The sequence below is a fragment of the Mirounga leonina genome, unplaced genomic scaffold, assembly GCF_011800145.1.
Source record: "Mirounga leonina isolate KUSES-001 unplaced genomic scaffold, KU_Mleo_1.0 Mir_180, whole genome shotgun sequence".
Lineage (NCBI taxonomy): Eukaryota > Metazoa > Chordata > Mammalia > Carnivora > Phocidae > Mirounga > Mirounga leonina.
The window spans coordinates 6,924,031-7,067,401 of record NW_023270469.1 but is presented as its reverse complement, the minus strand read 5'-3'; the positions used below and the strand labels follow the sequence as shown (position 1 = coordinate 7,067,401).

Genomic DNA, 143,371 nt, shown 5'->3' with positions numbered 1-143,371 from the left:
GAAGGAAGGTTGTGCCCTTCACTCCCAGTTTCCCTGGGAGAGTAAGAGCCAAATGGTAGGCCCCTGGCTCGAGGTTGCAAAATTACCTCCTAGTGTGAACATGTACATTTATTTTTCCTTTTGATAAAGGCAGTTAGCAAACACAAGTGGCCACTCCAATTACTGGGTGAATTTAGGGTGGACTAGTGGGACAGATGATTCCATAAATCCTCTTGAGGGTTAATTACTGTTTATCTTAAGGATGAATATAAAATGGGTCCTATCTGACCGGCAATGCAAGGGTGAGACTCCCTTCTGTCTTTGGAATCTCTTAGTGGATTGCCTGGGATGTTCATCACAGTATCATGCTTATTCAATAAGAAAAGTTGTTTTCTTAGGGGGAAGTGGGGAGTTATTGTTTAACAGGTACAGTTTCCGCTTTGTTTTTTTTTTTTTTTAAAGATTTATTTATTTATTTGAGAGAGCGAGAATGAGAGAGAGTACATGAGAGGGGGGAGGGTCAGAGGGAGAAGCAGGCTCCTTGCTGAGCAGGGAGCCCAATGCGAGACTCGATCCCGGGACTCCAGGATCATGACCTGAGCCGAAGGCAGTTGCTTAACCAACTGAGCCACCCAGGGGCCCCAGTTTCCGCTTTGTAAGAGGAAAAGAAATCTGGAGATGGATGGTAGTGATGGTTGCACGACGATGTGAATGTACATAACGCCACTGAGCTGTACATTTAAAGATGTTTAAAGTGGTAAATTTTATGTTATATATATTTATCTACCACAATTAAAAATGAGTAATTTTGTTAGTTTTTTTTTTTCCTACCTTTGTGGAGAGGTTTTCTAGATTGGCAGGAGACTTTGTTTTTAATCCTCTTTCCCCATCGGGTGTCACATGTCGTCAAAAGGAATTACGCTGTGCAAGTTCTAGGCCTCCCTCCTGTTTTTCCCTCCCACTAAAGAGAATCTTCCTACCGTTCTGTTCTATTTCCCTCCTCCTCCCTACTCTTACGGAGAATGGGTTTGTGTTTGGCTGCTAAGAGGCTCAAGTTTGCTTCCATTATAAAGGGATGGAGATGGCAGAAGATTTTAAGAACTGCTTGCTTAAGTGGCATTTTGAGAAAGATGTAAGGGCTCTGGAGAGAAGCGTTGTGTGGCAGCTGCAGGCGGAGGGTGAGGGCAATCCAGAGGGGAGGAGTGAGGTCGGGGGTGGGTGGTGGATGGGCCTCCTTTGATGTTCTTAAGGTTGCTATTTGATGACTGTTCCCTGTTGGGTTTGCAATGGTGATGCTCAGAGGCCCCGTGGGATCGAGGTTTATGAGTCTGAGGTGCGACAGAGGGGTTGAGTGTCGAGTTCAGGGGTCAGACTCTCTGGATTCAGTTTTGGCCTTGGAAAAATTCCTTAATGTCTCTGGGCTTCAGCTTCCTACTCTGTGAAGTGGAGCCAATAGAAACTTTCTCCTGGTATTAAAGGAGAAAATCCACTCAAGGTTCTTCACACAATGTCTGACACGTGGTAAACAATCAAAGTATCATCCTTACTTCAAAGTGGTTGTTGTGGCTGTTGAGCCGGGGATGGGGAGGCCCTTTCAAGATGTCTGATTTGCATTTTTGGCGGGGCAGGGGCGGGGGTATGTGCCAAGCTTCAAATGAGTTCCCAGCTTCCTCAAACCACCGTCATTATCAACATCGGCACCTTCGTTTTGCAGCATGGTGCTATTTAAAGGTGGCAGAGGGGATTTTTTCCTAATTCCCAGGGACCACAGGTGAACTGCCAGCTACCTTTGGCATTTTTGGAAGGTCTCAGTTCCTCTCCCTTCCCCACCCAGGAAGGACCACCCTCTGAGTCTCAGTTCCTGAGAGGTGCTGAAAGCTGGTCCCTGATCTGGGTCAGCTCTCAGGACTGCAGAAGGACCAAAAGGGTGCCATGGCAAACAGGTTAGCAGGACACTCCCCTCTCCTTTCTTGAGGCTTCACTCTGGGGAACGTGTGTGAGAGGGAACAGGCACACTGCTGCTTCCATCCCATGGAGCCGTAGTCTACACCTCACCTGCAAAATCATGTAGTAGAGGAGGAACAGGAGGTAGATGGCCTCTGCTGCTAGCACGAAGGGGTGCCAGCCGTCAGTGAAGGGGTACAGGCGCAGGCTCTGCAGGCTCATATGTGCAAAGAAGGTTCCTGGGAAGCAAAACATCTTCTGCTCACTCCTGGTCACCCACCCGCTCAGAGCCACCACTTCTGACTGGAAGTCATCAGTGGCATGATGAAAGCTCAGGCATTCTGAGGGCTGGCCAGGGTAGAAGAGAAGATAAAGGCCCTTTAGACCCACAGACCCAAGGGACTGGACACATAATGGATGTCAAAGATAATGGACATATTAGAGGGGATGCAGGAAGCTGCTCTGGAAGAGCCACTCCCTATCCTCTGCATCTGGTGTCAGCCATTTGTGCCCTCGGTCACCTCCAGCCAAAGCACACAACTCACTGAACATTCATTTACTCCAGGCTGGCTCACTTAAAGCTGGTTCACCTAAAGAGAGTTCACTGAAGATCAATTCATCTGTTGACCAGTATGCCTAAAATTCAGCCTTCTTTTGAATCATCTTTCGTCCATTTATGTGTCTTGTTTTTGGGGGGAGTATTGTAATGATATTTTAGTAATGATTTAAAAAAAGTTTGATAAGGCTATTGCCTCTGAATACAAAGCCAACCCCGAAAATGTCAGAATGGAGAGACACAAACAACCTGAGTCCTTGCCAATATCAGTGGACTGCTTGAACCAACCAGACCTGAAACCCAATCCTCATTTCTCATTTGTAGAAACACATAATCTAATTAAATGTGTTTGGAGACAGGCTGTTTAATTGGTCCCTAAGAACCACAAAGGTGGCAAAAAGAAGTAGGAGAACACAAGGATACAAATACCCCCCCCACACAAAAGGATTTAAAAGAAGCACTTGACAGTGGCCAGTGATCATGAAAGTTGAAGGCCTTTTACTTTTCTTTCTACTATTATGAAATTTAAAGAACAACAAGCATGTATTAGCTCTATTAAAAATGTAATTTGATACTAAAAATGGCTTAATTTTTAAAGGAGAGGTGGTTGAATTTTAGGAAAATTCGTTATTAGCTGATGAAGTTTTGGGTCAGTGTTTTCAATAGATTTTGATAGTGTTAAAAGAGGTGGAAGGTGGGAAATGGGGAAAAAGAAATGGAACAGAACACAAAATATCAGAGTATATTGCATGTAGTGAAGGAATATATTTTTGAAGCTTTTGTCTCAGTTATGTATCTTTGTGTGTGTGTGTGTGTGTGTTGGAAAATAATGTAAAATGTACTTTGTCCTGTAGGTTGAGGTACAAGTTGTAAAATGTTGTTTTAGCTGAAATTATCTGTAACCATGTCAGCCCCTCCCCAGCCTGCCTTCCCCAGAGCAGGAAGCTCAAGGTGATGAGCTGCCTTCAGACTCCAACTGGGTTCCCTCAGGGTATCTTGGGAGACAGGCCAGAGAGAAGTGGAGGCACCTAGGAATAAAGCTGGAGCAGCCCTGGAACCTGGCCTTTGGGTGCCCAGAGAGAACCAAGACCCACCCCCGAATCTCCCAAACAACCATTGGCCCCAGAACTCTGGCCCTGGGGCAGCGAGGCCCAGCCTGGTCAGGAGGCCTGGCCCAGAGGGAGGGGAGTCTGTCTTCCAGAACATTCTAGACGGGGTCACAGGCAAGGCTGCCCACCCCGGGCGCTAGTCTCCAGGGTCAGAGTGATGATGCAGAACAGGTTGACCTTGGTGTTGTAAACAGTGAACTCCACAAAAACGGCTCTGGTCAGTCTGTCCAGCCAGGTGTTGTCAAAGAGATACTGGAGAATTCTGTAGGAAGAGGGCTAATTAGGGACATCTCCAACTACAGTGGCTCCCTGCCCTCTATGCCCAGGGCCATAGGGCCTTGGGGCTGCTCCTGGGAGTGATCACAGTTTCCCACCAATGGTGCAGTGTCTTGGCACCCATGCTCTCCTGGATGTTAGAGAAGAGGTCATCAAAGTGTGGTCCCCATACTGCCAGCATCCACATCATCTGGAAACTCAGTAGAAATGCAGATTCTCAGTCCCCACCCCAGATCTCTCGAAACAAACTCCTCTGGGGGATCTGTGTTTGAGGGATCTGTGTTCTGATGAGCCTTCCAGGGGATTGTGCCGCTTTTTAAAGTTTAAGGACCACCATGTGAGAGGAACCGCATAGGAAATCACGGGCTTAAGCAGGCAGCAATAGCAGCAGTAGAGACCTCTCTTGGGTTGGCAGTTCACATGAAACCAGTTCCTGGAGGTCTGCCCACTGGTGTTGTGGAAAGAACATGTGCTGAGGGACCGGGGTTCAAATCCTGACTGCCTCGTAGGCAAGCTGATAACCTCTCCAGGACTCAGTCTCCTCATCTACAATAGTGTTAACACCAGTGCTTCGGGAACATTGTGAAGAGAAAATGCAATAGCATGTCGTGTGTGTGTGTGTGTGTGTGTGTAATAGTGACAGCTGTTTTACTGGCAGCAATAGTAATGGGCCTATTTTAAAATATGCCCTGTGCCCACTGGCTCTGTGTCCTGCCTGGTGTATAGAAGAGAGAATATCAGTTGTTGCAAGTGGCAGGAAAACCCCTCTTATGCTGAAATTGACTATTCCTGTCCTGTCCTTAATCCTAAGGGACCCCTGCCAGTTGTTCTCCTTGAGGGTTTGTTACCTGTGTTCCTAGAGAAGACTGAGGTGCACATGGGTTCACTAACTTGCCTGGGGCCACAGAGCTAACAGGAGCAGTGCCAGGGTTTCACACGTAGGGCTCTCTAACTCTAGAGTGTGCTGGGAGAGGCGGTCTGCATGGGCTCTGGATGTCCATGCACAATCATGTTGGGTATTGCAGGAATGCAAGCTCCTGGCTGGGCTTTGCCCAAGCCATTTCTTAAGGCTATGTTTGTAGTGAGCAACCTCAAGGGATAAGGTGACATCCTTCAAAGAGCACGCTTGCTTCTATCACTATAGGAACAGTGAATGCTCCATACTCAGTGCTCTTCCTTGGTACTGTAACTCACTGCACATAAAAACATGATTCTTCGCTAAGGATAAGAGCCTTAACCAATTCCCACCTGCCTGATGGTGGATGGCTTTGTGTGGTAGAGTTCCCCATCACTATACTGGCTCTTGCAGAGGCCACCAGACTCAGCCCATCAGGCTGAGAGTGCTGGAGAGGGACTCTGAGATTGCAGTTTCCAGGGGCCTGGAAATACAATCTGAATACTTCTGAGTCCCCCAATCCCTCCCTACAATGACATGAATGAGCTTTGCTGCCCCTGTTAATCAGATCTAGACTCTAGCAAATGGCTTTCCTTGGCCACACACGAGTCAAGTGAGTCTTACCTTGATGCACTTTTGCGATCAGTCCCCAAGGGGACCACATAACCTCCTCCCCGGTACACAGTGAGTTTGCCCCAGATGGGATACCCTCGGCGTTGGCTCTGGCTCTGGTACTGCCAAGCCTGGGAAAAGCCACTGCTGTTATTGGGTATAGAGGCATTCCAGCCTTCCCCATAGTCTGACAGGTCTTCAATATCCAGGGAATATGGTGCATGGCATTCATCAAGAGAAGCCTGCAACTGTGGGGCAAGAGGGCAAGAGCTTTCCAAGACCCTCACTTGGCGAATCTGGGCACTGCCAACCAGCTTAGAGTTCCCATCAGTGATAAAGCCTGGAGATGAAAAACAGGTGGGTCAGCCTAGCCATCAAAATCGTCTTAGTGCCTCCTGGCTTGGATGCTAATGTGAACTTCAATGTACCCATTGTAGAAACAGTCAAGAGTAAGTAGTTCATGGTCAACCAAAGGCTACATTCATCACCATCTTCTTACCTTAGGTGTTTTCTACTTCCTGCATAACTTCTCTTGAGGAATGGTACCCCCACCACCTAGTCATCAACTTGGAGACACTTTGTACCCTTTCTCTCAATGCCCACATCCTAATGGTCAGCAAGGCTCATCAACTCTACCTCTTCAGTGTTATCTGCACCCATGCCCATCTCTCCATCACTCCTGCTTCTCATCCCTGCATCAGCCCCATCATTTCTCCCCAGCATCCTAACTACTCTCTATTCCAACTTCCACAGGATTCTGCAATGATCCTTCTTAAATGCAAATTTGATTATGTTACTCCCTCAGAGAAACTGTCAATGCTTTCTCAATATGAACTTCTGAGACCCTTCATGATCTGGTCCCTATTTCTCTCTCCTGCTTTGCTTCTTACTCAACTTATACCTTACACTGCAGCAACACTCAATGCTTTGTAATTCCAGGAACAGCAGTGCTGTGGTGTTTCAGGCTTGCCTTTTCTCGCGTTGTCCCTTTTGCCCGGTATACTGTTTCTGCCTAGCCGATTCATGTTCGGTTATCTCTCAGAAAGTCCTCCACTGTGCATCAGAGGAGGGTTAAGGCCCTTCTCTTGTGCATACACAACCTTCTGAGGGTCTCTCCTTCAAAGCATATGGCTGATGGTGACAGTGACCCACTCCTGTTCCTAGAAAGGAGTCTGCACAGGGGAGCTGACACACGTCCTGGGGTGAAGGGAGAGTACCTGGGTAATGACTGTACAGGTTGCTCATGAGGCTGGGTTGGCCCACATGAAGAATTCCTTGAAGTTTAACACAGCTGAAAAGCCTTGGGTGAAGCTGTGCTCAAGGTGTCTGTTGAAGTGATAGGTGCTGGGGTCCCTCTGCCCATAGGCAACCAGCAGCAGCATCCACAGGAAGCCCAGGTATGCTGAAAATGGAGGCACAGCCTCTGGTCAGGCATAGTCCCCCACCTCCCACCAAGCCCAAGGCAGGAAGTGGAATGGCGTATAGCTCAGAATAGTCGAGGTCTTGTAGACCAGCTACTTGCCCCCCCTAGTGACAGTGGAACCAATCCTTAGACAGTGGGGAGGAGTAAAGTCCACAGATCATGAGCTTCCTGCCTGGGTTCAAATCCTGGCTCTGCCACTTCTTATCCATGTGCCCTTTACAAGTGACTTAACCCCTCTGCTTTACTCTCATCTGTGAAATGGGGATAATACTTTTATTTCACAGGGTTGTAATGAGGGAGTCAACAAATTAATATTTATTAGCACTTAAAAATAGTGCCTGCCCAGAATTTATGCTATATAAACGTTTCTTTAAAAGAATCTTCTAAAAATGGGGCTCTGCCATGTTGCAACGCTGAGGACAAGGCAATGAAAATGACAGTTGTGTTCCCTGCCCTCGTGGAGCTCACCTGTGGACAGGTGAGTGTGGTGTAAGGGACCCTTACATACAAAGATTTAGTTTAGGATGCCAGCCATTAGAATGTGGGGGATGCAGAGCCTTACCCAGAATCTCTGGGTCCAGGGCCTGGGAATATGCACCTCAGCAACCCCTCCCTGGGATGAATTGGGGCTCTGCCCACACCTCTGGGCTCTCTTCATTCTGTAACATGCTGCTACTCCTCTGCAAGCTCCCCTGCTCTCTGCATTTGTCTGGCTGTATGTGCTGCAGGGTCCATGTCCTCCCCGAGAGCAGCCCTCACCAGTGACCTGTGCGTGACAACCCAGGAGTGTGTACTACATGCCCCCACAGAGGTCCCCAGCAGGACTGAGCTCCAGTTCCCACACGGAACCCACTCATCACACCTTTCACCTCCCTTCTCTTCTCTACCAGTGTTTCCCAGGATCACCTCCCAAACCAACTACTTGTACCCCAATCTGCTTATGGGGGAACACAGACTAAGATACACAGTGATGTTTGAAAGCTCCTGGTCAGCAGGCTTGGGCAGTCTTTCTGAAGACAGTCTTTGGACTGAGAATTAAAGAATAAGGAATTAGCCAGAAGAAAAATGGGGAGGAGGGGAGGCACATTCCAAGCAGATTAGATTAGCCTGGGCAAAGGCCTGGGGTCCAGAGAGGGCAAGGAGTCCCAGGAGCAGCAGAACATGGTGTGACCAGAGCTCAGGGCACAGGGGGCTACAAGAGGTTGCTCAGGGTGGGCGGAGCCACAGTAGGAATTATGGATTTTATCAAGGGCCGTGTGGGGCCATCGAGGGATTTTAAGTGTAGGGGAGAAGCTGGGGTGAGTTGGTATTTAGGAAAACAGGCCCAAAGGCAGCGTGGGTCTGTCAAAGATTGCACCATTGTCTGTTCAGGTCTGTGCTGACAAGCAGTGAGTGAGGAGGCTGCTGTGGGTGACCTTGGTTGCCTACCCAAGATTTCTCTGATGAAGGCAAATGCCTTCTGTTTCTTGAGATGGGTGGTTTTCATCTTCTCGATGTCAGTGGCCAAAGGCGGCTGGTAAATGTCCTTTCTGCTGCATCTTTGTGCTCAAAACAAGGCAGAAGGGCCTGTGAAAGCAAGGACATGAGGACAGTCCCCCAAAGGGCAATGGACCCGGCCTCTACTTTTGCAGCCAGAAGCCTCCTCCCTCACCAGGAACAACAGGATCCACCACTCCTCTTCCTCAGGAGCCATTTCCCAATGCTGCCATCCACGCCTCTGCCCCTGCCATCCCTGTGCTCAGAATTCTGTCGTACTGAAAGCACAACGCCCTCCCTTCATATGCTCCTGGACCCTAAGACGGATCCCAGTGTTCCCATAACTGTAACAGATGGAAGAAGGGGGGTCACTAATATTTCAAATTTCTGTCATGTCTAAGTATATCTTTTTCAAGCCACTTTATTGAGCTATAATTTTCATAAATTTTCCCATTGGAAGTTTACAATTCAATGATTTTAATATATTTATAGAGTTGTGCAACCATCACCACAACCGTTTTAGAACATTTTCATCAGCCCAGAAAGTTCCCTCACATCCCCGTGAAGTTAGTCCCCACTCCCAGTCTGTCCCACCCTCAGCCTCATTAATCTGCTTTCTGTCTCTATAGATTTTTTTCTGGATGTTACATATAAATGGAATCCTACAGTGCATCATTTCTTGTGTCTGGTTTTTTTTCGCTTAGCATAATGGTTTGGAGTCCATCCATGTTGTTGTGTAATTAGTATTTAGTTTCTTTTTTGGTATGGATACACTCCTGTTTGTTTATGCATTCACATCTAGATTGTTACTAGTGTTGGCTATTAGGAATAATGCTGCTATGAACATTTACATATAGGTGTTTGTATAGACATATATGTTCATTTCTTTTGGATAGATTCCTAGGAGCGGCCATTTGGCTATTTCAAATGAACCTGCTCTGAACGTGTATATACAAGTTCTTGCATGGAAATAAGTCTTCAAGTCTCTGGGATAAATGCCCAAGAATGCAACTGCTGCAGCATATGGTGAATCCATTTTTAGTTTTGAAAGGAACTGCCAAACTTGTCCAGAGTGACTGCAACACTTTACATTCCCAGCAGCAGTGTGTGAATGCTCTAGTTTCTCGGCATCCTTGTCAGCATTTGGTATTATCACTACTTTTAACTTTAGCCATTCTGATAGGTGCGTATTGTCCAAACTGTCTTTTGAATCCATGCCTTTCTTACCACCCTCACTGCCAGGACATGTCACCTCTTGTCTGGACCATTCCAATAGTCTTTTCCCCACTTGTACTTTTGACCCAATACTTCTGGTTTCCTAAGAGCAGCCATAGTAATCTTTCTCAAATCACAAGATAGATCATGCCTCTCTCCTATGTAGCACTCCAGAACTCCAGCACTGACCTGGGTGCTACCAAAGCTCTGCTCCCCACCCACCTCTCGGCTCTCATTTTGAACCATTCTTCCCCTAATTCCCCATGCTTGGGCCACACTGTCAGTAATCACTGTAAAATGACAAGCTCTGTCCCACCTCAGGGCCTTTTCAAGGGCCCGGTGTGCATTCCCTCCCTTCGCCAGGCTCCAGGAGCCAATGTAGGTACTACCTCAGCAGACAGGCCTGCACTCTCCCCTTCTCTCCCCAAGTTCTCCTCACATCTCACGCTAGCATTGTTTACTTGTTTAATGTGTCTCCCCCTGTGGGCTGTGCTTTTCAAGGGCAACCGTTCCATCCACTGCTGCATTGCATTGCGGGGTGAGAGCACGGATTAGCTTCAAATGGTCAAGAGGGAACCTTTGAGGATGACGAGTTAAGAGGATGGTTGCACAACTCTAGAAATTTACTAAAATCAGTGAATTACACACTCACAATGAGTGGATTTTATGTAAATCATGTTCCTAAGTCATCAAACAGTCAACTGCCCGTTCGATGTACTCCCTGAGTGGCTGCCAAAAGAATGACTGAATGAATATTTGATTGTCCTGGAAGCTGGTGTCTCTGTGGACAAAAATTACTCTTTTGTCTTGGGAAGATTTTAATGGATCTGCAAAGCCAAAACAAAAACAAACCCAAATCCTATCCTAGAGTGGAAGAATACAGGCCCATGAGAAGGAAACCACACTATTTAATAATGTTAGTACAATAATATAGGTATGCCTTTTGTTTATTTGCTCCCGTTTTATTTTCCCCAAACATCAAAATCTCTGCAGAGACTATTAGAGTGTTGATTCTGTTCTGTTTACGTGTTTGTTTTTGTGATTATCTTATTGTAGGCATTCTCGGGAGTTTAGTTTGGGAAGTGAGAAATCAGGTTGGGGGGGCAGGGGGCTGCTAGTGGCCTCCTCCAGCAGGGGTCAGCATGGCTCTGTTCTAATAAAACTTCGTTTACGAAAACAAGCAGTGGGCTAGATTTGGCCTCATGGCTGTGGTTTGCAGACCCTTGTCCTGGAACCCACCTGCAAGCATGTTCTGTTTTGGTTTTCATTCTAAAGACCAGGGCCCCGAGCCTAGGAGGAGAAAGTTGCTTGCTTGGGATTTCACAGAGAATGATGGCCAGGCAGAGTGTGGCCCCCAAGCGGCCTCTTCTGGCCAAGCGGTCGTGCTTGGGTGCCAGAGGGAAAGGCTGGGGTAGAGAAGGAATAAGGTTTCTCGAGAGACAGTGAAGGAGTCATTTGGTTTTGGATGGTTTGGAGGTGCTTTCCCAATGAGGGGTGAAGGAATGATGGGGCAAGAAGGTCAGCAGCTGGGCTCTGTAGGGCTGTCTCAGCTTTACTGGTTTCCAGGCCCCTGCCTCCACCTATGCACGGTTACCTGGGCCAGACAGATGTCCTGGGAGGGAGGCCACAAGCTCCTCCTCATCCTCCACTCTCTTCAAGACCAGTGCAAAGAAGGCAGCAAAGCCCAGCACCTAGAAAACACCCACTGTGAACCCCAGGCCTGGGTTGGAAACTATCAACTCCTGGGATCTGAGAGGGGTCAGGATCAAGGCCACATCTGGGTCCTGGGCACAGAAGCCATGCTCCGAGGAAGTCAGGTGGGAACCAGGCCATCCTGTGCCAAGAGGGGACGTGGCTGTGCAGGCAGAGGGCCAGGGCACCTGGCCACCAAGGCAAGACTGCGAATCCTGAGCTCACCCTGCTTCTCACACCAGAGCTTTCCCACCTGCGCCCCCGGCCGGTAGAGCTCCCTCTTATCTCTTATACTACCTCAAGTGCTGAATTACATCTCCCTCCTTCCTCCGTCCCTCCCCCTTCTTCCTGTACTAGGTAATTCATTCCATCCATGCCTTCATCTCTGCACCTAAGCTTGTGCTTCATAGGATTCTGTGCTTTGGTTGGGAACAAAATGGCTCACAACTCCATTCTTACTATTCTCAGACTAGCCTGGAGGAGATGTCGGGAGTTGTTTAAACCTTCTGATAAAGGCTATTCAGGGCAGAACTGGGGACTATCAGGTAAAACGGGGGTTAGGGATTTGGAGAGTCTCAAAGGCATAAAGACTCACTGTAAATGTCCCTTCCTTTCTGCAGCACCCCCCCCCCCCAAGACACACAGTATATTCCTACCACCTGACTCCTTCCAGGGGGAGCCATGGCTCCAAACTCCAGGCTGGGGCTCAGTATTTCTCCAACTCTGACAGTAACTTTACGTTTCAGAAACAGGAATGCATCTTCCAAATGATGCGCAGATTTAATGACTTGGTGTTTTGTTTTGTTTTGTTTTCTGAAGGTAAAGTTCCTATAAATTGCTGGCCTATCTCACAATTAAAAGGATCTTTAGAATTGAGGAAATATGGTATTATTCATATTTATACATGTGACCTAGGGCAAGATGTTTGTGACCTTACCTTCCTAACCTCAGGTTGTCATTTATAGAACGGAGGCGAGGACCCTTCTGAGGGTCACTGCTGCTGACTTGCCACATCTTGGTAAGCCATTCGGCCTGGCCTAGAGTCTCTGTCCCAGAACTTGGATTATTACAGAAATTATGTTCATTGTAATTCCCCAGCTGGCACCGGCCCCACCTGGTTTGTAATCAATAGATAAAGGAATGGCTGAGCCTAAGGACAGGGCAGCTGGCAGGATGGAAAGTGTGGGCCGAGGGGTCCAGGGCAGCCTGACCTTCAGGGGCTGGGTGACAAACACGCTCTCCACGAAGGAGACAGCCACAGAGATGAGCCACTTGAGGGAGCTGGCCCGCCCATAGTGCAGGCCGTAGAGCATGGTGAAGAAGGCTGCCACGCCGCTGGTGGCCGCCACCAGGAGCCAGCCCACCAGGACGCACCACCAGGGCAGGCCACGAGGATGCTTGCTCGCTGTCGAGAAGCTGAAATGCAGGGTGGGTGTGATCAGAGTGGCACCTGCCAGGTCAAGTTCAAATCCCACTTCACCCTTACCAGCTGCGTGACTGTGGCCAAACTCCTTGACCTCTCAGACCCTGTATCTCGTACCCATCTCAAAGCGCTATTCTGTATTCTATCTGGCATCTCATACCCACCTCTTTATCTGGTACCCACCTCAAAGGGCACATTTAATGACTTGGTTGGTTGGTTGGTTGTTTTCTGAAGGGAAAGTTCCTGTAAATTGCTGGCCTATCTCACAAAATGATCTTTAGAATTGAGGAAATATGGTATTATTCATATTATACATGTGATCTGGGTGAACATCCTTCCAAGGTGGCCTGGGATACACTCTCTCTGCAGGCCCCCCACTGGGGGCAGGTGCCCACTAAGCACCCAGGGGAGGGGATTACCTGGTGTACCCTGGGGATGGGGTGCCCAGCTGTCCCTCCAGGCAGCCCTTCAGCATCTGCAGCTGGCTGAGGGCCCGGGCGTGGCTCTGGCTCTGGGGGAAGCCACGGGGCCCCACCAGCTGAAGGTCTTGCTCCATGTGTTCCAGCTGAAGGTAGAGACACTGCTTGTAGGCATTGTCCTTCTGAGGGTCACTTGGGCCCACCTCTGGCATAAGGCATTGCATTTGTTCTGGAGGACAAGGGACAGAGAGCATCAGCTGGTGTGGAATGACAGAGCAGACTGCCTGCCATAAAAACAGTGTTAGTAACAGCTTTCTTGCATCGAGCACTTACTATGTGCCTTGCCATGAGAGATCTAGGCTCAGAAAGATGGGGAAAGGTACCAGGCTCCAATGGCCAGTTAGAATTCATATGTTCCTCTTTAACCTTTTATCAAGGGCACTCTCAAAATTTCCTTACACATCGACAGAAGAGAACAGAATAAATACCTATCACCTGCTGCGGCAAGCGCCAACCTTTTGCCAATCTTGTTTAGTCTCTGTCCCCTCCCCCCACTTTCTTCTTTTTCTGGAATACCTTAAAGCAAATCCTAGACATGGTATCATCTCATCAGCAAATATTATTTTAAAGATTTTTATTATTTACGTGTTAGAAAGAGAGAGAACACAAGCAGGGGGAGCAGCAGCAGAGGGAGAAGCAGATTCCATGGTGAACAGGGAGCCCGATGTGGGGCTTGATCCCAGGGATCATGACCTGAGCCAAAGGCAGATGCTTAACCTTCTGAGCCACCCAGGTGTCCCAGCAAATATTTTAATATATACAAGATTTGCCTGGTGCCAAAGATAGTGTTAGCCTTAATCTTTTGTTTTCAACTTATTTTTATTATGAAAAATGTTAAACTTACAAAAGTAGAGTAATGAGATGAACCTGCACACACCCACTACTCAAAGTTATCAACTCGTGGCCAGTCGTGTTTCCCTGGCACCCAGCCTGCTCTCTCCACGTGGATGATTTTGCAGCAAATTCCAAGGCCCAGGTCATGTCACTAAATATTTCGATTTTTATATGTTTCTACAGAAGATAGGGACTCTTTTTAAAAATAAAACCATAATGTCATTATCAGCCTTTAAAATGAGTAATGATAATCCCTTAATAGCATGAAATACCCAGTGAGGGGTCAAGTTTTCCCCCGATTATCTCATAAGTGTTTTCCTACAGTTGGTTTGTTCAAATTTCGGCTTCCTAAAAAGTTTTAAAACAAAGGGGTTTTTTTGTTTTAAATTACTCACTGCAAGGAAAAAAACAAACCTGAACATTTCTACTATTCCCCATGTGTTCTAGGGGAAGCTTGGGCTTGGCCTCTCCAGGCAGAACCAGGCCTGGGTCTCTGGCCCTGAGCTGAGAGGCTGGCACCCCGGGACACCTCCCAGAGCAGTAAGGGCCCAGGTTGATTGGATCAGTGTTTGTCTTTGCAAGAGGAACAGGAAGCCAGATACGGGAGATGGCAGGAGAGAGCACTCCCCCACCCATGGCCCCTCCACAGTCACCAGTGAGAAGTGAATGAGTGGGAAGGTCACCAGCAATGTGGAGAAGGATGCCGCTGGGCTCGGGCTCGGGCTCGATGACGGTGAAGGTCTGGGACAACATCAACTCTGTCCCCCTCTGACTCAGGCCTCCTCCCTCACCCTCCTTGCTGAAGCCACAGCTGCAGGTTCTAACATCAACAGCCTTCATGTTGCAACCCCTCTGACAATGTTTCTGGAAGATTCCATCACTCCCAATCAATTGTAACACCATTTACTGAATACCTGCTTTGTATCAGGCTGAGTCTAAGGTTTCATGTGTCTTATGATCTCATTCAGTCCTCGGAATGAGTCAAGAGGCAAAGTGGATCAATACTCCCATTTTACAGGGGAGGAAGCTAAGTCATAGGTTGAGCAACTTGTCCAAAGTTGCACAGCTATTCTTGCAGCTGGGAGAGCCCTAGGGCCTGGCTGACTCGAGAGTTCATGTCCTAAGGCCTCTGCTTTGAACACCAAAGCCCCCAAACTCAAGGCCAGGTGTCCATTGCAGGCATCAGCAGAGCTCCTGCAGGACGGCCTTCATGGCCTTCATGGCCAGCCCAAGCCCAACTCTCTGGGACAAATCCTCCAGGGTGGCTGGAGCATGGGGGTCAAGGTGGGGCTGACCACAGGGTCAGCGTGAGCCTGGCCAATAAGGATGTGGGATCTTGTCTTGAGGGCACTGACTCTCAACATTCAGTGTGCTTGAAAGTCACGTTTAAAGTCAAGTTTAAAACTGCAGATTCCAGCCTCAGCCCCAAAAATGTAATTCAGTGTATCAGAGGTGCGGCCAAGAGTTTACAAATTCAAATTCCCCATTCTGTAGACCCCATGTCTGTATTCTAAACAAGGTTCAGACAGTGATCAGCCTGGTGTCTTAAAAATGGCAGCATTCTTAACCTACAGCAGCCAGTGTGACAGCCACTGGCCCCATTAATTGATTGAAATTAAGATGAGAAATGCAGTTTTTCAATCACACCAGCCACATTTCAAGTGCTCAGTAGCTACACAGGGCCAGTGGCTGTCATACTGGATGGCACAGATAGAGAACATTTCCAGCACTGTGGGCAGTTCTATTGGACAGCCTGGTCTGAACACTGGTGGCATTGATGTGGGTGGAAAATGGACAGGAAAGGGGCAGGAGTGGAGTCAGAGAGACTAGTCCAAGCCAGAATAATGTGTCATACATAGAACTCAACAAAAATGAAATAATGTTACTAAATTCTAGCTGAATACTATTTCAAAAAGCTCCGAGTTTGAGACCTGCTATCTCTCTGCCAAACAAAACAAGTGTTAAAAGAGTGTTAAAGACATACTAGTACCAAACTGAGATTTGCTCCTAGAAGGCCTGGAAGAAAATGGAGGAGTGACTTTTTCACTCTGCAACTCAGTGTTCTTTAATGTTTTTTACTGTCCTGTCCATCATCTTATGTCCTGCCCCTCATATTTGGAAGTGGATCTGGTTTGACTTTGCATCCCCCAATGCCTTGCAGAAAAGGAAACTGAGGCACAGAGAACTGAAGTAACCTGTCCAAGGTTACACAGCCCATTAATGACAGAGCCAGTACCCAGAGTTACCAGGCTGGCCAATGCTCTTCTTACCATATACGAAAGAACAGCATGCCTTTTTGCTTTGTGCTTTCCATAATGGTGATCTATGCTGACATCATTCCATGCATGTTTGTTGCGTGCTTTCTATGTGTTGCATGGGCACAGGCACTAGGGAAGCGGTGGAGACAGGACAGTCAGATGGCTCTGAACTCACAGAGCTCACGGTCCAGCAAGGTTGGCTGCAGACTTGAAACGACTCTTCACACAAGTCATGATTTGACGGCAGGCAGTGTAAAAGCAATGCAAGAGATGCTTGGGGGCTGAAGAGTATGTGGCTGGAGACCCTGTTGTGGCCTGGGGGGTGGGATTGCTCCCCTGAGGAAGGAGTGCTTAAAACAAGACTAAAGCCTGATTAAGAATTAGCTAAGAGAGGAGAGGAGAAAGAACATTCTAGATGAAAGGACAAGACATGGGAATGTCTTTAGTGGGAAGGCAGCTTGGTGTTGTGAAGAGAGCGGGTTGCCTGTGTGCAGAGAGAGGGAGGTGATGGCAAGTGGTTGCAGTGGAGGTCAGTGAGGGAGACCCTGTAGGACTTTTTCACTCCCTAGTGATACAGACCCGGCCCTAAGTCCTATCTCCACCTGGCCCAGACGTGTCCCCTTTCTCGGCTCAGAAACATCAGGACTTAACCTTTCACTCGTAGAGACCCAAGAGGGAGCATTAAAGGATCCTTTCTTTGTTTGACTTCCTCCCAGAACTCCAGCCCTACCATGTTCTGCAGACAGACGACCTCCTCCACCAAGGCCAGCAGTTGGTTGATGTCCATCAGGGTTGCTGAGTCCCAGCCAGAGGCAGGTGATGGCACCTTCAGAGCTTTAAACAGGGAGCTGACGAGTCTCCACATATCCTGCAAGTTAGCCCAGGTTAGGTAAGGGGGACGTGAGCTAAAGGTGAGGGGGGCAACATCGTGGTCAAGAGCATTCACCCTGGGGCTTGGCAGTCCGGGTTTGAATCCCAGCTTTGCCCACTTGAGATATGATGTTGGATCACCTCAAGCTTCCATTTTGTCACCTATAAATCCCTCTTCTAGGATTTGAACTGACACATTCCAGGCTGTATTTCTCAAAGTGTGTCATGTAGTAGGTGCTCAGTAAATGTTTATTGAGTGCATGAATGCAGAAGGAGTCCCTTCTCTGGTTTCCAGCTGTGATCTCTGATAAAGGTGTAATATTTCATACACACTAGGTACCCAGAAAGTGTGTGTGTGTGTGTGTGTATACGTAGGTGTCTGTGTGTATGTCTGTGTTCATGTGTGTATGTGTATGTATGGGTGTGCAAAGGTATATATATGTGTGTTTGTGTATGCCTTTGTATATGTATGTGCACATGCATGTACGTGCCTATAGGTGTGTGCATCTGCACAATGTGTATACATGTGTGCACAACTGAACATGCATGTACATGTTTGTGTGCACACATGTGTGTGTCATTGATGAATCTTGGTGACTGATGCTGTCAGACATCATGGGGTTGCCAGGCCTCAAGCCCAGGACTCCCCCCACCATTTCTGCCCAGACCAGAGCACCCCCACGCCGCCAAGGTTGAAGACATGCCTTGGTCACCACTTCAAGTGTCAGAAGGCCATTCTCCATGGGCTGTAGTGAGGAGGCCAGGCTAGGGGAGCCCCTGTCGCATTTCCCAGTGTTCTGCTCCTTAGTGACCTGAGGACGGGTTTTTCGAAAGATCTGAACGATTAGGAGATTGATGGGGAACATGAGGAGAGAGCTCTCCAGTCCAATCATCACTTGCTGCCAAGTGAATTCAATTTTACCTAGGACAGAGGAGGGAAAGGGTTAATGGGAGAGCCTCCTCCACCACTGCCAGAAGGTGGCTGTGCAATAAGGATTAACCTTGCCCAAAGAGAGGCCTGGCCCTTGAGTGGCTCCTGGGAGGTGACCTCTAAGCTCTCTAAGTTCTGTCTGGTAGGTACACCTTTGTTTACCTGAGGTCTTGGACCACACTGTATAGTCTATGTTAACAGTGATTTATGGTGTGGGCCTTGGCCACACAGTATCACCTCAGCCTCTGGAGGGGCTGGAGGCTAAGGTCAGCCATGGGGCTCAGCCATGTCTATGTGAGCAAGCCCCAGTAAAAACTCTGGACACCAGGGCTCAGGTGAGTGTCCCTGGTTGGCAATACTCCATGTGTGTTGTCACACATCATTGTTGGGAGGAGTGAGCATTGTCACAGCTTCCCTGGGAGAACACAACCGGAAGGTCTCCCCTGGTCTCCCCTGGACCCTGCCCCATGTGCCTCTTTCCTTTCCTGATTTTAATCTGTATCCTTTGTCTGTAATGAGCATAATGGTGTTTCTGACTTCTGTGGTAGTTCTAGAGAATTACTGAACCTGAGAGTGGTCTTGGGATCTGTGGAATTATGTGGCACCCACCGGCCACTAGCTCTGACTGTCATGACATTGGGAGTCACCCAAGTCCGTCTTTTGCTCAGCTGGGTCCTTGGGAACACCCCAGAACATGATGCTGGTCAGCGTGGTGCAGAGGAGCAGGGAGAAGCAGCAGGACATCCCCTGGACATGGGTGAAGTTGCTCCAAGCTGAGCAGCTGAAGATGGAATACCACATGTGTCCATCGTGGAGGCCCGTGGAGGTCTTCATGAAAAACAGGTGGCTGTGAGCAGGCAGGAAGAGAGGCGCAGGGATGGGAGAAGGCTGGTCTCTTTGGAGCAATCTTGGGCTGAAAGGGAGGAGTTTATTTCTAAGATTTATCCTCTATTTTCTCTCATGCGGAAGACGTACAGCATCTTAGCATCACTTAGAGTTAATGATGGGGGTTCTGAACAGAGTGGGTTGGAATCCTAGGTGGCCCTCCTACCAGCTGTGTGTCCTCAGGCAAGTTGCTTTACTCTCTGCACGTCAATTTACTCGTCTGTAAGATGGGGGTTATAACAGAACCTGCCTCATGGGATTGCTGAAAGGATTAAGTGATGATTTTTTTTTTTTAAAGATTTTATTTATTTATTTGAGAGAGAATGAGAGACAGAGAGCACGAGAGGGAAGAGGGTCAGAGGGAGAAGCAGACCCCCCGCCGAGCAGGGAGCCCGATGTGGGACTCGATCCCGGGACTCCAGGATCATGACCTGAGCCGAAGGCAGTCGCTTAACCAACTGAGCCACCCAGGCGCCCCTAAGTGATGATTTTTGTAAAGCATTTGGCAAAGTAGCTGGCATATATGTGAGTGTTCATCAGTATTAGCAATTATTGTTTTTATAATTTTAATATAATCATATAACTATAATATTAGTTTTATTATAATTAGTGCATTAGAGGATACTGGTTAAAAATCCCAGGCTCTAGCTTCAGACTCAGTTTGAGAGAATCAAAATTGCAAGACAGGGTTTCCGAAAATGGCACCATATTCTCCTTAGGCATCCGTGTTAGTCTAGAATTTAGTTAGTCTAGAATTTAGTCCAACCACAGGGCTTGCACAGGGGCCCAGATTCTCCTGCGAGTGTGTGGAACTGATTTTCCCAGCTGGCACCCGTTCTGGTGGTTAATGCCAGCAGCCCTCAGGCTTGCACGGTACTTTGACCGTCACTCTGTGCTGTGGGAGTAGCCTGGACTCAGAGTAAAGGTGCATAATGAGAGAGGTCAGTTGCCAACAATAGTGATTTTCCACGTGATCGTTGTACTCATCCTTCTACTGACAGTTCCACAAATATTTGGTGAGCCTGGTGCTGTGTGCCAGGTGTTGTGCTGGGCACCAAGATTCATGAGGGAATGACACGGCCCTGCCTTCAGACAGCTCTTTGTCTAGTTTCCAGGCATCACAACCTTGAAGCATTGGGAGGATCATATCTGCTTCTGTAATGGAGCACTTACTCTGAGCCCCTCCCTGTGCTATGTATGCTACCCACATCATTTCCCAGGACCTGCACAGGTCCCCTTTGGGGAGGCACACTGAATGACTCATTTTTCAGATGTGGAAGCTGAGGCCTGGAGTGGTGAGCTGACTTTTGCAAGGGCATGCAACGAGTCAGAAGCATGCATGTGGAACTGTGTGCTGTGTGCCCACATCAGTGTTCTGCCTATCCTTGGGTCCAAGTCTCTCTGACTCAGACTTTTTCCCTTTGCAGGCTGAGCTGTTCCCAGTGGCAGCTAGGAGGGAAAGTCACCTTTCAGTAAATGCACTGGAAACAGACTTTGTTTTGAACCTAACTCAGAAGCCATTTAAAGTAGAGATCACAAACTCAAAAGCTTAAAGGGACCTGGATAGATATAAATAAGTTAAATGAAGTGGGTTGGGTGTGAGGTATTAGGGGTAGATGAGTACTGTGGCAAAACGGAGAGCACATGGCCCTTGGAAGAAGAAAGCTGGTACTCTGCTCCAGCAGACTGGTGTCAGGCAGGAACACTGGCTCAGCATCTTCATACTTGCCAGGTTTTTGTGGAGTCTCTTGATTTTTTTTTTTTAAGATTTTATTTATTTATTTGTCAGAGAGAGAGAACACAAGCAGGGGGAGAGGCAGGCAGAGGGAGAAGCAGGCTCCCCGCCGAGCAAGGAGCCAGATGTGGGACTCGATCCCAGGACCCTGGGATCATGACCTGAGCCTAAGGCAGTCACTTAACCGACTGAGCCACCCAGACATCCCGAGTCTCTTGATTTTTTAATATTGGTTGGGAACAGACTCAATGTCCATTGATAGGAGAATGGTTGAATTAGTTGTGGGACATCCAGTCTGTGGAATATTACGCAGCCAATAAGGAAAACTTTGACCCAAGCATACTGTCCTGGAAGGATGTTCATGGTCTGTCATCGAAGAAATAAGGTAATATATTTAGAGTAATGCCATTTTAAAAGTTATAAAATAAATAACAGTCCGTGGTGTGTGTGTGCACATGAGTGCGTGTGTGTACATTCGTACCTGCTTTTATGTGTTTGACCAGATGTGGAAGGAAGGAAGGAAAGCCAAGGGACATACATGCTGAAACACCCATGTAGGGTAAAATTGCATGAAGAAGGAACCCCAGATGGCCAAACATGGAATCACCATTCAAACCAGTCTGTTTACTCATATAAAATATATTATTCTATGACATGTGTAAGGAAATATGCATAACTGTTCAACCATTTCACCACCTCTAAGATAATTCTGTTTCAGAGGGTCCATGTCCCTCCAGGGTCCCTCAATCCCAACAAGAAAAGCTGATTGGTTATTAATGTCACACACTTGAAGCTACCCAGGCCCAAAAGCCGAAACATGCTTTTATTCTGCTTTGACTGGATTGCGATGCAACTGCCCTAGAGATGAAAGAACAAGGTAAACAGCATTTGCTTACAAAAAAAAAAAAGTACCTGAATCTTTTCCTATCCTGCTCTGTGGCCACCGGAAATACTTTGTCAGGGACACAGTCTCCGACATCAGTGGACAGCCACGAGTTGCAGAGGAAATGCCATTTCCGGTCCCTAGCCAGGTCATGCACCAGCACCCGGCTCACGTACCTGGAGAAGGGACCCACACTTCTGAGGACAAGGTTGGGGGGGGTGAGGCTTCTTTGGATGCCACAAAGATTGACACCTTCGCAAACCTGAGTTTAAGAACAAGAACTCCTGAAAAGAGAGATATTGTGTTTTTCTTCATTGTTCTTGGTGCCTTGACCAAAATGCCCAATCAGGGGGTGAATTGGCCTCATGTGGGAGCTCAGCTAGTGTGGAGAGCCAGCTACTGGAGGCTGCCACATTTTCACAGATATGGTGCAAGAGGGTACATTCTGAAACTATTAACCCTGGTGCAGGGCAGCAAGCCTAAGGCCAGCATCCAGATGCAAGTGAGGAAAGCCAAGTTGTCTAGATTGTGTGCATTCAGGGAGGCGCAGACATAGGCACCAAAAGCTGGTCTTCCTGCTGGCATCCACCCAGAGAGTGAGTCATCTCTTTTAGACTCAGGACTTCATGGGTATCATCTAACCTGATTTAGGTCTTTGAGACCCGGGGAAGAAATGAAATCATCTCACCTCTGATGGGATGTCGGAGCAGCCATTTCTCCTGTTGCCTTATGACAACAAGAATAGCGATGATATCAAGAGCCCTTCTTTACTGAGCATTTACTGTGTAATGAAGACTATGCTCGGAAGCTCCAGACGTGCATTTTCTCATTTCCAGGAGGACAGCCCTGTTAGGCACACAAGAGCCCCCTCTGTTGAGTCACACACCCTCCTGGGGAGGCCAACATCCAATGACTGATGGATACAGTGCCTGGGTGTGATCAAGACCTGGGCATCCCAACCCAACTCGGGACACTCCAGAGCTCCCCATGGGCGTCAGCCAAGCTGCTATGCTGCGTCAAAGCTCTTCTCCCTCTGCTCACCCTGCTTCCTTCTCTCCCTTCCCAGGGGCTGGTCCCAGGCACCCTGCACCCTCAACTCTATCTCAGGGTCTGCTTCCCAGGAGCTTGCCAGCTGTGTGACCTTGGGCAAGTCACTTATCTTGCCTGAGCTTAGATTTTCCCACCTGTAAAACAAGAATGAGAGTACTTGTCCTTGAGGAGCGATGAGAAAAAAGGTGCAGAAACAGGAAGCCTTAGCTTAATGCTCAGCAGTGGCGGATGTTCTTACCTCTTCTAAATAATCAGCCCAGTGTCTCGTTTAATCTCCTCTTACTGGGCAAGGTTTGTCTTCAAAATGGGCATCTATCCCCATTTTACAGATGGGAAACTGGAGGCTAAATGAAGGTTGATGCTGCAAATGTGCCAAGGGTGGGGCTAGCACTGGACCTCAGGCTGCAACCTCCAGTCCTTCTCCTAGCTACTGATCCAATCTGTATGGCTCATAGGTGGGTGGGTCTCTCTGACCCTCAATGTTTCTATCTGTGAAATGGGTATCCATTCTATGTGTTTGCAGAGGCTTGTGAGGATCAGCCAGGCAGCAGATGCACAGTGTCTTAGTGAGTTCTCATGGTTTGCCCCCCACCGACTTACCAGGATGGCCGGTCCCCTGAGTTGTCATGCCACAGCCGCAGGCCCCTCAGTTCCCCCAGGGGGAACAGGGTGGAGAGTAAAAAGACATCCACTCCTCCCCGCTCAAAAACTGGAATGTCAGGGTCTGACAGGTGGTGGGGTTCACTCTCTCCATCCAGGCCATATAGAGTGACAGTCACCTGAAATCCAGAGACTAGGAGTGACCAACTCCACATGGTAACCAAGCCCTGGTGACCTTGTTTCATTAGAAGTATCCAAAACCCGGGCGCCTGGGTGGCTCAGATGGTTAAGCGTCTGCCTTCGGCTCAGGGCATGATCTCAGGGTCCTGGGATCGAGCCCCATATCAGGCTCCTGGCTCAGCGGGGAGTCTGCTTCTCCCTCTCCCCTGCTCATATTCTCTCTCTCTCTCTGTCACATGAATAAAAAAAAAATTAAAAAAAAAAAAAAGTATCCAAAACCCAACAAGAACCAACAGTGCAAGGCCCCTTCGTTCTCTACTCTCCTCCAGTCTTGGGCTTGCCTGAGTTATTTTTCAGGTGTATGAAGATTCAGGGTGACACTGCCTGCATTTATGTCTTCAGCATGAGTTACAAAACACTTCTTGGTAACCTTTTAAAACTTGCCATATATTTATTTGTGGGGGTTTTTTATGTTTTTTTTTATTAACATATAATGTATTGGGGCGCCTGGGTGGCTCAGTCTTTAAGCATCTGCCTTCAGCTCAGGTCATGATCCCGGGGTCCTGGGATCGAGCCCCGCATCGGGCTCCCTGCTCCGCGGGAAGCCTGCTTCTCCCTCTCCCACTCCCCCTGCTTGTGTTCCCTCTCTTGCTGTGTCTCTCTCTGTCAAATAAATAAATAATACTTAAAAAAATATATATATAATGTATTATTTGTTTCAGGGGTACAGGTTTGTGGCCATGTATTTATTTGTAAGGGCTCTAGAGTAGGAACTGGTTTCCTCCCCTAACGGTTATATTCTCAGGGTCTCCCAGAGTGCCTGGCACTGAGACATGAATGCATAAGTGCCCATTATCTCGAAAATGCATATTTCTAGGCTCCACTCCAGACCTACCAACTAAAAATGCTGGGAACAGGGCCCAGGGACCTGCTTTTCTGCAGTTATCCAGGTGTTGCTGATGAGCATGCCTGATTTCTTGAGCCAAACAGCTACAGTTCTGCCACCTGTGTTCGGCCCACCTCCCTCAGCCTCACTGCTGCAGCAATCCCCGCACCCACGTCCAGCTGCCAGCAGCTGCATTGCTTTCCTGGGGGTTCTTGGGCTGTGAGAGCAGAGACTGGAAGTGCCAGAGAATTAATGGTGCAGTGATCTGGCCTCCACCAATAACTCATGGGATTGGTGGGTATATAAGCCAGCTCCCTCAGCCATCAGTGGGGATGACTTTGAGGCCCACGTTGCTTACTATCTTCCCAAGTCCCATCATAGGATTAGCTTCAGCTGCCCAGACAGGTAACGAGTTGGCACCCTTTACTGGTTCCTTCCCTTCCCTGTCGGCTTCCCGGTCCTCTACTGGGGTGTCCTAGGATCCCCCCCGCCAAATCAACTACTTGCCCTTGAATTCTTGTTTCTAGTCTGTTTCTCCACTATAGACATTCTGGACCCAGTAATCCCTTGCTCTGGGGGCTTTCCTATGCATCATAGGATGTTTAGCAGCATCCCTGGCCTCTGCCAGATACCCAAACTAAGCCAATATCAGACTGAAATGTGACTGCAACTCTCCAGAAAAAGAACTGGCCTGTGGATTGTAAGTTTTCACTCCTTTCCTATTAAGATAGACTCTTGAATGTTTAAAGAAGTGAGATGAATGTTTCATTAGATGGATGAAATTAATTCCTATGTTTATTCCACAAGTAGTTACTGAGCACTTACTCTATGTTAGACAGCTGATTGAGGACCTAAGACACAGCAATAAATCAAAATAAAAAAAAATTTTTTAAAGATTTTATTTATTTATTTGACAGAGTGAGCAAGAGAGGGAACACAAGCAGAGGGAGTGGGAGAGGGAGAAGCAAGCTTCCCGCCAAGCAGGGAGCCTGATGCGGGGCTCAATCCCAGGACCCTGGGATCATGACCTGAGCCGAAGGCAGACACTTAACAACTGAGCCACCCAGGTACCCCTAAAATAAAACAATTTTTAAAATAAAAATAAGACAAATAAATAAAAATAAGATTTAAAAAATAAAAAGGCAAATGCTCCACTCTAATGAAGCTTAATGTCATTAAAAAAAAGAGCTTTCTCCAGGATAGTATACACAGCACGAGTGGTTCTCAAACTGTGTTCCACGGAGCCCTCAGTTTTAGTAAAGGAACCTTGAAGCCTGCTGCAGAGGACAGTATATTCTGATGAGTGATGTGGCACAAGCCAGACTTAATTAAGGGTGCTGAGACATTACAGAGAAAACCTGCTATATGCTCCGCAGCTAAATGCTCAAGAACCTCAGAGAATTTATAAGCAAGTGAAATAGTTTCTTCACTACTTCTAGTCAGCCTACTCAAGGACAGATGGCTCAGCCTGACCTCTTAGCTAGTTGCCAGCTAATCAGTTTACCCAAAAAATGTAACTCAAGACTCATTGTTTTCAAATGGCAGGCATATTTTCTTTCTTTCCTTTCTCTCTTCTCTCTTAAAAATTCTGTTTTCTCTTTATTCATTGATAACAGTTTACTGACTGTTCTTCATATGTGAGCAAATTTGCATGCAGGTTACCAACTAACTGAGTTATTCTTTGGTAGGGATAAGGGAGATGACCAGGGGCACAGTGGTAGACCCCAACTCTTCCTTAACTTATTCTCCTTTATCTTTTTAAATATTGGGACTTCGGTGGATGTTTGGTTTGGCAAAAGATTCTTTCCTTTAAAAAACCAAAAGAAGGGGCATGTGGGTGGCTCAGCGGTTAAGCGTCTGCCTTCAGCTCAGGTCATGATCCCAGGGTCCTGGGATCAAGCCCCGCATCGGGCTCCTTGCTCAGCAGGAAGCCTGCTTCTCCCTCTCCCCCTCCCCCCGCTTGTGTTCCCTCTCTCACTGTGTCCCTGTCAAATAAAATCTTTAAAAAAAAAAAAAAAAGAAAGAAAAAAAAAACACCTTACAACACTAAATCCACTGTGCTAAGGTGACTCAACAATGGGCCAGCAAGTGCTTTGCAGGGTGGGTCATACTGATCAACCCAGGGGGTTCTTGCATGGTAACGTACCTTGGAGGAAGTAGCTGCTCCTCTCCGGTGTCCAGTGTAGACTGTCACCAGGTAGTGGTACTGGGCAAAGGGATCATTGTCCTCCAGTACTGTGACTTTCACCTGGACAAAAGGATGGCATTAGAAGGGCCCTGTTCAGTGGGTTCATCCACTGCACAATAGCAAAGACTGAGCTGGTCACTCATGACAAAGGGAGAGAATAAAATTATGTATGTTATTTATTCATTCCATCAGATGAGAACAAGTAAAATAAACTTTTTTTAAAAAGTACAACATGGATCTAACATTAAATAAAACTCAAAGTAGCCAGACTGGAAATGAACTTGGCATTAAGCTGAGACTCAGTTCAATGTTTGATCTGGTAAATGATACAAATTCTGTTTATATAGAATTTCTTTTTTTTTTTAATAAAGATTTTATTTATTTATTTGACAGAGAGATAGAAGAGCACAAGCAGAGGGAGTGGCAGAGGGAGAGGGAGAAGCAGGCTCTGCACTGAGCAGGGAATCCGATGCGGGACTCGATCCCAGGACCCTGAGATCATGACCTGAGCCGAAGGCAGACGCTTAACCATCTGAGCCACCCAGGCGCCCTATATAGAATTTCTAACATTGGTGACCAGATTGGGACTCCAAGGGAATTTAAAGGGAATGAACATTAAGGTGGTTTAGCAGCAAAACAAAACAAAGCCAGACTCTCTAGTCTGCAATGGACTCTGTGATGAGCCGCCCAGATCTCTTGCCAGTGGAGGGCTTGTTCCCCCAGTTGCCAGGGATGCAAGAGCCACCTCTGTTGCGGTCATATGCTCTCCTGGAGAGGCTGACACGCAATGGCAGATTAATGAGGTGTCTGGGCATGATCAAGACCTGGGCATCTTGACCCAACTCGGGGCATCTCTGGAGCTCCCAGCTCAGTTTCTTTCTCTGCTCATCCTGCGTTCTTCCCTCCCTTTCCAGGGGCTGATCCCAAGCACTCTTTGTGAAACACTGAATGCTCAACTCCATGGCAGAGTCTGCTTTTTGGAAACCAGCCTACAGGTGAGGCACTTGAAGTATTAATGTTTAATCCCTTGGGTGAATTGAAGACAGCCGTATAAATGCTGCAACTACTATTAAGTTTCATGCCACCTTAACATCCTGGGAGGGCAGGGAATGGAGAATGTTTCAGTGCTTTGGGACATTGCATCCTTGCATTCGTTGATGAGCACAAGATACACTGTAACTCAAGACACAAAATTTTATTGAAGGCTCACTCACTAAATGTCAGACATGGTGCATACATTGGAAAAATAATCAGAACTTTGTTGTTGGCAATTTGTTGTTTGATCTCATTTCTATGTCTCATTCCTGTCTTATTATCAGGCAGGTCTGGGTTTGAATTCTGGCTTCAGGGAGGTGGCTTTGGACCAGTTAGTTGCCCTCTCTGGTCTTTGGTCTCTTCCTCTGTAAGATGATAGAGGACCTGTGCAGTAAAGGGGAGAGGAGGGTCTCAGAAGGCCTGGGCTGTCCAAACCCTACACATTTCAAAGAAAGGCCTGGCTCTTGGCTAGCTCCTAAAAGATAACCCCTATGTCCCTGGAATATCCTGCTGATAAGAGTTTCTTTGAATACCTTGGTCCACACCAGGTAGTCTCTGCTAACAATGTGAGTTATGTAAGGGCTTTGGGCCATTCTGTATCAGTCTGACCTTTGGGTGGTGGTGGTGATGGTTTGCTGGAGACTGAGTAACTACACTGAGTCATATGGGCACTCCATATGTATGTGACTGACCCTCAATTAAACCCTGGACACCAGGGCTCAGGTGAGCTTCCCCTGTTGGTGGTACTTCATATGTCCTGTCACACGCCATTGCTAGAAGAATGAAGTCTGTCCATACAACTCCACTGGGTGAGTACAGCTGGAAGCTCTTGCTGGATCTCTCCTGGACCCTTCCCTTTGCTGAGTTTAACCTGCATTCTTTAATAAACCATAATCATGAGTGTAACAGCCTTTCTGAATTCTGTGAGACCTTTCAGCGAATCATTGAACTTAAGGATGGTCTTGGGGACTCTCAACACAGTACCTTCTTCTTAGGGCTGTGGGGGAGCATTAGATGGGATAATCCCTGGCATACAGTAAACCCTCTGTGAATGGTCAATAACATGATCCTCCTGACAATTTGATAAGAAAGGCCATTTTACATATGAGGCTGAGGAGCTGGCTTACCTGGGACAATCTGGGTTAGCCGCTAGCCCTTTGGCTCCCAACCTGGGCTCCATCCCCTGGAGATCCTACAAGGGAACACCCTGCTCCTTCCTCCCATTCTTGAGGGCCATGCAACCTCACCTTGGCCTGATCCTGAGCGTCCTTCCTCCTTGCCCAGATCACCACCAGCACATAGGCCACACAGAGGCAGCCCACGGTGGTCACAACCACAGGGTTGTCCTCGAAGGTGGCAAAGAGCTCGGCAGTCTGGCAGATGTCGATGGTGTTGGGCATCACCAGGAACGTGCTTCCAAAGAAGGTGAGGTGGTTGCAGAGGCAGTGTGTCTGGGAGTGGGTGGTCCGTGGCCCCACCTGCAACCCCAAAGAGACCCTGGTGGGAATGCCAGCATATCTTTGGCTCGCTCCAGCCCAAGGAGGTGGACACTGCCATGAGGGGGCGCTGGGGAGACCAGCTTTAGGATTCCCTTGGAGCTTTTTTATTTAACTAAAAATTTTAAAATGCTGAGAATATTATCTATAACAATAATCTTTGTACCTGTCATTCTCACTGGACAACTGTACATCTTGTCAGTCTTCTTTACCGTTTTAAAGAACTATTATGGGTGAAGTTGACGTCCCCTCTGCCCCCCATCCTCCATAAGCAGCCATTATCACAACTTTGGTACATATCATCCCAGTACATTCTCCGCCTGATGCTTACTCATCAGACAGATACATGTTGAGTGCTACTTCTATGCCAGGAAACAGGCTAGATGCTGAGAGGACATCCGGGGTAATCAGATCATCTCAGTTTCCCAGGAACTTTCCTTCTTCTAAACATGAAAGTCCTGTGTCCTAGAAGGCCCCCAGTCCCAGCCACACTAGGATGATTGGTCATCTCACAAAATCCAAAAAATTGAGACTGGGGGAATCATGTAAAGAAATGGGAAGGACAAATGTTTAAATCCTAAGCTGGTGTCTCAGCACCAGGAAAGCATTCCCTAAATTTCACCCGTTAGATCTTAGATAGGGCTCATGCTTTGAGGAGTGCCACTCTAGCTGTCCTCAGGCTGCACCCGTCTGCACAAGATGGGAGTCAGGGGGCCCCGGGGATGTGCCCATCACAGCACATACCACCCAGCTGTGTCTAGGGTGAGGTTCTAGGTGACCCCAAGAATGAGGCGTTCTTTAAATTTTGCACTATAGATGCCTACGTGCCTTACCCTGGTCCTGGGCCCTGGGACTCCCACTTCTAGACTTTGGGGACCTGGACCTGGAATTTCTTGCCTCTAGGGCCTGTACAGACCTGTTCCTCAGGATCACTCTTCCTGGTGGGCTGGCCACTGCCCTAGGCACAAGGGTGGCAAGGTGTGGCTATGGGGGGCATGGTATGTAGATGGAGTTTGGGTTCCCAGTCCCCTGTGGTATAGTATAATGAGGTTGAGGCTGGGGAGACAGGAATGAGCCAGGGCAGGGAGCCGTATCTGTGCTCTTAATTCACACCCTGTACTTAGGGCCTTCCCTAAATCTGTCAACTTGCAAACACCCTCCCAGGGCCATATGGTGGGCAACGAATCTTGCATTCAACCCCAAACTCAGCACCATCTCTTCATTCCAGGGTCTACCCGGAGATGGTAAGGTGGGAGGGAGCAGAAAACACTGGCATGCACAAAGTTCTTCTCTGCTCAGCACCTGAGGAGGAAGAACCTGCTGGGGCCCAAACTGCCCCAGCAGGTAACTCTTGTCTCTTTTCCTTAACGAGCCACCCAGCAAAGGCTGACCCCTCCACATGGGCATGACCCCAGCTGTTTATTGACAGATTTTAGTTCCGTATTTGCTCCATTGTTCTTCTGTTTCCCAATCCTGGTCAGCATTTGGTCTGCAGCTGTGGGGCTTATGGGAACACCTGGCACACCCGGAGGGAGTGGAGCTGGTTTCAGAGAAGAAACCCAAGTGGATGCTGGGAGCCCAGGGACCAGACATTTTATGCCCGCATCTTTGCCTCCCTGGGCTTTCCCAACCCTTCCAACATGAGAGTCTCTTGAACACCGGGAATGAATCTGCTCATTACCCTCGTGACAGTAATTGTACCTTTAGTATCCTTTGAGAAAATATATAAGCAATAATTCTGCCTTTACCCCCTGAGAAGGTCTATAGACTATAGATTTGGAGCTTTCTTCAGCCATTTAGAGAATTTGGTTCTGGTTTTCCACCCAAACTTGATGATCCCATTTACTTATTTATGGTTCCTCAGTGATATCTATATCTGTATCTGTATCTTTGTCTGTATAATGAACATCAAGTACACAATATTGGATTCATATAACTTTTGGTCTATGACACGCTCCCACATTCACATGTGCATACATTAGTAGGTGTATATTTTCAATAACATAATAAGGACCTGAGAACCCCCTATCTACTCGAAAGCTAGAAACATTCCAATAACATACACCTAGCTAAGTGGTTCTCCCCCAGTCTGTCCTCATGCTCCCCCCAACCCAGCCGCCACCCAAGTCCCATGTTCATTGTTTCCTTGATTTCCATTTTTTTTTTAAAGATTTTATTTATTTGACAGAGAAAGACACAGTGAGAGAGGGGAACACAAGCAGGGGGAGTGGGAGAGGGAGAAGCAGGCTCCCAAGGAGCAGGGAGCCCAATGCGGGACTCGATCCCAGGACCCTGGAATCATGACCTGAGCCGAAGGCAGACGCTTCACGACTGAGCCACCTAGGCGCCCCTGATTTCCATTTTATATGTAGTATTGTCTTCTCTATGTTCAGATTATTCCATATAGCAATCACTTTATCCTGAGCACTCACTGTGTGCCAGGCACCACACTAACTACTTCCTCCCCCTAATCTTGTCTAGGTTCCACCCCAACTGTAAGTGGTAGCCACCCTTTATCCCCATTTTCAGATGGGAATGCTGAGAGAGGTACAGTGACTTGTCCAAGGTCATCTGGCTAGTATTGATGAAATGGGATTAGACCCAAGTCTGTCTGATGGCAGAGCCCATGCCCCCAGCTGCTGCACCATCCCCCTTTCTGATCCTCGGGTCTCTGAGGACAGCCTTGCAGGGCATCCCAGGCCAGCAGCTTGGGCATCAGACAGCTGCTGGGAGTGAAGGCTCTGGAAGGTCGAAACACACCCAGCATCTTGTTCATGAGGTACAAAGGCCTCTCTTGTGAGCCTGGGGGAACACACTGTCTCTTGGACATGTCAGTGCACCCATTTCTTCCTGGCACTTGGGGAACTCCCTCTGTGTGGGGGCCAGAAGCCAGGGCAGGAGTTTATAAGGGAGCTGAAGTTGTGGCAGAAACAAACCCCGAAGGAGCTTGGCTCTCAGTCCCCTTCTGTAGCTCTGCTGGGGCCTGGCTTCTTACATGACTTGTGACCACTGTCATTTGATCATGTGCCATTTGCTTCTTGGCTGTGCCCCTGCTAGACTGAAAGCTCACTGGTTTTTCTAACCATTAGATTGCCACTGCCTCGCACATGTGAATATTTGTTGAATAAATGGAAGAAGGTATTTATGCTCTAGTAGATGGAGACAGGTGTGTGATAAATTTCAGCTAGATGCAGAGGTTACTGTTCTTGGGGATGGTGTGAAGTGCTGTGGAAGTCCAGGAGAGGGAGACTCCCAATGTCTGGAGGCACCCGAGAAGGTGGCATTAGAGTGGGAGATCAAAGGGAGTTTTCTGGGCAGGGTAGGTTGTCCCCGGGAAAAGAACAGCATATGAAGCATGGAAGAGAGAAAAGGAACATCAGTGCCCCAGAGACGGCCTCCAATGGCCTCAAAGCCAATGTCTGGACATGTCATGGGTAGAGCTGAGCTGACCTGAGACAGGGATCTGATTGCAATTAATAGAGCCATGTGCCATGCAGAGGTGTGGGCTGGGGGCTGAACAAGCAGTGCCTGGAGCTCCAGAGCCTGGGTTTGAGTCCCACCTCTCCCACCTACTAGGCAAGGGATTTGGGGTAAATGTGTTGACTTTCCTGAGCCTTTGTTTTACCACCTGTAGAATGGGAATACCCATACTATCTTAGAGGTTATTGTGGAGATCTGATGAGTTAATGCAAGTAAAGCATGGAACACAGCACCTGGAGTGGAGTAAAGGGCTCAGCTCTAAGTTTGGTTCCCTGGCGAGGACACCCTGGCCCCCCCAGCAGCCCACAGTCAGCAGGGCTTCCCAGTTATTTGCCCATTCATTTAATGGTCATTTGTTCCAATGGTGAGCAAAGCACACCGTTCCTGATTTGTGGGGCTCTCGGTACATTGAGGGAACAGACATGGTCTCAGTGGCCTCCTGAGTAGATATGAAACGGCTTAGTGCTATGTTTAATGCTGTGGAGGACCAGATGTATGTACTAGGAGAGCCTACAGTGGGAAATCTGACTTAGCCAGGGTAACAGTTTTCTCAAGGAAGTGATATTTGCAGCAGGATCTGAAGGAGGAGTTAACTAGACTGGGAAGGAGGGGCATTCCAGGCACAGGGAATAGCATAGGCAAAGACGCTGTGGAGGGGTGCAAAACGGCCACCAGAGGCACTGAAAGGGGACCCTAAATAAGCTGGACACACTCAACAAAGCTGCTCTATCTTCTTTGTGTCCTCTCCTTACCTGGCACCCAGAGTTATCCCAAGTCCCCCAGACCTCATCCCAGAACACACAGTGGGACAGGAAGGTGGTAATGCCAACTGTGAAGTCCCTGCCAAGGGTCAGCTCCAGGTCAGACTCGGGGATCACGGTCAGATAGTAGACACCTTCTCCAAAATGCAGGTCCTCTGGGTTCAGGATCCACGTGGACAGCCCATCTGCAAGAAAGATGGATCCAGTTCAGCCTGAAGCCTCGTGGAGACTGGGGCTAACGGCATGGAAGAGAGGAACCAAGGTGACCCAAGGTGACCTGGCAGGGAAGCTGACCTTGATGGTCTCTCTGATGTCCTAGGAATCCCTCTCCCCGCCTGAGACTTGGGAGCAGAGGAGCAGAGGCACTCCCAGGTCAGTGTGCAGAGCACACCTGCCAAGTCAGATAGATGAGGGCTCAAATTCTGACTCTGCCCCTTCTTGGCTGTGTGACTTTGTATCAGTTACTTAACCTCTCTGTTCTTATCTGGCAAGAGGCAATGTCCATAGTGCCCATCCCAGGGCTTGTGATGAGGATTATGATTAGGTTAGTTCTATGAGTGCTTGTCAGTTTCTTCAGGGCATGTAGCAAGTGCTCACTTAATGTTGCCAAATAAATAATAATGATGATAATAGTAGTAGTAATAACAACAACAACAAAATCAGCACTGAATGTAGCAAATTGTTTTTCTTTTTCTCCTTGGCTTCTGATTCCCAAGTTTTAAGTTGGTCGCCCTCTCCCCATCCCCCAGGAAGCTCAAGAAGCTGGCCCAGTTGATGGACTACCTGCAGTAGCCCCTGGCGGAAGGTGAGCTTTGGCGTCATAGCTGGTCTTATTGGGGTGGTAGCCATAGCCCAGGCTGAGTATGAGTGGGATATCAGGTCTCCAGTGCAGCTGGATCCCCAAAGCTGCCCCATCTGAAGTCAGGTTCACCCACAAAGCTTCAGGACTGGTCAGGTTCAACACAGTTGGCTCACTGTGTCCTTCCAAAAGTTGGGGCAGCAGAATCTGTTATCAAAAACAATCAAATCAAGGGTGTGCAGGGCTAGGAATGCCAGTGAGCATCAGGGCTGCTGGACAGAGCAGGGCAGGGTGAGCACCTGCGGAACTGAGATCCACTCTGTGCTGTGCTCATTCTGTCAGTTTCCCAGGGATGGTGTACTAATGACCACAAACTTGGTGGCTTACAACACCAAAGGTTTGCTATCTTACAGTTCTGTACTGGAGGCCAGAAGTGCAAAATCAGTTTCACAGGGCTGAAGTTGGCAGGCTAATGCCATCTGGAGGTTCTAGGGAAGAACCCCTTCCTTGCTTTTTCCAGCCTCTGGAGGTGCCCGTGTGCCTTGGCTAATGGCCCCTCCTCACATCACCCCAACCTCTTGCTTTTGTCATCAAATCAGCCTTTTCTCAGCTGTAGTTAACTCTCCCTCTGTCAGCCTCTTGTTAAGCACCTGTGATGGCACTGGGCCCACCTAGGTCCTCCAGGATCATCTCTCTGTCTCAAGGTCCTTGGCTTAATCACACCTGCACAGTCCTTTTGGCCATGTCAGGTGGCAAATCCATGGGCTCAGGGATGAGAATATGGACATCCTTTGGGGTGCTATTATTCACCTATCACGCTCATCAAACTGTGTACCACGGCTTGGGCTTCATCTGCACAGAAAGAGGGGAGACTTCTAATTTGCACAGAGGTGCTGCATGAATAGGGATGGTCTCTGGTTACTTGGAACATGGCCTCAGGATGGTTTAGGACAGGGGAAATGTTGGCTTGGTGTGTGAGTCAGATAAAGAGGCTGGTTGAGGGTATGAACTTGGGATTGGTTAGTGTGCATATGAAAGGCATGCCCTGGCAAAGCCCTTTGCTACCTATAAGGATTGGCTGGCCCTGGCAGGGCGTTTCTTTCTCACCAGCAAGATTTTTAAGATATCAAAATATCAAAAGACACAGAAAATTATACGGCTGATTAATACAGGCCCGATGGCTAATACTTGCTACAGGGTTGACTGGAGTTTTGTGAGGTCTGGATTGCAATCTGACTTCTCTTCTGCCCAATCCTGCTGTCCTTCCTCCCTCTTCACAGCCAGCTTTTTTTACTGTCTCTAGCAAACATCTAGCACCCCAAGTTCTTTCTCAGCACCTGCTTCCAGAGAACCCAGCCTATGGCAGCTCTCTCCTGCCAGCTGAGGTGTGAGCTCACCAACAGGCACTTGTGTTTGATCCCAAAGCTGCTCTTGTCCATTGTACTTGTGCTTGTAAAGGTCAATTTTAATGATATATTCCACAGAGTGACATAGAGTGACAAAGTAGTAGTGTGAAAAGAATTATTTGCATAAAAACTTAAGTCGAATGCTTTGAGAAGACACGGGAAACATGAATTGCTAAACATTGTTGGTGGTCATTGATGAGAAAACTAGAAGATGAGAAAAAAATCACTAAAATCTCAAAAGAATCTGAACTCCTATTGCACCATGGTGTGCTTGTTTTTGCTTCATTTTAAAGAAAATCTGACATTTTAGAGGCTGCATTGTAAAGGTGGTTTATGTAATGAAGATGATTAAAAATCCAATCAACAGATTTAAAGAAACATTTCAATTGTATACCCAAAGATTGACAATGATACATTTATAGTTTTAAGTTAAAATACAGTGTGTAACATAGGGTAAAGACCATTCTTAATGATTCTCCTCTTTAATCAACTTCTGGTCCCAACCAAGTTGACGAAGAAAACTAACTTCTGAAGTGAAACTGACATCTGACAGCACCCTCAACTCTACCTCGATATTCTCCGACAGATTCTTCATGGGTATGAGATGTCCACTAGGGCTGCTCAGACAGAGGCCACCAACAGTTCCACTGACATCAAAGTGACTCCGGGCTGGGAAGGGGCTCTTTGGGAAACTTATCACCTGAAACCAAGAACAAGGAGTGCTGGCCAAGGTGCCCGAAAGCTGGAAGGTCACTGCGTCCCTATGAGAATGATAAAGTTTCCTAAGATGGGATGGACAGGTGGCCTTCCCCTGTGGGGTGAGTGGGGGGCCCCGCTGTTAGCTGAGTCTGGCCTTCCTGGTGTGTATCTGCCCTCCAGGGCTGAGGACCCACTCAGACCCGTAGAGTGTGCAGCTACTGGACCGTGAAACCCTCCAAGCCTTTCTTCTTGGCAAAGCCATCAAGTCCTCAAGGGAGAGATACCTGTCTGCCTTTGCTGGGGCTCAAAGAACAGAGAGTCAGATGTGCCCTCACTTGGGAGTGAAAAGAGCTCTGGGTTTGCCATTTCCTAGTTACGGAATGAAGTCTGAAGAGCTTTATTTCCAGTAACTAACTCAATCAAGACTGCTGGAGAAATTCCACAACGCAGTGCAAGAAGGATGGGTGTCGGAAGGACTGAGTCTGCATCTCAGCTCTGCCACTTTGCTCGTAGCATTGGGTGAGTCACTGAACCTCATCTGTGAAACGGGTGTAGTAATACTATGGAACAAACAGGTTGTTATCAACATAGCTGAGCAAACGCACGTGCAAGTGCCATATAAGCTGTAGAGGACTGCTCCCAAGGAGGTTATTACTGTCGTTACCCTGATGTCCACAGGCTCCAGGCTGTCCTCCACGGAGCCAAGGGAGGAGGCAGCAGGCAGGGTAAATGTTGCAGAGCTGGCAGCCGCAGCGTGTACAGAGGAGCCTCGCCAACTCCGGGGCTGTATTCTGGCCACAAGGTGAGAACAGAGGTGTCAGGAGAGAGAGAAGAAAGCTGGTGTCAGAGGAAGAGCTGCTGCACTGCAGGGAACCCTGGCATTGCCATCGCAGTGGGTGGCTCTATTGCAGTCCCCGTAGATGGCTCTGCATGTTTGCATCAGTAGGAGCAGCAGGAGAGGCAGCTGGCGCCCCCAGCACTGGGTTGGAGGCTCTATGAGGACAGGGCATCAGCCAGCTGTGTTCACTGCTGCACCCCCAGTGCCTAGAAGAGCACCTGCCACATAATGGTGGCCAACACATACTTTGTTGGATGAATAAATGAGCTTTAATGTGGACATTTCTCCAGGCTTATCCCCTCTCCCTACTTGATCTCTAATGTCATGGACTTCTAGGCCCATCTCTGGCCTTTGGTGTTGTCCAATCTGATTCGATTAAGGACCTAGTTTCAGACCCTAGCTCTGATCAGAATGCTGCTTTGGGAAACTGTGCCTGGCCCCCAAGAGGGTAACCCTGGCACAAGGAGTCAAAGAAGGGTGCTCACTGCAGGGGTCCTAGCAGTGCCTGCCCCTGCTTGTCAGGTGGAGGCATGCAGGGTGGAGGGCATCCTCAGGTAGTGGAGGGCGCAGTGAGAGACACGCACTCCATGAAGAATTCCCAAGGCCAGAGCATCTTGAATCCCCACAGCTCTGTGGAGCAGTGGGCTTGGCCAGGCGCACCTGGAATGTAGTTAAACGTGGGCAGGCCCCCTTCATTTAGCCTCCCTGCCTGCCTGGCTCCGACATGACCCATCTTTGAGGCCTCATGGGGGGCTCCAAGGTGGGACTTAGCACTCACCAGCTCCTTTCCTACGTTGTACAAACACCCAGACGGCTCAGTAAAAAGCCCTCCCACTTCCAGCTCCCCTCACATCTCCCAGTTCCAGGGCTGGTCTTCTGGGCTCTGCCTGTCACAGGGTCTTGGGATGTGGGTGTAGACCGAGCCAGGTCAGGGGATAAGCTTTCTTGGGGACCTCAGTGCAGCTGGTTACCTGTTTGTGTATATGGAGATGGAGGGGGTGGCCAGGGTAGCTGGGAGGCATCTGGCTCCTGAGTCTGCACTGAGCTGTCACACTGTGTGCCTCTCTGTGCTGCTCTGTTTGGCCCTGACAGGGCCACAACCCAGGTCTTATTTGTGGGCAAATAGAAAGCCACAGGCAGAGCCACTTTACAGGATCACCTGGGCTTGGACTGCTCCTCATCCCACCCAAACCCCCAGATGAGGATGCAACCTCACCGAGGCCAAGACTGGTGTGAGGATCTGAGGAGGGCTGGATGTTTGCATAGATTGTGTGTGTGTGTGTGTGTGTGTGTCTGTGATGGAGTGGATGTAAATGTATGTGGGTGACCTGTGAATATAAGGAACTGTGTGTGTGTATCTGAGTGTAAGTGTGTGATTGTGTGTCAGAATGTCAGTGTGGGTTTGAGGGTATGTGTGAGTATAACTGTCCGAACATAAATGAGTGTATGTGCTTTTGTTTGTAACTATAACCATACGTGAGAGTCTGTGTGAGTGTGTGTGACTGTGGCCATGTGTGAAGATATGAGTGTAAATGTGCATCTCTGTGAGTGTGGGCAAGACTGTGCTTTAAGAGATGTGTGAGAGTATAAGTGAATGCTTGTAAGTGTGTGTGAGTGGAAGTGAATGTGTTAGTGTCTGTGGGTGGGTGTGAGTGCATGGGTATGTGTTTGAGTGTGACTGTGTGTGTGTGTGTGTGTGTTCCCCACATGCTAAAGGACTATGGAGCAGCAAGAAATGGGTTTTCCGCTCCATCATGATGCCATCCTAGGAGGCCCTTTCCCTTGCGCCCTGTCAGGGTGCTGGGGCTGCACGAGACTGTGCCTCATCTGTTCTCACTCTAGGGACTGCCTCTCATCTAAAAACGCTCTCTGTGGGGTGGATATGTAATCTCTCCAGTTGGTGGCTTATCTGGGATGAGGAGGAATGCCTCGATTTACAGATAAGGGGTGAGACTGAGGGAAGTTATGTACCCTGCCCAAGTCTCAAGGTTTGAAAGCGACAGAGGCAGGATTGGAAGTCAGGCTCCTCACTCCCAAGCCTTTGCTCTGCCTCCCAGAAGCTCTGGTCTCTGTAACTATTCTTCCAGCTCCCCAGAGAGGACTTTAACCTCTGTGCCTCAGTTTCCTTCTCTGCAAGATGAGGAGAAAGATCCATCTAGAAAGGCTTGTGTGAGCTGGGCATGTGGTAGCTGCGTAGCATGTGGGCTGTGGTCTGCATCTGGGCTGAGACTGCCCTTGGCCTCTGCAGGATCTTCTGGTCCCTCCCTCAGGGAAGCTTCCAGCACACTGCTCACAGCCTGAAACAGGTCCTTGGTGGCCGCCTGGCGCCCCTGGTCTTCAGGATGGGCCTTGGAACTCACTGCCAACAGGGCTTCACTGGCATGCTGCAGAGCCCGGGTGGCCTCCCGCTGGGTTCACCTGAAGCTCTTGGGCTGGCAGCACATTGTAGGCGCTCAATAAGTGTTCGTTATTTGTCTGTAAGTAATTACTACGACAACCACCACTTCTTTGTACTAAGTACTTACCACATGTCCTGCACCATGCTAAGTACTTTCATGCAAACCCTTCACGGGACCAGAGAAGGATTTCTTTTCTTCTCCATGCCCAGCAGGTGTATGTGATGCTGTGTGTGTGTGTGTGTGTGTGCACGTGCGTGTACCTGCACCCACACATATTCATAGAGCAGGTACCAGGAGTGGAAGTAGTCATACACTCTGCAATAGTTGTTTATCATGTCAGGCTGTAACACATGAGATGGCCACTGTCTGGATTAAAACTGGTTGAATGTTGGTAATTTCAAATGGTTTGACCTAACCTTATGAGGAAAAATACTATTTATTATCCCCATTTTCCAGATGGGGAACCGGAGGCTTAGAGAAGTTCATTCACCAGCCTGTGACAGTACAGATGGCAAGTGACAGAGGTGGGATGACATCCAGGGTCTAACACCAAACCATTAACTATATGAGTGAGGCCAGGCCACTTTTCTCCTCTGGCCTCGGTTCTGTCATCTTTGACAGGAAGGCCTGGAGTGATACTCTTAAATTCCTTCCTGCCATAGAAGCCTTTGACTCCATGAGGCAGAGCAGGGAAAGCAGGTTTCCCTCATTTTAGGTCACTTACCAAGAAAGGACCAGAGAGGGAGCTGATGTCAACAGCTCAGCAGATACCGAGGCTTCCCAGCTCTGTGAATTCCACTCCCCACCCTGAACGGCTGTGTACAGACCTCGGGGCCCCACTGGATGGCATGAAAGGGCCCCCTCTTGAGCACCTTCTGTCTGACGTCCATGTTCAGCAGCCCCTTGCAGCCCTGCTCCTGGCACTCCTGGTCCAGCATGGATGACACGGCTCTGGACAGCTGGAAGAGCCACTCAGGGTCCCGCTCACCTTGCAGAGTGGCGGTGATATTCTCCAACACTGCAGCCTGGAATGCCACGTTGTCAACACGGGTGTCTCCAAGTCCCACCTAATAGGGAAACCAGAAGCACGCTCAGTGCACGGAAGACCTCATCTCACCAGTTCTTGTTCCCAAACCTGGAGCCTGAAGTCAGTCTCACAAGGCAAACCAGAGCAAGGATGGAAGGCTTTGCACCTGGTGTGGGGTCTCTCTTGAGGCTGAGGGCAGCCGGGCCCACTTGTAGCAGGCAGCCAAAGGCCACTGAAAGCAAGCCTTGGGCCAGTTGCTGCTCTATCCTCACCGCCCTCCGTATCGAGCCCCCTTCCTGCTCCACCTGGTCTCTCACCCTTCAAATTTACCCTGATTTTATCCAGCCTCAGCCTTGTAGCCCCGATGGCTGATTTTGGTCCTCCTTCCTCTAGACTCTGATGGCACTGGTCTATCTCATCCCTGGGACCTCCTGCTCCAAGACTCCAGGGCCCTACTCCTATTCTGTCCACTGAGATGAAGGATCTGCAAAGATAGAGACCATGTCTGTTTTGTTCACAGCTGTGTCCCCGGGGCCTGGCACATAACAGGTGCTCTGAAAATACTAGTTGAAGGAATGAATGAATCAGCGACTCATCTGGTCATGCCCTTGTCTCCCTTCAACCCAGTCACCCACTTGGTGAGGTTCAGTTGGGTCAGCAAGTTTTCTCAGTAAAGAAACAAAAGGCTGCCACCACCCACCTTCACCGCTGCATGGGCCTGCTGTTTGTCCCCTGAGAGATTGGAGACAGAAATGACCACTGTCAGCATGAAGTCATTGTTTACTTTTCCAAGTGGCAGATAAACTGACAGGAGGGCAGGCTCAGGGCCACAGTGTAGACAGGAATCTGGTAAATGGAAACTGAACAGTTAGGGGGGCATCTCCAGGGAGACTGGAAAGCCACCGAGGTAGAGCCTGATGACAAGGACACAAAAGCCGCAGCTCATGAAGGCATGGCAGGCACTCAGGGACTCCATGCTTTCAGAGAGAAGAAAGCCATCTATACTGATCCACTGGCCTCTCTAGGTAATCACATGCTGCTAGGACTTTGGAATAATTTTAATGGAATCCATAAAAAATTCAGAAAAAATTTTCTCTCTTTACAGGCTTAAAAAAAATTCAAGGTAGTAAACCAAATTACAAAAAGGAGAAGGAGGAAGAGGAAGGGGGGTGGAGGAGATCTTAAAAATTAGCTCAAAACATATCCAAGTTCATTCAAAAGTCACATCCTGTACAAAGGCCTTCCCAGGCTCATTGATCTGAAGAGCGTCCCCCTCCTGCAGGGATGTGGCTGGGTCAGTGTGCCTGGGGCTGGGGTTAAGGTGTAGGGGGTTCTTCATTCTGCAAACCTCTCTCACACATGGAACATACTTTTTGCATCTCTCACAGAGAGGTCCCTGTTCTGGGAGAAATGGAGCCTAGCAGCTGAGGGAGAGCAATAGCCCTGGGCCGGTACCTGACTCCAGACAGAAGCAGTACTCCAGGGGGCCCAGGGCAGAGGATGTGTTGCAGAAGATGGTGAAGCTCATCGGAATGGTACCCTCCTCCGGGGTGATGGTGCAGATGGGCACCTCAGGGGCAGGCAGAGAGCTGATCACATAGGTGTCCTCCCCATAGGCATGCCCGGTCACTGCTGGGGAGTGAAGACAGAGGGTGCTTGAGGGGCTCTGTGGGTCACACAAAGTACCATGCTTCGGGATTGCCCTGGGAGCTTGTTAAGCATGCAGATTCCCAGGCCCATGTTCTGACCCCGAGCCTCAGACCTCTCTGGAGGTTCTGGGGTGGGGCCCAGAAATCTGCATATCTAACAGCTCCCCCTGTTGCAGGGTATCCTGGGGCCTCACATTTTAAGAGTCAGTCCTTCATCTGTAAAACAGGGCTAATATTAGTAGCTTCCTTGAAGCTTTGGTGAGGAGGAAGTCTACTGGGAAACAAAATGACTTGCTCAAGATCACCAAGCTCAGAAGGTCCATGGCCAGAATCTAGAAACAGGCTGATCCTGCCCAAGGCCTTGCTCTTTCCAGGCCTCCACCTGCATCAGCATCCCACACAGCCTGGTATTTCAAAAAGAGTATGTACCTGGAAGAGCTGGGCATAAAGAGAATTTTAACCAATTAAAAATGATTAGTGTAGACCTAATCCAGAAAGTTTGGGGCAAGTCTGGGAGTGTTCATTTTAAACTAGTACCCCAGGTTGTCCCAGTGTGGGAGGCCTATGGGCCATTTTGAGAAAAACTGAATCAAATGAATCCATCCAGAAAAGAGTAATCATCCATTGTTTGTCTTTTTGAGAGTCTACATTTCCCACCGCACTGGGCTTGTTTAAAGTGAGAATCTTCCTGGCAGGACATGCAGGCTGCACCACCCCAGAATAATATGTCTCATCCACCCTGCATAATGCAATTCAGAGGAATTGAAGAAACTGAGGCACAGAGAGTTTAAGTGCTAGTGATGGGATTAACACCAGAGCCTGCGTCTGGCCCCTGACCCTGCACTGAAGTCCCACATTTCAAGGCTTCTGGGTTTGTCTTGGTTCACTTTCTGTGGCAGACGGGACCCGTGACAAGAGACTTAGGGGAGGCCTCCACACCTGTGGCTCTGATCCGGATGGCCTGGCCCCAGGTCTGCCGGAAGGAGCTGTTCAATCGCAGCATGGAGGTGTTGCTCTGAAGGAGGATTAAAGCACTCAGCCAAAATTCCTGGAATCTGCAGGCAGCCGGGAGAGGCTCAGCCTGAAAGAGAGCACCAACCAGAGCCCCTGAGGCTTCAGCCAGGCTGCTGGACCTCAGCAGGGCAGTGGCTTCTCACCCCTAGGAGGCCTTCCAGATCTGTCTCTGCTGCAAAGACACCACCTGCTTCCCCGAGTCAGCCCAAATACCCAATTTCCAGCTTGGTGTAGGTGTTTATCTGAGATCAGGTTCCCTTGAAGAAGAGCCTGAGACAAGGATTCATGTGCAGGTCATTTACTGAGGGAGGGCTCTTGGGAAACCCAGAGTGGAGAGGGAAGCAGAGTAGGGCAGAGAAGTGGTTTCAGGAGGTGTCCAGTCAGCCTCAGCCTGATCCCACAGGGAGTGTGAGCTGCACCACAGAAGTTCTCTTACTCAGAGGCAGGGGAGCTGGGCCATTAGACCCCCACCTCCATTGGTTACTGGCCGGCAGTCACTCCACAGCGGCTGGGATGGGTGCATCAGCCTGGGAAGAGGGACTGGGGTGGGGCACCCGCAGCATCTGCTGTGATGTTTCCCCATTGCTTCTGCTCCCTTGCATCCGTTCTCCCTTCTGACCAATGCCCTGGTTTTTCTCTGGGAACACCACCACCCCGCCCCCTCACCCTGTGGGCTCTGGCTCAGTCCTGGGCATGTGACCCAGGGTCTGGTCAGTCGAAGTGGGAGTGACTGCCAGTGTCCTCACCTTCTCCAGAGAGGTGTCCTCTAAATACCAGTTGAACATGGCCACTGAGGAGTCATCCCCCATGGTGACTCTGAGCATGACATCTTCACTGGCATTCGCTGGTCTGCAGTTCTCACAGCTGAGAGGGAGGCAGAAAGGAGTGTGGAAGCTCGCTCAGGACTCGTGGCCTGGTCTTTTGTCTGGTTCTTCTCAGGTCCTTTGCAAAGGTGGCAGAGGGCCTTTTTTCAAGTGAAAGATGGAATAAAAGCAACCCATGCCCCAACCAAAACCAGGACATAGTGTTGGTCATGGAGATGGAGTGATTTGTGCCTGACCGAATTCCCACTTCATTCCTGATGAAAGACAATGGTTTGGAAAGTGCATGAAGCCCAGGGTCCTCGGATCCTGTCCCTGCCTTGTAAGAATGGTCACCTTGCATGAGTCACTTAAACTCTCTGAGCCTCATTTTCCCCTGCAAAGTGGGGGGGATAAGAGCAGACAATATTTTCATGAGTCTTTCTGGCTCTAGCAATAATAAAGGAATGCTATGGTTTTATTGCCTGCATGCCACAGGTTATAAAGAATTTGCGTCATTATTCGCTTATCCAGTGCTTACCCCAACCCTAGGAGCAACATATTAGAATCCCCTATCACAGACAAGCAAACCAGGCTCAGGGAGCCAATGTGATTCGTACCAGGTGACACGACTCCTGAGTGGGAGAAGGGAACACGCACCAGCACATCTACATTCAGATCCTGGGTCTTCTCTATAGCATCCCACTCCCTCCCTAGAGCCAGTGAGAGATCACTCTGGTACCTGCCGTGTGTCTAGCCCATCCACAGGACCTTTCAGTTTTAAGTCCTTAGCAGCTCTCAATCTCCCTACTTCTGTCTTCATGTCTGTCCTAGCACAGGTGTACCAGACATTCTCCAACAACTCTTTGTGGCTCTGGGCACTAGGAGACTAAACTCCATAGACTGGGTCACCTGAGTTCCTGTGCCCTCTGGCTTCTGGTTGGGCCCAGCAATGGGAGGCATTGGCTGGGGAATCAGAGGGTGAGGGAGGGAGGTGGGTATTTATTCACCACTGTCCCTGCTCCTTAGCAGGTGGGCAGCAGTTGGCAGTGACTGTGTTCCTCTAACCAAGACCACAGCTCCCGGGGGTTCCAGCAACGCCATCCCCCACTCCTTCCTTCTGCAGTCCTAAGAAGAAGAGTGGCTTCCTCCTATTGTAGTCCTGCACTGTTATCCCTTTGTTTGCCCACATCTGTAAATAGGCCCTTTGTCCAACTCTCATCAATTCCCAGTTTGAGGGACACATCTACTTCTTGCTGGGACCCAGTTGATAGACCAGGCTACCTTGAACTTTCACCTTGACTCCTGCAAGAACTCAAGCAATCTCCTGGAGCCCTGTCTTGCCCTCCTCCAACCTGCTCTCCACCCTGCTACCACAGCATTTTGAAGTAAGACATAATCATGTCCCCAGCCTGCTTGCAACTCTTGGGTGACTTTCCAGAACTCTTCAAATCATGTCTGTGACATAACCCACAAAGTTCCACCAGAGCCAGGCCTCGCCTTTTCTCCCAGTTTCTTCTTGCCCCTCTCTCTCCTTCCATACTTGAGCCACACCAGTCTCCTTCACTTCCAGCTTATTCTATGCTCCCCCCCCCTTTGTCATCCAGTTTCCTCTCCAGCCCCCTTTTCCTGCCAAGCTGGTCCTTCTTCCTTCTTCACATCTCTCCTGAGGGAAGCCTTCCCTGGTCCCGAGTCTGGGAACTTGTCATCGAGGTGCACTATCTCCCTGCATTCGTTGGGGCAAATAATTGCTGACCACCAGGGAGCACTCCCCGTGAGAACTGTGACCGGGGCTCTTGGACCACCCCTGTAAGACCTGCCCCTACGTCAGTGCCAGCCGGAGCTGGCTCTTCAGTAAACGGTGGCTGAAGGGATGGCAACACCATAGGAGTTTGCTCTCTCGCCCCCACCTGACTCGAGGCCTGAGTTCCAGGGGGGCAGACACATAGAGGCACTTCTCCTCCCGGTTCTCCAGCTCCCTGCCTCTCCAGGTGGCCAGGTGCAGGGTGATGGCGGAGTTGGGCGGTGGCAGGCAGGACGGAGGAAGCACCAGCTCCCTTTGGTCTGTGCAGAGCAGCTGCCTCTCAACACAGTAGCTCCACTGGGCCCAGCAACATCCTGAGAGAGGGGGGCAAACGCTGTTATACATCCAGGGACCCTTCTGGTTTGGGATTTTTAGGAGAAAAAAGTCAAATATCGATAAGAAAAGCAGCTCCAAAGAGAGAGTTTGGTTTTTAAAAACACTCTCACTTGCAGGGTGCAGGAATGGTGCTGCGGAAGGATGCTTCTAGGGAAATGAGCGGCGCTTCACCCTGACTCCAAGCAGACCTGCAGGGTATGTCAGCTTCTTTTGTTTGCACCAGCCACTTGCACTGATGAATGAACGGGCAGGCATATAACAGGAGAGAGGCCAGGAGGATAGACCGCTCTGCTTGGGAGAGCATCCAGGGCAGTTTCTTATCCCTGCTGCAACTCTCACTCCACTTGGAAGCGATTGTCCTCAGCTGTATGTCCCTTTGGGTACACTGGGGCCCTGGGGGCTGTATCTCCATCTGAGAGGCTGCATGTCATCTCCAGCTTTATGATACCAGCTTGGTAAGTCCCTGTATCCTTTGCCCTTCATCTCTGTTGATCGATGTTTATCCATCAATCACCTTGCTTCCTCCGCCCCCCAGTATAGTAGTCATTCACAGGACATGATCTAGGGTTGGGCCATCAGCTCAACCACCCAAACTGTATACATGCATCCTTTCTGAATTCTGATAATGAGAATTAACATTCAAAAGGATGTCCTGAGCACTTACCAATGGATATTGAAAGGCTTCAAATTTTCCATGACTTTTGACCCAGCTATTCCATTTCTTGAAATTTATTTATTTTCTCAAAACTTATTTCTGAAAGTTACCACAGAGGCAAATAAAGATAGAACTACAAGGATGTTCATTACAACATTGTTTATAAGGGCAAATAATTCAAAACAACCTAAATGTCCAAAAATAGGACACCAGTAAATAAACGATCATACATCAACTAAACAGGCTATTATGTACTTATTATGAAATTAAGATGGAGAAGATATCATGGCATTAAAATATGCAGGATATATTGTTCAAAGAAAAAATAGGTAATAAAAATAATATGTACAGTAGGGATGGCATTCATTTCCAAAAGAATGTCTGCCTAGCTAGGATATATCCCTACAGAAAGGAGGACAACCGTTTCTAAATAATGGGTACTGGTGATACTCTCTTGGTTTGTCTGAAAATGCCTCCTCACTTCTAGACTCTCTTCCCAGTGACATATGAAGCACAGGGAAGTGAAAGGAGGGATCCACCCAGCAGGGAGGAGTTGTTTTTATTTTATCACTGAAGTTGTTTGTGGTGAAAATAAAGCAGATTGACTTTTAGGATCAATTACTGTTCTCAGATTCTTTACAGATAATGCATCTCCTTGTTGCCTGCCTTCAGGGCTACCTCTGCCTTGATTTGCCATTGCTTCCCCCCACCCTCCCATTTCCATGGAATTCTCAATCTCTGGCATATGCAAGGTGCACAAAATGGCAGGCATAAGTAATGGCTGTGTGAAGGTTAAAAAACAGCAAACCTGACCTCTATCCATTACTTTCTGGTGAGCTAGGATAGTTCCAGAGCTCTGCAGCCACCTACCACATGACCACTGGAAGCGTAAATCCGTGTCACTGTCTGGCCAGCCCAGAGTCACTGTCGTGAAAGGATCCACATACTGACCAGGTTCCACATACACCTGCACATTCCCTTTCTCTCTCTGCAGAAAAAGCAACTAGTTGGTGAGATGCCCCTCCACCTCCACTTGGTACCCCACCTCCCACCCACAGCAATCTGTGCCAAGGGTAGCCACAGCATAGGACGTAGAATGGAAACAGACCCTGTATGATCCACCTGGCTGCCCTCTGGGGATGAATCACAGGGTAAGTAACTTTAGTCTGAATGTGGGCTCAGTGCTAAGGGTCCACCATGCATCCAACTGTTAACAGAGCCTGTTCTGGGACAGGGCCCATGCTTGATGCCCAGAGATATGGGAATAGAGACCTAGGCCTTGCCCTTAAGTTTGGGAGGGAATACGGACAAGAAAACAGGCCATTAAAACACAGAGAGCTAACTGCTACAGAGATGGGGGCCAAGAGGATTATGAGAATGTGTAAAAGGGAAGCAGTAGATTGAGAACATCTGCTCCTATGAAGGTTTGATAGCATTCGATTCCTGGGTTGCTGTGGATTAAATGAGAGAAGCTACTGACATGCTTTCTATTGTGTCTGGTGCAGAGGAAGGCACAGAGCTGTGACCTCTGCAAAGCGGATAGCTGGTGTCAGGGCAAGCTTCCCCAGAGGACAGGATAACAGAGTTATTGTGAAGGAGTGAGCCTGTGGGTTCTAGGAGGAGAGATCGGCAGTTATAAGGTGTGCTCCTGGAGTAAGTTCTGGTAGGACCTAATAAACGGCTAGGCCTAGAGGGCTTAGCCTGGTGTAACAGGAGGCTACATGGCAGAACTCAACCCCTAGTGGTCTCCCATGGCCTGAGAATAAAACCCAAACCCCTGTCTTGGTACCCAAGACCTCATGCGATCTGGTCTCTGTCCATCTCTCTATAATCTCCTACATACTGCCCCCACCATAGTCCTAAGGCTAACTTTTAGCCCCAGGGCCTTCATATCTGTGAAGCTCTTATTCTGCTTTCCAGCATGACTGACTGTCTTATCTTCAGGTTCCCACTCGAATGTCACCTGAATGTCACCTTCCAAGAGGCCTCATCTGATCACATTTGCTAGGCCACCCTGTTTGGCTGCTGTCACTGTACCCTGTTGCTTCTAGTTAGACATTTATCACAAGTCCTAACGAGATGCTAATATGTTTGGTAGTTTCACCCACTAGGCTCCAGGAAGGCAGGGACCACAGCTGTTTATTCACCTTTGTATCCCTAGTCCCTAACACCAAGCCTTGGACATTGTAGATGCACAGTCTTTGTTACTGAACAAGTGCATGCATGGGTAATGTCAACAGCAAGAAGCTGAGGACTCAGTCTTGCTGTAAAAACAAAGGAACCTGGGCCTGTTTTCTAAGTTAAGCATTAACAGCTATGAATTTCTCTCTGAACACTGCTTTAGCTGCATCCCACAAATTTGGATAGGTTGTACTATCATCACTCAGAAATATTTTTAAATTTTCCTTGTGAGTTTTTTCTTTCAACTGTTGATTTTTTTTCAAGTGTGCTGTTTAATTTCCAAGATGTCTAAAAGGTATATATATATCCCAGATATCTTATTACTGATCTGTAATATAACACTGTTCTGGTTGGAGAACATGCTTGGTTTGATTTCATTCCTTCTGGATCTCTTTTCAAATGGAAGAAACCTCTGTGCTTCCTAGTATTCTGGCTATTAGCACCAATAAACCCAAATTCAAAACTAAAGCAGAGTGCTTAGACATCTTTTTCTTGTGAGGTTAAGTGTTTAAAAAACAAATACTCATGTTCTTTTCCTTGGCATTTGTTCCAGATGGTTCTTGTAGACTGGAAGGAGCTGTAAACACAATGGGAACAGGCGTCAGACTTTGGTAGTGTTTATAAGGTTGCCAAAGGGCAGAGTCACAGGTATGCTCAAGATGCCCTAGGGGATCCACCTGTCTTGGAAATGGGTTAGGGAAATTTAGCAAACGTTCAGACCATAGAAATTGGTAAAAACCCAAACCATCATGTCCACCATTGGACTAAAGACACCTCTTTTGTTGTTAAGAAAGAGGCAGGCAGTTGCCAATGCAGATAACACACAAGATTTGGAGACAGACATGTGGCTGTACGCTGTTAATGTTTAATTGCCAGTTGAGGGAGGGAGTGGAGAACTCTGATTTGTAGTGTTTGCTACTTTCTGTGGCGTCAGTATTCCCACTAAGGCAGATTTCAAGCTACCAAGCTGACCTCAGTGAATGTAGAGCAAGAGGTGGACAGAACGAGCTCTGACAAGCTGCTAGAAGCCAGCCTCAGCACACCATGGTGCATTTCTGGGTCCTTCTATTAGCCTCTTACTGGCTATGTGAACCTTGGAAGGTTAATTATTCTTTCTGAGTCTTAGGTTCCTCACCCATTATAGAAAGGCAATCCCCATTTCTCAAGGCTCCAGGAGGGCTGAATCCTGTGCTTCTGTACCATTGCTTTGTAATCTATATATATATCTGTAAAGAGTATTAGTATATAAAGTTAAAAAAATGGAAAATGTACATGCAGTGGATATGCTCTGAAAATACTGAACTGTGAATATGTTAATGTCTAATTAAAGTGTAGTGATTAAGATAGGAATGTGTTTTATCTGCACTGGCAGATCCATGTGAGTCTCTAGGCCCCAGTGACCTTGTTATTTTAAGATCAGGGTATCACCAATCTTTAAAAAATTCTCTCCCAATGAATTCTCATTCAGAGAACTGTAACTTTGAAGGTCTATAAAATTATACAAAGCAAAGCTAAGATGCCAGACATAGAGGCCCTTCTTAATCTTAAGAAGGAAGATGGTCCAGTAACCCTGAATGAAGAAATCAAGAGAAATAGTTGCTGCCTCTGATCCTGCCATGAATTAGCTGAGTGACTTCTGGAAAGTCATTTAAGCTCTCTGGGCCTCAAATTCCATATGTGGAAAAGGAGGGCTGTGGACAGCAGCGAGGACATCTGATGGTTTTTTTCCCCCCATCCCAGCATCCGGGTCCCCTTCTTTTGGTAAGAGCCCTTACAGTTAACATTTTCCCTGAGGAACCATCCCTCCCCCACTCTCAGTCCTTGGTTTGGGTGAAGCTGACCCTGCATCATGTTCCAGGTGGACATGTGATTCTGGTCTGCCTAAACTGAATACCACTTTCCGCTGGCCTCAGCACTGGGTCCTAGAGGGAACATGAACCAAGCTTGGACCAGTAGAGGCAACCTCAAGACTTCTGGAAATATCCACAAAGAGGCGCTCTTTCTCTAGGGTTAAAGATTGAGGCCTGGGGCCATCCTGCTACTGCTTGAGAAGAGGGAATCAGAATGAAGCCTAAGTAGAACCAAGAGATGGGGAGAGATAGACTTCTGATGACACTGAGTGATTGGATCCAGCTGCGCCTAAACCCTGGCCTTTTCCTTTTCTGAGTTGATAGAATTTCCCTTTGACTTGAGCCAGTTTCAACTGCTTTTCTGTCCCTTGCTACTCGAAGAGTCCTGGCAAACACATTTGCGATGAACTTTCAGCTCTGTGACTGCTACTGTTGGTTGCCTACCCCGCAGCCAGTACTCCACTCTCCTTCCTGGTTGCCAGAATCCACCTTCTCCCACCTGCTTCCTAGCATCCCTTACAGCTGGGGTACGTGACCCCAGCTGATGATATCTGAGGGGAAGATTGCTGGGGATGAGGGGAAAAACACCCCCCCTAGTAACAAGAGCTACAGAGAGGGAAGTGGGGTTGTGCAGCTGCTGGATAATGCTGGGCTGATATGTGATGTCTGGAACTGCAGCAGCTGTGTTGATGAGACGCAAGCCTAAGGACAAAGCAGAAGCTCTGAGGATGGCAGAACAGGACAACAGAGTGAGCCTGGGTCCTTGCTGCTGACACTGAGTCACTGAACCAACCCTGGAACTACCTCCTAACTTCTTAGTATGTGGGATAATAAAGCCTTGAACGTAAAGCCACCTTGGTTGGGCTTTGTGTTGCTTGGAGCTTAAAGCAACATAACGAATACAAACTCAGATGTTTTAGAATTCTGTAACAATGGTTGAATGTGTTACTGCATATATCACTGCCCCTTAACATCTGTAGAGCAAGGTAAGTATTCAGAGGTTTGTTTTGAAGAGTTCCTCACTGGATTCCAAGCAAGTACAATGCCCCAGACTCCTGGTCACGAGTTCTATACCCCCTTGCAGAAATTCCTCGCCTGTGACAGTGATGCTTCCGACTTCCAAACTTAAGTTTGAGAAGGCATTCCTCACCGTCACAGTGACCGGAAAGGTGCCTGCAATGCAGAGTAGAGAATTATGGGTGTTGCAATAAATTGTTTAACTTATGCTGAGACAGCTCTCCCAGCATGTGCTTCTCAGGTCCACTGACAGCAGCATTTGAACCTTTCATCCTCTGAGCATTTAATGAACCCCTTTTGTATACCAGGCATGGTGCAAGGCTCTAGGGACACAGAGATGAATGAAATGTGGTCTCTGTCTTCAAGGTCCTTATAGTCTAGTAGACATGCAGGAGACCAAGTGCCAAACCATGGCAGAAATTGGCATGGGGGCATTGTGGACACAGAGCAGGGGGTCACTTCATCAATCATGGTTCATGGCGGGGCTAAAGCTAAAGTTCCAAGGACGAGTAGTGCTCATTAGTCAGATTAGAGAGGAGATTCCAGCAGAAGGAAAGATATGACAGGACTTTTAAAAGATTGAGGGGTAGAAAAGGGAGAGAAGGATTTGTAAGACTTACTTGGGGTAATTGTGTATCCCTCTCCTCCTCCCTCATGGGGAAGGGTGGTGGGTGCTACCTTCTCAAGTCTACAGGGAAACTCATCAGACGGAACCCTTGGAAAGGTGGATATGTGCTCTTTGCAGTTGAGTACCCCCATGGAAGTGTTCCTTACTTATGCCCTTGAAGGATGGTCTATGACAGGGGGTGGAGTGAGAGGGAGAGAGGGAGGGAGGAAAGGTCTGTATTCCTGCCTTTGGAAACACCTGCAGTCGCTGGTAGCAGGCCAAGGAAAAGGTGAGAATTTTCTACAGACCAGGTGTTGTCTTGGGGAGAGGGCTTGCTGGAAAGGGTGGCAACAATGAGAACAAGGAGTGACCTTGTTGGTGATCCAGAAGAAGCAGCAGCTGGGCAGATGTGGCCAGCTGAGGGAGAGGCATCACACCCATCCTGGGAGCTGAGGGACACAGCAGGGACCTCAAAAGCCCATAGAAGCTCCCCCAAGAGGTAGCTGCAAACATCTGCTGGGCCCTGAAAGCAAGAACTGGGCCAGCGCCACGAAGTGAGGGCCTTCCTGTCCTACCTGGTTCTGTCTCCTTCCTCCTCACCTCCTTCATCCCTAGAGTCATCCAAATCTGTTTTTCTTGTGGGGAGACTACTTATCATCTAAGAGTGAGCTAAAACCTCACAGGGCCTGCAGAGATTTTATCTATCATTCCCTGCCAGGCAACTTTTATAGAAGACAAAAATTAATTTGTATTTGAATTATAGCCTATATATTGTGCTTATTTTCCATTGTCATTTCATTTCATTTCATTCTGGATTCTCTGTTTCAAGCTGGACTTCTGATACCTGGCGAAGTTCCAGTGTTTTTCTTCTCAAATCTGTCATTTAACCTGCTATTTCTTTTGCCAGCTCTGCGGGTGAGGGCATGGTAGACCCACACCTGTATAGTGTTCCCCTCTTTATTACATACCTCTGAGACCCAGGGCCAGGGACCCCAGGGTACAGGGTTCTGGTGGGCTGGAGACTCTGTGACCCTCATCACATTCCTGCCTGCTGACCTCACCGCACTGCCCTGAAGGACTCTCTGTTCTCTCCAGATTAAATGCAAATGTCGGCTGTGGTCACCTCCCCTGGTGGTGCCAGCCAGTCTGTTAGCCTATCTCTGTTCCAGCCCCCATCATGACTCTTCCTCTCTTCTCCCTCCCTCTCCCACCCTTGTTTTTACCTCTCTCTCTCCCCCAAGGGCATGGACTGGTTTCCTGAACCACACTCGCCTCTAGAAATGATGGAAAAATTGGAATACACCAGTTCTCCTTCAGTGGTTCTCAGTGGGGGAGATTTTGCTGTCCAGGGGACAGTTGGCAATGTCTGGAGGCATTTCTGGTTGTCATGACTTAGGGGCCTGGTGCTACTGGCATCTAGTGGATAGAAGCCAGGGATGCCGCTAAACATCCTACAATGTGCAGGACGGTCCCCACAACAAAGTATGATCCATTCCCAAATGTCAGAAGTGCCAGAATTGAGAACCCCTGTGACTCTGAGCTCTATGAGGGCAGATAATATGTCTCTTCCTTATTTTGTGACCTAGGCTGGATGCTGTGAACCAGGTTTGTGACCAGGACACACCAAAACTGGCTGGCGGGATGCTGGATACCCAAGTTGGGAAGGAAAGAGGAGGGAAGTTTGGGAAGTGGCCCACCAACCCCAAGTACCTTCAAGAGGAACTGCCACATGGTAAATCCCAAATGGCCGTTGGAGGCTTTCTTCTTGATGGGTGAAGGTTGCATTGAGTCCTGCCACTTCAAAGGTCAGGCCCTCTGGGATGCCATGAGCCACGGAGATGTTGACCAGTAGGTCTTCTCCAAGCTCCAAGTGGTCAGAACCCCAGGAGGCCTGTAGCCCTGACAGAGGCTCCATGAAGTGGACTGTGATGTTCCTAGAGGGTGCAGAGGTGGTGGTGTTGCTGGTGGCTCGGATCTCCAGGTGGTGCATCCCAGGGCCCATCCTCTGCTGAGCTGCTCTGTCCAGGGTCAGATTGTAGGGTAGCAGGCCCCTCGGTGTGGTGAACTCAGCCAGGGTTATGTTACCCAACAGTGCAGTGTAAGTCACCCCAGTTCCTATGTGGGGTAAGAAATATTTAAGAATGTTGGCAACAACCACGCTGTAGATTGTACCGAGTTAGTTAAGACTCAAGCTCTGAGGTCAGATTCTGGATATAGCTAGGGGCATGGTACAGCCATAAAGACATATGGAAGGATAAGTCCCAACCCCAAGTATTAACTGTGATTATCTCTGAGGGATGGATACATGAATGATTTTTCTTTTTGGGTTCTCTCTGCTCATCTGCACATTCTAATTTATACTATACATGTGTTACCCATAAACTTAAAGGTTTGTAATAAAGATTTGAGAACATTTTGTTGACAGGTTTGGCCTTGGAGGGAGGAAGGCTAACAAGGGAGCATCTCCCGAGGCATGGCTGATTTTTATGCGTGACAATTAGCCTCCAGTCTTGTTCTAGGCAGGAGCAGGTGAAGCTGTTTCCTTCCACCTCCATGGCAGACTGCCTGGAACCCTGCTCTACAGGAGTACTCAGCCTGTCCACATAGCGCTGGCTATCCTAAATGGATGCTGAATACTGTGGTTGACTCTTAAAATCTGATTTAAACCACCAAATTAGGATTCTTTCCAATAGAAACCAAGCGAGTATATTTCTTGTTTGAGTGATGATGTTGCAGCTGATGCTGCCGAGAGTAATGTTAGCCCTCTGACTTTTATGTTTACTGCTCCCTCTCCCCACACTTGGCAAAGAGTAGGCACTCAATTATATTTGTAGAATGAAAAAATAAATGAAGGATTATTTTAGGTTTCCCAGTGCACATAGCAGCCATCTTCAGCCAACAAGCACACCGGAACAGAGAGGAGCCCCGAGTACCATGTTTAAGGACCCACGGTGGCTCCGTTAAGTCACTGCTGAGTGAAGCTCCAGGAGCTGTGAGGTCGGACTGAGTCATGTCCTCCCCTCTGCAGCTCTGCAGCACACAGTTTACCTCAACAGGCTTCTGTCCAGATCTCAAATTGGACCTGTGCCTGCAGGAAAGATGCTGCCTTTGGTGAGGATGGGTCATAGTTGGTAGGGATTGAGAAAAGGGATGATATTCAGAGTATTCAAAAACTGAAACTGCGTGGGTCCCTCCTGACCAAATAGGATGGATGTTCTGATAAATCAGAATGGACACTGTGACCAAGCAGAATAGATGCTTCGACCGATCAGAAGGGATACCTTGCCTAATCAAAATGGACATGATGACCAATAAGAATGGCCTCTATGACCAATCAGAAAAGAAACTGGCCAATCAGAGCAGACACCAGCCACAGCAGCTCCTGTGGGTGTAGCAGTATATGTCACTGAATAGCAGTCCTGATTGGGGGCAGCATCATTGTGCCAAGCTGGTCAGTGCTGGCCACGCTGAGATGACCTCTGGCCCAGCTGGTAGCTCTCCCAGTCCTATTCAAGTTCCCCCAACAAGGAGTGACTTGGAAATTCAGTTCTTCTGATGAGACCGTGTACATGCAAAAAAGGACATTCGGAAGGCTGAGAGCTTCACTAGCTTACTGGGCTTGTGACTTTGAGCCAATTTCTGAACTTTCCCTGCATTTCTTCATATGTAAAACAGAGATAATAGTAGTACATACTGGGTGGGCTAGTACATGTAAAGCACTTAGACCAGTTCCGGGCACATACTAGGTGCTATTGAGCTAAAAAACTGACTCAATATATGAGTGCTGTTAGTATTCACTAAAGCCTGGGAGTTGGGTGGATAGATTTGGGGAAGAATCAAGGTTGCCTTGACCTTGACCATTTCTGTAGACTCACCTCCATCAAGTACCACCTGAATCCACAACGGGTCCCCAAAGACAGCGCGGCAGAGAGGGCTGGCTCCTGACTTGGACAGGCTGGAGCACCCGGTCACATGGAGCCTCTCCATCTTGTCTCGGATGGTCACGTGCTTCTGAGCCATCACGTGCCACTCAGTGGTTGTGCACTCGGCAAACACAGTGAATTCCCCAGGGGCTTGAACTGGTGGGTCACATTGCTGGATGAACTGCAGGCAATAGTCGGTGTTAGCAGTGTTGCAGACACACAAACACATGCATTCACACATGTGTGCACACATGCACTCACCCACCTCATGCTCCCCTGTTCTGCAAAGACAAACAGATGAAGAAAGAGACGCTACACAACCAAGCTGTTGGTGTTCATGAAGGTTACATTGAGATGTCTGGAACAGGTGGGAATGGAAGAAAGAGCAGTGACCAGCCAGGGAGTTGAATATTTGGTTACAAGTCCTTTTTCTGCTATTTATTCTTTCTGTCATTCACATAAATCCCCTCTCTGGGTCTTCTTGCTTTATCTGTAAAATACTATGCTCCAGCCTACCCTTCTGAGCCATATTTTCCCCATGTGTAAAATGGGATCCTATTCCAAATGTATCAGAATTATGGGTATGTTTTGCTTCTCATTTTCCCAAGGGAACTAGTTAAAAATCTCTAACATGGCCTGTAAAGACCCACATGACCTGCCTTCCTGACCTCACCCCCATCTCCTGCCACACCCCTCTAACTCTATGTCCACTCAGACCTCTTCTCAGTTCCTGGAATGTGCCACCTCCTGTCTGCTTCAAGGCCTGCAGGTGTGCTATTCTTTGCTGGGAAGGCTCTTACCCATCTCTGCTCACACTCATGCTGCTCCTTCCATTCTCAGCTTAAACATCACCACCTCAAGGAAGCCTTCCTTAGGTCCCTAAAAAGGAAATGCTGTAGCTTCTTCTGATTCTTCTCTGCTAGGTCGTCAACACAGTGTCTTGTCTAATTCTCAGTTATAAACCTGGCACCTAGCACAGCGCCCAGCACAGAGTGGATGCTGAGAAATATTTGACAAATGAACATATTTGTGAAAAAGCTTGGAAAACAGTAACCTGACTTTTGGTGCTGGCCACCACGGTGTAAGCCTACCACAGCCTATTTCTTCCATTGATTACCATGAAAAACCTGGGCAGATTACAAAAAAACTTCCTGAGGATCCTGAAAAGTAAACAACAGCAGACAGTTGGGGAAGAAAGTGAAAACTTTAAGAATTATCCATAAAGATGGCATTTTCCTGTTTTGTCTTTCTTTTAAACCTCCTTTATCTCTTGGCTTTGTCCCTAGGGTAGCCTGAGTCACAAAACTGCGCAATGAATGAAGAAAACAAAAACCCCAAGAGAAATCCCCTCTGTTTAGCCAGAGAACCAGGAAAAGGGACCCAGTGAGCTCAAGAACACAGGGAAAATATCTGTTTTTGTTTTGTGTTCTCTCTTTTTTTTCTCTCTTGGCCCTGACCCAGGCTGTCCTCCCTCAGAGCTGTATTGACTGCATAGGGTGATGCAAACACCAAATCCCCAAGAGAAAACCCATCTTTCTAGCCAGAGGAGCAATGAAGAAAGACCTGTGGGAGCTGGAGATTGTGGGGGAAACCCTGAAAAGGAGAGATGTGGAGAGGAGGATCCCCCACTTCTGTGAACAGCCCAGCACAAACCATGACCTCCCCCACAGATTATACTGTAAAACAGACCCAAAGGCATACAGCCAAGGCTTTGATGAAGTCAAACTACAATATAAATACCACCCTGAGTGGCACATGAGTGGGGCAGACCCAAACAACTTTGAAAACTGAATGGACATGGGAGCCATTGCTCACAGAAGGCAAGTCATAAAACGTGGTCTGAATCTAACGGGGGGGGGGGGGGGGGGGGGGGCGGGGTTGCCTGCTAAAAGAAAACAAACAAAAATCCATTTTCCAGAGGATTTTAACAGGATTCAGAGTCTCAGAACCTACTATCAAAATGTCCAGAATACAATCCAAAATTGCTTGATATACAAAGAATGAGGAAAATTTGATCCAATCTCAAGGGAAAACATAATAGATGTCAGCCTGTAGACGACTCAGGGGTTAGAATTATCAGACAGACTTGAAATCTGCCATTATAGCCATGCTCCATGACATAAAAGCAAACCCTCTTTAAATGAATGGAAAGCTAGACATTCTGAACAGAGAAACAGAAACTGTTTTTTTAAAAAATGGAAGTTTTAGAAATAAGAAACACAATATCTGAAATAAAAAATTCCCTGGATGCAATAGCAGAATAGTGACGACAGAGGAAAGTTGGTGAACTTGAACATAAAGCAAGAGAAAGCATCCAAGTTGAAGAACAGATATTAAATAAATGTAAATATTAATAAAATATTAAATTTTTAAAAATGAGCATCATCAATCTGTGTGACAACATCAAAAGATAAAATATTTGTGTCATTGCAGTACCAATAAGAAGAGAGAGATTGGTGTAGAAAAGTATACTCAAGAAATAATGGATGAAAACTTCCCCAGTTTGGCAAAACACATACATTTGAAGATTCAAGAAGCTCCATGAACCCCAAAAGGAAAAAAGTTAAAGAAAACCATGCCCACACATATAGTAATCAAACTGCTGAGAATCAAAGATAAATGAGATAAATAAAAAAATCAAACTGCTGAAAAAAATGGCACATTACACGTAGAGTTGTGAGTGACTGTAGATTTCCCCTCAGAAACCCATGGTGGTCAGAAGACAGTGGCAACATCTTTAAGTGTTGAAAGAAAAGAACTTTCAACACTTAATTCTATATCCAGCAGAAATGTCCTCCAGGAAGGGAAGCAAAATAAAGACATTCTCAGGAATAAAGAAATCCTCTAAGAGAATTTGTTGCCAGAAGATCTGCTATAAAAGAAATGGTTAAGGGAGTTTTTCCAGCTGATGGGAAATGGTATCAGAGGGGAACTTGGAATTTCAGGGATAAAGGGAGAGCACAAGTAATGGTTAATTATTTTGGTAAATGCATAGGCTACTTTTCTCCTCATAAGTTCTTTAAATGTGTATGACTGTTGAAAGGGGCTTTCAATGTATGTAACTGTCCTACGTAGGACAATTATAAAGGAGGTTGGGCAAAGGGACCTATATGCCAGTAAGGCTTCAACATTTTACTGAAGTCAGATATTAACTCCATGTAGACAACGAAAGGTTGGATATGTGTATAGTAATCCCTGAAGCAACTACTAAAAAAGTAATAAAGAGAACCAAAAAAGCTGATAGATATGTTAAAATGGGATACTAAAAATATTCAAATACTCCAAAAGAAGACAAGAAAGGAGAGGAACAGAGGGAAAATAAACAGAAGGGCAAAGAGAAAACAAATAACTAAATATAGTAGACCTAAATCTAACTATATCAATAATTACATTACTTGTAAATGGTCTAAACACAAAAATTATTGTGCCAGATGGAATTTTAAAAAACCAAGACTCAACCAAAGATTGTCTACAAGAAGCCTACTTTAAATATAATGATAAAGATATGTTAAAAGTACAAGTATAGAAGCTTCACCAGCAAACAGTAATGAAAAAAATGCTTGATAAGGCTTTATTAATATCAGACTATGTAGATTTCAGAACAAGAAAATAATACTCTTTAGAGAAATGTGAAGGATGGTTTTGAATAGCAAAATCTGGGCTATTTTTCAGGGACCTGCCTGGAAGAAGCAACTCATTCCATTCTCTGAACTCTGCTGCCAACTGAAATTGCCCAGGACTAAAAGGCAGAGAAATGGATTTTTCCTGATCTGTCTCCAGTGAGCCCACCCAAGGGAGAAGACAACAAAGTCGTTTTAGAAACTGCTGCCAACAAAGGGAAGATACGCTCAGAGTACAAAGCAACAGAGGCAACAACTAAACATTTTGTTATGATGCTGTGAGCCGGCAATTCCACTCCTGGGTGCAAACCCAACAGAAATGTGTACATGTGTGCACAAAAGACTTGTGCTCAAATGTTCACAGCTGCACAATTTGTAATTGCCCAAATGGGAAACCACCCAAAAGGCCTATCAACACTAGAATGGATAACTAAACTGAGGAATGTCCATACAATGGAATGGTATACAGGAATGAGAAAAAAGAAATCATAATTATACACAACAATATGGATAAATCTCAAAAAGGCACTATTGAACAGATGTCAAACACAAAAGAGAATACATTTTATGATTCCATTTACAGAAGTTGCAAACAGGTTGCACTGATTGATAGTGGTAGGAATCAGTACCCTTGGGGGCCTGAGGAGGATTCCTGGGAGACAGGTCATGTTTTATTTCTTGATCTGAGTGCTGGTTACATGGGTGTGTTCACTGTGTAAAAATTAACTGAGCTGTGTCTTTTTGTGCATTTTTTGCATGTATCTATGCTTCAATAAAAAATATAAAAATTAGTTTAAGATACTGCCTCTCACTGATTTGTACATGCTGCTAGGTAGTTAACATTAATGGGATGCAGCTTTTCTTTAAAAAGAAAGAAAATGGAGAAGGAAGCTCACATTTTTAATCTTTGCTCATAATGTATAATTGTTAAGAATACCAAGGTCTGTGTCATTTTGTTAATGTCACTCACAGGTTGCTACCCAGCTTGGTGGACAAGGCCCTCTGACCAGATCGGGCAGTGTGGTGGAATGGAGAGGGTAGGAAGCTGGAAGTGAGGTCTCCAGGACTCCCATCAGTCACCTGTATAACCTAATGTCTCAGTGCCCTTGTCCATACAATGAGGCAAGAGCCATTCCTGGCTGGGTCATTCTAAGGTTTACATGAGACCATGGCTGAGTAAGTACCTGGCATGTAATAGACTCAAATATTGTAGTTTTATTTTTATAATAGGATGACATTTATGCCACTTAGCCTCTTAAAAATAAAAGTAGTGCCTACTTCTATGTAATATGAATGTAATGGCAACAGTTACCCATTTTTGAGAATCAACTCTGTGCCAGTTCTTTTCTTCTTTGTAGTCCCATTTAGTCCTTAAATTACCAAGCCACTATTAGCAATACTTGCAGTAATATTAACAATCACAGGTCATGTACCTGAATGGCCTGAAGATTCTTATATATCCTCTGTAGTGGATGCATGTCACCGAGAGTCTATCCTTCAAGACCGAGGTCTGCATCCCCCCAACACTCTGGCGTGTTAGTGCCGGAGGGCTCACACCTGAATCCATCTCCAGGAATTCCCCTTAGCCAAAGGGAGCTGCCTCCCTCAAGATGCCATCTTGCCTCCAAGGGCTGCCCAGTGCCAGGGTACAAAGTTTCACTCTCTTGCCTCAGTCAAGACAGGTCCCAGCTCTAGAGTTCTCTGTGGAGATTGGAGGGGCCTGTGTTGCTAGTGCATCCCAGTCCAACTTTTGCCCCTGCTCCATCCTTGTACCCCCCAGGAAACCTGTTGCCCCACAAATCAGTTTCCTGGCATCCAAATTACATATTCTAAAAACAATTTCTCTAAACTGGCTGGCATCAAGGCTCTTCATCAGCAGACCTCTTTTGAGTTTTTCAGCATCATCTTTCATTTTTCCCCACACACCCCTGAACTACCCTTGTAATAAGATGCTCGAAGTTATGTGAGGAGGCCACGCCCCTTCACATCCATGACCTCCCTTTCTCTACCACCACTCCTCCTGCCGGATTCCCCCGAAAAACTTCAGTCCTTTGTGACCATCACCTCCCACATAATTCCTCTGAGCCTCCCAAAATTCTGTACATCTAGGTCACCCTAAATTTTGTGTTGTCTTGAGAATTACCGATTTCCTGGGAGGTACCCCCTTGCAGACTCAGTTGTGTGCAGGGGCAGCTCTGAATAGACTCAAGAATGACGGCAATCCCCGGATATGTCTGTAGGTGGCGCTGAGTTACCCAACGCGGGACAAGGACAAATTTCACCTTAGCAAATTGTTCCATAAGGCGCATGATCAATTTCAGAAACATAGACAGTTTCCCACAGCAAACAGTAAAGCAAAACAGCCTGACGTTCAAATGAACACAAGACATGGGGAATGCAAGGCGAGAAGGAGCTTCTCAAGGAGAAATCCTTTGACTTTTATTATGCTGTTTCTGTTTGAGATTGGATTCTCCCCAATCAGCTCATGCTATTTGTCTACAACAGAGCTGAAGTGTCTGATTTACATTTTAGCTTAACAAGGAGTTAAGCAAAAGCAGGGTTCTGTACAAACACATGAAAGAAAAGCACAGTGATGTTCACACAAGGTATGTGACTTCTGTATACTTAAAATTCATGCCATTTCTAAAATTCTGGCTGAGGCTGCTGGTGCTGATAAGAAAGCATCAGAAATGTATCTCCCAAAGTTAACAAAAATGATAGAAGAAGGTGGGCAGGTAGTTTCAAAGTCCAACAAGTTTTTAAAATAGATGAAATTGGATTGTTTGAGAGGAGTGATGGCAGAGGGTATCACCACTACTTCTTTTGGAAAGAAAGAAAATGCCAGTGGCTTTGGCTTCGAGCTAATGCCCAGAGGGATTGCAAATGTAAAACACTGATTATTGTTTCTCTTCAATTATCAAAAACTTTAATCACAGAGTCTGCAGACCGCAAGATAACAAACACCCTTCACCTCACCATCCAGAGTTGACAAATACTAGCATTTTGTCCCATTTTCTCCAGTTTTTAGCTACTGTTTGTTTATTACTGGAATGTCCTTGTTTAACTAAAGGTCTTAGCAGGGCTACCGACAGTCAATTTTGACTAATCCAAATGCAAGTTGTTTAAAATTTGGGGGCCGGAAGATTGTGTAGCTGAGCATTTGTTGTTTTACCAATGAAATGGTAGCAAGGAAGAAACCTGAAGAACAAGGCCATGGGTATTTATGTCACTTAAACATTTTCTTCCCCAAAGCATCTACACATGTAATGTCTTGTTTTACTCCATGAAACAACCAAGGCAGTCATAAATATAAATGCAAGAGGGAAGGAAATGGAAACCCAAGACCAGGGATTGTCTCACACATGTTAGCAGCAGCTGGGATTAGAACCTTAGCTTCTGGACATGCCATTTTATTTTGACGTAATGGCCGGATGCGTGAGACCTCAGAAGACCATTGGGTTTGAAACCAGCACTCACCGGAGCAGATTTGGGCCATGGACAGGACTGGCCCCCTCTTGGCCCCACCCCACCCAGGGCTTCCCTCAATGCCGAGCATGCACAGGGCTGGATTCAGAAGCTCTAGCTCCAAAAAGCTAGAGCTGCAGATGTTGTGGAGTGAGGAGAGGGACTATGGGCCTCCATGATTTCCCTGGGGATTCATGTTGAACTGAGGACCCCTATAAAAAGCCTCCAAACCCAATGAGGATCTGAAAACTCTGGAACATTCTCAGGTACCCAGCAGAGCAGAATGGAGCTTACCCCAGGCCCAGGTAGGACTTTGAAATGTTATGAACCAGGTTCAGCCTCTATCAGATTGGGAAGGCTCTGCTCCCCTAGAGGATTCAGAGTAGGGCCTTCAGGCCCTGATGCCCATGCTGTATAATCCACTGGGGCTTCAGAGCCTCAGCTTTGATGCCAGCCAGTCCCGGTTTGCATCACCATGCTGCCACTCTCTAGCTGCATGGCTTGGGCAATGCCACTATAACCCCTCTGAGCCTCAGTTGCTTTGTCTATAAAAACAAGATAATAATTACCTAGCTCAGCACTGTCCAATAGAAATACAGTGTGAGCCACATGTGTGTATGTTTTGATAGCCACATTGAAAAAGTAGGAATAGAGAAAATTACTATATATATATATATATACATATATATATACATATATATATATAATACTTTTCTTTAACCCAATATATCCAAAATACTTTCATTTCAACATGTAATCAATATAAAAAAATTAGTGAGATATTTTACATTTTTTTACGGGAGGTTGGGGGGGAGCTAAATCTTCAAAATCCCACGTGTATTTTACATTTACAGCATATCTTAAGACCTGCCACATTTCAAGTGTTCAGTAGCTCATGTGGTGGGTGGCTATTCTATTGGATAGGGTTGCAGTGAGGATTAAATGAGATTATATGTGAGATTATATGTGAAAGCTGCTTGGCTGGACTGTTTTTAATGTTGCTACTCTTATTTTTTATTATTCTTGCCAACAGAAAACATTCCCACACCCAGGTGAGCATCTTCTTCACCTCATTACCGACTCCTTGGGCAGTGACCCAGGAGAGATTCTACCCAGAGCCAAGCCATAAGGACCCAGCTCTTCATCACTTCACGTGGACTCCATCATGAGAAAACCTGTGAATGCCACTTCCTCCCATTCCTGGCCGGATATATGCCCCTTGGTGGCTCTGCCATTCCTTCCATCAACAGGTGGAGTCCATTTCTCCACCTGTTGAAGCTGGGCTTGGCCATAGAACTTGCTTTGGCCAATGAGACATTAGAAAATGTAACACAAGTAGAGATTTGAGAAATGCTTGCACATTAGGCTTTGTTCTCACTTGCTACTAGAAACCCTCAGACACCATGCCTGTGAGGCTAGGCTAGCTTCTTGGGTTATGAGCAACACACACTGCTAGCCAACATTCAGCTAGCCACCAGACATGGAAGTGAGGACTTCTGAGGCCATTCACCCCCAGCTAAGCTGGCCCAGATAAGCAAAGCCACTTAGCTGATCCAAAGAACCAAGAGAAATAATATTATTGTAAGCTACTAAGTTTTGGGATGTTTTGTTATGCAGCAGAAACTGACAGATACATCCTGACTTAAGTCTCAGAGATTCCTCTTACCTGGGGGGGTAGTAGGGATTGAAAGTGTGGCCATCTCCTGTACTAATTATACATGACAGATTTCCAGTGAAGGGAGAGAGGAGCCATGTGAGGGAGATGGTGACATTTTCAAAGATGAAACTTTCATTGGACACCATCAGCTGCAGGCCTGCAGATCAAAAAGGAAAATGCTGTGTGCCATCAGAAAGCAAAATTGCATGCTTCTGTTTAAAACCTACTCTCTTATATCCACCTGTCCTTCATCATCAGGTGAGGCTTTTAAAGTTTTTTAAATTTTATTTTTACTTTTTAAAGTTCTTTTGAATTTTATTTTTAATTCGTAGGTAATAGGTGACCAAGGTACAGAATTTGAAATGTATAAAGGGTACAGAGTGAAAAGAAAGCCTCCCTTCCCTCCTTCAGAGGCAATCATTGTTACCAGTATCCAGGGTAACTTCCAGGGATGTCTACACACTCCCAAGCACATACATACTTTCCTGTTTGTACAAACGGTGCAGGATGTATATTCACTATTTGACACCTTCCACTTTTTTCAATTACTGTATCATGGAGATTGTTCTGTATGAATTCAGTTAGAGCTGCCTTGTTCTTTGTAATAGCTGCACAATGTACTCTAATTTATTTAACCAGGATTCTATTGATTGTCTAAATGTATTTTATCATGTTTAAAAAGACAAAAGGCACACCTTTAGGAAAATCTACTTGGCTAAGGTGGCCAATGATTCATTGTAAGCCATTTAGTGCACATTAAATTCTATAAAACCTGAGGTTTCAAAGTTAGCATGGAGGATGGGGAGGGGAGTAGAATTTGCTGGGGCTTCATGCAGCTAATTGTGCAGCATAATCTTTCAGTTTCCAAGCACAAACAAGGAAGGAAAAGATAGGAGATGAATACAAATGAAAAGGACTTTCCTGAGCTGCTCCGAACATTGTCGCCGTCCTGATTCGCAGCTACCTGAGGAAACACGGACCATGGCTAGGCCCCTCCGGGCACTGTGGCGGGGGGCACAGGGATGTTGGATAAAGTCTCTCCTTTTACAAATCAGAAACACTGTGATCAGAACACACAGGTTCACAGGGGGGCAGGATATTTGAAATCAAAGTTGGAGCAGAAAATTTTGTCTGGGGTCTCCAGACCCAGTACACCCGCTGCCCTAAGCAATGCATTGGTCCAATGACAGCCACACTGTGACTGGTAGATCTCCAAAGGGCACCATTTGTCCTTTAGCAAAACCACCAAATGGAAAGCACTGCCAAAACACATGGCCTCTTCTTCCCAGAAAACAGAATGAAGACATCCCGCTCACTCTAACTCCGCCGAAGGGTGTCTAGTAAACTAATGGTGCTGGGGAAACCTGTCCTCTCCTCATCTCTGTGTGGTCCTCCCTCCTACATGGACCCTGCTCTCTTGGATGGCCCCTGGGGACCCCAACGTTCCCTGACTCACTTCTTCCCTTTAGAGCTCCCTGCACCATCTCTCATGCTCTCAATAGAAGGTGCCGTTGTGACTAATTCCCTGGACAATGGCATAGGGGAAAGTGGCGTTCGTGTATGCTACTAATGGGAATGTAAATCAATGCAGCCATTTTGGAGTGTAAAAAAGCATATACCCTATGACCCAGCATTCCCTCTACTAGGGATCTCTCCTCTAAAAATAATCAGGCGCATGTCAAGATATATGCACAAGAATGAGCACTGCAGAGTGATACTTAACAACAAAAAGTCAGAAGAAACCTAAATATCCATCAGCAGGGGACTGGTCCAATAAATTTTGACATAATCTTATGATGGGATACTATGCAGCCATTAAAAGAATAAGGTAGTGACTGGGAGAGATGTCTAGGATATATTATTAAGTAAAAAAAAGTTGAGCTGTAAACTAACATATTTAACATGATTATATTTTACGTATATACATTCATACACAGTCATGTCTATGAAAACAGTTTGAAAAGCAGAGAATTTATTCTAAACATTTAACAGTGGTTTCCTGAAGGAGAGTAGGACTGTAGAATTGAAGGGAGGAATTCTTCCTTCTTGACTTATAAAACTTTTATAAAGTGTAATAATATGGGTTATTTTTATGGCTTTCAAAATTTGTAGTTTTTAAAAGTCCCTGTGTGTTCTAAAATGCAGCCTATGGGCAGGATGGTGGTTGAGTGGGTATGGGGTATGGTAGCAAGACATCTTTTGACTTCTTTCAGTCAAGCAATGTTGGTCTTGTCTGATGTGTTTATTGGGTCACGCCATGAAATTTAATTTGAAGGGTCCGGGGGGTTAAAAAATAAATATATTTTTAACTTCTGGCTTGACAGCTCATTTCTGCAATAGGAGCCTCAAACCCTTTACCCCATGAAGCTAGGCAAGGTGGGGAGGTCAGGTTGCAGGGAATCATCTGTGAGCGAGGAAGTCTCTTAGCGCACAGATCTCTCTGCTCCAAGTGGGGCTGGACCTGATGTGGAAATGAGGGAATTCCCATGTCCAGGCAAGCTGGGGACTCACCTTCCTGGCACTGGTAATGCACCCACAGGTAGCTGCCCTGGGTGGGGCACAGGTCTCCAAAGTAGGTCCCATCTGCTGCCACCTGGCATACTTGCAGCCCCTGGCACTGGCCTGGGAAGTGCCCGAATCCTAGCAGGAGCAGGAACGGTGTGAAGGACGAAAAGGGACAGGTTCAGACTGAGATGAATGACCTCTCATTCATTCATTCATTCATTCACCCACCCTCCACCCAGTGAATATCTGCTGGTATCCACTGAAGACCAGACACTGACCTAGGTACTAGGGGGAGAGAGAAGTAGGATTCTTTCCCTCAAGCAGCTCAGGGTCCAGCACAAGGGTTCTCAAATCTTAGAATACACCAGAATCTCCTGGAGGGCTCTGGAAGACACAGATTTCCAGACCCCACCCCCAGTGCTTCTGAGTCAGTTGACATGGGGGGTAGGCAGTGTAAGAATTTACTTTTCTAACAAGCTCCCAGATGATGCTGATGCTGCTGGCCCAGACACCCCACTTTTGGAAGCACTGGTCCAGTAGCATCCAGTCAGATGGCCTAAAGTGGGAACTTACATTTAGAGAACTGTCAAGGAGGCGAAAGATCGGGAATCCTGTCCAGGTGCCCACAGGAAGGAGAAGCATGGAGAGCCCAGGCCAGAAACTCATGTCATCCCAACACCTCTCCCTCCTGCCCAAGCAGATGAGTTACATGCCTACAGAGAAGCCTAGGAGATGGACAGGCAAGTGCTGCCTGGTTGTAGGACTGAGCTCCCATTTCCATGCTGGATGTCAGCTGGGACCCATCCTTAGCTCCTAGAGGCCATTCTCTAGTCCTTGTGCATGGCCTTCTGTTATCTCAGAGCCAGCAATGGGGTATTGGATCTGTCTGACACTTGACTCTGATTTCTCCATCAGCTCCATCTCTGGCTTCTAGCCAAAGAAATTTCTTTGTTTTTAAGGGATCATGTGGTTAAATTGTGCCCACTTGGATAATCCAGATTAGGAGCCACAATTGCATCTGCAAAGTCCCTTTGCCATGTAAATTAACATATTCACAGGCATGGTATCTCATCATACCCAGAGTTCCAGGGATTAGGGTGGCAAATCTTGGGGCCATACCTCTGCCTATCCCAGACAGGAAGACATAAGAGGGCAGAGTTCTTTTCATCCTATCTTTTCATCCTCTCTCTGACTGCAGCTTCCTCTGGACAGGCCCTCCCTCATGGTCCTCGCTTCCAAGGGCAGCCTCCACCATGATTCCAGTACCCACTGGATGGCCCTGACTTCTGATTTTGGTAAGACCATCCCCTCCAGTTGTCCCTCCGGCCCTTAGGGGTGGCAGTGGCTTTCCATTGCTGCTAATCTCAGGTTTGTATCATTATCCCCTGTTTGACTTCTCAGCATTTCCATGCTGGGTAATCAGTTCCCTGCGTTTAATTTCCTCTGCTGAAAGACCTGGCTTGGTTTCTGTTTTCCTAATGGGACCTAGCTTGATACACTCCTCAATCAGAGTTCTGTACCCCAGCACTAGACTACAATCTCCAAGAGAGAGGGAGTGTTTTGTTTTGTTTTTTTCGCTGCTGTATCTCCACTCCAGTACACAGAACAATACCCAGCACATAGCAGGTGAAAAATAACTTTTGCATGAGTAAATACATAGCACCGTTGCTCCTGTCTGTTGTGGCATTGAGCACAGTGCTAGGTGATTGCTTGTATCCATATCTGTCTCCCCATTAGACTGCCAGCTCTTTGAAAAACAGACTGTTTGATTCATCCCTTTATCGACAGACCCCAGGTTAGAGCCTGGCACAATGTTGGGCTCAATGAATGTTTATTGACCAACTGACAATGAATGAGTGAGTGTGACACTTACATACAAACAGATTACCGTGGGATCCTGCCCAACTCTGTTCCTCTGACCCTTCCCAGAAGGATGCAGGGCTCCTCTCCAAGGTGCTCTCTGGGGTTTGGCTGCAAAGTTTGGAAACTTGCACCTGGGCCCTTGCGGAAATAGCCCATTCAGTCCCCTGAAGGGGGACTCAGGCCGCCATGAAGGAGGCACATCCTTCAGCCCACCCAGCCCAGGCCTTTCCCCCTCGGAGGGACCACAGCCTCAGGGATGCCAGAGCAACAAGGAGAGTGGGTGGGAGCCAAGTGGCTGATTTCAGTATTTCCTTCCCCCGAACCTGCTCTAAAGGGACCAGGGACAATGTGGGCCAGACGTGGAGGGGAGAAGAACAAATCACTTTCCCAGGGAGACGCGGCACACTTCCCTAAACTGGGGATGAGGCTGCTTGGGAGGTTCTGGGAGTACAAGGCATTCCTCCCTGAATCCTCACGGGGCCTTTGGGTGGAGGCAGAACCCCTCAGTGAGTTGCTGAGAGGCACATGTAGGGAGATTCAGCCTGAGGCCCCAGAGCTTCCAGCTTGGGCATAGACTGCTGTGTCCTCCTTTGGCCTAGAAGTAACAGACCACCTCTCTTCCTGGCACCTTATAGGCCCGACACTACTAACCACAGCAGAGAGGAGGGGGCCCCCTGTGTCCTGGACAGTAGACCCCCAGGAGGGTGCAGGGAGCCCCCATCATCCCTGAAACAACCCCTGTCACCAGGCAAATGCAGCTCAGAGGCAGATTTAATCTGATTTAGAAAAACAAAGCCATGGAGAAACTCTCCCACATGAACAAGAGATGCCACCAGGAATGCGTGTTTCAGCATTATTCATAACAGCGAGGATTAAGACACAACCCATTCAACTCTCAACAGAGAAAGAGACACATCACAGTATAGTTATACAAGAGATTAAACGAATAAACTGGTACCTGTATCAAAGTGGATAATAGGAAATTTAAAGCCATACTCACTGCTCTAATGAGGGGACATTAAGCAAATATGGCATAATGTTAGGATTTAACAACGATGGGTAGTGAGTCTAGGGGAGTTCAATGAAGTATTTTTATATAATATATATAATATATGTTTGGAGTATTTAGAAATTTAAAAAAAGAAAGCAGTATTTCTTACACCCAAGTGGAGTGGGGAGCAAAGTGCCCCTCTGGCCCATCCACATGGGTTTGCTGTTGGGTGAGGGGGTGAGCCATGGCCTCCTTGCTTCCCTATATGGTGCTGTGGGCAGAGACTGGCCCGTTTTCCTAATGTGGGAGGCCCAGATATGAAGGTTTTTCAAACCTTCCATACCCCTTGGCTGGGTTCGGGACCCCAGGAACTGCCCTTTCCCCACAGCCAGAGCTGTCCTTGAGTCTTACCTGCCACTTTGTCCTTGACGCTGGCCCAGCTGCATTCCTCCTCCGAGGGGCCTGCAGCACCCTGGGTGCAATAATGGGGAGTCTGGCGCCCATAGAAGGCGTCCTGGACCTGGATGACCTCCCCTGAGCCGCAGTGCATGGTGGCATTGAGGCCGTCACAGGCCACACTCTGGCCAGCACCTGTGACAAAGGGAAGGGGACACCTTAGGGAGGGATCATGGTCACGGCTAGGCAAGTGCCTGGTTGATGGGAAGTGGAAGGGTATCAGGGGTTGGGACTGAGATGAAGGGACACAGCAGGAGCCAGCTCCACAGGGCTGAGAAATAGAACGTGGAGGGCATGAACACGGCTCTGGAATGAGACTGCCTGGGCACAGATGCCACCAGCCACGCACTACCTGTGTGACCCTCAGCAAATTCCTTAGCTTCTCTGGGCTCCCTCAGCACGGGGGAGTGACAGCACCACGCCACATAGGGTCTTTAGGAGGATTAAATGAGTTTATACATGCAGAGTAAGGGCTATAGAACTGGCAACTGTATTCTCCTATTTTTTAAAGATTTTATTTATTTATTTATTTATTTATTTGACACAGGGATGGGGGAGAGCAAGCACAATCAGGGGAAGGGGCAGAGGGAGAAGCAGGCTCCCCGCTGAGCAAGGAGCCCAGTGTGGGACTCAATCCCAGGACCCTGGGATCACAACCTGAGCCGAAGGCAGCCGCTTAACTGCCTGAGCCACCCAGGTGCCCTATATTCTCCTATTTTGAGTACCTTCTTTGAGCTTTATCTGAAAGCAATCCCTGGCATATGATAGATGCTAAACCAGCTTTTGTTGAATGAATCAGTCTTCATACCAATCCTAGAAGCTGGGCTACTGACCTCCCCACTAGGAACATCAGGCTCAGGGAGGGTCACTGTGCTGAGACCCTCCTCCAGACCAGCTACTGGCATGTGGTCCACGTTTGGTAAACATGTGTTAGAAAAGAACACTCTGGCTCAGCTGGGCACAGCCAGAAAGTAGGAAACTGGATCCAAACTCAGTCCTGTCTGCCCGGTGGGAACGCCACAGGGTAGAGGATGAGACCAAAATCTGTGTTCATTTCCTATGGCTGCTGTACAAATTATCACCAAACTAATGGCTGAAGCCAGTACAAATCTGTCATCCTCTAGTTATGAAGGTGAGAAGTCCAAAATGCATCTTACTGGGCTAGTATCAAGGTGTGGGCAGGCCTGGTTCCTTCTGGAGCCTCTAGGGGATGGTCTGCTCCCCAGCCTTTTCCATCTTCCAGAGGTACCCAGTTTGTTGAATTGTGACCCCTTCTTCCATCTCCAAAGCCAGCAGCACTGCATCTGCTAGTCCCTCTGACCATAGGCAAACCCAGGTTCAGGTCTCATCTCTGTCACTTCCCAGCTCTGTGGCCTTGGGCAAGGAGCTTACCCTTTCTGAGCCTCACTATTCTTAGCTTTATAATGGACCTACAATAGAACAACAGAGGTACTTCTGAGTACCTCTGATGAATACACACAGAGTGCACAGCTCTGTGTCTGGAGGTCCTGCTTGATACATGTTAGCTGTTCATGGTGTGACCTCAGACCATGACACCAAGACTCTGGGGGCTGGCAGATTCTGAGATAGGCTTCAGATTGGGTTGCAGAAGGGGGTGAGGCTTTGGGAGGGCTGTGATAAGCAGAGAGGGAAGTGGTATGACCCACGGGTCCCCAAAGGTACAAGTTTTCAGAATTAGCCAGGCTAATTCTGACACCTATTTAAACCCAGACAAGGGCGGGAATTGGGGCAGGGGGGCTCTGTAAATGCCCAAACCCAGAATGGGCCCTGGGAGCTAGGATTCTTCACTGAGGCACTTGGAGGAGGGGGCTGATCCCAGGAAGCCTGGAAGTTTTGTCAAGCCTGACTTGAAAGTGAGGGGACCATGGGGCAGCTTGGCTCCTAGACCATGACAGGCAGGACCCAGCATGGGGCCATGGGCCACTCATGTCAAGGTTCTTACACAGAGTCCCAGGGAAGGGTCCCCAGGGTGCAAAGGGGGTCAACCATGGACAGCAGCTAAAAAGAACACAAGATCAGAGTGGGGGGGAATTCAGGAGTCAGGAATGGTAGGTGGTGGGGACTCAGACCCAGGCTGGCCAGGGCAGCAGGAATCAAGGGTGAGTGAGAACAGCCTCCTGGGACCACATCTCCTTCACTGGAAGATTGGAAAAAGAGAGTAAATAGGTCTGGGCATTTGCCCCTAGATGCAGATATCTGAGAGGAAAAGAGGGACAGGAATGAGACTAGTAGGCAGGAAGGCAGGTAAGTGGACGGGGAGAGGTGGGGTATAAGCTGGGGAGACAATATGAGACAGGCACAGAGTGCCACACAGACAGAGATGGGTGGGCATTTAGGGAGACACAGAGACAGAGACAGAGAGAGAGACACACAGAAACAGAGACACAGAGAGACACACACAGAGACAGAGAGAAACACAGAGGCAGAGACACAGAGACAGAGACAGCGATAGAGACAAACAGAAAAAGACACAGAGACACACAGAGACACAGAGGCAGAGAGAGACAGAGACACACAGAGGGACACAGAGACAGACACAGAGACAGAAAAAGAGACAGAGACACCCAGAGGGACACAGAGAGACAGAAGGAGGGAGACTCCACAACAGAGGCCAGCTCACCAAACTCGCAGATGAAGGCAAACGGCTGCGTGCAGTTGTCTGAGGCCGCCCACCCAAAGGAAGCATCTCTCCCGATGTAACAACAGGTGTTTGGCGCAAGAGAGGCCTGTCCTCTGCGCCAGTGGCTATAGCTCACATTTGAGGTGTCCAGCCAGCTCCCTGGCCCTGGGATGGGAACACAACCACCAGGACTTGGAAACATTCTTTTGACCCCTTTTTATGGATGGGGCTGGCCTCAGCTCAGCTCCTGGCGTGCAGGAGGTGCTCAGTCAAGGCTGACAGGCTGAATCCCTCTCTTTCCCATGCCAATGAAGGGACCTTGCTAGCTGTTATTTCTCAATGCCCAAACAGAAGAACTCAACCTAAAAACCGGGGCACCATGTCAGGGAGCCCAAATAAAGTGGTTTGATTCAGTACATGATGCTTCCAGCTCTGTCTTACCATAATCTAAAATAGAGCACAGAAGTCTGCTTGGGATGTTCAAAGGTGTTCCATAGAGAGGCAGGGGCCCTTGTCAAATATATTTGGGCCGTGCTGAATTAAAATGGAAGCAGTTTTCCTTACTTCAGGACTCTTCAGCCCCTGGAACACACTAATTTGCTCTTGAAGAAGTGCCCTGTGCATGTGTGTGGAGTACAAAGGCATTTCAAGGACACTAGAAATCTAGAAAACACTAAATATAAAATTCTTACTCTGAAGACTCAAAGGTGTATTATTTTTTTAAATAAATCCATAAAAATGGTTAAAAAATTTAGAGTGAAAAGCATATAAAATGAAGACATCTCCCCTCTCCCAACCTACAGGTTACTCCCATTACTGGTGTGTTTCTTATGAATTGATCCAGACTGATTTGTATCCATATAGCAGCATCTATGAGTGCCTGAAATCAATTTACACAAATGTCATCATATTGCATGTGGCACTCTGTCCCTTGCTTCTTAAATAACATTAAATATTGGAGGTGGTTTCATGTCAGCCTACACATATCTACCTCATGTTCTGTAACAGCCACGTGGTATCCCTTGGTGATTTTTGAATAGACACAACTCCTTTAACTGCACATAAATGTACATTCAATATACAGAAATCCACAACTGCTATATGGACAAATCAAGAAACAATTCAATAGATACTGCCTGAAGATGCATTTTAGAATTCAAATCCCGAGGCTATGCATTTCCTAAAACAAGCTTCTCCAACTGCTCCCTTAATTAAGCCTTTCCATCCACTCTGGTATATAAGTGCTTAGCCCAGACTGAGTTCCTCATTTCTAAAACTCAGTAGCTTCGACAGGACAATGTGACATGGTGGGAACTGGCAGAGTCCTCACTGCCCTTCACCAGTAGCATCATCTTGAGCAAACCATTTTCTCCCTCTGGACTTCATGTTCCTCACCCATAAAAGAAGAGTAGTAATGTGTACCTCGTGGGGCAGGTGCAAGGATTAAATATGAATGTTCATTTGTCCATTCTCTGTTATGTACAGGCACTGAGAAAACAAAATGGCCAGAATGTGTTTCCTTCCCTTGAGGAACTCATTGTCTAGGAAGGAAGACAGACACCTAAAAACTTGAGGTCATGCTGAAAGTACCCTTACAGGGGTATGGACAAGCCCTTACAGGTGCAGAGAGAAGGACTCACCTGACTGTACTGGGGTTGGAGGAAGGAGTCCTCACAGAGTAAAAGGTAAGGAAGAGTTTCTAGGAGGACCACTAAAATGAGACTATCTAATGTGAGGGGAGTGGTGCCGAGCTCTTAACCTGCTTTAATCCCATAAGAAATGGGGAAAGCCATGTGGAAGTGTTTAAAAAAAAAAAAAAGATTTCTTTATTTGAGGGGGGGGGGGGAGGAGGAGCAGAGGGAGAGAGAGAGAGAGAGAAACTTAAACAGACTCTGTGCTGAGTGCAGAGCCTGACATGGGACTCAATCTCATGACCCTGAGATCATAACCCTGAGATCACGACCTGAGCCAAAACCAAGAGTCAGACTCTTAACTGACTGTGCCACCCAGGGGTCCCTGGAAGTGCTTTGAAAATAGCTTAGTAATTATTTCCTGGGACTCTGTTTTCTCATCTGTAAAATAGAAGCAACAATATTATCTCACTGGTTATCGTAGGGATTCAAGGCGATAATGGACAAGAAGTACTAAGGATAATGCCGGGGACTATCCCAGCAAGAACTGAAGAAGTCATAGTTAGTCTTAGTATTAGGCACATTCAAACAAATGAACGTTTCCAGAGTGTCAGCAATGTGCCAGATTCTGTGCTGGGTACTGTACATGAGTTACTTCATTTGATCCACAAAACAACCAAAGAGGAGGGTATCCTCACCATGAGAATTAGGATATATTAATTTGTTCCATGAGGCTCTGGGTAAGAAGCAATGGTGACAATCACAGCCACAAGCTTCCCATGAAATACAGCTTTCACAGCACCTACCTTCTGTGGTTCCGTTCTGCGCCAAGTTCCCTGTGAGTCCAGTCCACCATTCCCTGTCCTGTGAGATGTGCTTCTGCAGAAACTGTTGGGTGTCTTCATCGTGAATAAAGACCAAATGCCCCCCTTGCTCCTCACACCAGCTCTGGGCCCCATAAAAGGTGTGACTGAGAGGCACAAATTCAAAGCAAGAGTCTCTGAAGGCCACTTGGCTTTTTGAGCAAAAGTTGCCTTCCTCTGGGTTGGAGATTGTGGCCCTAAACCTCAGAGCAAGCCCCAAGAGCACCAAGCCCACTGTGCTCATCCTTGAACCTGCTGGAGCATCTGGATGGAGCTGGCACTCACGTCCTTCTTATGCTGTTACCTCACAATCATCTGCCATCCATCTTTCCTTCTCTCTTTGCATCAAATAATAGTTACTACCTCTTGTTTAAGAAACAAAAGGCTCAGGATGAATGTGTCTGCGTTTTTGCTTTGCCCAGCTCTTTGTTCAATTCCTGTTCCAAGTCCAGTTAATTTGCAAAACGGTCTTTGAGAGAAACATATAGCTGCTATCTCACCTGTCTGCTTGTCATTAGATCAACTGTTAGCTTCTGATAAAAATTCCCTGCTATGGGTTTTATGTTCTTTTCACAAGAAGCCATCAGCATGTGGGAAGAATGTGATAAAAGAAAAATGGCAGGAAAGTGAGAGTGATGGGATGGTAAAAAAAAACAAGTCGTGCTCATCTCCAATGCTATTGTCTAGAGTGGCTGTGCCCAAATGATAATCACATTCTCCCCAGCATGGCTTAAATCCTAATGGATATGTCTCCCTCTCTGACTCATCACATTACTACTCGTGCCTGTTGGAGAAAACAGATTTTCTACAAAATTGTTTTGATATCATCATGAAAGCAAGCTAATATCTGGCTTTAAATTATTCCCTTGCTCTGACATAATTCAACTTATTTTTCCTCCCCAGTCCCTGGCAACCTCTACTTTCTGTCTCTGGATTTACGGATTCTGAATATTTCATGTAAATGGAATTATACAATATGTGACCTTTTGTGTCTCGCTTCTTTTACTCAGCATAATTTTTTTCCAGGGTCATCTACACTGGAGGGTGTATTAGTACTTCATTCCTTTCTATAGCTAAATAATGTCTTGTGTATGGATATACTACATTTTGCTTATCCATTTATCCATTGAGGGACATTTGGGTTATTTTATTCTTGCAGGAAAGGGATGATCTCTTAATCTCTACCCATCCCATGACTGGCAGGCGGTAGGACTCATGAACATTTGCCAGCCTGGCTCCATCTCCCAGGTCCTTGTGTTTTGGGAGAGGTCGAGGGGATGTGACTGCTGGTTGACCCATGAATGGGACCCAGGCAATTAGAAGTTCCTCATGCCCTCCCTGTCCTTAGAATGTGCATTCTGTTTGCCTTCCCCACTTCCAGAAGCTGTCCCAAGGACACAGCCTTGAGATAGTGATATGGTATTGAAACCATCTGGACGGTATACATGACTGAACCCAGTTAAAGCCTCTATATAAACTTTTAAGACTTGGCCGGTGAGCATGGAGGTTTACTTGTCTTGCAGCACCTAGGACAAGCCTTTTATGTTAAGTTCCCCTGCTCATTAAACCTGTCACCTACCAGTCTGGAGTGATCTGCTTCTTTCTTTGATCTCTCCCTGCCCCACATGTACAGAGGCCAGTTTTCAAACCAACACCGGGACTGACCCTTGGCCCCCATCCCTTTCCCAGAAGCCCTTCCAAACCCTCTGGAGTAGCCCTGCCAGTAGCCCAGGGCAGGACTCAATGTTGTTGCTGAGTCACAGGCTGGAACACAGAGAACACTGGTCTCTTATCTCTGAGGGCCAAGCTTCTAATGACTTCTATTAGAAAAATATGTGGAAGGCCTCATACAGCGATAATGTATCTCCTGGGTAAAGGCTTAATTTTTGTCCCTCACAGAACATGCTTGGAGACATTTGATAACAAATGCAAATCTGCAGGCTAAATCCCACTTTTGCATTCTTTACATTCTGATAAATTGCAGACTCCTGGGCATGGAATTCGTCTTGGTGATGTCAGCTCCCAATGTGCCTTAGCATCTGTGTACATGAAGAAAGGAAGGAGGGCATTGCTGGACCCATGTAAGCCTATTTCCAGTGATCTGATCCAGCTGCCTGGGCCTCCAAACCTTGACTTTTGGATCCAGCAAATGAAAACAGAAAGAGAATGAATTTGGTTTAAATGGGGTCTTAAGTCCATGAAAATAACCATAAAGATGTTCACGCCCTATGATCCAGCCATCCTGGTCCTGGGAATGGACCCATTTTAGTTTGGGTTCCCCCAGAAGTTAACTGAGATGAGAATTTAAGAGCAAGCAATTTATTTGGGAGGGCATGCAGGAAACAGTGGCGGGGGAGGGGGAATTACATTGCTTTATATGAATTGGTGTTTTTATTGGTTATAAACTGAGTTGGATCTTTGCCCTCCATTCAGCGGAAAGACAACATAACAAAAGAATCCTCATGGTCCCCTCACCCCCATACAGTTTCATTTCTTTGTGGTTCCTTCAAATGCTTCTTGCCTTGGAGATGGGTGCTTGGCCAGGCACAACTGAAGTGTGCACATAATTCATCCCCAGGACCCTTCCCACTTAGCTTTAGATGGTAGGCCTTTTCCATGTTGCTAAAGGGCTTTGGAATTGGCATGGTGGGGGCTGTGCTTCCTTTCCCTGAACAGACATTTACTACACCATTCCCACAGTGCTGGATACTCTGTGTGGTTTTCCTCATCTATTTGTTACGTGTTCAGTTTTGCAATACTAGTCAACACTGCAATGAACATCTTGCACTTGCGGTTTAGCCTGAGCTGAGTTCTCTCCTGAGGGTTGTAGCAGGCATTATCAAGGACCCATCTTAATCCCTCACACTTACCACGTAAGGCTTCTAAATGCAAGTCCCTGTAGATCTTGGCCTCCCTTTGCACACAGGGAGAGGTTGGAGGTGCCTGGAAGTTTGTGCCTCTTGGGGAGAAAATCTCACCCTTGATTGTTCAGGGTTGGTGGATCAGTCCCCTAGATCCCTCAAGATAACTCTAAAGCATGCTCACACCCCATCTCACAGCCCAACAGCCAGACTGAGCTTCAGTTGCCCACGATGGTAACAGCCTTGATGATGCACCACTAACATCTTCCCTCCCTCTTTCACTTCCCCACACCCTTGCTGGCATTTCCTGGCTTCAGCTCCCAAATAAGCCACTTGCACTTGAATCCTTGCCTAGCCCACAGGACACAAACATCTTCATGATTCTTGCTATGGACTCAGTGCTTATTTAAACCAGATCAATTATCTTTGGGTTTTTCATGTTGCTGATCCCACTTGAAGGCTCAGACTGCCAGATCAAATCCCAGGAAACATGCTCACACAGCTCAGCTGTGTCTTGCACACTTTCCTGGGTTTCAGTTCTATACTTGGGGACCATCTCTGAGCAACTAATAATGACCTCAGGCATTGGGATGGTGGGTGGTATTCTCTTGGTTTTTTAGATGTGTATGTAGGTGAGTCCTCCATGTTTGTTCACCTATGCTAAGTTGTTTGCTTCTTTTTTTTTTTTTTTAAAGATTTTATTTATTTATTCATGAGAGACAGAGAGAGAGAGGCAGAGGGAGAAGCAGGCTCCCAAGGAGCAGGAAGCCCGATGCGGGACTCGATCCCAGGACCCTGAGATCATGACCTGAGCCGAAGGCAGACGCTCAACCATCCGAGCCACCCAGGCGCCCTAAGTTGTTTGCTTCTATAAGGTGGCTAGTAACCTGGATCTTGAAGGACTAGCCAGGAAAAAAGAGGTGGGGTTGGAGGTAGGGGTGGGAGGAGAGCTAGTAGAAAGGGTGTCTCAGGGAGAGGCCCTGTAATACCAAATCCTTATTTCTTGGCAGTATCCCAGAACAAGCATAAACTAAAGCCCCCTGCATTATCCCCCACAGGGTGTTCTGCCACCACAGTTTTGCGTATGCGGTTTCTTTCCAAGAGTGCCTCTTCTTGGGGCACCTGGCTAGCTCAGTCAGTTGAACCTCTGACTCTTGGTTTTGGCACATGTTGTGATCTTGGGTCCTGAGATCGAGCCCCGCATTGGGCTCTGTGCTCGGCGGAGAGACTGCTTGAGGATTTCTCTCCTTCTCCCTCTGCCTCTGTTCCTGCACACTCGCACTCTCTCTCTAAAATAAATAAATCTTTAAGAAAAAAAAGAACACCTCTTATACACTTGTCTGTACACCTGCATCCTTTTCTCAAGAATAGCTCAACTATAAACCTCTTCTCTGAAGCCTTCTCATGGTCTACAGGAGTTAACTGCCATGTCTTCCATGTTCTCATAGCATTTTAATCTACTTCTATGTTAGCACTGTTTAAAAGTATTTGGCCCTAAAAAAACATAGCAAGAGACAATGAGAGAGAAAATATGAGAACTTGGCTGTAAAAATAAGCCCATGGATATAGCCTTTTAAATTTTACTTCTAAGTTGGTTTGCTTAATGACTATTGTGGGTTCAATTGTGTCTTCCAAAAAGACACGTTGGGAGTCCTAACCATTGGTATCTGCGAATGTGCCTTCTTTAGAAGTAGGGACTTTGCAGATGTAATCAAGATGAGATCATGCTGGCGTAAGGTGGGTCCAAATCCAGTGACAGGGGTCCTTATAAGAAGGAGGGGAATCTGAACACAGAGACAAACAGACACAAAGGGAGAAGGCCATGTGACAACAGAGGCAGAGACTGGAGCCAGGGACCATCAAGGATTGCTGGCAACCACACCAGAAGTTAGAAGGAGCAAGAAGGGATTTTTCCCTAGCAACTTCAGAAGGATCATGGCTCCGCTGACACTTCGATTTTGGATTTCTGACCTCCAGAACCATAACAGAATACATTTCTGTTTAAGCCACCATGTTTGTGGTATTTTTGTAATGGCAGCCCTAGCAAACCAGTGTGTTGATGATATAGCACAATGCGGCCATGTGTCATTCATTCATGCAATAAATATTTGTTGAACAACTACAATGTGCCAGGCACTGTGCTAAACTCTGGATTTTAAATGGGAGAGTGACATGATCAGGTTCACATTTCAGCCAGGTCACCTGTTGGCAGCCGGGAGGGTAGATTGGAGTGGGTGGGACTGGAGGCAGGGAGGCCAGGAAGAAGCTGCTCCCAAGAGGTGAGCAATAGGGCGCCTGGGTGGCTCAGTTGGTTAAGCGACTGCCTTCGGCTCAGGTCAGGACCCTGGAGTCCTGGGATCGAGTCCCGCATCGGGCTCCCGGCTCGGCGGGGAGCCTGCTTCTCCCTCTGACCCTATCCCCTCTCATGCTATTTCTCTCTCTCTCTCTCTCTCAAATAAATAAATAAATAAAATCTTTAAAAAAAAAAAAGAGGTGAGCAATAGTGAAGACGGTGGCTAGGGGGCTGGAGGAAAAAGGAATAATCGGAAAGATTAGTTAGGAGGCAGAAACATCAGGACTACAGTTGTTATTTAAGTTGAATTTTTGTGAAGCTTCACTGACTGGGCCGTGAGCACAACACGGTGGAAATTAAAGTGTTTTGGCTCAGGCATTAGAGGGCATTTCCTTTTTTACCAGTAATGCCCTCTGCGTTTCAGTCTTGTCCCTTCTACCTCCCAGGCATGGCATGTTATTATAATAATTATCATTTGCTTTCCTTTCGTTCCTGTTAGGCTGTGAGTTCATTGAGTCTGGGAGTTACGCATTTCCAATCTTTCTATCTCTAAAACCTAAGATGACACTAGTCTCTGCATCTAGTAGGACTGTATGGAACTGATGAACCCTCCTAAGTGTTAATGGGGTAGGTTGTAGTCTTTCGTTTTAGTGGTGAAGCGTGCACTCCAGGAGTCCTAGGGTGGCCCTCCCACCACTCCCTACGTCCTGCTTCCTGTACAGGCCTGTAGAGAGTGTGTCGTTCTGGAGCTCACCACTGACGCTTCTCCCTTGGGGAGGCAGCTGCCACCTCTCCTGGGACTTTGCCTGTCACCTTGAACCCTGCTATCCAAGATTTCCACAATATCTGCTCAGTTTATCATCCTGGCTAATTAAGGGCACCATTTAGAAGCTAACTTAATTGGAAAACTGCAAAGTAACTTAGATATGATAACCTTATCTCCACAAAGGGAAATATTAACTCATTTTTGGCAATGACTTTGTAATAGGAAATACAGAATTGCAAAATAAGGCTTTTTTTTTTTTTAATAGCACAAGAACTTTTCTTTTCGAATTCAGTTTTTACTTCTACAGCTTGTGACTGCTTTCTGGATGCAACACATCCCGTGGAAAAAGTGGCCTTTGGACAGGCAGCCTCCTCTTCCTTGCTCCTTCCCCAAATTATAAGGTAAGAGGATCCCACATTCAAATCTCCACCTCTGCCGCGCGTGTTGTTTGATCTGTGGCCCAAGGGCACAACCTCAGGGAACTTCAGTTGCTTCCTTGATAAAAAAAAAATAAGGGGGTGGATAATAACAGTACCTGCCAGGTCTGTGCCAGAATTAGAAGATACAGTGTGTGCAAAATACAAAGGAGGGGGCACATATCCATGAACGTCTCTCCTCCCCACCAAAGCGAGGAGTCAAAGGCTTCTTGCTTGCCCAGTGAGCATCTCGGACCCTTCGAAGGGCAGACCGTGTGTGATTTTGTACAAAGTCCTGCACCCTCTGGGAGTGAATCCCCTTCTACAGTCTCTGCATAGATGCTGGAGGCAGCATGGCCAACTTGTGCAAACGTGTGTGTGACTTGGGAGGAAGCCTGGGAGATACCTGACCCGACTTGGGGAAGAGCCCTGCCAGGTGGCACCTCCATGGAACTCCCACCCTCCGCTGGCACTCTGCTTCTTCCTGTTTCCCTCTGGGCAACCCCAGCCTCCAGGCCCCAAGTCTGTGAACATTCCTTTCTTCCCTCTCTCTGTCACCTGTGTGCCATCTTCCTTTGGCCCCTGCTCACCTCTCCCGCCTCTTTCCTGCCCCAGCCCCACCCCTCTAACAATCCAGAGCCGTGTGGGGTGGCCACGTGGTGTGATGCCTCCGGGTCTGCACCTTTTCCAGGATCACTCTTCCCGGCTTCTCTGCTTGGCCAACTCCCAGCTGTCCTTAAGCTTCGACGCTCAGTACTGCCATTTTCAGAAAGCATGGACATCCCCTCTCTTCACCATGCCCCTTGGCCCTGGAGGATTTCCCCCACTTGCTCTCTGGTGCCACAGCAGGCTGTCACCTCTGATGTGCAACTGCTCCCATGGAGGGGTGGCACTCCATATTTGAGGGACAGATGAATGAATGAGTGAGTGAATGAACGCATGGGCTAATTCACATTTTTCCCATTGGCAACCATGGACTTCTCTGACACTTATACCGTCTAAACTGGCCTGTCATGCAGCCATAGCTGCCTCTGTCCACCTTGCTCGTATATAAATGCCATCTTAGCACCTCTCCTGCTAGGTCAGCACTGTCAATAGAACTTTCCCTGACGATGGAGATGTTCTGTCTGCACATACCAGTATGGCAGCCATTAGGCACACACGTCTGTGGAGCCTTTGAAATGTGGTTAGTATGAATGAGGAATTTAACTTCATTGTGATTAATTTGTCTTTAAATATATTTGGCCAGCCACGTGCTACTAGTGGGCTACTGTACTGGCAGCACAGCTAATCTCCCACATTAATGCCTTCATTGGACATGACCTCTTGACTTAGGACACCATTGTCTATAGTATGAAGCCCAAATTCTCACATCCCTGCACTGTCCAATCCCTAAACCACTTTCCACCCCCATATCAGTGGTCGTGGAGACGAACAGTGATTGCAAGTATGGCCTCTGGAGTCAAGCTGCTTGGGTTCGAAGCCCAGCTCCAGGGTGCTGGCAAGTTACTTAACTCCTCTCTGTGTCACTTTCATTATCTGTAAAATGGGGTTGAATACCTACTTAGGGTTTTTGTGAGGAGGACATGCATTCCTATGTGTGGAAGGCTTAGAAGGATGCCTGGCCCATAGGAAGCTCTCAATAAATAGCACCTATAAATATCATTATTTCTCTCTGTCCCTGGCAGAGCCAGCCTATCCTCACTCTCCCCACTTGAACTGTCCAGCTCCATGCCATCATTCACACTGGTCCTCCTCTTTGCCTATCCAAACACTTCCCACTCTCAAGGGCTCAGCTGTGCACCTCCTCCTCCAGGAAGCCTTCTGTCCCAACCTTCCCTAACCTAAGCAAACTTTCCTCCCTTGGAACTCCCATAATACTTCCTATCTGTGCCTCTTCTAGAGCAACTGTAATAGGCAACTAGTTATTACTTACCATGTACATGTCCTCACAGCCAGACCAGAGCAAACTTAAAATCCTAGACTAGGTCATGGGTGTCTGTTTTCCTTTCAAGGACAGGCCAGAGATGTATGCATTGTAACTGGTCAAAAAATTAATATTTCTTTCTTTTTTTTTTTAAAGATTTATTTATTTATTCGAGAGAGCGAGAATGAGAGAGAGTACATGAGAGGGGGGAGGGTTAGAGGGAGAAGCAGGCTCCTTGCCGAGCAGGGAGCCTGATGTGGGACTCGATCCCGGGACTCCAGGATCATGACCTGAGCCGAAGGCAGTCGCTTAACCGACTGAGCCACCCAGGCACCCAAAAAATTAATATTTCTGATTATCATGTTGGCTGACCTTTCCAATTTTTCTCTCTTGCCCAAGAAAAGAAAGGAAAGGAACACGCTCTAAGCTCCCGCTTTATTCTAAGCCCCACGACGGACATGATCAGAGTTTTTACAGTTTAATTTAAGCTTTACAGCCACCTGGTGGGACAGGTATTATAATTCCTCTTTTCAAGATCAGGCAGCGGAGGGTCTGAGATTTAAGCAAGCAGCATAGGCGTTCAGCTAGTAAGCAGAAGAGCTGCGGCTCCGATGCACATGGGCCCACTGGTGTTGCCAGGGCCAAAGATGGCCCAACAAGAGGCCACACCACCCAGACACCATGTTTACACCTTTGCTTAGTCCTTCCCCACTGCATGTGGACTGGTTCTGGGATTTGTGCTAACCAGTAGAAGGCCGTGGAGTGAAACTATGCGAGTCCTGGGTTCATCCTTACAGGAGGCTGGCAGCTTCTGCTTCCTCTCTCTTGACAGACTTTTGGGAGGCTTTTGCTGCCCTCGAAGGAGCCCAGCTATCCTGCTGGAGAGATCCCATGGAGAGGGTCAAGGACAGGCCCTGAGACCACGTGGAGAGAGAGAGAAGCCCAGACCCAGCCCCCCTAGCATGCCAGTCAACTGCCAGCTGACTTGCAATCACATAAGGAACCCCACGTGATGAAAGCAGAAACACTCCCAGCAGAGCCCAGTCAGCCCACAGAACTGAGCCCAGAGAGATAAGAACAATGACGGTTGCTTTAAGCCGTAAGTCTCGGGGTGGTTTGTTTCACGGCAGTGAATGACCACACCTCTCGTTTAAGATGAGCTACTTCCCTCCATGTTCCCGTTGCTTTGCTCTCTTATGCACTGGCCGGTTTTCAGTCCACTTGAAGGCAGCAGATGCATTTTAAAAATTGTCTTTGCAACACCCACCTTTGCTTTCCTATCTGTCTCTGTTCCTCAACCAGAGACTTCAACATGTGGTAAGCGTTACTGTGTAGTGGGGAGGAATATGCACTGACGAGCTGTTGACCTGAATCAAGTTCCTTCCCATCTCTGAGGCTGTAAAATAAGGTTGCTCATGACTCCCTTGCAGAGCTGTGTAGGAATTAAATAACATGGTGCTCATCAGACACCTAGCATGGTACTTGGCACGTGTCAAGCATCCAGTGAATGGCGTTTGTGAGAGGCTGGAGAACAGGCCAGGAGACAGCTCCTACTGGCGACAAGGCTCTTGACCCACTCTTCCCTTATAACAAAGACCTAGAAAGCAGGGGTCAGGCTTTCATGGGGCCAGGGCAATGCCAGAGCTTCTTGAGAAAGAGCAGCTGCAGCTTGTTATCTCTTTACGAAGAGGGAAGATGAACATTCAACATGAAGGCTGTCCCGTGAACCACTGCAGGACCCCTAAGCCCTTTGGGAAATGTGTGTCCTTTGGGATATGAAGACACTGCCTCCCAACAAAAAGAACATTATGGGAGTGAAGAAGGCAGAACTGAGTCTCATTAACCACCTCTATAACTCCAAAGCTTGGCAACTAGTCAGTGTACGTTCAAAGAAGGCACAGAATTATTTTCCTGCTTCATTCACTGCTATATTTCCAGCACATAGTAGGTGTTTAGTAAATATATGTTGAATGAATAAATGAATGTGGGGGGGTGAATGAATGTTGCACTGCCTGTAGCCAACACTGCAGGTTGCCTGTCCCAAGCCATTCCCTCCTTGTTCCTTGCTAATGGATTCCTGGTGTGAGTCTGGTGGCAACATGCTGCCCAGGAAGACTCCTGATGGGTTTAAAAAAAATCAGGGCACAGCTACTCCTCCTTGCCAGGAATTGGTCTGGGGGGGGTCATGGGACACCATTTAGCCAATGAAACTAAGAGAAAAATCTGCTCAGGGGATTCTGGGAAAGGTTTTCCTTGGCATAAAGAGAGGGAGCTATAAGAAGGAAATGCCTCCTTTTCCCCCCACTATGTGTTTCTGCTTTAGCACGTTATTATGGAAGGACATGATTCCTGGGTTGAAAGCAATCACTCATAAGCAAAACTGAGCAAGCCCAAGGATGAGAAGCCATCCCCCTGAGGATGGCATTGTGGTGCCTGGTGAGATGGTCCGGATGAGCTTCTGGGCCACCCAGGATCCCCAGATGCCTTGCTGCCTGAGACAAAGTCACATCCTCAGGGTTTCTGCAGATATTCTGTTACTTCCAGCCAAAGCATCTTCCCTTAACTCTTTGAACCTTCACGATATCATTATGAGCTGAATTGTGTCTTTCCTCTTCCCCATCCCAAGATTCACATTCTGGAGCACCTCGGAATGTAACTGCGTTTGAGACAGAGCCTTTAAAGAGGTGATTAAATTAAAATGAGTCCATTAGGGTGGGCCCTAATCCACCCTGACTGGTGTCCTTATAAGAAGAGGAAATTTGGACACACAGCCAGGGATACATATGCCCAGAGGAATGACCATGTAAGGACACGGTGAGAAAGATGGCCATCTACACCAGGGAGAGAGGCCTCAGAAGAAGCCAGCCCTGCTAACACTTTGATTTTGGGCTTCCAGCCTCCAGAAGTGTAAGAAAGCAAACTTGTGCTATTTAAGCCACCCAGTGGTACTTTGTTATGGTAGCCCTAGAAAACTAATACAGATGGCCATTGTTATGATCAATTTATTATCCCCATTATCAAAAAATCCTGACCTCAACATATAATTGTCCCTGGGGTACAGTTGGGGCCTGAATAAAGAAAGCTGGCCTTGGTTTCTCAGTATTATATAACAGGGCAATGATGTCAACCCAAGACTGGCCCTCGTGCGTCCTCCACCCATCGACACATCTACCCATTACTTCATTCCACAAAAATCTAGCAAACATCCATCATGCATAGGCACTGAGTAGAATTGTCACAGAGTGTATACTTTGGAGTCAGGCTGCCCAGCTTGGCTTCCTAATTGTCTCCTAGACGCTGTGTGACCTAAGGCAAGTTGGTTTTCTTTCCTGACTTTTTACATCTCTAGAATAATGCTAAGAATACCCATCTCATAGGATTATATAAAGTCAGAGCAAGCTAGTGCACGTAGAATACTTTGCAAAGCACTGGACTCAGAGAAGGTGCTTGATATGGATGGGGGTCATTGCTTTGCTGAATATACAAAATGCACAAGAAAGACACGGTCATGTTTTCCCTTCTGTAATTTCAGTATTGTCCTCCCTACAAACCCTGTGGCCCAGGTATTGCCACCCTGTTTCGCAGAGTAAAGTGAGGTTCAGAGGGGTTGTCACAACAGTCACACTTTTTAAATCACAGCCCTGAAATCCCAGTAGATCTTCTGACTTTAGCTCTTTTTTCTTTTTTTTCCTGCACCAGAGCTGCTGCCTCTCATGGTGCAAATTTTTTCCTGAGCCCATGGTTTATGCCAGACATTCTCATTTAACCCCCATGAAGACACAGCTTTCACAACCTAGGAATAATAACCCTGACATGGATCCACATGTTTAGACCAGACAGAAGAATAAACTGGCAAGTTACGGGACTGAATGGAAAATGTGGGTTAAAGGGAATGCCTTCTGAGCAAATGGGGAAGAAAGGGTAATAATAATTGGTAGTGTTTGGGCCCAGGTGCTTTTGCTAGACTCTTGATTTACAATACTTTGGGATTTTGATATCATTATACCCCCATTTTACAGTTAAGGAAATGGAAGCTCAGAGAGGATAAGGCAGACACATAGAAAAGGGAAGAATCTGAATCTAGTATCAACCCAAACACGCAGCATCTTCGCCTGGACCAGGGCTCCTCAACAGCTGCCGAGAATCAGAATCATCCAAGACATGTTTAAGACCACCCAGGGCTGGACTCCCCCTTGAGAGATCCTGCATCAGTGGGTGTGTAGTGAGGCTCAGCGCTGGACCCTGAGCGCATGCAGCCAGGTGATTGGAGTGTGCAGCCGGGGGTGGGCGCGCAGCCAGACCAGGCAGCTGTCCGGACCGGGCTCCCAGATCCAGGAACGCGGTCGCAGCCCAGACCTGACACGAACTGTACTCAGCAGCCACGTAAAGACCAGCACCACACCCTGTCTTCCTCTACCCAGAAAGGAAACAGCTGCTGCTTTCTTTAAGCAAGAGGAGTACAGAAGAGTCCATTAACTCATCAACATTCAAAGCCACTTGAATATGGATTTTAGGCAATGGCATCACACCAAGAGGCACAAATACAGGGGACTCTGAAATCACAGATGGGCATCCTTTCTAGCTCCTGTTAGACCAGGAAGTCGAACTGACATTTGTTTTTTTGTTTTGTTTTGTTTTATTACAATTCCTCACTGTCCTCAAGTAGAGTTTTTGGTTCCCTATATTTATGGTTTAAATGGGTAAACATTTTGTGTTTACTTCTCCAAAAAAGAAATATCATAAATTAAGTTGCTCTTTGAATACGATTTTTTAAGGAGGGGGAGGCTCAGGGACCTTTATTCAAAACAAAACAAAAACGCTCTCTCTGCTGAAGAAGTTCCCACCATGTGCAGAAGGAATTCTAGCGATTGATGCACTCTCAGCTCCCCTAATCCCAGGTCCTGATAGTTTCTGTTCTTGTTCTTTTTTTTTTTTTTTAAAGATTTTATTTATTTATTTGAGACAGAGAGAATGAGATAGAGCATGAGAGGGAGGAGGGTCAGAGGGAGAAGCAGACTCCCTGCCAAGCAGGGAGCCCGATGCGGGACTCGATCCCGGGACTCCAGGATCATGACCTGAGCCGAAGGCAGTCGCTTAACCGACTGAGCCACCCAGGCACCCCACTGTTCTTGTTCTGATCATAAATCCTCTCCACCTCCTGGGCTGGATTATTTCAGGCTGCATACCTACACAGAATGCACCCACTGAATTATCCCACCAATTTAAACCCAGCAGAAGACTAGCTTTTCTTGCTTAAGCCAGAGTGGAACTGGAAAGGGAGTTGGGGATACAATAAGAGGGTTAAAGTTTAGACAGGACTCAGGCTGGGGAATTGACCTTTGACCACAGATAAAGAACGCCGGCGCAGCCCCCCCCCCCCCCCCCCCCCCCCCGTGTGCTGTGCGCGAAGAGATACCAGGCTCTCAGGGCATCGGGAGGGAAGGAGATATAAGAGAAGGAAGCTGCAGCAGAGCAGAAAGGAAAGAAAAGGAGGAGCCGAAAAGCAAGCAGTTGCCTTGAACACAGCAGAGTGTCTGCTCACTGTCAGTATCACTCCCGCTCAGCGCCCCATGCCATGGATATAATATTTGGCAGAAATGAGAAGGAGCAGCTGGAACCTGTGAGGGCCAAAGTGACAGGTGAGCGTTTCGTAAAGATGGCGGGCTCTTCTTATGTGTTTAGACATACACTTTTTTTCTGTTTATGAAAGAAATATTTACTGTAAATTATTTTTGGAAAATCTGGAAAACAGTATATAGTGGGGAATGATCCACAATCCAGACGTATTCTCTGTAAAAATCTAGGTGTGCTTTTTATGCACCGAAACTGTTTCCAGGGAGAGGGAGAGTCGTTCTCACTACTTCAGGGGAAGAGCCTGGGGAGGCTATGACTGGCATGGATACAATGGAATTATTCGGCAAAGTGTGGCCCATTCCAAGTGGGTGGTACCTTTGTGCAAATATGTGCAACCTAAGTTAATTTCAAAATGGCATGAGATGTGCACGTGGGCTCCCACTTTCGCGTGTGCAAGCTGGAGGGCGTGCAGAGCATGTCTTGATTTCCTCGCAGGAGCCCACAGCTTGATCTGGGCCCTCGAGTACCTGCAGAGCCGTAAGTCCAACAGACCCAGAGTGGGACCCTCCATGGGAGAATTCCTTTATCAGGCTTTGTATCTCATTTCCGTCATCTGTTATTTCTCTGGCTCTCTCCTTCTATGCTGTCCCTGAGAAGGGCGAGTGAGCTGGCTCAGGCACATAGGCAGTTTCATCTTCAGATACTCGGATCTGGAGGTTTTTCCTGAGTGAGCATTTCTCTGTGAGGAAATTCAGATTGGAGCTTTTCAACCAAGGAATTGCCTTGGAAGGCTTTTCAAAGAATAGCTTTTATGTTTGTTTTTCTCTGATTGCGAAGGTAACGTAGGATCTATATGTGTGTGTGTTTTATGTATATGTACATATATAAAAACTTGGAAGTGCTAATGGGAACACAGGGAAATAAAATCAGCTGTATTTTCATCTCAAGCACTCCTAATATTGGAGTATTTTGAGTTTTTAAAAGATAAAGATTGTATAGACTACAAATATTTTTTTCAAAAACAAATGTATATTTACTATTAATTTTTTATTTTAAAAAAGAGAGCCTCCAATAGCTATCCTTTTATGTTCAGGGATGCCATGAACATGTTGCCCATAAGCGTTATGTTTAATGACTGCATGGAAATCCTTGGAAATTTTAGAAAGCTGGAATCCTAGAACCTGCAGATCTGAGTGGACCCCTGGATCCAGATCAGCGGTTCTCCCCACCTCCACCCTACACCTGCAGCTTCCCCATCACCTGGGCGCTTGTTAGAATCACGAATTCCTGGGCCCACTCCAGACCCATGGAATCAGATATGCTGGGGGCAGAGCCCAGCAATCTGTGTTTCTGCAAGCCCTCTGGCTGCTTCCAAGTGTGAGAACCACTGCTGTAAATCACGCCTCCGTCCTTGAGGGAAGCTGAGGGCTGGAGAGGGGCTGCAACTTGCCCAAGGCCAGGGCAGCCAGTGAAGGACAGGCTCCCAACCCTCAGTCCAGGCCTCCAGTCCTGGGTCAAGTCTAATCATTGGCCAACTGCTAACTAAAGATTGTGCCTGTGTGGCCATGTCTGCCCACAGAGGCCATGTCCAGGCTTCATGTTGGGCTGTGCACTGTTAGCTCTGAGACCTCCTTGGCCAGTTACTTAAGCATTTCCTGCCTCAGTTCCCTCTTATGTCAAACAGTCCGTGTGTACCTACCACATAGGGTTGCTGCCATGATTATATGATTTAATGCCACCTGCCTCCCAGTGCCTGGCACATGGTGCTCAATATGTGTTCTTCTATCTAGGGCTTTGACTGTGCTTAGATTCATCTCTCTCTGCTCTGCCTCGTCTGCTCCTTCTCCTGCAACTGGGTCTCTGTGAATAGCCCCACTATTCACTTAGTTGCCCAAGGCAGGAGACTTGGTGGCACTTGGGGTGCTCCCTCCCCTCTCCCCCCTATTCACTCAGACTCCCAGTCCTGTCCATTCCACATCCTCCAACTCTCTGTTCTGTTGTTTCTCTCCACCCTCTCTCTGGTCTTCCCACCTCTTCTTGGCTCCTCCTCCCACCACGCTCTACACCACAGAGACAACTTTTGAAACCCCAAATCTGAGCATATTACATTCATGTGAGCTGTCCAGAAGAGGTAGATCCTTAGAAAGTAGATGAGTGGTTTTCAGGAGGACAGGACTTTGTTTTGGGGTGATAGAATGTTCTGGAACTAGATGGTGATGATTGCATAACATTGTGAATATATTAAAAACCCTTGAATTGTATACCTTAAAATGGTGGATTTTTGTTGTTGTTGTTATGTGAATTTTATCTCAAGAAAAAAATTGCACACGCACAAAAATCAGATCCTCTCATTCCCTGTTTTAACTGGCCAAGTTGTACCATTCTTCTGAGTGTCTAATCAAAGCCCTTGGTGTGGCCTCATTGACCTTTGTCACATGGTCTCTGCTTAGCTCTCCAGCCTCAATGCTTAGGCTTCCTCACTCGAAAATTGCAGACCAGTCTTGCTAAACAACTGGCACATCTCCTGGTCTTTGACCTGGTCTTTGATCTCTTGGTTCAGGTTCCCCCAGAGATAAGAATTCAGATGTAAGTAGTTTAATTTGGGATGTGATCCCAAGAAACACTGGGAGGGAAACCAATAAAAGGGCATTGTCAAGCCACTGACCACTGTGAGCCATCAGAGCTGAGCCCTCTGGGCATAGTTTAACATGCCTCATATTGTCCCAGCTGAGGGCAAAGAAGTGGTGACAAGTGATGCCCAACTCCCCATCCATCTTTAGGTGACAGCCACTTCCAGGGGCATTAACTCCAGGGTGTTCCAGCTTGCCCAGTGTGTGGGCAGATCATCTCCTGCAGTGAAAACAAAGCCCTCAGGCAGAGAGCTGCAGGTAGTGGCAGAAAGCAACCTTCAGGGAGAGGCCAGTGCCGAGAGGACAAGGGTGGGGCACCAACAGCGTCTGTTCCAGGACCCTACCTCTAGAGCTGTGCTGTTCAACAGAGATATAATGCATGCCACGTGCATAGTTTTAAATGTCCTAATAGCCACACTCAAAAAGGTTAAAAAAAAAAAGTGAATTTTAACTGTTTATTTTTTAAGGCAACATATCCAAAATATTATAAGTTCAACATGTAATCAATGTTTTTTAAGTTGCTATTGAGATATTTTACATTTTTTTTCATACTTAGCCTTTGAAATTCAGTGTGTATTTTACACTTTACAGCACATCTCTGTTCAGACTGGCCAGGTTTCAAGTCCTCCGTGGCCACATGAGACCGGTGGCTACCATATTGGGCAGCACAGTTCTAGAATGTTCTTTCCCCACCTTTGGAAAGCCACTACCTACTCCCCTTCAAGACTCAGCCAGTGGCTCCTCCAGGAAGCAGGCCCAACCCTCCTGCTCTCACCCCACCTGGAGGTGAGGTTCTATTCCACACGGCCCCCTTGCTGAGCCTGTCACATTGCCTTCCTTTATTGTGGTGTGGTTTGGGTGTCTGTTCATCCGTCTGCTCCGTGGGTAGCGAGCAACTTGAGGACAGGGATGACGTCAGTTCATCTCGGTATCCTCACTGCTGGCACAATCCAGGCATATCCTACCCTTTCTGGAAGCGACTGCTGAAGGAATGAGTGGGTGGAGTGAGTCGTGTTGGGTCTGTGACCTCAATTCCTTTCCATGGCCACATCTCGTAGCTTTTTGGTTGGGATGTGCAAACTGGAAACAAAACATTCTTTTTTTTTTTTTTTTAATCTTTTTTTTTAATTCTTATGTTAATCCCCATACATTACATCATTAGTTTTAGATGAAGTGTTCCATGATTCATTGTTTGTGCATAACACCCAGTGCTCCATGCAGAATGTGCCCTCCTCAATACCCACCACCAGGCTAACCCATCCTCCCACCCCGCTCCCCTCTAGAACTCTCAGTTTGTGTTTCAGAGTCCATTGTCTCTCATGGTTCGTCTACCCCTCCAATTTCCCCCGCTTCATTCTTCCCCTCCCGCTACCTTTTTCTTTTTTTTTTTCCTTGACATATATTGCATTATTTGTGGAAACAAAACATTCTTTCTCTTAATAGGCAGGATTCCCACGTGGCTGCAGGGCACCCTGCTGAGCAACGGGCCTGGAATGCACACAGTGGGGGAGACTAGGTACAACCATTGGTTTGATGGCCTGGCCTTGCTCCACAGCTTCACAGTTAGAGACAGTAAGAGTACTGTGTTGGTTTGCCGTTGCTGCTGTAAAGACAACCACAAATTTAGTAGCTTAAAACAGCACTAATTTATTCTTACAGTTATGAAAGTCAAGTAAAAACTGGGCTAAAATCAAGGTGTTGGAGGCTCCAGGGAGATAGCCCATTTCCTTGCCTTTTCCGGCTTCTAGAGGCTGCCTGCATTCCTTGGCTTGTGGCCCCAGCTGCACCTGCAAAAGCAGCAGAGCATCTTGCACACCTGCTCTCTCTCCCTCACTCTCCCCACTTGCCTCACTTCCATAATCAGTTCCTTCTCTGACCTTCCTGTCTGCCTCTTACAAGGACCTTTGTGATGGTATTGGGCCCACCCAGATAATCCAGGATCATCTCCCTTCTCAAAACCTTTAATATAATCATGTCAGCATTGCCCTATAAGGTAACAACTTCATAGGTTTCAGGGATTAGAACATGGACATCTTGGAGAGGCCATCATTCCGCCAACCACAAGCACAAACCTCCCTGGAAAGGTGGCCAAGGTTCTCTTTCAGAGAGCCTAACCTGCAAAATGATACGCATTCTCATTAGGATGGGTGAGAGCAGGAGGAGATTACTGGCTTTGGAGTCAGACATGCCTCAAATCAGAATAGGAAGAGAACAGAGCTGAAAGGAACAGAGCTGAGTAGATTGCTCACCAGGCAAGGGAGACCAGTCACTCAAGCCACAAGTTCAGTGGCTCTCCCAGAGGGGAGATTGAAATGGCTGAATAAGGCAGAATTCTGGGTTCAGGTGACTGGCTCACGAGGTAGATGGTAAACTCTTTGCTGTTGGCCATGAAGCTGCTGTATGTCACAACAGCACGCTCTGAGTTCCTAAAGAGGTCTGGGATGGGTCACATGAGGCTTTAGCAGGCTCAGAGTCACATGCTGGGGGAGTTCGTGCCCTAATGCTTCAGCTTGGTGACATTTTTCTTTAAACCCTGCATTCTAGCATGACAAACAGATCACTTCACCTCCCTTGGCCTCTGTGTCCACTGCAGTAAAAAGAGCTTGATGATCCCCTCTGGAGAGCTGTCATGATCATTAGAAGGGCCAGGTATCTAGCAAGGGCCTGACACCAGGTAGGCACAGAATAGATTGAAAACCACCATCACTGTCACTGGGTTTGAATCCTGTCTTCATCCTAGCTAACATGCAACCAAGCTGTGTGACCTTGGCCAAGTTACTGACCCTTTCTCTGTCTCCCCATCTGTAAAATGGAGATATCAGGAATGTGGAATTTAAGGAATTTAAAGGCATTAATATGTGTAAGGAGCTTTGTATAATACCTGGCACAGAACATGTGCTCAAAAAGCATTAGTGTTATTTTTGCTTAATTACTATTTCGTCTAAGCCAGTGAGCAATTATTTTTGGGGGGCAGACTCTATGCCAGTGGCTTGCTCTAAGATTTCATGAATAGAGACCCCATGTGTGAAAACCATGAGCTCTGAGTTTGCAAAAACTTAACAGATTTTATTGAGACTCAGCTACAGAGTGAGTTCCATATTTGCTGACAGCTCTAAGCCTTAACAGTCCCCTCCTCTCCTGACAGAAGTTACCAATGATTCCTAGGGAAATCAACGCTGTTCTGGATGACATGCATGAAAGGTAAAAGTACACTGGCTTCCTTTCCAGAAGGCCCTGCTTTGCCATGCTGTCAGGTCCCTTGTGGTCCATTTCAGGTGCTCACATTAGCACTGCGTGGGAGGTGTGCTTTGTCCTCTCTTTGCAGACGCGGAAATGGGAACTTTAGAGAGGTTGAGTGACTTAACCGAGCAAGGTCACTGATGTAGGGCTAGGATCTGACTTGTTTTGTCTAGGGTTCAAGTTTGCAACCATCCCTGCTCTCCCCCTCCCACCCCCACACATCCCCCTGAGAAACGGCAGGTAGCTTAAGTGAGCCCTCACAGCTTACTGAATGGTGGTTTCCACATCCTTCCATAGAGACTCTGGGGACAAGAGAACCAGTAGGGGATGACCAATCCATGGCTGTCTTTCAGAAGCATGGCTGCCATCCACCAAAATCCTTGAGTGGGTTAAACAGGCACATGACCAAAGTTAATCCATGCTGCTTAAACTTTCTAAAGGTTTCTAGTAGATTTTCAAATTAAAAATCCATTGTCAAAGGTAAGTACCTGTTTTATTATCTTTTATGGGATGGTCAGTTAGGTGTGACCACAAAAGGAGACAGAGAGAGGCTTGGGAACAAAGCCTATTATACTCACAGGTCCTAGGAGGCACGGCATGTCACAGTGGTCCACAGTGGATAGCAACAAGGTGGTCCAGAGGCAGAAGACAGGAGCAGGGGAAGCACATAGGCAATGGCCTGTCCTGGGGTTTCTGAGGGAAAGACAAGACGGAACAGAGTAAACAGCTTAGGATCAGCTGGTGTGAATAGTGCTGGCAGGCTTTGGACTTCGGGGGTGGTCTCTGGTGCTTGGCACCTGGCCCTGGGGTGATGAAGGCAGAGGAATATTGCTTCCTGGAGTGCGTGGGCCAGAGAGAGGAGATCTGGCTCTGGAATGGTTAGTTTTCATCTCACAGATATGCTGGGCCTTTTGCTACCTCTAAGAATTGGCTAGTCCAGGGAAGGACAGTCTCCTCCAACCAGAAAGGTTTATTAAGATACCAAAACATAATATACAGAAAAATTTAAAAAAAATATGCAATAGCATGAAAGACTCGATTCTATGCATAATCTGGAACTGGCTGGAAAATGGGAAGTACAGAGAGTCCACTCAATTACTCGTCCTTCCCCGTCCTGCTCTTGAACCTGGCCTGTGTTGAAGGTACATGCCCTACTCTGCTTTGCAATGATCAGCTTGCCATTCTCCAGCCTAGGGTGGGAGGCCCCAGAACACAGGGTTTCTGTTCAAATTGTTGTGTCTTCATTACCTGGCACTGGGCCTGGCCCAGAGGGGTGCTAGGAAACTCTTTATGGAGCCCAAATGGCATGAACGAGGTAAAGGTTGTTTTGGGAGAAGGAAGCAATATGTTCCCAGTCGATCTCTTCAACACTCACTACAGGGAGTGCTTGCTGGCCACTGGCCCAAGTGCTTTGTGCCCACCCACAACTCAGCCCTCACTACAGCTTCTGAGGAAGGTACCTCTTGATTTTACAGATGAGCCTGACACCCAGAGAGGCTAAGTAACTTGCCCAAAGGCACACAGCTAGGAAGTGGTGGATGTCAGATATAAACCCAATGCTCTCTAAATCTAGAATCTCATGACCGAAGATTTATGCTGTTCTGCTCTGCTTCCCCCTCTTGCTGGCTACCCTCCCTCCTCATCTCTCCAGCCCAATCCTCTCAAGGCTGTCAGATTGCCAACATTAGTGCGGCACAGCCTGGCCTCATCTCTCCTCTCCTCTACAACTTTCAATGGCTCCCCACTCAACTCCCCAAGAGTAGAAACACAAACCAAAAATGTTAAGTACTACTATACATGATTCAAGAGGACATGCACAGGGTGAGCAGGGTTCTCTGATTTACAGATAACACAAAGCCAGTATTTCTCAAAAGGTGGTTTGTGTACCTCTTACATCGGAATCCCCTAGGATTAAAACTCCAAATTCTGAGACCCCACCCAGGGCTGAGTGAATCATAATCCTGAAGGGCACAGTCAGAGTATCGGTGTTTCTTTCTTTTTTTTTTTTTTTTTTAAGATTTTATTTATTTATTTGAGAGAGAGAATGAGACACAGAGAGAGAGCATGGGGTGGAGGAGGATCAGAGGGAGAAGCAGACTCCCTGCTGAGCAGGGAGTCCGATGCGGGACTCGATCCCGGGACTCCCAGGATCATGACCTGAGCCGAAGGCAGTTGCTTAACCAACTGAGCCACCCAGGCGCCCCAGAGTATCGGTGTTTCTAACACATCTCCTAGATGGCCCTGAGCACACTGAGGTTTCAGAAAACCTCTGCAGTGAGCTGGTGCAGCCACTCTGGAAAGCAGTATGGAGGTTCCTCAAAAAGTTGAAAATAGAGCTACCATACGATCCAGCAATTGCACTACTGGGTATTTACCCCAAAGATACAAATGTAGTGATCCGAAGGGACATGTGCGCCCCAATGTTTATAGCAGCAATGTCCACAATAGCCAAACTATGGAAAGAGCCTAGATGTCCATCGACAGATGAATGGATAAAGAAGATGTGGTGTGTATGTGTATATATATATATATATATATATATATATATATATATAGACACACGCACACACACACACACACACAATGGAATATTATGCAGCCATCAAAAATGAAATCTTGCCATTTGCAATGACGTGGATGGAACTAGAGGGTATTATGCTAAGCAAAATAAGTCAATCAGAGAAAGACAATTATCATATGATCTCACTGATATGAGGAATTTGAGAAACAAGACAGAGGATCATAGGGGAAGGGAGGGAAAAATGAAACAAGACGAAGCCAGAGAGGGAGACAAACTATAAGAGACTCTTAATCTCAGGAAAAAAACTGAGGGTTGCTAGAGTCGGGGGTGGTTGGGAGGAATGAAGTGGCTGGGTGATGGACGTTGGGGAGGATATGTGCTATGGTGAGCGCTGTGAATTGTGTAAGACTGATGAATCACAGACCTGTACCCCTGAAACAAATAATACATTATGTGTTAATAAAAAAAAAAAAAAGAAAACCTCTGCAGTGAACCTCCAGTCTAGCTGCCCTATCCTACCCAAGACCAAGTTTATCAGTGCACCGTGGAGGTGGGGCTGAGGCTTCTGCCACTGTTTCAAAGCACCAGGTGATGAGTGTACAGCCAGCATGGAAAACCCAAATCAGTAAGAAAAGACTGGAATAAGAAAGCAGAAAGATAGAAAAATGGTTTGTGGCCTTCAGCAGAAACCAGTGAAAGTTAATGTTTTAAAAAAGATTTAACTAAAGGAGCAGAGTGGAGGAGAAGCCAGACAGACAAAGGGTATATAGGAGTGCTCTTTTTTGTAAGTCTAAAATAATTTCAGTTTTTGTTTTTGTTTTTTTTTTAAAGTAGGCTTCACGCCCAGCACAGGGCTTGAACTCATCACCCTGAGATCAAGACCTGAGCTGAGATCAAGACCTGAGCTGAGATCAAGTTTCGGACACTCAACCAAATGAGCCACCCAGGCACCCTTAAAATTATTTCAAAATTAAAAATTTTTATAAAGCAGGCATAGAGATGAATGAATTCAAGTCTCCCTCAGCAGTACATTTTGATAATTTTTTATTTAGAGGCAAGGTCGTTGTCCCACGAGGATTTGAACATGTGAATTCCAAGAGCCAGCATCACCAAGGTTTAGAGACAAAAAGCTCTCCAGAATTTAGCCTTTTCCGAAGCTTTTTCAATTATTATAGCTCTAAACTAGCCTTTTGGAAGTTTTCTTAAATTGGAGGTAGATATATATATATATATAAAATCTCCCATTCCCCCCAGAATATCAAACTTGACCCAATTCTAGAAGATTCCAGGCAGGAGCACATCTGTTTACTTGTGTCCCTTTAGAAGGAATGTGGCTAATTGGGGCTCACCAGGGAGCAAGGTTCTGAGGAATGTGTGGTGGCCTTCTTTAATCTCAGCCTCAGAGTTGAGTGTTAGCTTTGAGTAATTCCAGAGACATGTTTTCCCGTGGCCCTGAGCCCTCCATGTGTGCTCTGAGGCTGGTTGTTTATAGGAAATGGGCCACCTGCTGACAGCCAGCCTGGGATGGGTGTTTACATTTCAAGTGAACTTAATTCAGCATTTTAGGGAAAACACCTTAGCCAGTGCTTGTAGGTGGTGACCCTCAGAGAGTGACCAGCGAAGGACAGGCTGATTCAGGGGGAGACCAGGGTGCCGTGAAATAGGGTCTATGTAGCATGTGACCAAAGACCAGTGTGTGTGGCCTCACCAACCCCCAGCTGAGTCTTCCTGCCTCCAGGATTTTGTTGGACAATTCCAAATTTCCACAGCCATTACTTAGCAAGTGCATGCTGTGTACCAATGGGCCTAACTCCTTGTATCATCCCATCTCATTTAAAACTGCCAATCCTATCTGGGGAGGGCTGCATGATCCCTAATTTCCAGTTGAGAAAACTGAGGTTCAGTGAGATAAAGAGACTCACCCAAGGTCACATGGCTGGGATTAGGACTAACCCTGGAACCAAAGCCTGCCCACTCTACCCACTGCATCTCAGTAGCATATGTAGCTTTTATTGAGCACCTACTATGTGCTGAATGCTTTACAAGCCTTAAGCATCACAGCAACTCCATAAGAAACATATCATGATCCTCACATCAGAGCAGAGAGGACCAAGTGTTGACTCTGACATGAGGTCAAGTGCATGGTCAGTAGATGACAGAGTAGGATTCATAGCCACTTGGAGACCTGAATCCCCTCAGGGGTAGAGATGTGACTACGCTGCTCGCCCCCACTTCCTGGCCCACCAAGGTGATTAATAGATACTGGTTGAACACACGAACCAAGGGCTGGGTTAACTCAAAGTCATTCCTCCTTATTTCTTCCTGCAGGCCCAGAACAGAGCCCCCGCTCCTGAAATATCTCAGTGATACTTATTTTCACAGCAGCCACCTGTGAAAAGACGTTTGAGAATAGGATAGATGGTGATCTTCCCCTGAGCACACACAGTTTACCTCCCAAAGCCTGGAGAAAGAACTAGAAGGTCTTTCGTGGTCTCTTCCAATTTTATGAAGACTAGCATCACCATTATTGCTATTATTTCCATCTAGGTACACAGGCTGGAGTCCTTACCACTGAAACAAACACTCACATCCTTTGGAGATGGACATGAAAACACAATCCCGAGAGCAAAACTAATAGAGACTATTAGGGTCCAAATAGTGGCTCACGGGGCAGGGAGGGGAGAAGCTTGTGACTGGACAAGTTATGAGGGGCCTCCAGGGGGTTCTCATGTTCTGCTAACTAGGATGTAGTTCATATGGGTCAGTTCAGTTTGTGAAGCTTCAGCAAGCCATGCAGTTATGGTAGCCCATTTCCAGAGGTGCGTTTTTAATAACAAGGAACAGACGGAATGGTCAAACTCACAGTGGTGGCCGTGTCAGCTTTGAATCCAGCTTACCCCTCCCTAGCTGTGTGGCTTAAAGCAAGGTACTTAACCTCTCTGTGCCTCAATTTTACTCACTGGAACTGGGCCTGCAGGGTCATGAGTGCCTAAGCCCCTTGTACTTCATTTGGTAAGAAATTTGAAAGCTTCAAGTGCTTAAATTTTCTTATTTTGTTGTTGATTAGCAAATGACATTAGGTTGATTTCCCCCCCCCCCCAAAGAACACATTTCTGGTTGGTGTATTCTATACACTTCCAATGTTTTAGAATCAAACCAGAAAAAATACACATAAAGTGTCCACACAGTACTTAGCACACATGTGCACAATAAATGTTAGCTCTTAGCCCTGTTTCGTTTCTTAGATATAAAAAGTCACCAGACAAGAATTTCTTGGGAAGGTGTTCTCTCCTAAGCCCATCATCATGACAGTGGATACATGATGGATATTTCTCTAATCAACTTGTTTTATGGGAATGAAATGTCAGTATGACCTGGGCTTTTTGCATATTATATTTGAACCAACATTGGAAGCATATATAATATTACAGCAAAGAATGTATTCTATAGCAGGGAAAAGTCAACACGTCACTTGCTAATTAACAGCAAAATTAAATAAAAATTTAAAAACCTAGAGGTTTCAAATTGTCCACCAAATGGTTTGAAAGCCTCATATATGCCAGTAGAGCCCCCACCCCTTAACCTCATCCCATTCCTGCTGCTCCCAAGCCCCTGCCCCATGATGAAAACCATGTTACTCAGTCCTGCAGGAGGTGGGCTGCCTTTCCCACCTCCAGGCCTTTGCTTTCAGACTTTCAAGGAAGAGTGAATGGAAATGCGCTACTCTCTCTCCTACTTGCCTCCTCCCCAGTCTATGGAGGGCAAATAATTTTATTCATCTTCCAAGGGCCATTTCAAGTCCCACCTCCTCCAGGAAGCCTTTCCTGATCCATCCACTCCCAGCTGAGCCTCCTCAGCTCTCTCCTCTCTTCTCCCCCACCCCTGCTCCCCTTTCTCTTCCAGAAGGAACCTGTGACTATATTATATGACTCTGCAAAGTAAAAGGGTCTTTGCAGATGTGATTAAGTTAAGGACCTTGAGGTGGAGAGATTATCCAGGTGGGCTCAGTGTAATTACAAGCATCATCACAAGGGAAAGAGGGAGGTGAGAGTCAGAAAAGATGTGACCATAGAATCAGAGGTCAGAGTCATGTGACCATAAGCCAAGCAATGCAGGCAACTTCTAGAAGCTAGAAAAGCCAGAAATAGATTTCCCTGCTGACACCTTGCTTTTTAGGCCTGTAAGACCCATTCAGGCTACATCTTCCAAAATGGTAAGATAACAAATTTGTGTCATTTTAAGCCACTAAGTTTGTGGTAATTTGTTACAACAGCCATAGGAACCTAATACGGGTCTAGAAACATACATACATTTTCAGGTTGGTCTTGATGAACTGGTCAAGAGTCCCTGCTTGTATGCAGTGAGTTAGATTTTCTCCAGTGTCTATGTGAATGAGACCTCCACACAGGTACTAGCACTTTACCGTATATGGAATCAGGTGCTAGGTCATCCTCTGGCTGTAGTAGGTATCAAATATTACTCCAGGGGCTGAAATGGTCAATGGAAGGTTTCTAGGGCTAAACCAGGTCCTGGGGAAACCCAGCCCAAGTACGAGGCCTTCTGGACCAGTCCTCCAAATCCGGACCTTTTCTAGAGGGATACTAGCATAGTGGAAGAGATGGTCAATGGGCCAGATCAGCACCTCCTGGCAAGGTGACTGAACATGTCTGAGCCTCAGTCCCCTGCTATGTAAATGGAGCTCATACGGATACTTACCTTGCCATATTGTTGTCTCAAGCGAGGAAATGTGTGTGAGAGCTCACTGCAAATGCTCCTTGTAGCCAGCACGCACTAAAGGGCACCATCCTACTGAACTCACCTTTCCTTCTGTAATACCCCTACATTGACTGAAACTGACCTTAAAATTGACTGTAAAAGTGTCAGCCTGGACGATTCTGCATCTTCTCTTTTAGGTGAAGTCTATTACAGGAGCAAATACCTGAGAAGTGATACCTACAACGTCAACGTCGAGGCCAACAGGATTATGGTGTCAGGGTTTGGAACGATGGCCTATCTGGACCCCTGCAAAAACATATTTTCCAGGTAACTGTCCGTTTTGAATCTGGTCATGCTTCTTGATACCCTCGGTGGTCAAAACCTAGCTAGCCTTAGGGGGCCATTATGGATGGATACATAAGATTTCTGTAGAAATTCTTAAAATACTTCAGCACAACCTACCAGCTCTTGGTGTCTCTGGTGTGGGAGACCTTTGGATTTTTGATAGTCCAGGAGGGTTCAGTTGGTGGCCATCTTGTCCCAGATGACTCACTTCTTAGCTAATTTTGACCACTGAGGATATCAAAAAGGTACCAGCTACCAGCATCCGCTCCTCTGACAATCCTCTGTAGAGTACATGAAAACCTTCACCTGGCCAGGCTTTGCCCGTCTATGGCACACAGTTCTTGATCACTGATAGCAAGAGGCAAAGGGCATCTGACAGATTATTAGGTATTTTTCCATATGGCTGGTAGGAGAGCAATTTGGAATTATATCTCAAAAATTATAAATGCATGTTCTCTTCAGTCTAGAGATAGGCTTGCTCACGTCTGGAATGGCAAACGTACAATGTTATCCATGGCTGCATCATTTGTTATAATGAGGAACTGAACATAACCCAAGTGCTCATCAACAGAAGGGTAGTTAAATAAATAAGAGTGAAGCTGTACAAGAAAATACCAGGCAGGAGCAAAAAAAAAGATGGGGGGTGATGAGGATGCTCCCTATGTGCTGAATGGAAAGATTTCCCAGATACCTCGTTGAGTGGTGGGCACAGGGCGGAATAAGGTGTAGAAAGAGCATATGATATGCTATGTTTTGTGTAAAAAAGCAAGAAGAAATCTGGATTTATTTTTGCTTGTATGTGTGTAGAGAAAGTGGGAGGATCTGTGAGGTGGGAAACTGGCAAATGAGAGAAAGAGATAGGGAAAGGTTTTTAGTTGAATACGTTTCAAATCATCTGGGCTATGATGACTATGAATGTAGTGCAGGCTTGATGATTAAACTGTTGGCCAGGGAATCAGACCCACTGTCAGGGTCTCCTTCCTGATACTCTTCGGATATAGACGAGTTAGGAAATGTGCTAGCAGTAGACTGGTCCAGAGATGGAAGATTGCTGCTGCTTTTCTGGAACTGACGTCATCTTTCCAGTTCCAGGATCCAGTGCTGGGGCTGGCACACAGCAAGCACTGAACTGGCATTTGCAGGCGGGGGAGGAGCCAGGCAGGGGGAGGGAAGGAACGCAAAACCACCGCTTGTCGGGCGGCTTTGCTGCTTCACCACTCACCAGCAGGGGGAGCACTAACCAATACGTGGATCCAGGATCTTCTGATCAAACTAATGATGAGTTTTGCTCTCATAATTTGTTTACTTTCCTTTAAAGAAAAAAAAAAACAACTAATTTCCTGGACAAATTCAGAGTATCCATTGTGGACTCTCATTGCTTCCAAAAGCAAGGATTAGCTGTTTTGCTAGCCTTAGGGGGCCATTATGGATGGATACATAAGATTTCTGTAGAAATTCTTAAAATACTTCAGAACAACCTACCAGCTCTTGGTGTCTCTGGTGTGGGAGACCTTTGGATTTTTGAGAGCCCAGGAGGGTTCAGTTGGTGGCCATCTTGTCCCAGATGACTCACTTCTTAGCTAATTCAACACAGTGGTATCTTTGGGCAACTTGATCTCCAAGTCCTCCAGATTCCTCAAGTGATCCTTTGGGACTTGGAACTTTTTCCCCCTGAATTGTAGAGCATTTTAAGTGGTAGGAAAACTAAAGCCATCTTGAACAGAACTTTCCAGCTGGGTAGACACAGCCATTGATTTGCTCTTGATCTGCTTTCCTCCACAGAGCATTCACCTACTTGTCCCATACCATCCCTGATTTCACAGACAACTGCCTGATTAACATCATGAAGTGTGGAGAAAACTTCTATGCGACCACAGAGACCAATTACATCAGGAAAATCAACCCACAGAATCTGGAAACCCTGGAGAAGGTACCAGTGAATCTACTACAACCAGCATCAGTTCCTGCTCATGAGAGAGAGACCCCCTGTGTTGGGCCATGTGGCCTGCAGGAACTCATGGGGGCAGCCCCTCCTCTAATGCCATTGGATCCTGAGCTTCCCCAGCATAGCACTTAGCACTAGATTCTAAGCTCTCTTGGGGTGAGGTCTATGTCGTTTCATCTCTGTGTCTGTGTTTATTCTTAGGGCTCCCGAAGCAAAGTACCACAAACTAGGTGGGTTAGAACAACAGAGATTTATTCTCTCACATTCTGGAGGCTGGAAATCTGAAATCGGGGTGTCCTCGGAGCCATGCTCTCTCTGAAGCCTCCAGGGGAAGATGCTGGCTTCCCTCTTCCAGCCTTTGGTGGCTGCCAGGAATCCTCGGTGTTCCTTGGCTTATAGATGCATCACTCCAATCTCTTCTAGAGATACAAATCATTGGATTAGGGCGCACCTCCTTCCAGAATTACCTCATTTTAACTTGATTACATCTATAAAGGCCCTGTTTCCAAATATACATACCAAGGTTTGGGGCTTCAACATATCATTTTGGAAGACACAATTCAACCCATACCACTGTCCACCATCTTGGCACCGAGTGGGAGCTTAATGGGAGTTTGAATGAATGACTACTGGATTCCCCGGACTGGAGCAGCCCTACCTGGTATTGACCTGAAGAGGGAGACCTCAGGCAGAGAGCAAGAGGACAAAAATAAATACCCAAGCAGATACCTTTCCTGGGCAGAATGAAATCAACATTTTCATGAAAATCAATAGACCCACTCATTTTTTCTCCAGCTGGCTATTCAAAGCCTCAATGTCTTCTCAATACATTTTAACAATCTGTTAAAGGGAATACTTTTCTCAGCTGTGAAATTATGTCCAGCAGCTTTTAAGCTGGGTGGCATACATCCAACTGATGTATGCTTTCCACAAAGCCTCAGAGAGGAAATACTAAGAGAGAATGAAGCCTTGCCTGACTTTTGGCCGGAGGTCATGCTCTTCTGGGGGAAGAGAGGAGGACAGTTGTTTCCTCAGCCACGCATTATTCTGTGGCTGTGCCCTGCTGGGGATGGGGGGTCATTACTAGGCTTGTTAGTCAAGTTTCGCTGTGACCAAGTGTTTTTGTAACTCTCTGTTCCCAGAATAATCCTATGAGAGAGGCCTGGAGATTTATGCCTCTGTGGCAGGCAAAAGGGGAGAATTTAAATGATGTAAGCAGAAAGACAAAGCAGTGGTTAAGATTAGCGCTAAGGCTGCCTCTCTGTGCAGGTCATTGCTCTGTGTCGAGGAATCCCGCTGCCATGCTGAGGACACCCTCAGGGCCAGGGGGCAGGGTTGCAACAACCGTCACGGAAAAGACACACGGCTCACCGACTCCCCTGCAGCCTCTGTGCTGTAGGAGGCCACCCATGAAGTGCTATCAGGTCACATGGGTAAACATCCTCTTTAAAGGTGAAGTCTGCCTTATTTTCACATCAGGAGATAGGCAAAAGTAGCCCTCATCTCTCTCAACCTAGAAGTAGGTGCTTTTCATCAAGTTTCACCCTCCCCCCATTTGCAAAAGCAGGTGGCTATCATTTTGCAGGTTGATTATCGCAAATACGTGGCTGTAAATCTGGCAACAGCACATCCTCATTATGATGCAGCCGGAAATGTTCTTAATATGGGCACATCCATCATGGACAAGGGGAAGACGAAATATGTGATCTTTAAGATCCTTGCCACTGTACCAGGTGGGTCATTCTGGGGATATCGTGAAGGACAGATGCCAAGGGTGGCTACCTCCAAAGAGTTCTGATTTTTACTGATGACATAAGACTCAATCTGACACTTTCCCTCACGGGTGATTCAGATGACCATGAACACGCTTTTCTCCTTCAGGGTAAAAGAGATGTTGCCAGACTTCCTTTTGAAAGAATAAATTCCTTTACTATTCTAACCTGCTTTTCTTTAGGCTCCAGTTCATCGATTCATTAATTTATCCATTATTCATCCACCATTTACCTATCCATCCATCTGTCTGTCCATCCATCATCCATCCCAACTATCCATCATCCATCCGTCTACCTATCCATCCATCATCCATCCAACCACCTGTCTGTCCATCCATCCATCCGCCCATCAAACATCGTCCCTTCCATCCATTTTTTTTTTTCAGTTTTCTAACATAACTTTGTATGCCAAAGCTGTACTGCCCACTTTCAACCCAGCCCCTGAAGCCAGGTTCCTAGTATTGTTATGGGAGCTCAGCCCTGCCTCAGACCTTCAGCCTTTCAGACTCTCCCCCGCTTCTTTGGGCCTTCTGAAACTTCTCCATTTAAGGCCAGGAACCTGGAGCAAAGCCCAGGCCAATTGTGATTTCATGTTCCTGAGGGGAGGAGGCTCCTGACCCTTATTTGTCCAGGACCCTCCTGGGAACCACACCCAGGAGACCAGGCCTCTGAGGGTGGTTGCACAGGGCTCAGGAGACAGGGCAGAATGACGAGGGTGCGGGCTTGACCTGCTGGTTTAGGAAAACTGGCTTCCATCTGTGATCCCAGCTGGTCCCCTCCCTCATAGTCTTGTAGAAGCTCCTGAGCTACTTACTAGGCTCTGTCGGCAGATGTGAGCCCCTAAGGTCAGAAGGCACAATGAGTATTCTTGTTAAACGGAACTCCCATGAATCAAGCCAATAAAGGGTTAGAGCGTCCAGCCAGACTCCTAGAATGTCAGACCTACGGATGTTACAGGCATCTGAGTTTGCCGTGTCATATTATAAAATAGGGTGATGAGGCCCATGCTGCTGGCTTCCCTGGGATTCACGCCAGGTCCTGCCTCCTAGGCCAGGGTGCTTTCCATTTCGGTTTGCTTTGTGCTCCATTTGTTTTGTGAAGAAAAGAACCACCCCACAACCCCACAGCATCCCTCCCACCAGCCAGCTGTTTATGGTGTGCCCAGGTGGCCACAAGCAAGGCGGGGACGCTTGCAGATAACTCATTGTAAGCCAGCCCCAGGCCTGGGTGGGGAGGCCTTTTGGCCAGCGGTGACTCATCCTGACAGAGGAATAAGAGCACGAACATGTACTGCGCACCTCTGCTGTCTTGGACTACTTCATGATTTCATTCTGTTCTCTCTCTCCACTCTGTGAGTGTTATTATCCCTAATAACAGAGGAGGTGGCCCGGCTAAGAGGGCTGTGTCTTCTTGGCCTAACCCTTGTGTCTTTGGCCATAATGATAGACCATATTCCATCACGCCTCAGTTTCCCATCCGTAAAATGGGGATCATACGGTCTTCTTCCATTGTCACAAGATGTGTAACAGTCCCTTATCACAGTGGGTGCTTAGTCTCACCCCCAGCTGTTTCTGAATGGTCAGCGTGAAGAGAAATTCATGGAAACCCTGTGAGGTACATCTCAAATGATGGGCCTCAGCAAAATATCAAAGTCGAAGCCTAGGAAGCTGGCCCATCCCCTGGGCGCTGGATAGAAATGCAGAGCCTCAGGCCCCAGCCCCACATACTGAGTCAGACTTCACACTTTGATCATGATCCCTGATGATCTGTGTGCGTGAAGAGGTGTTGTTCCAGAGCAGGGGCCGACAAGCTTTTCCTGGAGTGAATATCTGAGGCTTTGCAGACCTGTGGTCCCTGTTGCAACTCCTCAGCAAAGCCACTGAGGCTCAAGAGCAGGGGTAGCCACGGACCCCGCATAAAGGAGGGAGCGCGGCTGTGTTTCGAAGAAACCTTGATGCAAACACAGGTGGAGGCTGGTTTGAGCCCCCAGGCTGTCGTGCAGACCCCTGGCCCCGAGGCCTGACTCTGGGGCTCCATGTTTTCAGATTGTAGCACCAGGTCTCGCAGGGCAGGAGGGCCTAAGTGGGAACACTCGGAGCCCCTGCGTCAGCCAGGCAACAGCCCCTTCATCGGTTTACTTGTCGGCTCTCATCCAAAGGTTCTTAGCGACCAGGTCAGTTTGAAAGGCTCAGCTGCGGGTGATGGGGGCGTTGTCTGGGGGTGGCCAGGTCCTGTGCTGCTCCTGAGGCTTGCCTTTCTCTAGAGGACAAGAAGGGGAAGAACCCCTCGAAGCACATGGAGGTGTTCTGCTCCATCACCTCCCGCTCCCTCCTCTCCCCGAGCTATTACCACAGCTTCGGAGTCACCGAGAACCACATCGTTTTCCTCGAGCAGCCTTTCAAGCTAGATATCCTCAAAATGTCAACTGCATACATCCGGGGAGTGAACCGGGCCTCCTGCCTGGCTTTCCACAAGGAGGACAAGGTAAGGCCTGGCTGGGACCCCCAGCCACACAGGGACGGCCCGAGTGAGGAAGCAGACTGACATGGAGGTTGGCATGCAGGCGGTTTCCTAGGGAGGGAGGGTGTGAGCCACCGTGCAGGCTCCCCGGAAGCATCAGCCAAGCTTCCAGAGAGTTCTGAAGCTGGATGGTTCTGCAGAGTGGTCCCAGGTGGGGTTGAGGGGGCCGGGGCCCCAAGTCAATGAGTCAGTAGAGCAGACGGTATCTGTCAGAAAAGCATGTGACCTCGGGCAAGCCGGCTCTCATCAGCCAGGCAGTCGGCACCAGCCCGGTGGCCAAGGGCTATTCCTCAGTCCTGACCCATGTCTGGGCTCCTTGCAGCTCCCACCGTCCACGGACAAGGCCCTTCCAGTGTCCCGGCAGCCACTGGGTAATGTCAGGGAAGGGTGGGTGCCATAGATGATTTAGACATCATAATGATAGAGCGTTCCACGAGATGGTACAACCAAACATCTTCGGGCACACCTGAATGCTCCAAGTGTGGATGTGTGTATACGTGCGTGTACCTGCCTGGATATTCGGGGGTGTGTGTGTGTGTGTGTGTGTGCGTGCACATATGTATGTGTATGAATATATCTGTGCATGGATATGTGTGTATATATTTACTTCCTGTTGAAATGAGTAAATTTTTTTTTTAAGATTTTATTTATTTATTCATGAGAGAGAAAGAGAGAGGCAGAGGGAGAAGCAGGCTCCCCGCTGAGCAGGGAGCCCGATGCGGGACTCGATCCCAGGACCCCGGGATCATGACCTGAGCCGAAGGCAGACGCTTAACCATCTGAGCCACCCAGGCGCCCCGAAATGAGTAAATTTTTACTTGTGATAAATATCAAGGAATTTTTAGTATTCTCTATTCAAACAGTACACAAGGAGAGAAAGTAACATGTCAAGTCCCCTGGCCTCCCCCTGGCCACTGGCAGTCCCCTCTCCAGAGGGAACCACCACTATATGTCTTTAAGACCTGTCCTTTCTTCTCAGGGAGGAGAGTGAGGTCCCTCCTCTGCTCAGAACATTCTTGTGATTTCCCATCTTCCTCAGAATAAGATCCAAAGGCTTCACTGACCAGCCTGCAAATCCTCACAGGCCCACATCCCAACCACTGGCTCCCTACCTATTCAGCCTCCTTTTGGACCTCCTGTATCTCAAACTAGCCTAACACGTTCTTTGCATTTTCTGTCCTTTCCACCTGGAATGTTCTTCCCCAGATGGTTTCCTCCCTCAGTTAATCCAGGTCTCAGCTAAATGTCCAGATCCCTGAAGCCTTTCGTGATAAACCAATCTCTAACAGACCCCCGCCCCAGGCTTCTCCATCCCCTACCTGGCTTCATTTTTCTCAGTAGTGCTCATTGTCCTTGGCACATTATTTGATCATTGACTGCTGGCCTCTCCCCCACCAGACTATAAGCTCCATGAAAGCAAGGGCTTGGTTTTGTTCTGTCTTTCCTGGAAAAATGTTCCTGAAAAAGTGTCTGATGTGTCCTAGACCCTCTGTCTGTATTTGTGGAATGAACGCTGGGGCCAGGGGCCAGCAGGGAAGCCAGCTGTAATTGGGTTTGCTCTTCAGCCCCTGGACATCCCTTGGCCCTCAAAGAATCCCACAGAGAGAAGACCGAGCTGCCAGGTGCAGGCAGAAAGCCCGGGCAAGGGCTTTGGAATGCATTGAGAGCTCTCTGAAAAGTCTCTGTGCCCGACCCAGGGATTGGGTTCACGGAGAAGAAAAGAGCTAAAATAATTCTATATTCACTTGCCCACCACCCCCACCCCTCCACGCTGTCAAAGCCTTCCTCCTCTGCACTCCCACTTAATGTTCAACCTGGATTCTGGAGAAGGAGAGCAAGAGGCACATGAGCTGGGAGGAGGTGGCCAAAGACCAGCCTGGAGTAGTCCCTCTCTGCCTTTCAGAAGGAGGGTGGTTAGGCCAGAGTTGCCAAAAGAAAGAACCCCACACATACTTTGGATTAGGCAACTAGGGTTGCAAATATGGCTAATTACCACCCAGAGTGATATCGCCTCATGATACCCAGAGGTGTGTGCAGATACCCATGTGGGCCCCTTAACTAGAACAGGTCGCTCCACACCACAGCCCCCAGGATAAGGGAGGTTGCCATGACAACTGCATCCTGGCCAACCAGGCAGCAGGTGGACGTTGGGAGAACGAACCCTAAAGGGCTGGTGTGGTTTTAGGGTTTTAGGGGCTCCGGCTGTGGATAGAGCCCAAGGAGGGCTAGAAGACTGGCCCGTTCTCCCCAGTGTGGCCATTGCCAGGGAGCTAGCTCATCACAGCCCACCTGGAGTCAGTCAATTGAAGGTGGGGAGAGATGGTGTAGTCTCAGGGGCTTCCCCAAGACTCTGTCCTCCTGGTGCTGCAGAGGCCCCAGCAGCAAAGATTCCCTCTGCTCCATCTGAAGGAGGTAATCAGGGACCGGCAACAGCCAGGAGCTCTGGGGGAAGGGGATGCTCCAGGGTCACGAGCTAGTGGAGGGGAGGGCTGGGTCTTGTCCTGCACCCACTGCCATCGTGCGGGGCCGGCAGGGGGAAGCTGACCTCTGGGTGTGCCTCTGCTTTCAGACTTACATTCACATCATCGACCAGAGGACCAGGAAGCCTGTGCCCACCAAGTTTTCCACGGACCCCGTGGTGGTCTTTCATCACGTCAACGCCTACGAGGAGGATGGCTGCCTTCTGTTTGACGTCATCACCTACGAGGACAGCAGCCTTTACCAGCTCTTCTACTTGGCCAACCTGAACCAGGACTTTGAGGAGAACTGCAGGCTCACCTCCATCCCCACCCTCAGGAGGTTCGCTGTGCCCCTCAATGTGGACAAGGTAACGGCTTGGAAGGGGACCCGTTTCATTCCTGGGGAGTCGTGAGTCCCAATGGGGAGTGATTTTGGCACTCACTGGATTGACACTGAAATCCAAAGCGAGCTGTTCTTAAAGACAAAACATTTTTTCATTGTTTTTCCAAAAGTGGTGCATATTCATCATAGAAACCTAAGAGAATATAGATTGGGTAAAAAGGAAAAAAAAACCCCATGAATCTATTATGAATATATTTGTATTGCCTCCCATATCTCTTTCTGTCTCTCTCAGTAGATAGACCAACAGACATATTAATACACATGTTGATGTATCTGTGTATATGTATATATAATACACATGCCTATTGATACATATCTCAATAAAGCTGTTAAAAATTCTATGTAGTAGGACTTCTCCAAAACTTAGAAATACATACATGTAAATTTTATATATTTCTTAATTTTAGAGAAGGAAATCACAGAGAATTTTTAACAGCTTTATTGAGAGATAATTTCACATACCATACATTTACAGGGCACCATTCAGCTGCTTTTAGTAACTTCACAGAGTTGTGCCACCAACTGGATTTTAAAACCTTTTTATTAGCCTGGGAAGAAACCTTGCGCCCCCCCCCACCTACCCCCCTCCACCCCTCTATCCCCCAGCCCCAGGTGAGCACTAATCCACTTCCTCCTGTCTCTGAGGATCTGCCTGTTCTAGACACATCACACACACACCAGGCGGTCTCCCGCGGTGGCCACCCTCCCTCCGCGCTGTGTTTCCGAGGCCCGTCTCTGCCACAGTGCACACCAGCCCTTCCTTGCTTTTCATGGTGGAATATGCACGTACTGTTTTGTGCACTGCTTTTTTCCACTTATGTGTATATCTAAACATCTCTCCATGACATTCAATACTCTTCTACAACATCATTTTAAATATTTGTGTGACAATTCCAGGCCGGGATTCATCACTATTCGCTTACCCAATGCCCTGCTGTTGATTAGTCCCCTTCTTGCATTAAAAATGACCACTAGGCCAGACATTATCCTCAATTAGGGTGATGCTACCAAGGCTCCGGGCTTGGCTTCAGAGGCTACAGAGATTCCTGGCTCCAGAACTCACTGACTTCATGACTTAATTAATTTAAATGAAAGCAAATTCAATTCAACTCAGTTTTGATGGCTCCTATTTACTAAATGCACTCTATGTGCCAGGTACTTTGCTAAGCATTTTATTTTCCTTGCCTTACTTAGTGATCAAAACAACCTATGGGAGAGGTCCTCATATTAGCCTCATTTTACAGATGAAGAAACTGAGGCTCAGAGAAGTTAAGGAATATTGCCAAGGTCACACAGCCCTCAGGGGCAGAGCCATGATTAGCACCTGCAGCAGCCTGTCTCTCAACCCGTGCTTGCAGTTGGTAAATGTACAACTCTACCATTCTCCCCAGCAGGCCTAAGTCCTGAAAAGAGCCCAGACAGGTCACCCTGACCCCTCTCGGGGCTCTGCAGGCCTGGAAAATGGAGGACACTACTACAGAAGGCCCAGAACCTTCTTGCACCCTCACTGCCCGGGCTCCTCAATGCAGGAGCTCAAGCGTGCTCCCTCCCAGTCAGCAGGGCACCCCGGTTTGTCTGGCTCCAGAGTTGGGGTTCTTTCCTATCTTTCCAGCATTTCCCCATCTGTAATCATTGGTGTATCTCTGTCACGATTTTCACCATATCTCCTATCACCTCGATTTAACATTCACAAAGTCGTGCTTTGTTTAAATCTACTCACTCTTTTTTTTTTTTTGAAATGATAAGGCATTTTTTAAAATTTTACTGTTATGTTAATCACCATACATTACATCATTAGTTTTTGATGTAGTGTTCCGTGATTCATTATTTGCGTATAACACCCAGTGCTCCATGCAGAATGTGCCCTCTTTAATACCCATCACCAGGCTAACCCATCCCCCCACCCCCCTCCCCTCTAGAACCCTCAGTTTGTTTCTCAGAAAACATAGTCTCTCATGGTTTGTCTCCCCCTCCCATTCCCCCCCCTTCACTTTTCCCTTCCTGCTATCTTCTTCTTCTTCTTCTTCTTCTTCTTTTTTTTTTTAACACATAGTGTATTATTTGTTTCAGAGGTACAGATCTGTTAAATCTACTCACTCTTGAAAGGAAACCTATCACTGGCCAATGGAAAGCTAGCATTGCCTCCTGCAAATAGAAGACAAGCATGGACATAAAACAGTGGGAGAAAAGCAGGGGTCTGAAGCTCTAACCAGATACTGTTGCTTGCCAAGACTTAATCTCTGTTAAAAAGAAAGTTATAAAAGTATGAGGTGTTAAAGACATAGTGGCACCTCACTGAGACTCCCTGCTTGACCCAGTCAGAAAGACTGGAAGAGAAAAAGGAGTGAACTTTCTCCCCACATGGTTCAGGGCTATTGAATGAACTTCCACAAAGTCATCACATGGGCCGTCCCGCAGTGCCGTGCTTGGTCTCCTGGTTCCAGGAAGCAGTGGGGGGGTGTCATCGAGCACACAGGTGGCAAATCCCAAGGCTTGGCCCTGCCTCACATCGACTTGGGCCCAGGGATGAAACAGAGAAAGGAAACGCTCCCTCTCACTGCCCACACACCAAGGGATTTTATAACCTTTTATCGTGCTTGAAAAATGATTTGCTTCCTTGGAACTAGGCTAAGAAGTTCAGCATGTATATTTTGAAAAGCTGCCATGTGAGCCATCTACTGCTTTGAAACTAACAAAGAAGTGTGAGCCCTGGGAAGGGTAGCTCTGGCCACGCTTTTTAATTGCTATTTATTGTCCCTTCAAACATCTTCTTGCTTCACTTTCAAGTTGCCCTGCCTGCATATTGAAATCGAAAAGTTGAGCAGATGGACATGGCAGACATGACTAGAGCTGGCAGCTCTAATTCCGTCCTATCCAAAGGTTTTTTGGGACAGACCTTGGGAGACGCCAGCTTTCTCTGTCACCCATCAGTCTGGGGCCATGGCATTGTCGCTGTTGCTCTGCCTGCAACCCTGTCCTCTTCCCATCAGGCCTCCACTCCAGTCTTGGCTTCAGGTTGGACTCACGGGGTGGGGGTTAGGCACCTGGGCTGGGTCCTGGGGGCGGGGAAGGGCAGGGCATGGTCTCAGCCCACAGGGGCTTCTAGTTTGCAGCCAGTCTAGCAAATTCCTGCTCAGCTCTCAGGTGTCAGATCATCACTCCCTTTAGAGGAGTTTGTATGCTCTGATGGCACCTGGACATTTGTCCTAGGTAAATGAGCTTGTTCAGTCACCTGCCCTGGGAAAGCTTTGAGAGGGCCAGAGCCCTTGGTCTTGTCAGCTGTTTATCCCCTGCACCTGTCACAGGGCCTGGCACCCAAAAGCCTTCTCATTAAGCTCCTGACTACTCTAAATCAATGAACGAATGACAAGTGGGTGAGAAATGTGAAGGGGGGTGTCTCTAAAAGGACACAGGTCTCTCTTTAGCATTTGGAACATTTCCTAAGTGGAAAGTGCTTTCCGTATACAATGGTCAACAGTGAAGTATATTTAGAAGTCTGGGACCTCCCAGCTGCCCCAGATTCTCTTGTGTTTGGGCCAGCTGGGGTCAAAGGTAGGTGGGGCCCCTTGGCACCCTTGGCCTGTTTATGCAGGGTGGCACAGGGTTGTCTAAGGCAGGGCTGGGCTGGGAGGGGCATGGACATGTACAGACAGTTCGGGCGGCAGCCCTGCCCTCATCCTGCGGGGCTCGGTGCGCTGCCTCCAGGTGGGTTCATCAGCACTTGCCTTCCCTTCCAACAGCTATCCATGCATAAGGGGCCATCATGGGAGGAGGCATTGTGGACTTACAACGGGTGGTTTTGACTCCTGGCTCAGTAGATTTGGGTTTTGTCTTGACCCCAAGTGCAAAAACAAAGATCCAATAATAAAAGAAGCTGCTGAGAGCTCATCATGTGCCAGGCCCTGTGTTAGATGCCCTTTTTCCTCTTAGACCCCAGCAGGAGGGGCCCCTGCTCTGGCCTCGGCATTTGGGGGGTGCGGGATCCTGATCCAGCCTTTCTCTGGCAGTTTCCCTTCCTCACAGAGTGAGGCTGTGCCCATCTGGAGACGTGCTCTCCCTTGTCCCAGCCATGAACCAGCTACCCGGGATATCTGAATTCTCTGCCCAAATAGCCCCAAGACTGCTTCCGGTGCCTGCTTGTCTCTTCCTAAAAGCAGGCTGCACCACTGGTGTCCTGGCCTCAGACCCACGAGGTAGCCAGAGTTGGCTATTGGCTTGGTGGTGCTGGCTGGGGCATCTGTGCAGTGGGAAGAAAAGGGGGCAGGAAACAAAGAACCTGAGCCCAGAGGCTGGCCCTCAGTCTGCCGCCCTAACTTGGCTCAAAACTCCAAGGAGTCCTAGAATTTCAAATTCACACACCCTTACAGACCAGCACTGTGCAAAAGTATCCACTGCAATGATGAAGCATTCTCTGTCTGTCTAATGCAGTAGCTGCTAGCCACGTGGGCCACTGAACCGTGACCAGGGCAGCCGAGGAACTGGATGTTTAATTGTACTTAATTTTAAGTTAAATGTAAATAACCACATGTGGTCAGTGGTTACCATATTGGACAGTGCAGTTCTACATTATGAAGGTCTCTGTATCAAGGTGGGGGAGAGAATGGTATCTCACTTAACAATTCGCTCAATGTATTTAGACTTAGGGTGGGGGGTCTCCACTCTTGTCCTGGGTCCTGCAAATTTTAGGAACTGTTAAATGTTTTGCATGCTTCTCACCTAATCAGTAGGACACTGCTCTATGTTGTTTATTATCCCCGTGACTACAGATGAGAGAAGAAGTAACTTGCCCAACATTGCAGGAACACCTGTGGGGTTTGAGTTGGGATTTGAATGCATGTCTGTCTGGCTCCGAGTTACTAACTATGGTGTGCCTGGCCCTGGACCAGGTGTTTTTATAACCATTATTTAATTGTAACCATAGTCTTCCGACACCAGTCAAAGCAACCCCCCTTATGGTCACCACCCGTCAAAAAGTAATGAATTGCCCCCATATTTTACAAACCAGGAAACGGGCTTGGGGAGGCATGAGGGCTGAGGGTGGGGAGAGGCTGCTCAAGCTCACATAGAAATGCTTAGAGTCTGATTTCATACAGCGGGATTCTGAACCCCAAAGCCAGGGTTTCGGGGAATTACCGAAATAGCCACTTCTCCCGGGAGTTCCCACCAGCTGAGGGGTTTCAAAGCAAACCTGTAGGATTTTGGTGACGTTGGGCTGGAAAGTCCTTTCTTCTCAAAGCTGAGCACGCTGGCCACCAAAAGCAGCCCAGTCATGTTCATTACTGCTGTGTGGAAAAATTCAGTTTATCCCTCAACCAGTCTGACCAGTTTCAGGCTGGAATTAGAAGACGTCTCTGCAGAGGGAATCTCTGCAGACGGACTCCCTGCGATGCAGGCCCAGGGCATGCAGAACAGGCCTGTTGCTGTCAGGTGACTTAGCAAGGCACCAGGCAGAGTCTCCGCTGCTTTGTGGTGTGGTGCAGGTGGATGTGCTGAGTGCTGGGTGACTTTTCCACGCATTTCATCTCATTTAATTCCTACAACTACCCTGTACAGCACATGTTTTACACCTTGACAATGGAAGGAAAGCTTATTGAGTCATGCATTCACTCATTCATTGAGCAGTTACTTCCTGGGAACTATGTGCCATGCACTGAACAAAATCTGGTCCCATCTTCAAGGGGAAGACAACATAAAAGAAGGAAGCAGCTCCATACAGGAGATAATTACAGCTCGGGACAAATGCCTTGGCAACATTGCAGATGGAAGTGTTAAGGAAGGGGATATTTGAGCAGAGACACACAGGATGGGAATAGGCCAGCCTCAGGGCCTTTGCACCTGCTTTGCCCTCTGCCTACAGTGCCCTTGCTTCTGAGCAGAATTACGTTGCATTGCCAAGAGCCCAGACTGTCCTTTCCTCTGTGTGGCCTTGGGCAGGTCACTTTCCTTCTCTGAGCCTTGTTTTCCTCTTCTGTCAACTAGGGATTGAACTAAACAAATCTCGGAGGGCCCCTGCAGTTCAACTGCTAGGATGCAGCAAATTTACCCCCCTTCCCAGCAAAAAGCTGCTATCATTCAAATAAGTTTCTGTTAATTATAAAATCGCATTTTGGAAAATTTGGAAAGTAGAGAAAAGTTTAAATGAGAAGCAGTCAGCCATAACAACAATTCTCAACCTGTAAACCCCATGAAGGCAGGGGCTTGGTCTTATTTCTCCTCCTCCATTGCCTAAACTGCACTCACTCCCAGTGGTAATAATTATTATTATCATTATTTTAAAAAGCAACAATGTAGGGGAGCCTGGTTGGCTCATTCGGTTAAGCATCTGACTTTTGGTTTTGGCTTGGGTCCTGATCTCAGGGTCATGAGATTGAGCCCTTCATTGGGCTCCTCGCTCAGCACAGCGTGTGCTTGAGATTCTCTCTCTGTCTCCCTGTGCCCCTCCCACTCGCATGTGCATGATCTCTCTCTCCCTAAAATAAATAAATAAATCTTAAACAAACAAACAAACAAACAAACCAGGGTGCCTGGGTGGCTCAGTCGGTTAAATGTCTGCCTTTGGCTCAGGTCATGATCCCCGGGTCCTGGGATCAAGCCCCACGTCGCTTCTCCTTCTCCCTCTGCTGCTCCCCCTGCTTGAGCTTGCTCTCTCTCAAATAAGTAAATAATCTTTAAAACAACAACAACGTTATCAACTGCAACTAACATTTATTTAGCAGACTATTAACCAGACCCTCTTGTAAACCATTTGCATGGATTATTTAATCTGCACAATAACTGGGAGAAGTGTATACTCTTTGCATGATGCATCTACCATACCTTATTATACAGATAAGGACATAGAACTCCAGAGATAGTAATAGAAGCTCAATAAATATTTAATCAATTGTTTTAAATCCCTCTCCTGGGTTACCGTGATGATGGTAAGGCACTGAATAAAATCTGATTATAAATTGAGACCAAGGGAATGCCCTCCATAGATCCTTCACTCCCAAGCAATTCTTATTGCCTGTTTGTTTTCATTTCAGCAGTGGTACATTTTCATAGGAGAAAATCCTGAAAATACAGATAAGTGTAGAAAAAGAAAGTCCCCATAATCCCACCGCCTGCTGTCTTGTTAATAATTGGTATATTTCCCCCAGGCTCTTTTCAGTGTAAGTTCTTTTTAAACTGATTGAGTTCAGATTGCGTATGCAATTTACTCTACTGCTTTTCTCGGTATTCTATCATGAGCATTTCCCATGTTATTATGAACTCTTTATAAACATCCTTTTAATGACTGATGCAGCTTTACACAGGTGAATCAGCCATTATTTAAAAAGTGAGAACCTACCAATACATTAATTTCACCTGTGAAAGATAAGGTAGCCCAGAGTAGGAAAAAAGAGCCAGGAGTTTTGGGACCCCCGTCCTACTACCTACCAGCTACGAGGTCTCAGAGAATAAGAATAAAAATACCAACAACATGATAGCTGCTTCCTGTGGTTCACGTAAGGCCAGAACAAGACAACATCCACTAAAGCACTTTTTTTTTTTTTTTTTAATGTACACAGTAAAGCAAGTGTTTGCTCTGGATAACCAGTTTTCAAATTTTTTTTTTTTAAACTGATTCAGGATGCAGAAGTGGGCTCAAATTTAATCAAACTGGCATCTACAACAGCAAGAGCCCTGAAGGAAAAAGATGACCAAGTCTACTGCCAGCCGGAGTTGCTTTATGAAGGTAAAATGCATCCTCTTTGCAGATGCTTAGGGAAGGGGCAGGCTTTCGTGAATTCACGTGCGCCTTCTCTGTACCTCCTTCTGATGCAGAGGAGCTGTGCACCGACAAGGGACAAACAGGAAGACTCTTGGGGTGCCCCAGTGGAAAACATTTGGGGACAGTTCTCTTTCATATATCTTCAAACAGCTCCCAGGAAGGTACTGGGGTGGGGGTGGTCGTTGGACCAGATGACTTTCACGGCTGGCCTCTATAAACGCGCCGATTTATTGAACGCTGACTTACTGTACGGGAACAGTGTGTTTGCATTTCCACTTCTACACCTTCAAAATATCCTGCAGAACAGGGGCCATCAGCTCCATCTGACAGAGGAGGAGATGGCTCAGAAAGGCTGTGCTCCACACAGAGTGTAAACCCTTCCAATAAGAGTCGCACCCGTGAGAGCCGGGATTCTCAATCTGGGCACCCCTGATATTTGGGGCCGGGTCATGCTTTGTGTGGGGGGCCGCCGTGTAGGACATTGAGCAAAACCTCTGGCCTTGACCCACCAGATGCCTGTAGCACCCGCACTCTGAATTGGAATAACCAAAAATATGTCCAGACATTGCCAATGTCCGGTGGGGGCACCATCACCCTGATGGAGAACCACTGCCCTAGAATATAAGCCTGTGACGCGGGGACTATGTTTCTGTGCTCGGTGTATCCCCAGCATGTGATAGAAGTGTGGCTTTGAGGGGTCTGTCCTCAACACAGGCGTGGAATGAATGGTCTTGTCCGGGACACTCAGCTAGAGGGTGGCCAGGCATGGGTCTGCTTTGCTCGCCTGTTGGCTCCCGCCAGGTTCACACATCTGGAAGGACACTGTCCTGGGGACTTTGTTAGGACAACCCCAGATTTGCCCATAAGAACCACTGCTGTAAAATAGCATCCTAGGATCCTGTAACAGGTTCTGTGTGGCACCCCAGGCGCTGGGGGTCCTTGGAAGTAAATATATAGATCTTGGTAATAGTTCTTTTTTTTTTTTTTTTAAAGATTTTATTTATTTATTTGGCAGAGAGAGTGAGAGCGCACATCAGCGGGTGGAATGGCAGGCAGAGGGAGAGGGAGAAGCAGGCTCCCCGCCAAGCAGAGAGCCCCACATAGCGCTTGATCCCAGGACTCTGGGATTACGACCGGAGCTGAAGGCAGACACTTAACTGACTGAGCACCCAGGCGCCCCTTGGTCCCAGTTCTTAAGGCATTGACTTGCATCTCCACTCACTTGCCACATCGGGCAGATGGAGGGTTAAAACGTTATGGTCTTTTTTGTATCGGGGAAGAGAATTCTCGCACCTTGGCAATCTTGGGCAATCCTGAAAAGTATAGCAATAGATAGATCCCTCATAATCCCTTCACCCATGGCAACCCTTTGGAAATACCCATTGTCTCTCTGTCATGTACGGGGTGCTTGGCATATGCCAGGCCCTCTTCTAGAGCTTCCCAGACCTCACCCCAACAGTCTCATCCCGTTATCCTTGACATTAGATGAGTTCACACACATAGAGTGCTTCACCAAGGGCCTGGCCCATAGTGAGAGTCCAGCACAAGGTAGAAGTTATTAGAACAACTCTGGGAGGCAGGTATTGGCACATGTCATTCTTGTTTTAGAACTGAGGACAGCAAACTGAGGATAATTCCATAACTTGCCCAAAGATAGGAAGCAGAGCCAAGATCTGAACCCAGGTCTCTCAGACTCAAAAACCCTTAACCTCTGCATTTATAGTTTTACACAATGCATACCATACCATCTAGAATATTCTGAAATGGCTTCTTCTACTGAATGAATATAGCCTGAGAATTTCTGCACGTCCTGAAGATTCTTCAAGAGCATGGTTTCAATAGCCTCACAGAATTTACAGGGATAAATCCTATTTTACTTGACCAAGTTCCTGAGGCTAGTCATTGACAGGGTGGAGGTTGGGGGGAGTTGGTCCCCAGACCAGGTTTCAGGTACAGGAGCACCATGGGAAGTCTCAGACCTACTCTGGGGGCAACTGTGGGCACCTTTTTCTGATTTCTCTATGTGGGTGGTCCCTCCAGTTCACAGTCACTGTGGCCTGTCTCTTGAAAATTTCATGATTACTTGTCTGTGGGCCTGGACATCTTCCCACCTCAACAGGCCATTCCCCTGCACTCCTCCCAAGCCCAGTAACCACTCATGCCCTGGGTCTTTTTCAGAAGGGCTTTGTGTGGCAGATTTTCCATGCCTGCTTCCTCTTTTCTTGGACATTATATTTTCACCAGCAGTTGGCTCTGACTGCTTGGAATATTCCATAAGAGGGGGAATTTTCATTTCAGCCCTCAGACTTAGAAATTTAATTTAACACAACAGGCATATATGTATGCATGTACATGGACAAAATATTTAGTTTTTTTAATTACAAAAGTAAAAGGCATAACAAAAATTTCATGTAATGAGAAACCTACAGTGTACAATATAAAATATAAACTATAAGGAAGTTATTACCCCAGCAATGCTTCCAAACCTTTTCTCTACATCTGTAACATAGTGAGGATAATACTATAACCGGCCTTTTACACTTTGTCTTATGATATGGACACTTTCCCATGTTATTAAAATTCTTTGTAAACATTAGTTTTACTTAGGTTATTATGTGAATTCACCAGATTTATTTAACTATTCCCCATGGACACCCCTTTCCACAGCTTCAGAAGTTTTTTTCCACACTCCCATACACGTGCATGCACACAAGTACTTTTTTTTTTAAAGAGCTCTAAAAAAATTGCAGTAGCCTCTGATTTTAATCATGCAATTCTTTTTGATTTCTATCTTGGATAATTAAAGATGCTTATACATTTAAAAAACTAGGTCTCTCTTTCCTTGCTCCTGAACCTTCTAATAGAGCCAGGGTAATTATCAGAGTTTCCCTCCCCCTGCCCTGTTACCAACCTTGATCTAATCCAGGGCCTGAAGCAAGTTCAGGGATCCTGGACTGGGAGCTGTTTTTGTGGACAGGATGCCCAGCCTGGCATGAAGGGTGGATGCTCCCAACCCTCAGTGATGGGGGCTTCATTGGCCATGTCATTCTCTTCAGGCTTAGAGCTGCCTCGGATCAATTACGCTCACAACGGAAAGCCATACCGCTATGTCTTTGCTGCTGAAGTTCAGTGGAGGCCCATCCCAACCAAGGTACTGATCCCTATGTGACTTGGGCTGGCGCTCCCTACAATGATTGTGTCTGCCTGCAAAGCTCAACTCTAGGTTCTTGGGCTGGGTGACCTTGATCAGAAAAGGGAGGTCCCTTTGGGGCAGAGGGCAGATCAGAGAGTGAAGTCCACTTGGGACAGAATACAATGGAAGCAATGATGGGCAATCCAAGAGAGGCAGCCCTGTCTGATGGACTGAAGCACAGCAAAGAGGTCACAGCTGTAGGTCATCCACTGATTTCTTTATTCAGTACATGTTTATGGAGCACCAACCGTGTGCTACAGCATGGTGGCAGTGAGGATAAGAAAGTGATAGGACGATCCCAGTCCCTGCCCTCAAGGAACTCACCCTTTCAAGCAGAGGGCCGAAACTTGGAGCATTTAGTTATTGTTATTTGTTACTATTTGTTGAACACTTACTGTATCCCAGGGACTATGCTAAGTGTACAGACATCACTTGTCTTTAATATCTTCATTTTTAATAATAAATGGAATATCTTTTCTGAAAAATGGAAGCAGTGCAGAAATGTACAAAGCAAAAAATTAAGGTTCACACACACACACACACACACACTCCCCACTAATCCCACACACTAAGGGGAAACAGGTCTATTAGGGATTAAGAGAAATCCAGGGACTTGCACTTTTAAAAGAACAAAAGGATCATATCACACTTTAAATGTTTGCGTTGAATACATTCATTGAACACATACAAAAATGCAATGTAACGCCAAATGCCAGATAAATTGAAGATTTTTTTTGAACAACCATTTTTATTCCATAAGATTCAAAACATTTTATGAAAGAATACATGAAAACTCTTTTTAATGAGTGTTTCTTATGATATTTAAAGTCAAGAAGTCATCCTTGAAAGTCTGAATCATCCTAGGGTGCCTGGGTGGCTCAGTCAGGATTTTTATTTGTAAAAATTCAGTATGCAGTGTCAGCTGTTGGATGGCAGGAGGACCTTTGCTTAAAGATGGAGGAGGAAGCTAGCTGCTTTCATTTCTGCTGTTATACTGACCCCAGGTAGATGTCATTTGGAGTCTACGCTGGAGGGGCTTGAACCCCTCTGTCTGCAGGCACTGATGTCATCGGTTCCCAGGGAATGAGCATGCTCTCCAACAAGTCACTCATATGTCTTTCCTCTTTGGATGTACAGATACTGAAATAGGATGTTCTCACAAAGTCATCCTTAAAATGGGGACAGGAGCACTGCTGGCCAGCAGAACCCCTGTTTCTACCCACACCGGGTGCCAAGGACGAGGATGACGGTAAGACTCCAGGTAGGGGAGCCTGCTTGCTGCACTATGTTTGTGATCACCCCTCAGAGACATTGTTTGGGGGCAGCGACCCTCCCTCTACAACCCCCACATGACAGAGCTGGTAGAACCAGGCTTTGAAACCCAGGTCTGTCTGAGTCCAAAGCGGTGAGGTTAAGGAGTCCCTCAAAACACCCTCACTCTGACACCAACTGCAAGTTGAGGGGTTGCCAAGACCACCCTCTGTTTTGATAGAAGGACTCACAGAATACACTGAAATCTGTTCTATTCATGGTTATGGTTTGTCATAGTGAAAGGTTGCAGATTGAAAGAAAACACACTCATGGGACAGAATCCAGGAGAATTCCATTCCCGGAGTATCTGGTTGTCCCTGGAGGTCACAGCCCACCCCAACTCCTCCAACAATACCCATGGAATGTCACCAACCAGGGAAGCTCACCCAAGCCTTCATGTCAGAGCTTTTTAGGGGCTTGGGCATGTAGACATGGTTGGTTGACTATGTGGTTGACCTTTAGCCTTCAGTCCCTCTGGAGGTCAAGCTGACATCTAATTCACTTTGCTAGGATAGATCATCAGGCTGGCCCCAGATAAATAAAGACATTCCTATGAGGCAGGACATTACGAGGGCTTAGAGTCACCTCCCAGGAGCAAAGATCAGACCTCCTTTTGGGAGACATTAAATTGTTTACTACACAAAAGCCCACTTCCTTTCCACTTTAAAATTCATTGCAATGGCTGACAGAATTCTTAAACCTCTAAGCAGGTATCTTCTGTACGGAGCACCTGTAAGTACAGATTTGTGGCCCACCTCTCTTTTCTAGATTTCCATATGACCAAATGGTCTTTTCCCTCCTTGACTCTGCCTTTGTCCCAGAAATCCCTGCCCATACTCCTGGGGATGCTAAGTAGGGCAACCAGAACCATGGGTGGGGCTGCCCCCCTGAGCTGCCAACTATTTCCCTTAGGTGAGAAAGAGTGGTTTTCTGCCTGGGCCGTGTCTTCCTACTGATCCTGCATGGCATGGCACACCAGGACCCCACGTTACCGTCACCTCTGAGGTGGGGTATTGTTGGTAGCACCTCCTGCTGAAGCTGGCCTCCTACTGGGCAGGCCCAGGGCTTCCCCTACATTCTGTTGTGGGCAGGGAGTAGCAATGTCTTCATTTCACCAAAGGAGAGGCTGAGAGAATGATGCAATTTACCTAAGGCCACACACCCAGTGCCTACAGAGTTAGGATTTTAATCTAAGCCAATCTGACTTCAGCTACGCGCAACCACCCTGAGACCCAGGAGACCTTGGGAGGAATCACGAGTAGTTGCTGGAAGTTTAGGGGCATTATTTCGTTTAATCCTATATCCCTTGAGAGTGAGTACTTAGAATATGTCCATTTTATAGAGGGAAAGGCTGGGGCTACCAACGTGCTGCCTGTGCATAAAGTGGATTGGGCTCATTTGAATGTTGTTGAGTGCAGCTAGTCTGAGTTTAGCTAAGTGCCGTATATTAGTCTAAATACAGCATCAAAACTGATTCTCTGTAATCAGACTTTCTAAATAGTAGGCAAATAGCCTTTCTCCGATGCATGCAATACTTTACAAAATGCTTTCATTATTCACCATGCAAGAGATTCTCTGAGCAACCCTGGGAGGGCAGGGAGGATTCTCCTTACTCTGCAGATGAATGGACTAAGGTTCGGAGAGGTAAAAGGACTGGCCCTGGCAGGGCTGGAACCAGGTCTTCTGATTCCTACTTCCCTGACCTTTCCCTTCTGCTCTCACAGAATCTCAAAGTCATGTTCCTTTTGTTTGGATTCCATACTTACTTCAAAGCGGACAGGGAGATATAGCTGAGAAACTTATCCCTCCAGCTGCAGGAAATTCAAGTCCGCGCTTTTACAAAGTGTCTCTTTTTGTTTCCCCAAAGGGATTATCCTATCAGCCATCGTCTCTACTGATCCCCAAAGGCAGCCTTTTCTGCTTATTCTGGATGCCAAAAGTTTTACAGAATTGGCTCGTGCATCCATTGATGTAGAGATGCACCTGGATCTCCATGGGTTATTCATCCCGGACACAGACTGGGACAAGAGGAAGCAGGCCCCTTCCCAGGAAGAGCGGGACGGGGCACCAGATTGCCTCGTGGCCCCTCAGAGCTGACTGGGTTGGGGCCTGGGCCCTGGGCCCTGGGCAGAACCGCTCCACTGGCAGGCTCCCACAGGACTCCAGGCTTGCTCCCTCTCTGAATGAAGGGGAGGTCCTTCATTTCGCTTTGCACTTATTCTTTGTGTGACTGCTTTGAGACAAAGGTATGGAAATAGTGCTTGTCAGTATCTTTTCTTTCAACTTATTTTGGCTATAAAAACCTTATTTGAAAGTGGATCAAATGTTTATTGATTAGCTCAAGCACTTCTAAGAAAGCCCTTTTCCTTTATTATAATGATGGTGACCAGAAATTGTATTAAGTCACATAATCATCCTTCTTAGAATGGGCAACCACTGGCATCTCAGAGAAGAGACGAGTAAATATTTATCACTGCTCCTTCCTGCCGCCCCTTCTCTCCCTCTTTCCAGTAGACTAGCTTGTGCGTCTAGGAGTTCTAACTTTCTCCACCATGCCCTGTTAGTAAATTGTGTGGCCAGGAAGGCATATTGCTTTGTGGTCATTCCATGCAAGGCATGGCATAATTTAAAATAATAAAAACTTCAAAGTCTGTTCCAACCTTATTTAATTTTTGCATGGCTTCTTTCCTCTCAAGTTCTTCTATGGCAATAAAATAGAAGAGCTGGCCAGTTTGTAGCCTGTTAGATGCCCCATTGTACACCCAGTGGGACAGCAGATTGGTGTGGGCATCCCCCTTTGCAGGAGGGGGTGGCGGGCTGGCCGCTGACCCAACTAACCATGGTCAGGGGGCTAGAATCCAGGATTGAGGCCCAGGCCTGGGCTGGTATGAGGAGTTCTTGCTGAGAACTGGGGCAGTGAGCCATGCCAGTGTCTGTGGTTCCCCAAGTAGGTTCCCCAAGCTGAATGTGCTGCCAGGATGGGCCAGGTGTTTGCACAGAGATGAAAGGAGGTTGGTGGTGGCGATGGTGGAAGCTGGGAACAAGCCAAGAAGGGTCCCACGTGAGCACCAGGAACCCCCATAGATAGTTGAGTCTCACCTTTGTAGTCTAGTGGGTGCCTGGTTTAGGACCCAAAGGCAGGCTGAATAATTCCAATGTACCCATGTCATGGGGTTAGGGGAGCTGGGAGTCCACCCTTATTCTGCACCTGCCTCCTGCCCTAAGTCTGGATTTCATTTGGTTACTGGTAGGGATTCAATGGCATGTCTCGAAGACAGGAAGGAATCTCTGGTGACACTGCATGGAGTACCCCAGAGGGCAGACCTCTCAAGGATGGTCTTGGCTTTTGCCCTCTGCCCACCATGAAGCCACACTTAGCTCCCACTCAAATGGAGGCTCCATCAGGTCTGGGGGTTGGGTTTTGTTTGGGGGGTGTTTTTTTGGACATTTTTATTGGAATAATTGTAGATTCATGTATAATTCTAAGAAATAATACAAAAGAGATCCTCCATGGACTTTACCTGGTTTTCCCAATAGTAGCATTATAGTACAGTATTGCAGCCAGGAGGATCCTGACATTGATTCAATCCACAGATCTTTTTCAGATCTCCCAGTTTTACTTGTACACATTACTATGTGTGTTTAGCTCTATGCAATTTTATCATATGTGTAAATTCCTATATCCACCACCACAGTCAAGATATTGAATGGCATTCGTGTGGTGATTTTTTTTACCACTATACCAACTTTCTCCCACCATGACCCTCCCACCCCATCCCTAGCCCCTGGCAAGCACCATTTCTAAAATTCTGTCATTTCAAAACTGTTATATAAATGGAATCACCAGTATTAACTTTTGAGGATTGACGTTTCCTAGCAGAATTGCTTGAAGATTCATCCATGTTGTTCTGTGTTGGGTGCGTTTTTGTTCACTACTGTATCCTCAGCACCTAGAATACTGCTTGGTGCATGACAGGCTCTCAATAAATATTTGTTGAGTGAATGCATGAGTGAATTCCTTCAACAAACAGGTTGTTGGTGGATAGTGTACCAACAAGAAATGGATATTTTCCTAATGATCTCTTGGGACGATGAAGAAGACAATTCACAGGGAACCCAATAACAGCACCCAAGACTCCCCACGCAGGTTCCTCTCCCTGCCATCCCTGATCCCTCCTTTCTCTCTTTCCCTGTCAGTTCCTCAAAACCCCTCTCCCGTCCCAGCATTTCCATTTCACTCTTGGCTTCTAGATCACATTAAACAAAACCTGACCCCCGCAAATGGCAGAATGAAGACCATCTCTGCTTCCTTTGGGGATCCCAGCACCTCCAGCCTTCATGAGATCAACTGGGAGGAAATGCCAGCTATGGTGGCTTAAGAAAAACGTGACTGAGGTCTGCATTCAGAGAGTAGGAGTGGAAAAGAGGCAACAAATGTGACACTCACCTACTCATTATTCTGCTTCAGACATTTGAGAAGAGGGTGGAATTAAGAAATGCTTCTCCCACCCCTATTCTACTCAACTCCAATTGCCAAACAGTATCCAGACCCACTCACGAGAAAGGGTGCAGTTCTGCAGGGAAGAAAAATATGCCTGTGGTTTGTTTACCTTGTTTAAGATGACCGGTGAGATACCAGACTGATGAGGAAGACTGGCACACCAAATCTTTTTTTCTCAGTTTCAAAAACACCAAAGGTCAATGACAGGATACCCGATTTATCTTGATCCTTAACGCCATCGTGTTTCATTACACACAGGCCAGGGTAATTAGCTCAAAAGGCCACGGGAGCTAAGGCACATGCGCCCTTCTTGAAGGCACCACAAGACGGTGCGTCTTCCCCTCCGAGCCTTCCTTGTTATGCTTCAAGTGGGTGTAACACATGACCAGGAAGTTCTGCAGGAACAATCACTCAGATTTGTTTATTGCTTTGATAAAGCCACAGAATTTCACAAGTGCTCTGAGATGTGTCAGCTACTCGGTAAGCCCTCAAATGTTTGCTGACCCACTAACTTTTTCCTTCAAAGGTCTTTCTAATTTGATTCCAGTTCAGGAATAAGCTGGATGTATTCTTGGAAAAATCAACTCACAAAACATCTAAGTGCTTTCGAGCTACATCCCCATTACTGGTTCACACTCACTTCCTCCCAAAATTATGGAGCGTCGGGCTGACTCCATTAAGAAGGTGGCTGGTCCAGGTTAAGTACAAACACCTTTGATCACTTCTTAAGTTGTTTAAAGACTGGGTGGTGTTTAAATGGCCAAGGGAAGTCTTTCCCATGGCAAATCAGGACACGCAGACAGAAGAGTCATTCCTAGCTTCCTCATCAACAGGGATGAGACCTGTGGCCTCTACAGCTCAACTTCCTTCTAGGTGTTTGGCCCGGCCACCAGGTGCAGACAGACAGACAGACACACACACACACACACACACACACAATCGGCTGCACCAGCTGCTGGGCCACATCAGGAAACAGTCCCTTGAGGTCAAGCACCAGCAAAGAAGCTGGGGATATTCTTGGACAAGGCGAGCACCGTGTTGGGCAGAGTGGGGATGAGCCAGCCTTCTTTCCTCTTGGTGATCAGGAAAGGCTTCCCAGTAGCGTGTGCTCAGGAGCTGCCTGAGTGTTTGGAGGGAGCACCTGGCAAAGTGCTGGTCCTTACAGGCTGATAGTGTAGCTCAGGAAAAGGATTTGGGGACAGGTGTGGGTTGACTGAACAAAGCAGGTGGAGAGTGACTTCCCCAAGAAAGAGCAGTTGAAAGAGTTACAGAATTAGGCAAATTTTTTTGTGTGTCATTATAAAAATCATGTGTGTTCATCATAGAGCACCTGGTTACATTAAAAAAGAAATGAGAAAGACATCCATAGTCCCACTATCAAGAGAAAACCCCTGAAATCATTCTGGTGTGGGTTTTTTTTCAGTATTTAAAATATTTTTGTGCATAACATATATAGTAGCAATTGGTTTGTAACCTACCCACTAGTTTATAACCTGCTTCTTTCACCAAACATATAATACAGGTATTTTCTTAAAGTACTAAATTCTTCTAATGGGAGCACGTTACTTCATCTTTGGGACATGGCATGATGTACACTATCCTACTTCTGGACATTTAGGCTGTTTCCAATTTTTGACTATTATAAATAATGCCAGATGAGTAATTTTGCACACACGTTTCTAGAGCTGACCCCTCCCCCAGCTCTGTATTTAAGTGGTTATTATTGCGATTTTCTTTGGCTAGATTCCCAACTTGGTATTTCAGAGCCAAAGAGTAGAAAAACAAGGTTTGGTGTGTTCTTTGAAAGGTCTAGGGTTTTGGCTTGACTCAGAGGAAACTGAGAAGTCATTACAGAATCCAAGAGGCTCACATGGTCAAAGTGGCTGGAGGTCACAGAAAAAGAAAGGGGTACATGGTAATATAACTTTCGTCCAAATCCTCCCTTCCTCTTCTTCCCTATTCCACCTCCTCCACATCTTTCCACTCCGTGCAGACACATGCTCTTTTCCAGGTATATATTCACTTCAGGCACTCATTCATCCATTCAGTGATAACCAAGACTGTGTTGGCATTTAATGGTGAGCACAGCTAGCACCTCAGCTGTCCTCAGGGAACGTGCGGCGCCCTGAAGGACACAGCACCAGGGAGACAGACGGACACCATTCAGTGGAGTGGTGATAAGAAACAGGAACACCCCAGGGGCCACCCAATGCTGTCTTGAAAACCAGGGATGGTTGATATGGGAAGGATGGCAGCAGGGAACTAGGGGAAATGGGCGATTCCAGTGCTGAGGCCTGGAATCAGGGGAGAAGTTGGGAAATTTAGAAAACTTCAACTGTGAGGTAGAAGCAGGCAAGTTTCAGCCAGATCCCCAATTTATCTGTACTCAGGTAAGAAATGGAATTGGCACTAACTAAAGAAATCTCCAGTGGCCTCTTCAAGGACAATCAAGGACTGATAGTCATTCTTCTTTCTATTCTATTTTTTTAAAGATTTTATTTATTTATTTAGACAGAGGTGGGTAGGGGCAGAGGGAGAGAGAATCTCCAGCAGACTCTGCCCTCAGCACAGAGCCTGATGCGGGGCTCAATTTTACGACCCTGAGATCATGACTGAACCGAAATCAAGAGTCGGGTGCTTAACTGACTAAGCCACCCAGGTGCCCCAATAATACTTTTTTGAGATCTAATTCACATACCATAAAATTCACTCATACAAAGTATACAATTCAATGGTTTTTAGTATATTCAGTGCGGTGTAACAATCACCACTAACTTTAGAACATTTTCATCACCCCCAAAAGAAACCCTATCCCCATTAGCAGTCTCTCCTTCTGCACCCCCACCCCCAATTTCAGACAAACACAAGTCCATTTTCTATCTCTGTGGATTTGCCTCTTCTGGATATTTCATATAAATTGAATCACACAAGGTTTTTGTGTGATTTTGTGTGGGGTTTTTGTGACTGACTTCTTTCACATAGCATAATGTTTTCAAGGTTTGTTTATGCTTTTGCATGAATCAACACTTCATTCATTTTGTGGCCAAATAATAGTCCCTTGTATGAATACTCCACGTTTTATCTATCCATTCATCAGGTGATAGACATCTTGGTTGTTTCCTCTCTTTGGCTATTGTGAATAATGCTGCTACGAACATCATGTGGACACATGTTTTCATTCCTCTTAAGTATATTTCTAGGAGTGAAATTGTTTTGTCATATGATCACTCTGTGTTTAACATTTTGAGGAACTGCCAAGCTGCTTTTCAAAGTGGCTGCACCATTTTACATTCCACCAGAAATATATGAGAGTTTCCATCTGTCCACATCCTTCCTAACCTGTTATTGTCTGCTGTTTTTATATTAGCCATTCTAGATATAATGAAGTGGTATCTTGTGGTTTTCATTTGCATTTCCCTAATAACTAATGATGTTGAGCATCCTTCCATGTGCTTACTGGCCATGTGTATGTCTTCTTTGGAGAAATACCTACTCCAATCTTTTGCCACTTTTTTCTTTTTTTTTAAATAGACTCCATGTCCAGCATGGAGACCAACAGGGGCTTGAACTCACAACCCTGAGATCAAGACCTGAGCTGAGATCAAGAGTCGGATGCTTAACCAACTGAGCCACCAGACACCCCTCTTTTGCCATTTTTAAACTGGGGTATTTGTCTTTTTATCGTTGAGTTGTAAGGGTTTTTTATATATTATAGATGTAAATCCCTTATCAAATATATGATTTGTAATATTTTCTCCCATTTTGTAGGTAGTCTTTATTTTCCTGATGGTGCCCTTTGAAGTACAAAGGTTTTAAAATTTTGATGAAGTCCAACTTATGTAATTTTTTAAATTTCTTCTACTTTTGGTGTCATATCCAAGAAACCATTACTAGTCTACGGTCCCAAAGATCTACTCCTACGTTTGCTTCTATGAATATTATGGTTTTAGCACTTACATTTAGGTCTATGATCCATTTTGGGTTAATTTTTGCTTACAGTGTGAGGTAGGGGTCCTCCTTCACTCTTGCATATGGATATCCAGTGGTCCCAGCATAAAAGTCACTTTTTAGGGTTGATAAATCTTCCAGGCAGGGAAAAAAAAAAAATGTATCACCTTTTCCTCCATCATTCCCTAGAAGATGTTTCCTTCAATCAGCAAGAAGAAACTGTAGGCAGCTCTTGGCTGATCCCAGCAAGGCCTTGGTTCACCAACAAGGAAACCAAGATGGAAGGCTCAGTCAGTAGTGCATGGCTTCTCTGCAGTGGAAATTTAATATCTTCCTGCATCTTCATTACTGGGCCCTGGCAAAGTTCCAGGTAAGTCCAGCATATGTATGCTTAATTTGGAGTCACAAGCTCTGGTGGGATTTTCTAGCATTTTCTTTCTTTGAGTACATCCACTGTGTTCCAGGAGGGCTGTAGATGGCTGGTCTTTCTAGAGATCCTAGCGCATCCCAGGAGGAAGGAGAGCTGGTGGATGGCTTTGGGGCTAGTGAAAAGCATGAGTTCCCTGATTTTGTCTTCAGTCTGCCATTTGGGTTGAACAAGCTAGAGACCTTAGCCTAGTTCAGGGTTTTTATTTTTTTATTTTTATTTTTTTTAAATTTTATTACGTTATGTTAGTCACCATACAATACATCATCAGTTTTTGATGTGGTGATCCACGATCCATTGTTTTCATATAACACCCAGTGCTCCATGCAATACATGCCCTTCTTAATGCCCATCACCAGGCTAACCAATCCCTCCCCCCCCCAACCCTGTTTGTTTCTCAGAGTCCATAGTCTCTCATGGTTCACCTCTCCCTCCAATTCCTCCCCCCCGTTCATTTTTCCCTTCCTTCTCCTAATGTCCTCCATGCTATTCCTTCTGTTCCACAAATAAATGAAACCATATGATAATTGACTTTCTCCGCTTGACTTATTTCACTTAGCATAATCTCCTCCAGTCCCACCCATGTTCATCCTTTCTGATGGCTGAGTAATATTCCATTGTATATATGGACCACATCTTCTTTATCCATTCATCTATTGAAAGGCATCTCGGCTCTTTCCACAGTTTGGCTATTGCAGACATTGCTGCTATGAACATTGGGGTGCATATGGCCCTTCTTTTCACTACATCTGTGTCTTTGGGATAAATACCCAGGAGTGCAATTGCTGGGTCATAGGGTAGCTCTATTTTTAATTTTCTGAGGAACCTCCACACTGTTTTCCAAAGTGGCTGTACCAACTTGCATTCCCACCAACAGTGTAAGAGGGTTCCCCTTTCTCCACAACCTGTCCAAAATTTGTTGTTTCTTTCCCTGTCCATTTTTGCCATTCTAATTGGTGTAAGGTGGTATCTCAATGTGGTTTTGATTTGAATTTCCCTGATGGCTAATGATGATGAATATTTTTTCATGTGTCTGTTAGCCATTTGTATGTCTTCTTCAGAGAAGTGTCTTTTCATATCTTCTGCCCATTTTTTGACTTGATTATTTGTTTTTTGGGTGTTGAGTTTGAGAAGTTCTTTATAGATCTTGGATACCAGCCCTTTATCTGTAGTGTCATTTGCAAATATCTTCTCCCATTCTGTGGGTTGCCTCTTTGTTTAGGGTTTTTAAAATTACCATGGGAATGAACATGGGAGGAACAGTGATGTCTGCATCATTTGTGGAGCCTTCTTATTCTGACAGCAGTATAACAAGAGCAGATATGTAATGACAACTCAACCTCTGCCAAGCACTGTACTTAAGCACTTCATGTGCTGGTTCTCACATAATCCTCAGAATGCCCTGAGGTAGATCCCGGGACCATTCCCATTTTATCAATGAGAAAACTGAGTCTCAGAACAGTTAACTGACTTGACCAATCTCACATAGATGGTTCCTGAGACTCCAAAGTCCAATTTCTTAACCACTACTTTTATAGCCTGAATCTTACTCACTTCTCCACCTTTGGTGCTTAGTACAGTGCCTGGGGCAAAGCGGATCAGTTATTTAACTTCTCTGTGCCTCTGTTTCCTCATCTGTTAGAATGAGGATAGTAACAGAATGTACCTCACAGGGCTACAGTGAGGATTAAATGAATCAGTGTTCTTAAAGTCTCAGTCCTAATCTGAGTTAGCTGAGGTTATGTGGGCAATTCAGGCAGAGGATGCTACTTGTAAACCCTTGAGTGAAGGCTGGTCTTCCTCTCTCTGAGCAAGGCCTTCTTCCTGCTGTGGTGAAAGAGGAAAGGTCAGCCTCCCAGGCACCCAGAGTGGTCCAGTCCATCCCAATGGCCAAGTGGCATCAGAAATGACAAGCAGATTGTTGGCACACCCCAAATAGCCACCGCACAACAAATAATCTAATTGGGCATGGGCAGAACACGGTTGCAAGGGTTAGAGAGCAGGGCCTCTGGCTTACTGGGTTTCAGTTCAAATAGCAGCCATCTCCTGGGGTTGATATGACAACTAAAGAGGATACTATGTTACCAAAGGCACAGGCCAACGCCCAGCACAGGATGAGTGGTCAAGAATGGGAAGTCCACGCGGCAGGGATTTTCATCAGTTTGGTTCATCACCATATCCTTGTCTGAAATAGCACTGTTTTCTATGGCTGCTGGAACAAATCACCACAGACATGGTGGTGTAAGCAACCCAGATTTATTCTTACAGTTCTGGAGGTCAGAAGTCCAAAATGAGTCTTGTAGGAATAAAATCAAGGTGCAGAAGGGCAGCTTCCCTCTGGAGGCTGCAGGGGAGAGTCTGTTTCCTTGCCTCTTCCAGCTTCCTCATCCCTTGGCTCCGGGTCTCACACCACCTCCCCCCTTGTCTCCCTGCTCAGCATCCCAACACTTTCCTCCTTCTGCAGTCAAAAGCTCCTACCTCTCTCTTAATAGGACCCTTGTGATTATATTTAGGGCATACCAGATAACCCAGATTACCCTTCCTATCTAAAATCCTTAACTTCATGCCATCTGCAAAGTCCCTTTGCCATCTAGGTGACATTCAGAGGTTCCAGGGATTAGGACTTGGGTATCTTTGGGGACCGTTATCCAGCCTACCCCAAGCACCTAGATCTTAATGCACTCAGTAAATACCTGCTGCGTGAATGCGCAAATGCCAGACATTGAGCAGTGCCACTGGCACCACCTTGGCTTGGCCCTTACAAGAGTGACCATAGCAGCACACATGGCCTCTTCGCCTTCAGGTCCTGCTCAAATCTCACCTTCAGTGTGGATTTCCTGACCCCAGTTTAACACTGCAGCTTAACTCTGCCATCACACACACTCCGGATCCCCTTTATCCCTTTTAACTTCATTTTCCCTGAAGCACTTCTGGCCTTCTAGCACACTGTAAAATTTACATGTTTATTATGGCTATTGGTATTTATCCATCTTCCTCACTGGAAACTCAAGGATTACTTTCAGGGCAAGGACTTTTCTGTTTTAGTCTCACATGTCTCCTAGGGGTCTAGAGCAGTGTTGGGCACATAGCCAGGGTTCCATACATGAGTGTCAAATGAACATAGGACCTGCATGGCCTCACCAAGTTTCTCTCAGCTGTGAGTCTGGTTCTTTATCTTTTGTGCTTGATCGTGGCTTTCATAACCATGAAGGCATTGCCTGTGGTGAGGCAAATTGATTCTAGGCAACCTATATATTACCCTGTTCATGGTCTCCACCCCGTTCCATTAACACACTGGCAATTTTGATGTCTAAAATACACATAACCTCAATTCTTATCTCCACCAAGACTTGCGAAAGTCTGGGAGGGCAATGGATGATTTGGCTTTGGATATTTACTGAAGGATAAACGTTTGAGAATTGAGATGATGCAGAGATGGGAGGGTAAGTGATCCCTGGCTGAAGTTGCTGGGGTTTGTTATATTGAGTTATAATGTTTCTAACTAGTCTGCCTAGAGGTAATGAGTTTGTGGTTTCTGTAGTTGGTCAGGCATGGAGTTATGGTGGAGGAGCTTCAGGGTGCCCGTGAGCTTCCTGAAACTACATATGTATGTATATGTATATATATAAGGAGAGTACAATCCATTGCTTGAATCAGCTTCTCAACAGGAGAAGTGGAGAACTTCTGCACTGCCCCAGCTGTGAGGATTCTATGAGTCTGTGACTCATGACATACAGCTCAAATGAACAGGCTGCACACAGCTCAGGGAGGAAAGGCATGCCCCCTTCTCACCACTCCTACCCCCTAACAAGTCCCCAAGCTACTGAGTTAAAGATGCTGAACCAGGCACTGGTTCAAATCTCAAGTTGGCCAATCTCAGTTTTCACAAGACTCTGGGCATTTCTTGAGGTCCCAGTTGTTCTCATAGGTAGAATTGGGATTGCTCTACTTTATTTGATTTTTGTGAGAACATGAAAGTTTTTCAAGGGTACAAAATGCTGCAGAATCGCAAAGTATTAATGATAAAGAAAATTGCCTTTTTTTTTTTTTTGCTACGTGGCAACAGACTACCATCCATCCATCCACCCATCCATCCCATAAATATTTGCTTCCTCACAACATGCATAAAAGCTACTGTGTATGTGACAAAGCTTTATATAAAACACTAACCCTCATTTTAAAAAATCACGAATAAACTGAGGTTCAGAGAACTCAGGTTACTCACTCAAAACCTAGAAAGTGATAGAGCAGAGCCTGATTGAAAACCTAATTCTGAGTGCTGCAATGGCAATGTTCACCGTCATCACCCACCAAAACACTCCTGAAGGCAGAAGGGAGGGGAGCTACCTCCCAAAAGGAAGGCGGGAGGACAGGTCTACCAAAGACAGTACCTTGAAATCTGTGTTTCACCTTACAAAGCATGCTCATGTTACAGTGCACTCTGTATTATGCCCATGCTCATTTGAATATCAAAGAGTTTCCCAGCAATCTTTAAGTCCAAGTAACGCTCTGGGAAGGGGGTCTCCCCCCGTGTAGCTCTGCTACAATCCACACCCCAAACACCATTTTCCATGTCAGATGTTGGTTGTTCATTTTTGAGACTTACCTCCTGCACTGGACTAGAAGTTCCTGGAGGGCAAGAGCTGAATCTGATTCCTCCTTTCTCCCTCCTGAGACTGAGTCTAGTGTCCAGCCTGAAACAAGCACACAGATCATGAATTTGGCAAATACTTACTGCATGCCTGCCTAACCAAGTTCAGGTGCTGCAGGAGAGTCCGATGGGTTGCTTCTCTCAAAACATTTACAACTGAGCTGGAAAGGCCAGGCTTCCAGAACCTGCCTGAAAAGGATCTTCCCGAGACTCTTGGCACCACGTTTTAAAAGCTTGGGACTGTAATGCAGTAATAGAAGAAATGGTAGGTAATTAGACACCAAACAAAATGTGTCATTAAATAGGACAAATTTTGTGAAAAGTGACAACCTGTTCCTCTGGAAAGGCAGCATTGTGTCGGTTAGAGAGCACACCTTGAAGTCACAAAGTACAAATTATTGATGATGAAATGAGTCTTTCCCAAGAGGGAAAAGTTGGAAGCACAGCCACCTGCTCTTGATGCTCTCTGTTTTGCCAGAAGGGTCTCAGTCTCTGATTGCTTGGCCTTTGAGGGCCACATTCCAACCTTCAGCGGCACAGATAAACCCGTGTCCCTTTCTGACAAACATGGGTAGGTTCTGGGCTTATTAGATTGAATTCAATTCATGAGATATTTACTGAGCTCACTGTGTCTGTGCAGGCCATGCAGCGAGAGGCAGGGATACATGATGAAGGGCTTGGCAATGAAACAAACTTGGCAGTGAAACAGGGAGTCAAAATCCTGGATTCTCCGTGAATCAGCTGAGGGATGTGGAACAGGGTTTTTAGCTCTCTGAGCCTTGGTGTTTTAAACCACAGCATGGAGATCCTAATTCTTATCTTGTAGGTTGTTGTAAAGGTTCATTGGGGTGATAGACAAAAAGCTCTCCTCACAGGGAATTGCCCACAGATGACACAAGAAGGGGCAATTGTGGAAAAATTAAGGAAGTGATCTTTAATTTTAAGAAACCTCGGGTCTAGTGAAAAGACCAGTATGTTAACAGGTAAATGTCATTAGTATGATGGGTGTGAGTATTTTTTAAAGTGAACATTTCTTGAGCGCTTACTGTGGGCCAGATACTGTGCTTAACGATTGTAGCTGGATAAGCTCATTTATTCTGCACCAAACGATGTATAGCAGGAACCACAACTGTTTCCAGTGGGGCACATGAGGCATAGAGGCAGTTTAAGTAACATGCCCAGGGGCACAGAGCTGGAAAGTGATATGAAGCAGGCTTTGAACCCAGCAGTCAGACTCCAGAGGAAGATTTCAAGGCACAACAAAAGAGAAAGAAGTCAGGAGAGGCTTCACAGAGCTGATACTAGAACGGTGAGCAGTTTTTCAGGCACCAGCCATGAGAGAAGGAGCCCAGGCAGGAGGAAAAAGCAGCTGCAAACAGCTGGTGGGATGAATAGCTTGTTCTGTTCGGGAATTCAGGTGGGTGTGTGCAGAGGGTTTGGGATGAGGGTGGTCAGGATCTAGAAGATGAAGGGGGGGACACCTCAGATGCCAGGCATAGGGACTTGGGACTTTAACCTGGAAGAAATGAAGGACCAATGATGGATGAGAAAGACGGGGTCACTGGCATGTAGGGAATGCGCCTGTCTGCTAGGTTCAAAGAGGAAATGACTCTGGGTACTCTATTGGGATAATCAGGCTTATATCATATCATATCAAGTTTTCCAACTAAATTACGACTTTCTAGATATCGTGTATGTGCAAGTCTCCCCTTTCCCCTACTGGCCAATAAGTTCCTTAAATGGGTGCTTGAAGAATCGGGTGAATGAGTGATGACAAGCATGAATGAGTAAATGAGAACTGAAGTTGTGAACTGAGTTGTGAGCTGGATTTAAGAAAATGCATGTAGCTGGGGTGGGTCGTGAACCTAAATGTGAAAGGGAAACAGAAAAACTTCTAGAAGAGAGCGTAGGAAAATAGAATTGTGGCTGCAGAGATTTTCAAACAGAACATGAAAAGCACTAGCCATAAAAGGAAAGAGTAATAAACTCAACTTCAATAAAATTAAGAATGTCTGTTCATCAAAGATGCTATTTAGAGAGTGAAAGGCAAGCCCCAGATAGAAGAAATGAGTGTTCCCATATATATGATAAAGAACTCCTAGGGCACCTGGGTGGCTCAGTCGTTAAGCGACTGCCTTCAGCTCGGGTCATGGTCCCAGGGTCCTGGGATCGAGCCCCGCATCGGGCTCCCTGCTCGGCGGGAAGCCTGCTTCTCCCTCTCCCACTCCCCCTGCTTGTGTTCCCTCTCTCGCTGTGTCTCTCTCTCTGTCAAATAAATACATAAAATCTTAAAAAAAAAAAAAAAAAAGAAGAACTATCACTTTGAAGAACCAATTTTTAAAAATGAGGGACAACTCAAACAAGCACTTAAATACATGTATTTAATATATATACACACACACAAACATATTAAAATACATACATACATATGTACATATACCACCACACACCCACCAGAATGGGTGTAATTAAAAGAGCAACACCACCAATTACAGAAGGATGCAGAGCAAATGGAACTCTCACGCATGACTGGTGGGAGTATAATTTGGTACAACCACTTTGGAAAACTGTCTGGCAGTGTTTGCTGAAGCTGAACATATGCCCGCCCTATGACCAAGCAATTCAACTCTTGGGCACATCGATGCAAGAAAAAAGTGCCAACAGCCCACCCAAAGACTTGTTCATAACAGCTCTGTTATAATAGCCCCGAACTGGAAACAATCCAAACATCTATCAGCAGGAAAATGGATAAACATAGAGTGGCACAGTCACACAATGGTATAGTCACATTTACAAAAAACCGACTATGGCTACAAGCAACCAAATGGAAGAATTTCAAAGACATTGTAGAGTGAAAAACGCTGGACGCAAAGGTTCAAGAACAGGAGAAACCGATCAATAGTGACAGAAGTCAGACGGTGGGTTCCTCTGGGAGGTACTGCCCAGACATGTGTCTGTGGGAGCCTCTGGGTTCCTGGAAATGTTCTTTATCTTCATCCGGCTGGTGATTCCATGGGCATGCTCATACGGAACAATTCACTGAGCCATACACTTAAGAATAGTGCACTCTACTGTACATTATACCTCAATAAAGATGTTTTGATAGATAATATCTTACAGTTTTGAAACTTGCTGAAGAAGAGGTCTGACATATTTTAGAAAACATTAAGAATGAATTTAAATGTTAAAACAATAAAATTAAAGGCACGGAGCATGAAATAAAAGGGCTAGAATGGGGTGTTTCAAGATCTGGAGCAGGAAAAGGGAGTGTTAGGGCAGTCAGAACAGACTACAGCCACCTAGAGCCAGGCACCAGGGAGAAAGCCTCAGAGAGGTCGTCAACCCAGACCTGCAGGGGACCTGGCCGGAGGGGAAGGGACTAGATTTTGCCATGGAAGTCAACTAGAAGCTAATCATTCCTGGGGCTCCTTGGTGGCTCAGTCAGTTGAGCATCTGACTCTTGATTTCGGCTCAGGTCATGATCTCGGGGTTGTGAGATTGAGCCCTGCGTTGGACTCAGTGCTGAATGTGGAGCCTGCTTGGGATTCTCTCTCTCCTTCTGCCTTCCTCCCACTCATGCTCTCTCTAAGTAATTAAATCAAATCTTAAAAGAAGAAAAAGAAGAAAGAGGAGAAGAAGAAGCAGCAGCTAATCATTCCTGAGCTGGGCAAGGATGCCACTGAAAACCAGGATGAGGACTGGTGGTAACAGCGACAACCAACATAACACTTAGCATTTACTGAGCACCTACTACGTGCCAGGCCCTGTTGTCGGCACTTCACTGGAGTCATCTCCTTTAATCCTCCTGACCAGTCTGTGAAGTTACTCTGGTTACCCCAAGTTTACAGAGTGCAATAACTTCCCTGGGGTCTCCAAGGGTCAGAGAAAGACCCAGGGCAGGCAGGTAGGAAATCCAGTGAATTAAAGGATTTCAAATGACTTCAGACATTTGAACAGGTCGTAGGAGCAGACGGATTACTTACATGGTACCAATTCTGCAGGATAGACCTCCTCATTGTACACCCAGCAGTGTATTGACCAGAATCCTAGGAAAAGAGCAGAAATGGGGTATTTTTTTAATGCTTTCAGGTATTTAAACATATAATACCCAAACTAAATTTAAAGGGTACAGTGTGCAAAAGGGTGTGGCTTGAAAGGGGTAAAGTAAATGTTCTTGCACTGAACTTGGTTTGAAAGATATTGGGGGGGCACCTGGGTGGCTTAGTCATTAAGCGTCTGTATTCAGCTTGGGTCATGATCCGGGGTCCTGGGAGCGAGCCCTGCATCGGGCTCCCTGCTTCACGGGAAGCCTACTTCACCCTCTCCCACTCCCCCTGCGTGTGTTCCCTCTCTCGCTGTGTCTCTGTATGTCAAATAAATAAATAAAATCTTTAAAATAAAATAAAAAGTAGATATTGGGGCAACCTATGCCAAGAGCTGTTATATTGTGACCTCCTATGATCTGGAAGTTTCATTCTGTGTCCTTCAAGTCACTCTTGATAATTCGTCTTCCTCCACATTGGCAATGTCAGGTTAGGCAGCAAGAGATGAAAAAATCCAGGAAGCTTCCTCCCCTCCCCCTACCTTCCTTCCTTCTGTTTCTTTCTTTTGATAAGTATATATTTATTACACACATATTATATTCCATGAATTGTTTTAGAGGCTGAGGATACAGTGATGAATAAAATAGGAAGTTCCTGCCAGGCCTCATGAAACCTGTATTAAAGTTAGAGAAGACACACAATTCACAAATAAACATATATAATTTCAGGTAGTGATTGAATGCACTGAGGAAAAATGTAGTTAAGTGGGGGCCTTTCTGAGGAGTTATGTTTAAGCTCTGACCTAAGTAGAATAAAAGAGCAAGCTATGAGAACATGAGGAAAGAGACTCCCAGGATCCAAAATCAGCCAGTGCAAAGGCCCTGAGGTGGGCATACATGAGGCCTGGTCGGAGAAGAGCAAAAAGGCCAGTTTGGTTAGTGCACACTGAGGGAGAGGACAGTGGTAGGAAATGAGGTCACAGAGAAAGTAAAAGCTCACACAGGGCTTTGTAAGCCACAGGGAAGCCATTGGAAGGTTTTGCATTGGGAAGCAATTTGATCTGATTAGCTTATGGGGAGAAAGAACTCACAAGGGGGTGAGAGAAAAAGCAAGGAGGGCAAAGAGGAGGCCATTGCTGGAGTCTAGGGGAAGTTGATTAGTGGCTCTATCAGATGGTACTGGCAGAGGTTGTAGGACGAGGCTGGATTCAGGAGACTGTCTACAGGAAGAGCTGCAAGGTTTGCTGGTGAGAACAGTATGAGAGACAGAGGTCAAGGATGTCCCTAAGTTTCTGTCCTTCAGTCCTTAA

The 143,371-nt window shown here is 46.9% G+C and overlaps 4 protein-coding genes and 2 long non-coding RNA genes across 6 annotated transcripts in view; 3 read left to right on the top strand and 3 right to left on the bottom strand.

Annotated features, from left to right (window-relative positions):
• Nucleotides 1–18,797, bottom strand: part of LOC118023409 (polycystic kidney disease protein 1-like 2) — a 19,441-nt gene extending 644 nt beyond the window's left edge. Inside the window, 11 exon segments of the mRNA XM_035024510.1 lie at nt 2,035–2,162; nt 3,717–3,850; nt 5,384–5,613; nt 5,659–5,711; nt 6,589–6,624; nt 6,627–6,773; nt 8,223–8,360; nt 11,080–11,176; nt 16,902–17,039; nt 17,746–17,877; nt 18,769–18,797. Of these exon segments, the coding sequence (XP_034880401.1) occupies nt 2,035–2,162; nt 3,717–3,850; nt 5,384–5,613; nt 5,659–5,711; nt 6,589–6,624; nt 6,627–6,773; nt 8,223–8,360; nt 11,080–11,176; nt 16,902–17,039; nt 17,746–17,784 (1,140 nt within the window). The 5' untranslated portion in view covers nt 17,785–17,877; nt 18,769–18,797.
• Nucleotides 18,798–21,567: 2,770 nt separating this feature from the next.
• Nucleotides 21,568–34,236, bottom strand: LOC118023537 (polycystic kidney disease protein 1-like 2). Its single transcript, XM_035024728.1, has 6 exons — nt 33,935–34,236; nt 33,286–33,336; nt 28,662–28,892; nt 26,338–26,439; nt 23,126–23,304; nt 21,568–22,321 (listed from the first exon to the last, which is right to left on the bottom strand). The coding sequence occupies exons 3-6, from the start codon at nt 28,812–28,814 to the stop codon at nt 22,243–22,245; spliced, it is 513 nt and encodes a 170-aa protein (XP_034880619.1). The 5' UTR covers nt 28,815–28,892; nt 33,286–33,336; nt 33,935–34,236; the 3' UTR covers nt 21,568–22,242.
• A 5,717-nt stretch (nt 34,237–39,953) lies between these two features.
• On the bottom strand, nt 39,954–76,412 carry LOC118023538 (polycystic kidney disease protein 1-like 2). Its single transcript, XM_035024729.1, is given in 17 exon segments — nt 39,954–40,359; nt 41,020–41,165; nt 41,775–41,951; nt 42,908–43,049; nt 43,729–43,846; nt 45,693–45,900; nt 47,448–47,561; nt 49,282–49,335; nt 51,704–51,781; nt 53,943–54,347; nt 56,108–56,308; nt 56,311–56,336; nt 64,907–65,054; nt 67,409–67,519; nt 70,668–70,847; nt 73,354–73,518; nt 75,791–76,412. Coding segments are annotated over 17 exon segments (2,889 nt in total). The 5' UTR covers nt 76,092–76,412; the 3' UTR covers nt 39,954–40,044.
• On the top strand, nt 47,494–64,458 carry LOC118023541. The gene is made up of 4 exons (XR_004682838.1): nt 47,494–47,728; nt 53,819–53,964; nt 60,748–60,951; nt 64,274–64,458. It is a non-coding gene; the product is annotated as an uncharacterized LOC118023541 (long non-coding RNA).
• On the top strand, nt 67,507–82,933 carry LOC118023540. The gene is made up of 3 exons (XR_004682837.1): nt 67,507–68,697; nt 74,839–75,038; nt 82,033–82,933. It is a non-coding gene; the product is annotated as an uncharacterized LOC118023540 (long non-coding RNA).
• A 6,594-nt stretch (nt 82,934–89,527) lies between these two features.
• BCO1 (beta-carotene oxygenase 1) lies at nt 89,528–126,806 on the top strand. Its single transcript, XM_035024730.1, is given in 11 exon segments — nt 89,528–89,749; nt 93,758–93,886; nt 102,989–103,118; nt 104,919–105,066; nt 106,667–106,814; nt 109,117–109,337; nt 111,943–112,200; nt 119,847–119,952; nt 123,045–123,139; nt 124,319–124,430; nt 126,360–126,806. Coding segments are annotated over 11 exon segments (1,641 nt in total). The 5' UTR covers nt 89,528–89,685; the 3' UTR covers nt 126,590–126,806.
• The last annotated feature ends 16,565 nt before the right edge of the window (nt 126,807–143,371 follow it).

Bases quoted from the DNA above. Each gene is read 5' to 3' on its own strand.
- LOC118023537 (XM_035024728.1), bottom strand. From the start codon at position 28,814: ATGCCCAACACCATCGACATCTGCCAGACTGCCGAGCTCTTTGCCACC. The intron at 23,305-26,337 runs GTACGTTACCAT...TCTGGATTTCAG, and splicing joins GAGCAGCTACTTCCTCCAAG to GTGACTGTCACTCTATATGG. The intron at 22,322-23,125 runs GTAAGTCGGTGG...TGTGCCTAACAG, and splicing joins TCAGGGGACCGGCCATCCTG to GGCTGTCCTCCTGGAAATGA.